The sequence below is a fragment of the Myotis nattereri genome (genome assembly GCF_964212035.1).
Source record: "Myotis nattereri genome assembly, chromosome: 3".
NCBI classification, from domain to species: domain Eukaryota; kingdom Metazoa; phylum Chordata; class Mammalia; order Chiroptera; family Vespertilionidae; genus Myotis; species Myotis nattereri.
Genome location: NC_138077.1, coordinates 185,330,558 through 185,447,747, shown reverse-complemented (window position 1 = coordinate 185,447,747; position 117,190 = coordinate 185,330,558). Strand labels below are relative to the sequence as shown.

Below are 117,190 nucleotides of genomic sequence, written 5' to 3'. Positions count from 1 at the left end.
GAGCCTGCGAGCGGGGCGGAGGGAGGGGAGCGCGGCGAAGGCAGCGGGCCGGGGCGCAGCGGCCGCGCGGGCCGCCCAGTCGATGCCTTGACCCGACCGCGTGGCGGCGGGCCCGGGGGCAGCGCATGGGGCCGCGAGGTCGGCCGTGGGCCAGGGGCGTGCACGGCGGCGAGGGGCCGTGTGGACCCGTAGGCTGGGCTGGAACGCCGCCTGTGTGAGCGTGGGAAGTGGGGCGGGAGTGTGGAGTTGTGGCCGCGGCCGCGGATGGCACACGTGTCGTGTGGAGTTTGGGTGTGAGTGGATACAGAGGTGTCTGCTGTTTGTGCAGAATGGGCGGCTGTGGGTCTGCCAGGTGGTGGAACTGAGTCAGCTGGAGGCGTGGGTTGTGGGTCCGGTGTGGATGGGTGTGAAGATGGGTGCGCAGAGTCCGGCCGTCTGGGTGTTGGCAGTGTAAGCAGTTAGCCGTGTCCCCTCGGCTTGTGCCCTTTACGCTCTGTGCGGAGTGTGGAGAGTGTGCCGGTGAGCGTGTGGCTCGGTGAGCAGCTCCGACCTGCAAGGCCCGATGCCCTAGCGCTGCCGAGTTGTGTCAGTGTGTGCGGCACCGTGGGGCTCCGTTTTCCCTTTCACCCACCCACCTCCACCTCCACCGCCGAGCTCGGTCTTCATGATGGGGAAGGCCCCCAGGTAGGCCACGCAGCCCCCCAGAAGAGTCTCCTCTGATGCACGTTCAGTCTGAACTGCTCCGTGGACTTGACCACAGGTCAGGGCACATGGGTGCCAGCAGGTGAACTCTGAGCCAGCCTGCAGCTGGACAGCCTCCCAGAGGCCCCAGAACCCACCCAGAACCGGGAGACTCCCCCCAGGCACTGCCTCTCCAGCGGGAAGTTCTTGCTGCCGGGCCTCCTCTCTCTCCAGCTGGCCACAGGGGCAGGGCGGCCCTCTCGTTCTCCTAGCCCAGCGCGGGGCGGTGATTTGGGTTTCCTCACGCTCCTTCCCGCTGTCCCCTGCGGAAAGTTGGGCCACACCAGCCGCTCCCTCCGCGGGCCCTGCCCCAGGGTGAAGCTCTTCCGCAGCAAACTCTTCCCGTTCCTCGGGAGGATCTCGGGGGACAGAACAGCCGAGCGGGAGGGGCAGGAGAGGGGGCGGGAAGGCAAGCTCGATTCTCAGCTGTCAGCAAAGGCGGCATTGATCTGCTGAGCGCCGGCGGGGGAGGGAGGCCAGCAGAGCTGTCAGTGTTCAGAGAGGGGGCCTCAGGGACCTAGGGGGTGGGGTCCCCAAGCTGGGCTTGGCAACCTGTGCACACCCCTTCACCCTGTCCCTCTGCATAGCAGGGGGTGCCTTCTGGGGTCTGACCTTAATCTATCCCGCTGCTTCTGGCTCCAGGTGCGCCCAGGGCCAGAGTCCGAGGCCTTTGGGCAGGTTATGCCCCGTCTTTATTGGTAACTGGGGCGGTTTCTGCATCCCAGGGCCCAGCTGTGGATGCAGTGCCTCGCTGGGTTACCCATCCTCTCCCTATGAGCTGAAGCTAGCATCCCCTGAATGTATGGCACTGCTCTCCCAGAGCCTGGGCCTCATCAGGCAGGGTTCATGGCAGTGGGACTAGGGTCTGGGGACCTGAATGGTGGAAAGGAAAGCAGTTGCAAGGGAATCTGGGGGTGTCTCAAAGTCTTTTTGAGGGACCAGGGGCCAGGTGGCAGAAATGGCAGTTGAACCCAGGTTGCCCTGAACTTGGGCCTGTTGTGGGAAATCTGATCCTCGCGCTCAGCATCACCTCTGAACCCCACACCTCCCTTCCCATTTGGGGGACTGCAAAGTCCCTTCCTCTCCTTGTGAGGAAGCCTCACTGTGGGGAGTGGGTCTCTCATCATCTTTGCCAACTCCATCTCCGGATTAACCCGCCACAGGCAGGCGGAGGAGACTGTGGTTGCAGCTAGAGGGATAGGAGTTAGATCTCAGGAGGGACTTTCACAGGGCACAGAGGCCCGCTTCTCCCGCAGGTATGTGTGTAATGGAGGTCAGGCCCACTTTTTAAAGTGGAGACACATGGAGGGCTTCCTAAGGGGTGAGGGGATGGGCAAGTTGGCTCTAGGAGGCTGTAAGCAAAGCTTAGTCGGTGTTTCTATGCGTGGAGAAGCAGTGGAAAAAGTCTGGTTCCGAGAGGACAAGCAGCCACTCACCCGGCTGCCTTCCTGCTCCATCCAGATTCCCAAGACATGACTGGGAGAGAGGACTTTCCCCACCACAGCCCTGATGACAAAGACGCTTTTCTGAGCAAACAGCTGTCGAGGCTTTCCCGGTCAGCCTCTCGGCTGGAGGGAGCAGGGGAGGATGGGGTGCTGCAGGTTCCCACCCTCCTCCGCCCTTTTCCCCCACCTGTTCCCTTCACCCCACCCTCAGCAGCTTTCTTCCCAGCCCCAGCCCCAACTTCTCTCTGGTAACACTGCTAGCACGTCCCTGTCGGCCCGGACTCACTCACTGTCCCACCCGGGCAAGCCCCTTCCTGGCTCTGGGTTTCAGTTTCCCCATCTGTACAACCAGGAGGGGCAGGGCTCCAGGACCTCCCATCATTCATCACTGTCTCCATCATCCATCAATGGAGCACGTATTGATTGAGAAGAAGGGAGGGATGGAGAGGGCTCCCATTTGCAGGGCACCAACCGTGTACCAGGCTCTGCCCCTTCTGGGACCTAGAGCAACCCCTTTGCACTCAAAAAAGCTGAGGCCGAGAGGTACGGGGACTCGCCTAAGGATACACGGCCAGTGGGTGACCCTAGATCTGTCTATGACTTGTTCTCTCCCCTGGCTGGCACCTACCTACTGTGCACGGGGTCCTGGGATCAGTGCTATGGGCTGAGGGGAACCATAGATGGATGGCCCAATCCTGTTCTCTAGAACTCACTCCTACCAGTCGCAGAGACTCCCAGGTCTGAGAGGGTTGAGATCTGCAAGTGGTTGGGACCAGGGGCCAGGTCCAAGCCTCTCACTGACTCTCAGTGTGACTCAGGTCAACCAAGGGTTTTCTTGGGATGGGAAGGGGTGGTTGAAGTCAGCGATTTTCAGACTCTATTAGCAAAGGAATTTTTTTTTACAAACAGAATCATAAGGCAGCACCCCAGTGTGTAAAAAGCATTCAATCAGAGGTGCTCTGGTTAAATTGGGGTGAGAACCATCTTCCCCATCCTCACACCCTTAGGGTTCCACCCACCAGACTTCCTCCTCCGCCCTCCCCACACCCTGGGTTTTCTTACAGCTCTTAGGGCTGCTAGAGGTCAGGCGAGGGAGACTACCGACAGCTGGCAGAGGGAGCCTGGGCACAGAGGGGGGAGAGCTTGGAAAGGCTCAGAGAAGCACAGCCAATACTGCCTGCAGCTCACACTGATGAGGCCCCTGCTAAGTGCTAAGCCTCATGCAGGGGCTTCATGTGCGCTGTCTAGCCCACCATCCCAACAACCCCGTGAGGTGATTCTGTTCACACCCCATTTTCCAGGCAGGAAGACTGAGACTCAGTGAGGAGGCTTGTCTAGCACAGCTCTTTAGCCTTGTGCTATAGTGTGTGTGGATGGGCAGGGGGGTGTGAGGATGGGGAGGATGTTATAGAGCACGGGGGAGAAAGAGCGAGCTTGGCAAAGGGGACACAGCAGGTCTTGAATGCTAGGCTGAAGGGTCCAATTTGGTCTGATAGGAACCAAGAAGCTTGGCCAGGGCCTGAGCCTAGGGCACGCCACAGAGGCTGGGGCTCTATAGGAGAGAGCTCAGAGCGGTGGAGGTACCAGCCCCCAGGGCGGCTGGCAGTGCCAGGGGCAGAAAGAGCACTGAACTACAAGTCACAGTTGGACTTCCTGGCTCTGCCTTTGGACTAGCTGGTGAATTTGGGAAAGTCATTCCACCTCTGCCCCACCTTCCCTGGCTGACAGGAGGACTGAAAGCAATAATGCATGGAAGCTCGGCCGATGTGGCTCAGTGGTTGAGCATTGACCTATGAATCAGGAGGTCATGGTTCGATTCTGGTCAGGACATATGCCTGGGCTGCAGGCTCGATCCCCAGTAGGGGGAGTGCAGGAGGCAGCCAATTGATTCTTCTCTCTCATCATTGATGTTTCTCTCTCTCCCTCTCCCGTCCTCTCTCTGAAATCAATAAAAACATACTTAAAGAAAACAATGCACGGAAAAGTCACGATCACGATGGGAGCTGTACAGATGGGAAGCATTGATCTCACTGCTCTTTAGGTGTCTGCTCGATGGAAAGGGGAGATGCTGTGAGAACTCCCTAGTCCTCCAGCTCTTCTCAGCCGCGGAAGGGGTTAGAGTGGAGGGTGTTAAGGAGTGATGGCATCACAGGCATTATTTACCTCCAGGGCTCCACCTGCACTGAGAGCAGGAGGAGGAAGTACAGTATGAGAGAAAGACCAGGCCTGCTTCCTCTTCCCAATGAGGCCTGAGAGGACAAGAGGATTAGGCCACCCAGCAGGTGAAAGGTGCAGGAGGGTGGCCGGGGAGTTTCTCTCCCCCTAGATCTGGACGTGCCACTGAGCTCTCTCCAGCACAGACCATGCAGGCCGGCCGGGCCAGTCTGAGCCACAGGAAGTGAGGACAAAGTAGTGTCGCTGAGCTCAGCGAAAGTGAACCCCCATTGATCCTCATGGCTGGAGAGGGGCCCACAAGGAGGAGACACTGAGGGAGAAGGGGGTGGGGAAATGAAGGTCAAAGCCATCCTTCTCGCACTGCTCCTCCTCTGCCTTCAGGGCTCTGCATCCTTGACCCCAACTCCTGGAAGACTGTGCAGAAGACAACACTTCTGCAGCCCCCTGAAAGGCTCCATGTTCTCAGCGACAGCCCGTGGCACAGTGGAAATGAGGAGGAAGGACTTCTCTGAGTTGCTGAGAGTGCAGTGGGCAAAAGCTTCCCTGCTCCCCACTCCCCTGGTGGACGAGGGCTCAGAATGGGAGGTGATGTGAGTAGGAGGGGCCGCAGATTGAGTGACAGGGCCAGGAGGCCCAGACAGTGGGACAGACTTCCAGGTCAAACTTGATCAAACACTTACTGAAGTCCCTTCTCCTTAAAATAGTAAGTATACAAGATAAATGCTGGGTAATTAAAAACAGCAACAACATATCCAAGCCCAAAAACAAGAAGGAGAACTCTCTAAGAGCCAGAAATAAGAGGGAATTCCAGTGGTGAGTAGTATTTGAAGCTCTATCTGAGGAGGGATTCAGGGAAGGTGGGTCAGAGGTGGAAGGATATTTGCAGACCCCACCAGTGGTATAGTAGGCTCCCTGCTTAGAGTGGGACCTGGGAAAGTGCTGCCTGCCATAAACAGACTAAAATAACTCTGCCTGCTTGCTACCTGCCTTGGCTTTGGATAGAAAGCGTGCCCATGTGAGTATGATACCTCAAGCCTGTCCACATGGGGGCTCAGGAGTTGATATGCACACCATGAAAAATCCCAAGCCGAGACAGTAAGATAAGAGCACGTTTGGGGCTGGTGCACTTCTCCATGGCTTGGGCAGATACAACTGAGATATCATCCCTATGGCACAGTCAGAAAAAAAATGTGCTGAAAATATCTCAAGAATAAAACTTCACAACATGTAAGAAGTACAATATCTTGAGAGACATGGGAGAACTCATACTTAAAAACCCAGAGATCAAGGAGCAATCTGAAAGTAAGTTTAATACAGTTAAAATCTCCAAGAAGATAAAGGAATAGCATTTATAATACCAGAATAGAAAGATCTCAAACAGGGACATGACAAAAACTAGACATTTTAGAAATGAAAACAAAAGTCACTGACTTTAAACAAAAAAAGCAGATGGGTTAATAGAGTAAATGCAGCTGAAGAGAGAATTAGTGAAAGAGAAGCTAAAGCAGAGGAAATCCTCCAGAACAAGTCACAGAACAACAAAGAGATTACTGAAAGAAAAGAGACGTAAAAGACTGAATGAAAAAATCCAGCATATATATTATTAGTTCCAGGAAAAGACACTGGAAAGAATGACTAAACTCTTTCCAGACATAGGACATGAATTTCAAGATTTCAAAGGTCTATAGACTGCCTCGTATGAGATCTTTCAAAACAAAAATACATCTAGACACCTTGTAGCCAAAGTGTAGACTGTCAAGGATAAAAAGGAAATTCTAAAAGCCAACAGGAGAAAAGATAGCTTATCTACAAAGGTCCAATAATTGAATTGACAGTTAGCTTCTCATCAGCAACAACAGATGCCAAGACAATGGAATGGTATCTTCAGAATGCTAAGAGCAAATAATTGTGGACCTAGAATTCCATACATTGCCAAACCTTCATTTAAATACAAAGCAAAATAAAGACGTTTGACACGTACAAGATCTTAGAAAGCTTCTGTTCCACAGACCTTCACTGTTAGAGAGAGAGAGGCACAGTAGCTTGGGAGAGGGACAGGGAGCTGGAGGGTGATGGGGCTTAGTGGAGGGCCAGGGCTGCAGGGGTTGGGGGAAGCTAGGTTCTGTTTCGGGCCTCCCCTCAGCACCAGCCAGCCACAGGAGCCCAGCCCAGCCTGGCCCACCTGGAGCTCAGCTCAGGTTCTCCCCTCAAGTGCCAGCCTTGCTGTCCCCTATCCTCTCTTCCTGGGCTGAGGTAGTGTCCCAGCATACAAGCTAGGGGGTTACGCTGCCCGCCCGACTCAGAGGGCCTTGAGGAGGACACACTCAAGTTGCTCATGTGACCAAGCACTTGACCTCTACTGTAGAGCCCTCTCCACCTGGGAGGTCAGATGCCACCCCACAGAAGCCTATGGATAGCTGGAGAGGTAGGACAAAGGCTAGGTTCCTACCCAGGAGATGGGGGTGAGGGCTCTCATTTTCTGTAAGAAAGAGAATCATAAGCAGCGGGGACAAGACCAATGGGGCTGAACTGGTGGGGACAGAAGGTTTCTTAGAGCATACGGCCCTACTTAATCAGCTGGTGCCCTTGGGTAATCACTTAACTTCTTTGAGCCTCAGTTTCTCATTTACAAAATGGAGAGGTTACCTACCTAATGAGGATGCAAAGATGAAATGGGATAATCTGCCCTAACCGGTTTGGCTCAGTGGATAGAGCCTCGGCCTTCGGACTGAAGGGTCCCAGGTTTGATTCCAGTCAAGGGCATGTACCTTGGTTGCAGGCACATCCCCAGTAGGGGGCGTGCAGGAGGCGGCTGATCAATGTTTCTCATCGATGTTCCTAACTCTCTATCCCTCTCTCTTCCTCTCTGTAAAAAATCAATAAAATATATTTTTTTAAAAAGTGACACTTAAGGTACCAAGTTTTAGATATATTTCCCTTCACAGAAATTTATTTTTAAAAAATTATCCATTTAATACCCCTGTAGCATTTTATCAGTGCTCAATAAAAAATTAAGAAGAAAAAAGCAACAGTGAGAGCAGAGGTGGGATGTGTGCAGTGTTGAAGGCCATCTGTGAGGAAGGGTTCATGTTCATTTACTTACTCATCAGTTGCTGTTATTCTTTTGGTGTCAAGCCCTATCCTACATGGGCTCGGAAGGCAGAGATGACCTTGAAGTGGAGGAGAACCATAGGTAAGGAAGAGCCCAAACTAGAAAATTCCAATAGAGTGACAGGGGGTCTCTTCAGGGCTTAACTTGTATTTTTTGTCTATCTCTTCCATTTCCTCTACCACCTCTGCCTCCAACCCAACATAAGCTCCAAGACAGCATAATCCTCGCCTGGCTTGTTTTCATCTGTCTTCACAATGTCCAAAACAGTGTCTGACACACAGAAAGTGCCAAAGAAATACTTGCTGAATGACTGTATTTGAGCACTAATAATAGAGACTGTAGAAGTTGCTATGGGAGCATCGAAGAGGTCTTTGCTAACTCCACTCCAGGAATTAGAGGTTTCTCAGCAAGGCCCATTAAATCAGGCCTTGATGGATGTATAGGAGATCAATAAGTGGAAAAGGACCGTCCAGGCATTGGGGCCAGTACATTCTGAAAACATGGGAGTAAGTTCAGGGGCCAACGAGTAATTGAATGTGGCAGGGGCACACGGTGCAGGAAAGGGGAGTGGAAAGACACCAAACTGGGGACTTCTGGCCTTGAATGAACGTAAGCTGTAGGAAAGTCCTTATTAAAATCTAACCACCTACCCTGATGTAATATTCTGGAAGGGGTAGTTTTCCAGCCCTCACTGTTGCCCTAGTTGTACCTCCCTTCAAAAGTTAAGGGTCTTCCCAGGAAGGGGCCAAGGATCGAGTACCCATTGAGAAAAGGGGCAGTCATACTCCATAGTTCCTAGTCTTGTCTCAAGTTGAATGAGGGTGAGACAAGGTATCTCCCAGAAACTTGGGTGAGTGCTACATGCTGCCCCCTTGTGGCATCAGCAGAATTGAGCAGCAAGGAAGCCAGCCAGGTGGTCTGTTGGTAATCCCAGGGGCCTCCAGTCTCCTGCATCCGCCTCCAGGAAAATTATCCCAACCACCAGCTGTCCACAGACCAGATCCAATTGCTTCCTTTATTCCCCCACATACACTCAAGGCTGGGCCAATGGGTTTGAGGAAGCTGAGCAAAAGGCGTCAGTTCACATTTAGTAAAGCCTTGTTCACACACACACACACACACACACACACACACACGCACACGCACACGCGCACGCGTATCTTTGGCCAGAAAGCAGCTGTGTATACACAGATCAGGAGACCAATGTTTTGGTTTCAGCTCCACACCTATTCATGGAGTGACCTTGGGAAAGTCACTGCACTTCGACGTGTCTCCCATGTCTCCATCTGCAACCCAGGGATCACGATCCCTCTTCCTGTCTCCCCTGCAGGGTCATTGTGAAGATCATCAGGAGGACGAAAGCTGCAAGTGCTAGGAAAAATGTTCGAAGAGTGCTCCGGATGTAAGGGGATCGTGCTGGGTATTAGATAGGGGCTGTCTTGGGCTGCACTGAAGTGTTTGTTTACACCCAGACGGGCCCTGCTGGCGGGGGAAAATTTAAAGGGAACGTGCTCAGCAAGGAAGCTGCTTGCCAATCACAACTGATCGAAACCTCCAAGAATGGAAATCTATGGAGAAATGGGGACCCATTGACTGGCCTATGTTTCCAATTATGCTTGGATTTTCAGAATGAGTCCAAGAGCAGCAAGGTGGGTCGGTTCAGTGGCCTCAATGTGGTGGATTAGCCAGGGAATGAAAACAGCTGAGCTTTTCTCCGAGGCCAGGGCCCCTCGTGTGCACTTGACTTCATCCTCCCTCTGGCACAGGGGTCCTCAAACTACGGCCCCGCAGGCCACATGCAGCCCGCCGAAAACATTGATCCAGCCAGCGGGTGTTTTTGCCGCCGCTGAGTGCATAGGAATTTGTTCATAGTTTTTTAAAAAACTATAGTCCGGCCCTCCAACCGTCTGAGGGACAGTGAACTGACCCCGTTTAAAAAGTTTGAGGACCCCTGCGAGTCTGGCACTTTCTCCACGTGGGGCTGGGCACCCAGCTATCAAGGAATATTTGCATGTTTGGATACAGCACAGTGGGAAGGCCATGAACTCTTGAGAGAAAAGTTGAGCTAGAATAAAGATAACTAGATAAAGAGGAGGGGCACTGAACTTGAGAGCCTGTGGAGCTGCCGGAGGCTTCTTATGGAGGAAGACTTACTGCCTTCTCATGGTGGTAGAATCTGCTTCCCCTACTCTGATGACACTGGAGGTACCATGTATTCCAGCCCTTAAAACTAGTAAAATACTTGCTTTTATAAAATAATGTCATTTTTCTTCCTTTTATGGTGTGACTTTTTTTTTTTTTTTTCAGAGAGGGATAGAAACATCAATGATGAGAATCATTGATTGGCTGCCTCCTACTGGGGATTAAGCCTACAACCCGGACATGTGCGCTTGACCAGAATCAAACCCAGAACCCTTCAGTCTGCAGGCCAATGCTCTATCCACTGAGCAAACAGGCTAGTGCTGGTGTGACTCTTACCTGGTTCTGGCTCTTTTTGCTTTGGTGGCCCAGTAGCCCAGGATGAAGTGTGAAACCTAATTCTAACAACTATGTAGATCTTTACAGCCAGACTATTTGTTTTCTATGATCCATTTCCTACTCAATTGTATTCTTCCTAATTCTGATCTGTAATATTTTATTTCATTGTGTATGTTTTCATTGCAAGCCATCCAAATTTGTATGTGTGGAATAAGGTGAAGTACTCTTCGGTCAATGATTGAAAATAAAAGATGACACAGATGTCCAGGTTCACAGCAGATATTTGGTGAGGAATTGTAAGGACATCAGGGTCAGACTTAAAATCATCTAATATTAAAGACTCTTCCCCATCCCAATCTCACACCTTGAGACAGTCCCAAAGGGAAGGGAGTTGCCCAAGTTTTTAAGGCATATTACTGTCAGAGAAGAAATTGATACCTACTTTTCCTGGCAATCAGTTCTCTGATCTTCCCAGACAACGGGCCTCATTGGATGGCATGGTGAAGGTAAGGAAGACAGCTCCCCATTGGCAAGTATGGTCAATGAAGTAGAATGCTCTTTTTATTCCTGTTTCAATTAACAGAATACAGGCCCTGGCTGTAGACCTCTTGTGACATGCTGGTTGACAAGGGGCTTAGGCTGCCCTCCACAGCAGATGCTACTGGGTATGCCCAGAGCAGGCAACTCAAAGTGCCAGCCCATGCCAAGACAGGAGAGGAGAGATTTATCTGGGTCCTACTTTGAAGAATGGAGCTTTCTCATTGAAAGATGTTCTCTTTTGACCCTCAACCAAACAGGACACAACTGAATCTGGCCCATGGTGATAGCCCAGGACGTAAGGTGGGCAGGGGCCTCTCAGGAGCAAATAGATCCTGCTGAAGTTTACTTTTAAAATTAGCTCAAGACCTCAGTTTGAATTAGATGTGTAGTGTAAGTTTCCCTTAGCTTTTTTCAAAAGGGTCCTCCCTCATTCAGATACCCAACCTGAAGGCAAATAAACCTTTCCAAGCCTTTCCCAAGCCAAGTGGCCCTATGAATGCTGCCAAATACAGAACTCAAGACTTTTAATTGTCTAAAATGAGGTTTATTTCATGTCATGCATTGATGTCCATGCAGCAAAGGAGACTAGCACAATTCTTAATGCATTTAAAAAATAAAAATGTGTGTATGGAGGTAAATGCACAAAGTTCTAGTCTCCTTGGATCCCTGGGAGATTAGGGTCTGGGAATGAAACCATCCACTCTCCTCTCCATGGCGAATGAGTTCATCTCTTAAATGCAAGGATGTTCCCATGGCCTCTGGATGCAGGTGCACAGAGCTCCAGGGCAGAAGCAGGGACAAGGAGAGAAGACCACTAAGAAGCTACACGCAGTCACCTAATTTAATCAGAGGACAGAAAAGATGGAAAATCCTGGGGGCAGCGGCTGTTCCAAGAGTCAGGAGATAACATACACCTGTTAGGAGATTTGCTCCTAAAAAGAAGTGGAAGTAAAACCCCAAAAAAGAAAAACAAAAGAAATATATCTTCAACCACACTCTTCAAGAAAATGCCATAAATACGTTATTTAATATTTTCATTTCATAGCATTGGACACACAGCTCAACATATTGAAATATTGATTCCTCAGTGGAAAAAAAAAGAAAAAAAGGAAATAAAAAATATTGCATTTTTCTGTTGGAGAATCTCGGCCCCCAGGTGTGGGGTGAAGTGCACCAATGTCCTAGCCTGCAGGAGGCGCTGAGGTCGGCGGGGTCCTCTGGGGAGGGACGCTGTGCCCACTGCCTGGGGCTGTATGGCAAAAATTGTGTTGGGTGTCCTTGGCCTTGCCAGCTCAGGCCCTCAGTCTCCGGTCACCTGGGGGGCCTGCCCGTCGGAGGGCTGGTTAGCTGACTGGATGAACATGGGCTGGGCGAGGTCCTGGCCGGCAGGCATGGTGACTTGCTGGATCTGGTAGAGCTGCTGCGAGGGGTGGAGAGGAGAGAGTGAGGTCACCCCTGGGAGAGGGGCATGCAGCTCCCTATGGGCCTCGAGTTGGTTCGGGGCCCCAGATACTTCAACCACCACCCACTGCAAGGCGTCAGAGGGAGGAGGGGATGTGGAGCTCTGCTGGGGTTGGGAGCAGCAGACACAGGAGGCACCAGCACGGTGTGAGGGAGTGTGTGTAGTGGGCGGGGAAGAGGTGCAGGGAGTTGCATTTCCTGTGGCTTTCACTTCTCTGGGCTCTGCCTCTCCCGTTAGCTCAGAGCCTGGAGCTTGCTGCACGCTGTTCCTCTGTGACAAACACAAGCAATTCGAACCACTGTACCAGCAGCTTGGAAGTCAGCATTTCCCCAATTCTCAGTAATCCTCACTGGCAGAGGCAATAGGATTACCCCCTCTTCCTCCTTTCCTCAGAATATCTGACTACACAGAACCTGCACTTCCTACATGGGCCCTGCTGAGGAGGTCACCTGGAATTAAACACTTCCTACAGCCAAGACCCGTGAGGGGTGAAGCAGATGCTCACATAGCCACTTTGGGAAGTTAGTGCCAACTGATCATTTGGTTTCTCAGGTGTCCCCCCAAAACACCAGCCAAAACCCCTGCCACAGGAGCCCTGGCATGTGAACCTAGCACCTGGGGCTGGCAGGAACCAGAGGTGGATGACGCGGCTCCTCTCCTCTGGGCAGCAGAGTACAGGCTTGGGCACATCATCCCATCGTGTCCTCAGGGATGACTGGGAGCACAGTCACAGTATGAGGGGATAGGCCGAGGGAAAAGTAAGATTCTTTCTTTGCATGGGTTTAGAATTACTGAATTCCAGGCATTGAGAGGTTGAGAGGTCCCATGTTCTCTGCCATTTCAACTAACCCATACCATTAAAGAGCAGCAGAGAAAAACTAGCCCTAGAGAGGGAAACAAGACACCTGTGTTCTAGTCCTTACTCTGAAATGAACAGCTGAGTGATCATGGACAAAGCATTTCCCATTTCTAGGACTCAAGTTTACTCATCCGTAAAATGGGGATTTGGGCTATATAATGTCTATAATGCTAAAGGACAGGCACCCTGATTTAAAAACTGTACTTGTTTTAACAATTTCTGTCCCCTCATTGTTAACAGAAAATGGGACAGCTGCTCTAATCACCCAAACCCATAGATGTCATCCACTAGCCCTCACCCCCATTCCTCACCCGCTGCCCCTGCTCGGACTGGGGGTCCTACCTGTCCATCTGTGAACTGGCTGAACTGCTGCTGTCCTTGCTGGACCTCTGTCTGTGTGATCTGCAGGAATCAAAATAGCAGAGTAGGCTGGTCAGCTGCAGGGTCCAGCCACCAGCCCACCACCCAGGAGAGGGTCGTGAAGATCAAATGAGACAATACATATCAAGTGCCCAGAATAATGCCTGGCATAGAACAGGTGTTTGACGTGTAGCAGAAAAGCAAGGTCCCTCCCATCCCGTAGCCCTGAAGGCTACTTAGAGTTGGCACCATATAGAGCAGCGGTCGCCAACCGGTGGTCTGCATGGTTGGCAACTGCTGATAAAGAGGACCTTGGAACACGCGGCATTACCAGTCACCTACTACCCCCTCATCAAGGTCTTTTTGGGGCTCAAATCAAACAAACACCTAGCTCATAAGTGCTGACATGAGAGAGCATAACATTTTCGGTTTAGTCAGAAACCCTAAGAGTCTTGCAGTCAGTGAAGACAATTTGCAAAACACTGGGCAAAGTAGTGAGTGGTCCCTTTCATTCTTGGAAGGTGGGCTCCAAACCAAACCCGTATCACCCAGATTATCTGACTGGAATATGAAACACCCTGGCGAGCAGGTGGCCTTGGCCCTAGAAGCCCTTGTGGCAAACTTATAAAGTACTTTTTCCGATAGTGGCCACGTGCAGCCGTTTGGGCCAAGGATTGGGGAGGGGGGGGGGGCGGGCGGGGGGGGGGGGGATAAGGACACATTCATCACGAGCACTTAAAATCTTAGGTGTGGATTTTAAAAGAAATGTACTGCCATGTAGGAATGCATCGTACAGTGCCAGCTGTTGGAGAGAAGACTGAAGCGTGCTTGTGTGCAGTTGTGTCTGTGGAACATTTGACTAGTAATGTCTTCTGTGCACCATCTCTTGGAATCATTACAGCCAACCTGCACGGTAAGGACGGTCCTCTCAGGTGTCCTCACAACGGCCAAAAACAACCCATCAGGTCTAGGGGACACGTGTGAAAGAGCTTCATACTACTGTTCCTTGTTTTGGGTCTTTCTCCTCCTATCAGTCTATAAGCTGCTTGAGAGCAGGAGCGAAGTTTTGTCTTTGAATCTCCCAGTGCAAATAAATTATTCAAGAAATGTCTGCAGAATAAATGAATGACCCTGAGACAAATGGAAAATATTCCTCATAGATGAGATTAACTGTGCCATGGCCAGCAGTACTGCCCTTTATATCAAAGAAAGCTTCATTTATCTTTAAATTCCTTTTATACACTATTTATTCAGTATTCATTAAACGTACATTTACTGAGCACCTCCCACGTGCCAATTGTCACAAGTACAATCTGTTGTTATACAGACTGTGACTGCCCTCAGGTGCTCTCTTCTTGTTTCTTCCCCTCCTCTCTGTAACCACCCCGGCCCCAAGTCAAGCTTTCTGGCTCCCAAACTGCTATCTGGGAAACCAAGAATTCTTCCTTCTCATTTCCTCCCACCCCTAGGCCATAAAAAGTTTTTGGGATCCCAGGTTAGAATCTTACAAAAGTTTATGGGCGCTTTTTGTTTTTTTTAAAGTGGAAGGTGAGGTACCCAAGGGTGTGACCAGTTTTGAGCTAATTCCATGTCAGTGAACTCCAAGGAAATTAAGGAAAAGCCCATGTTCCATGTGAGCCTTTAATGATCCCAGAGACTATATGGAATTCAGAAGCCTTACTTTTGGCTCATTCCTCACATTTTCCCAAATTAAATCTTTGGAGACCTGCTCTACAAACTCAGCTCCGTTACCACTGTCAATAGATACATCACCAGAAATGCAACTGGGCCAGACAGATCCAGCTCTTAAACGATCGCTGCTTTTTTTGGGTATGAGGCAAAAAAAATCCATTAACAATGCCTCTCCTTGAGCAGCACCCCCACCCCCTGCGATGATGCCCACATTCCCCAACCCCCAAGCCCAGGGAGGCCCCCTCAGCACCTGTGGCTCACAGCCTCCAACATCCTAGGGCGTGAGAGAAGAAAGGGGAGCAATCTCTGGTTAAGGGTGCCTGAGGAGGTGAGGATAAAATCTAAGGAAGCTTTCCAAAGGGCACAGGAGGGCCAGAACACAACAGCTATTCAGTTTGAAAGCTGCTAACAGCCTGACAAAGAGGCAATCTGTCAAAATACTTCTGGTGAGACCTGCATACAGGTACATCAGGCTTTCTTCTAGTATACTTGAGACTTCCCTGCCTTGCACTTCAGAACAAGATGGTAAGAGACACACTTTTTAATGCAATTCTCCATGAAACCCCACCTTGGAGGTAGAATAGATATGCAGGTGTGGAGGTGGCTCTTGCTGAGGAATAAGGTGGAAGGGAGAATAATAAGGAAGCCAGCTCCTGCTGGTCCCCAAGTCAAGCCCTGCATCCCTGGGACACATACCTGCTGAGCATTGGTGGCAAGCGTCTGGATCTGTCCCTGCACAACTTGGGTGCCTGATACAGGCTGGGCTAAGCGAATGTACTGTAGCTGGCCGGTGTTCAGCTGCACCTAGGGCAGGGCAGAGACAAACAGACCACAGGGGATTGAGTGCAACTTCGAACAGGCAAATTTTCCATGTGCCCTCCACTGAGCCCTCCAAAAAAGCATGCCCAGAAAAGTTCCTTTGTAATAGAGGTCAAAACAGCAAAACCATAACTTCCCTATCCTGCAAGTCACACACACAATGGACCTTGAAAAAACTCCCTAGGATCTTGTCACATACATGAAAAAGCATGGCTGCACCCTCAACATTCATTGGCTCTTAGCTGTTTGCTCAGTTTATCTTAGGATTTTATCCCAAAGGCTGTCTAACATCATCAGAATGTTTATACCGTAAGTGTGGGCCTCTCTTCCCTCCAGCTCCACACTATTCCACCCAGTTCCCAGAATGGCTGATCTAATACTGTACTGAGAACAGCTCCAGTGTCTGCCAGGAGCACAAAGCAGATGGCTGTCACTCCACACCACAGCCCTAGAACTACCCAATTCCACGCTGCACATTTTGGAAGAAAAAGTTGACCAGCTTTACTATCTCTGTCCCCAAGAGCCAGGACCAACGGGAGTCTGAGGGACTTTTAGGATCCTTGGTGTTCAGCACTAGCTTCTGGCTAAACACCTCCCAAGGGGAAGCTGAATCAATAAACCTTTCACAGAAAACTCCATCATGGGAAACCAAACCTACAAAAATGCCCTCGGAGTCCCTCATGCTTAAGATTAAGTCTCAGATAATACAATAATACCACATACTGCATTTAATTGTGTGCTAAAAGCCTTAACTCAGGCTCTTAACGCTCCAGTGTACCATGAAAGTTTTAGTGCTTTGAATGCAGATGAAGAAAGGGCCAAGGTGTTTACAACACAGGAGGAGCTCAGGCTCAGCAGAGAAGTCAGCAGAGAAGGGCTGCAGACATTTACACTTGCGAGTTGGGGCGCCCAGACATCACCTCCTTGGCTGCAGGCTGCCTTTGTTGTAAGGGTGAGCTTCTTGAGGCTAACAGGCTTCTGTCCTGGAATAAACACTCCCCTGCCTTCAAGAGCTAATATCACTGAAGGGAATTGTACTTCCTTCCACGAGGAAAATGCTGGTGGGCTGAAGTGGCACTCCTGTGTGCATTGTTAAATCAAACTGCTTCTCTGCAACTGCCAGCCTGGAAGAGGATTGGAACCACCCAGACAGACTAATTCTAAAGTTCTGGTAGATCATTCCAGAATTGTCTGCTTAAGGCAAGGAGGGTCACAAAATCTAAACCTGTAAGAATCTAATTCAAAAGGAGATAGGGCATGATATTGTGACCTGCAGTCATTTATTTCCTGAGAATGTGCTAAGAGGAGCTGCTGGGAGGCTGTGATGCCAAGCCTCCCTTCCCACCTCAATCCCTTGATGCAGCTTCCAGGCAACGATGTTAAGATGCTTATGGGGATAAAGGCAGCTGGGCGGAGGCTTAGGAGACCTCACTGCTGAGACTGACGGTGTCTGGTCCCAGGAGTCACAGAACTCCAGCCAAGGCGCAAGGGATGAAAGACTGAAGCCTGTCCCAGCAGTGGGGAAGGTATACTGACGGCCATAGGGATTTTCCATTTCCTGGCTGGGAAGAGATCTTCGCAGAAACTCAAATGTGATTGGAAAGCTGTGCACCAACTAGTGCCAAGCGGCTCTTCGAAGCTAGAAGCTCTTCTTTTAAGTTTAGACATCTGATGATATACTTCAGTCCTATATCACAGGGTAAGTCTGGGGATCCTCACAGCTTTTATGTGTTAACTAAAGAGCAAGTAAGTCTACCCCTTGGGCTTTCAAAAGAGAAGCAGTTTCCTTCCTGAAGGTCATCACTACTGCAAGCATGCTGATGAGTTTAGAAATGCAAGCTCCTATCCGAGAACCATGAAGACAAGGTCCTGAATTCTACTCATCTGTGCTAAAGCTCTGTGCGCCAGAGGGCTAAAAACACTCAAGCCGGTTACTCTTCTCTGGCTTAAATGAATTTATCTTGGTGCCTCCACATGAATGAAAACCATTCAAGAGAGGTCTTGGGGTTGGTGGCTGAAAAAGTGAGGCAAGGAACCTGCAGCTGATGGACAGTGTGTGTGTGTGAGAGAGAGAGAAAGAGAGAGAGAGAGAGAGAGAGCTACAGACACACACTCACTCCACTTTCCTAAACTTTCTCCTGGCCTAGTACTCTGTTAACCCAATAAGAAGTTTCAAAACCAGAGTTGAGGATACTTTTTGAGCTTTTTCAGAGAGAAAGTGGTTAATCAAGCCCAAGTGAATTTCCAGATTTGCCTACATTTCATTTATAATAGGAAGAACAAGGGGTAGGAAATAGAAGGACTGTTCCATGTCACTCACTTTCTACATTTTTTGGTGGCAAAATGACCAATGTATGAATGGCAAGTGCTGAGACAAGAACATTTTTAACAAAAGAACAAGTACAAGTAAAAAAGTCAACAAATCTAAGAAATGAAATCCCTCAAGGCACACAGGAAGCAGTAGTCCACATTGAAAGAATGGATAAGTTAAATGAAAGCCAAAAATATACTTTGCTGCAGGCTCCAGTGGGAACTGACTCATGAATATGCAACAAGTGTATTTATGGCCTTCCCTATACACCTCCCTCTTATTCTTTGCTAGTCAAAAGACAGGACGGTCTCACAGGGCCTTTGGGCCTTGGCATAGAATGGTGGTTACAATGACTTCTCTATGTAGGTGGAGTGAGGGGAAATTAAGAGGAGCTGCCGCACAGTGGTGAACTTTAACATGGGTTAAAGGAAAGCAGTGAGCACACAGTGAAGCAAGTTGTGGTCTAGGGCAGTGATGGCGAGCCTATGACATGCGTGTCAGAGGTGACACGCAAACTCATTTTTTTGGTTGATTTTTCTTTGTTAAATGGCATTTAAATATATAAAATAAATATCAAAAATATAAGTCTTTGTTTTACTATGGTTGCAAATATCAAAACATTTCTATATGTGACACGGCACCAGAGTTAAGTTAGGGTTTTTCAAAATGCTGACATGCCGAGCTCAAAAGGTTCGCCATCACTGGTCTAGGGTAACAGGAATATAGGTTTAAAAATGTTTATACACACACACATATATGTGATATACATAATCATGCAAAATATATACACATGCACACACACACACACTTTTTTTTGTCTGTGTGTATATACAGATATAAAATCTTTAAGTATCTCTGTTATTATGTTGAAGAGTGCCATGCAGACCTGAGGCAAGACAGGGCTTACCGGGATCTGCTGGATCTCTCCTGTGTTTGTGATGATCTGCTGCATCACCTGCATGGTCTGTCCAGTGCTGCTCTGGGCCTGCTGGGCTTGACCCTGTGGCTGGGCCTGGACAATCTGCACCTGCTGACCTTCTCCAACCTGCATGGTCACTGGTGTGGTCTGGAAAGAGTCATGAGAAAGCTGACTGAGTCTGGCTCAGAGTCAGTAGGCTTACAAAGGGGTTAATAACCAAGAGGCTAACTAGGAGCAAATCCTCTCCATGAATGCCTGAAGTCATGTTAACACCAAATAATACTCAGCCTAGAGTCCTTTGGGTTTAGAGCACTGTGAAAGTTACTCACCAAAATAAAAGATGAAAAAAACCAAAGAGATTTATTTTTAGGCTCATAGTACAAAATATTTGCCTGAGCCCCAAACATCTCTATGCTTCAAATGCTGCAACTTTTCACAGCCACTTCGATGACAGTAAGGCACATATGGTACAAAAGAATCAAAATCAACCACGACAGTACACTTGAGAAATAGTCAAGTCGCGTCTAGAACAGGTGAATTTGGAGGGCAAACTAAATGGAAAGTGGGGTCAGTATGAATTATGAATTTACTAAATTTGGGATCCTGGGCTGCTTCTTAGGCCTGCAAGACATTGGGAGGGAAATAAAGTGCACACCGGTTTTCACCTCATTTAAGCAGCAGAGCGACCCCAGCCTGCAGCGGCCAACTGGCTGCTCTGGATCATAGCACAGCTGCCTATGGGAGAGTGAACAGGTAAATGCACTGGACACCAAACATTGAATACCTGGATCTTAACTGAGGCCACCCCTAAGTAACAGGAGGGTGGGGAAGACAGACAGAAAGACCTGTGTAAAAATGCATGCATTTGGCTAGGATAGCCGTGGGCAAACTACCGTTTGAAATGAATAAAACTAAAAAAAAAAAAAAAAAAAAAGACCGTACCCTTTTATGTAATGATGTTTACTTTGACTTTATATTAGTTCACACAAACACTCCATCCATGCTTTTGTTCCAGCCCTCTGGTCCAGTTTAAGAACCCATTGTGGCCCTCGAGTCAAAAAGTTTGTCCACTCCTGGGCTAGGACAACAGGAAACATCTCCTGTTCTCACACTGCAATTTTCAACTCAGCCTATTCCCCAAGCCTCCAGGAATAAAAGTTTCCAATTTTATGACAGAAAATAGAGGATTCACTTTACCAAAATATGCCTTCCTTTGACTTTAGTATGTATTCTGTTCTGCAAAGGTTATCTGCACTCAACCTGAAATAGCCATTACTACAGAGGTCCTGGGGTGTGTCACACAACACAAGGCCACCCTGAACCAGTAACTCAGTGAAACAATAGCTGGAAGATGCTGGGAGGAACCAACTTCACCATCCTCACAAGCCTTATCAGCTCCAGGCTGAGCAAGTCCAGGGTGGCAGAAAAGAGGATACATGAAATTCTCGCTGACTAAAAAAAAATGCATACTGCCAACTCATCACTGTACTCTATCAACTCAATTTTCCTGAGAGGATTTCCAAAGTATTTCTAAATCATTTCAGAAAAATGAAGGCTTGTGTTAGCATAGCAGCTGTCAAATCACGTATGGTGTGCCCTGCTGTCGGGGCACAACAACTATGAGCTTCTTAGGATGATTAGCCAATAAGAGCCGCCATTAGCAGAGTCCCTTGAAGTTCTCTCTATAAAGGGATAAAGCCTTTGGCAGGCAAACCTCTCACCACTGCAGACGCACAAGCAAGAGCTAAAGAAGGTCCCTTAGGCATCACAGTGCAGTGAACTCCTTAAGGCAGGGATTGAGCTCCAATCATCTTTGAACCCCTCCTGCTAGAATGGTGTCTGGTAAAGACAAGCATTCAATAAATTTGTTATATGCATTAAAAAAACAAGCAGGGAATACGTCCTAAAATCACAATGATATTTAAATCTACTGCCACTTCCATTTTTTTTCTTCTAGGCAAACCCAGCTCCTCACTAGAACACACAAGGCCGTCTAGAATGTGTCCTCCACCTGTCTTTTCAGACTTGCTAGATGTTCCCTGTGCTGCAGCCTTTCCCCACTGCCTTGTGCTATTTCTCAACTCCAAGCCTTTGCTTGTGCTGAGCCCTGTACTGGGAAGTCCCTCCTTGTCTATTTTGATTCATTTCCATTATTCTCTCTAAAACTCATATTATTCCCTTAAAAGAACCTTCTCTGACATCCTCTTCTACCACCCCCTCACATCTTTGCTAGGTACCCCTTTTGATGCATTCCCATAATACCCTCTACACATCCTAAGGATATTTTACACTTTCCACATGGTGGTATAATCTTTAATTATTTGTAGCCCCAACTAGACTGTGAATTCTTAAATATAGGGACTGTTTGACTCATGCTTGTGTCCCCAACCAATGGCATAGGACTTTACCTACAGAGGATGACCAATGTTTGATGAATAAATAAACTGATGACTGACAGGGAGTATGGATTCAGAGCTCAGAGAACAGAGTTCTCTGTAGCCTCTAATGATTCCCAACAAATGTGCATAATACTGCTCTCACGATTGTATTGGGGAGAGAGAATATTCTGATTACTATTGTAAAAAGAGAAGGACACTTTACTTAAATACAGTAGGTCAGAGAAATGACGGGGAGAAGGGGAGGAGAGGTATGCATGCCTAATCTCTCCCTTAAGGATAACAATCCAATTCTGATGTGGACACACAGACAGCAGGCATGGAGTCCACACCTTCTACAGAGATGCCACTACTCTTCATGGGGGTGTCATACAGTTTTTCCTTCCAAAACTTTTTAGCTCATAAGGATCCTGAAGAACATCTTGTCCACTACACTTTCCACATTGACCCATAAGAGATTAGGGTGACATGTCACCTCAATGGCTGAGTCTGGGGAGAGCCCAGGTTTCCAGACTTCAATTCCAGTGCTCTATGATGCTCTGAGTACCTGTCTTGCCCTGGTCAAGCTTTCACCATCCCAAACCTAAGAAGTACTATCTTGCTGGGCAGGCACCCCCTGCAGCTCACAGACCTGACCCTGCTGAGGCTGCGCAATGATGATCTGCCCGGGCTGGATGGTGGTTGTGGAGCTGGTGGTCTGCTGGCCTTGCTGCTGCCCCTGGACTTGGACGGCGGTGGGCTGCTGAGCCAGCGTGAAGTAGTACTGGACAGGCTCGGCAGGAGTCACAGACTGGCGCACCTCCTCCTGTGGGTAGAAGGAGAGGCAGGTAAGAGGAAAAGAACCGACTCAGCAGCCGCCAGAGTGAATTTCCATTCTTCCCCCAAACGGGCTCTGTGCCGTTGCCTGCTGAATGCTGAGCTCTCCACATTTGAAGCCAAGGGAAACTGGAATTCGAAGAGACCAGTTGTGCTACATCAAACTAAAAATAACAGATTCCATAGGTTTCACCAAACTTACAGCCAGTTTTCTGAAGTAGAGTTAGCACCCATTGCATGGTAAGTTGCAAATGGGCAAATAATTACTGCCACTAAAAGCCACGCACTAGCAGTGCTTGTGAGTAAATGCTGTCGAGGCCTGTGATCTGAGGACAGTGCTAATTGTGAGCACTGGAAGATGCTACCCAAACGTCAGGCTCTCAAGCCAGTTCCCAATCTCCCAAACAGGCAGCACTCTCCTTATTTTGTTCCCACCATCTCAGGAGGGACAGAGCAGGGGAAAAGGACATAGGGCTTTTCCTGAGTTGAAATTTCAGAATCAAATGTTAGGATCGAGAGCATCAGTAGGCAAGTGCTTAGCTTTGCACAGTACGTTGAACGCTCAGTGGTCACTGAGGGCCACATCTATCCAGTGTCACATCTGCTTCTGGTTGTACTTAGCCACAGAAGAGCAACCCAGGGGGCCTGAGGGACAGCTCTCCGCTGGGTGCTGCCTTGGCTGACTAGGGAGGTCGCATTCTGTCCGATCTGCTGGGTGAAGAGACTGTTCCTTCTTCAGCTGACGTTTTCCATGGCAGAAGGAGTAAACAACCCTCTCCCAGCCACCTTGAGCTCACAGCTGAGAGTGTAGGATGTTTACACACACTACGGCATGGTTATAGCCTGAGGGTCCAGGGTTGGTCGGCCCCTGACCATGGACAGAGATCGGCATCTGCTCCAGAGGACCCTGTGGCACACGGTGCCCCTGCCTGGGACAACAAAAACAACAGAAACATACAACTTGGGCTGGCTGAGCAAAAAATTAACTAGATTTACTCACTCCCTTGTTCTAGGCTAAGTTTGCCATGTTCAAGATAAGAGGAAAAGACAATTCTTCAAGGTATAGAGACCCTGTGGACTGCCTCAAAGCTCCCCAAAGTGACATTTACATAGTTGGCATTGACCCCATCATCCCCTCATTAGGTCAGGCGCTCTAGTCTGGGCTTCCAGTACTTTGCTCACTGAACTTTTTTGTCCTTGCTTGTCAAATTAACTACTTTCCCATGAGGGCAAAGCCTAGCTCTCTCTTGCTCTCCACTGTCCCCACTATTCATTCCCTTGTAGGCACCTAATAAGCACTTGCTGAATGAGAATGGCTTTACAGAGCCAGGCAGACAGAGATAAGAAAATACAGGCACACCATGTATTATTGCACTTGGCTTTATTGCACTTCCCACGTGTTGATTTTTTTTTTTTTTTTACACAAACTGAAGGCAAGACCCTCCATCAGCAAAAAAGGTTACAACTCACTTTATTGATAAACCTGCTTATTACAGTGGTCTGTAACAAACCACCAGTAGCTCCGAGATGCCTGTACTTGCTTTATTGTGGTGGTCTTGAACTGAACCCACAATATCTCTGAGGTATTGCGGTACCTTTTTTTTAAACCCAAGTTGGTAGTAGAATAAATTTTCTTGAATATAACAGCTGTTACCAATAGAAGAGACCCTAAACTCTCTTTGCTACCTCTAGGATTTTGTAGTCTAGTGTGGGGAGAAATCCATGTTCCCTGTAGAACAGGGCTGGGCATTATTTTGCTTGCCTGGTGACTGGGGGGCCCAGGATAGTAAAACTAGGCCTGCTGATATAAAGCCTATGAGACACGCGGGTCTCTGCATTACCAGATTCCCTGATGGCCATCCACTCAGCCTAGGTAGACATTTGTGACATGCTGGGTTTCTGAGCTAGTCCTCGAACATGAACCAACTTTTTAGGTTAATGTATTCTGTGCTTCAGACCCAAACCGTTTGAACACTGAATGTGATCATTCTGAGGCAGAAGAAAGAGGGGGCCCCCTTTTATTTTCAGCTAGGTCTGTTTCCAGAACAACTTAACTGTGACAATGTCACCTCCATTTCAACTCCAACTTCTATTATAAATTAAGGTCAGTCTTGTCAACTAGACCTTGGCTGTGGCAGGGATAAACTGATATCCTCCTTAGCCATGAAACTGATCTTTTTCAAAGCTCTTGAAATGAGTTCAATGTATTCATTTTCCATTGAGATTTCCCTTCCTACTTTATAAAAAACATTAATCACTAAAGTTCAGACCTAACTTGAAAAAGCTCTTGGGTGATAAGAAGGTATACAGGACCAAAAGCCCCCCAGAACAAACTTGCAGGAAGTGAGAAGGCAGGCAGACACTGGCTGGCATTTCCTAGCCCTGACCTGTGATGGTTCTGTATCCAGTTATCCCTGACTGTAGCTGATCTACAAATGAATATGGTCTTTTCACCAGACAAAAAGCAAACCCTTTAAATATCCCTTTCAGAAGCCAAAACACCCCTTGCCAAAAGCTGGGAGAGCAGGTGAAGAGCTTCTCCTGTGCTGCCTGCTGTAGCCTCCTAACTTGTTTATGAACCAGGCAGGGTCTCTAGGACATTCCATCAAGTCAGTTTGCGCTGTGAGGAGGGCATGACTGTTCTCAAGTCACTGGAATGGAAGGAGGCATATATAAGGTTTTCAGCATTTATGAAGACTCATTCAGCCAATGGAGGTCAAGCTAGCAGGGGAATGATTATGCTTGGTTTAAAGAGATGGGTGAAGAGAAATGATATTTCAATGGGCAGGAACTTTCAACTCATAGCTTTAGTGGGGTACAAGTCAAACCTCAACAACCTTCTACTTTCAAATAGTTTTTATTTGCTTTCCTGAAGAACAAGATAAATTCCCAAGCATCTCTGAGAGGTCAAGGACCTTGGATCCCAGCTCAGTATTTGTGGCTAGTTCCTTTCCCCAGTAGTGGAACATCATCCCAGATGCTAGAACAATCTCGGAATGAATGACTGGGTCAATCCAGAATGGGGTACTTGCCCAGCTCTAGCTGTGGCCTCCCCTAACAGAGGGTTTACTCTTGGGATGTGTTCAGAAGTGGAGACTAACAGCCAGAGAATGAGCATCATCACCTCCTAGGGCTACCAGCCACAGACTGGAAAAAAGTCCATTAGCTTCAGTAGCAAGAGCAAACTGCTGCCTCTTCAGAAAGGGTGAATTCTGGAGAGTAGGTGCTTTTACAGGACTTAAAAAGGTGTTAGCCAATTTGGAGATTGGGAAAACTTCATGTCTACAAAGGATTAATAGTGCTACCTGAGAATTTCAGGCCAGCTTCCAGTAATCTCAACCTTTCAAAGGCCAGGCAGCAGCTGTCCCAAACAGGATGCCAATCAATGGCTTGAACACCTACAAAGAACTGAGTCTAGACAGCAAGGAGCTGTTTCAGTTAGACACACTTTAAAAAAGAGATGGATCACAGCATTTAGACTCAAGATGAAACAAGGAGCTGTCTGACACCCTAAGAGAGACAAGCACTGAGGACTCTGGAGGAAGGGACAGGACATGATCCTTCTCTCCAGCGGGTTGATTCAGCAGGCAGCCCATGGAAAACAAGCAGAAGTTAGCACAAGGAGCATGACCAAGGCCTGATTTTCTGACAGATCGCACCACTTCATTTTTAAAGGGGGCTGCTCAAACACATTCCAACACGGAGAGCATGTGTGTCTTATCATTTTTTTTGAAGGAAGAGAAGTGGTCTGGGTTTCTGCAGTAGTGACTTCTCAGAGAGGAAGGAAGCCCACGGGCACTAACCTGCAATGTCTCAAAGGCGATGCGCAGCCAGGGACGACCGTGGCAGCCTGCCGCTGTAAACATCCGACTGAAAGCTCCTCTGAACACCTTACAGCTTCCAGTCAAGGATGTTTACAGTAGCAAAGACTGCCCAGAAAGAACGGAGACACAGTGAGGCTCCCTGTACTAGTAAGGGGGTAACAGAGGGCTTGCTAATCCAAAGGCTCCAGGCAGGGTCAGGATTACAAATGTCCTTTAAGATGCCCACTTCTCTGACACCTTCTGACTGGTTATTAATAGAGACAGCATGAGAGTCACTGAATGACCCATTTCCAAAAATAATATACTATGAAATAATTCATTAAAACCACTTAAAATTTTGTTAAGAAAACAGAGCAAGCAGAACAAGGCACACCTTTGCTCCCACCAGACTCTGGTACTATTCCCCCAGTGTCTCAATTACACCTGGTGAGTCACGAAATGTGTGTGCTTGAACCAATGAGTTATAAAGCATAGGGGCCTATTAAAACCGCAATTAAGAGACTTATGCACCCAAGGTGCTGGAAAAAAAAATTGGTGTGACCTTTGGAGAGGGGCAGGTAGAAGAGAGGGAAAGGCAGGCAGGCAGACATTCACATTCTTTCTAGTGATTGCTTAGAAAACAGTTTTAGCGATGGTTCTCAAATCTGGTTGCACATTAAAAGCATCTGGGGAGCTTTAAAAAGTACTGATGCCTGGGCCTCCCCTCAGAGTCTGATTCAACTTGGTGTGGGGTGGAGCCTGGGCATTGGTATTTTTTAAAACCCTAGCAGGTGATTTAATATGTAACCAGAGTATTATATAGAGAACCACAATAAAGAGTAAGAGAAAACCAAAGTCCACTCACTCCAAACACTGTGCACATAGAGACGCTGTTTCTTGAAAATCTATAATCTGTAACTCACTGGACATGTTCTCCCATCCCAGATTAAGAACTCTGATAGAGTCCCTAGGATACCTTGAAATGAGCTTCACTTTTACTATTTATAACCAAAATCTTTAATTTTATCTATTTTCACTGAAATACCACCTCAGCGGCACTGAGTTAAAAGTATCCATAAATGAGTAGCAGAAGGAGATGTTAAGGATGGATCTGGTCTAGAGAAGTAGCAAAAGAAATAGCAGATGGCTTGTGCTGAGAGAGGAAAAGGAGCATTATTAGACACCCATATGCAAGGTGCTTGGCAGCAGCAGCAGCAATGCCTTCCCAGCTCACCTGACGCTTTGGAGGTTTCAATTCATCTCTTGGAACAATATCGATGAGAAAGTCAAACTGATCAAATTTTGTAATTGCCATGGCGATATCATTCCTCTGTAACAAAGAAAAGCGAGGTGAAAAATTAGCCTGGGGAGAAACTAGTTTACCCAGCTTTATAACCTCCAGGTTACAAGTAAGAGATGATGATGACTTCTAAGCCAAACTAAGTACCCATGGCCAAGTCTATAGCTGAAATAAGCACAGCCAAATTCTTATAAACTTCAAATGATCAGACCTGCTGGAAAGATATCTCCAAAGTCAACAAAAAAACCTACCTGTAGCTCGTGCTCCACAAGCTGAATATTCGAGCCTCTAACTACTACTGCCTCTGCTAGATTCTGCCCCTAGGTCCTCTCCATGACTTAAAAAACGGTCCTCCAGCTAAAACTGTACAAAGCTAGCAATCTCAGGTGGCAGGTTTCTGGTCATTATGTGGTTAGCAAGGTTAGGCAATCATTCAATTTTATAACCTTTTTAAGATTCTAAATAGTATTTTGCCTCTTAGTTCAGAAGCAGTTAAAATCTATTTTGAATTTCCTGGCTGAAATTCTAATCCAATAACTTTTGCAGTATTTTCTAATTACTGATCTGTATCTTAGTTTCCAAAATTTTTATTTTGGAATTCAAAATCGCAATGTTAATTAAATCCATGGATTAAATCTTGTTTAATGTGATATAAATACTGGAAGTCTGAAATTACTAGAACAGAGTTTCAGGTGGGCTGAGGACACAGGAGTCGGTTGACTAATGATTCTGAATCCAAAGCCTGCTCTGAAGGGGTTCTTTCTAAGAGTAACACTTCTTTCTTTAAATAATAAAATTAAAGGATTTTTATTTTTTTACTAAAAATCAACATACTAACAGTGTAAGACAATTTTAAAGAAAAAAAAAACGGGAAAAGAGTGAGCAATGATATACATGTATTAAGGGAAAAGTAAACTTTGAAATTCATTTAAAAATAGACGATGATTTGATGGATAGAAGGATAGATATGGGGATAAAATAAGTAAACTTTTAATGGCAGGATCCAGGTGGTGAGTATACAGGTGTTCACTATAAACTTTGCTTATGTGTGAATTTTTTCATAATAAAATGTTGGGGTGAAGGAGAAGTCAACCTTTTAACCAAAATCCTTAGCAACCTCTACATAGCACATCTTAAGAAAAGGTGACTCATCAGACAAAATAGGAGGGGATGGAAATTTTCTGTTTTTTCCTTCCCTTGTCTCTGTGATGGCCCAAAGCCACTGAAATGCAAAACTTCAGTCCTCCATTCTTGCCAACCATCAGCTTGATAATAAACCCATCCTACCGAAGCAGGGCACATTTTAAAGCTGCCAGGACTCATTTAAGATTAGCACGATATAGTATCACATTCTTGATGATGTCACCTACTCAAAGCTATCTAAACGGCTCATCTAAGCATGAAATGAGAGGAGGGGTGAAAGAGAAAGAAATAATAATCACCTTCAAACAAACACTAATGTGTTCTACAGTATTTTGAAAACATAGATATACTTAAATCGGTCTTTTTAACATTGTAATTTTGTCTTTTTAAGTGCTAATATTTTACTGAATTATTATTCATATTCAGTAAGATACAGAAATCTTAAGTACACAGCTGGATTAATTTTTATAAATATATACACCCAGGTAGCTATCATCTAGATAAGAATATAAAGTTCCCTTCCATCACTTTCCGGCCAATTACCATGCCCTCTCCCCACAACCCCCCAATCTGAGGTAACCACAACTCTTATTTCTATCACTATGGACAGTACCTGGCACCATGTGCTATGTAATTCTTTTACTTAACATAATATTTTTGTGATTCATCCATGTTGCTGTATGGATCAAGTTTGTTTCTTTTATTGTTGAACAGCAATTCATTTCAAGAATATATCAAATTTTTAATATATTCCTATCTTGATTTTAGTCACTTAGTGGATATAAACTAGCATCTCACTGTGGTTTTACTTTGTATTTCCCAGATGACAAATGATGTTATGCACCTTTTCATATGTTTACTAGTCATTTGGAATCTTCTTTTTGGAAGGGCCTGTTCAAATGTTTTGCCCATTTAATTTTATCGTATGTTTTCTTAACTGATCTTGAAGGTAATTTCAATTGGCTCTTTAGATCTACAGACTTCCTTCAAGGCAGTCATAAAGTAAGTTCTCAATGTCTAGCTGCACTAGAATGTAGACTTCCCTGGGGTGGGGATTGTTATCTGTTTTGTGTATCCAGAGCCTAGAACAGTGCTCGGCACATTGTGGATGATTAATAAATACCTGTAGAATAAATAAATAAATAAATGCATACATACATACATACATACATATATACATACATTTTCAACTTTTGAGGTAAGAGGAAAACAAGGAGAAGACATAATTTACACTCTTAGCTTTTTTGTTAAAATACTGTCACTCTCTTATATCTGTCACATCCTTACTCTATGTCTGAGAAATGTTTCTTCCAACAGCTAGGCCCTGGTGGTTGAGGGGCAAGCCTCTAGAGCAGTGGTTCTCAACCTTCTGGCCCTTTAAATACAGTTGCTCATGTTGTGACCCAACCATAAAATTATTTTTGTTGCTACTTCATAACTGTAATGTTGCTACTGTTATGAATCGTAATGTAAATATCTGATATGCAGGATGGTCTTAGGCGACTCCTGTGAAAGGGTCGTTCGACCGCCAAAGGGGTCGCGACCCACAGGTTGAGAACCGCTGCTCTAGAGCCAATGACCAAGAGGTCTTCATACAATATGAATGTTTGTTTGCTGGATTAAAATAAAAAGAGAACAAAAAAAGAAGAGGAAAAGGATTCTCAGGAAAGCAGATGAGGAAAAAGAGGCTAACGAGGTCAGTAAAACTGATTCTTCCTGGGACTGTCCTTTCAAGGCTTCTAACCAGAAGTTGTTTACATGTGGAAATAGATAAATATAAGTTTAGCCTCCCTCTGTTTATAGTGAGGACTCACCAAGTAAATAGTTCAGTCACTGAGTTGTGAAAACCATGAGAGAGCTGGAAATTAAAATTCTTGGTGAGGAAATACTATCATGGCTATAAGGTATGCCTGCCTCCCAACAGTAGAGGAAGATACCAATTACACTCAGCTTGTCAGAGGCCTAAGGAAAAACAATCTTTGGTCTAAGCCAGGGGTCCTCAAACTACGGCCCGCGGGTCACATGCAAATACAAATATTGTATTTGTTCCCGTTTTGTTTTTTTACTTCAAAATAAGATATGTGCAGTGTGCATAGGAATGTGTTCATAGTTTTTTTTTAAACTATAGTCCGGCCCTCCAACGGTCTGAGGGACAGTGAACTGGCCCCCTGTTTAAAAAGTTTGAGGACCCCTGGTCTAAGCCATGCAAGAGAAGCAGGCAGCTAGCTACTTGCCCAGCTTTCCCAATGTAGGTCCACAATATTACCTGTAGAGTCCGACGCTTGTTATCCTCTGTGTGGATCCAGGCTCGAAGAGTCAACTCTGTGATAAAAATCTGGGCTGCCTTGGCAAAAAGCACAGGGGCTTCTGCACTGATCATCTGTAACAGATGTACATCTGTCAATCACCAGCCATTCAAACCAGTTAATTTGCCCCTTATCGGATGTCCTGCCACTGGACTATGGGGCAAGTGTTGGAAAAGGAGAAGGTAGTAGTCTCAAGAGATCCCAAGATAAAATAAAACCACAAGTAGGAACAAAGCAGGTAGAAGAGGAAAAAAGAACACTTATCTAGCACCTACCATGCACTTTCTTACTCTCATAACAGCCTTGTAGAGAAGCTAGGTTTAGGAGAGGTGAAGTAACTTGCCCAGGGCCATAAAGTCAGTAAGTGATATAATCCAAGGAGAGACAATGTGGGGAAATAATGAGTCTGAGAGCCAATGGATTTAGGCAAAATCTCAGGCTTCCCATCCTTTCGGGCTTTATTTTTCACATACTGAAAAAGAGGATAACTTTCCAGTACTGTGGGAATCAAATGAGAAGATTTATGTACAAGCACCCAGCACAGGGCCTGGAACACAGTAGGTACTCAAGTAATATAAGCTCTTGGTCAAACAAGACTCTGGATCCTTGGTGAGGTGGTCTGTATAGGATACAGGCACTGGACGAGCTATGGAGTTAAGGAAGCAGATGAGTATTGGGATCTTGGTTCTCCTACTCTAGGCAAGTCAGTTTTCTTTTTTCTTTTTTTTTCTTTGTTTTGTCTATCTCCGTATCTAGAAAATTAAACTACTAATTCTTATCCTACCAAATCTCACAGGATTACTATGAGGAGGAATTGAGCTAACAAAAGGGAAAATTGCTGTGAACTGCTAGCTTTCTATACAAATACAAGAGACTATGCATTTTGAGTGGTAAGGAAGGAGCTGCTCTTTTTCTGAGAGAGTTGTAGTGGGTGGCAGACTCCTAAGAATACAGTAATGGTCTCCTCCAAGTAAACCCTCTCAGAAGTATTATTCGTGTAAAACAATTCACAGATGCAATACTCATAGATACAATAGCATTATCAAACATTTTTTAGAGCTCAGATCAACAAATAGAGACTGTAATAAGATGCTAAGAAGATGGCACTGTCCTGATGATTTGATGGTACATGTTTACACTACATGCTGAAAAGAACTGGGTGTTTCAAAAAGCACTCAGTATCTTTTCAACATCTAGAAAACAGGACACCCCTAATTTTCAGAGAAGCATCATATAATAATTAAAATTGTTCAATTTCAGCTCACTTAACAATTTTACGAGAAACTAAATAAAAAAGCAACAGGCAATATTTTCATTTTTATTTAATTAAATTTGAGCTCTAGAGAAATGAGCAATAACCCACCCATCATTTTAGCTTCAATATAAATAAAAATGAACGTAAATTCACCTTCACATCTTCATCCAGTTTCATAATCTTCTTAATACGAGCCAATGGCAGTTCCTGTACTCGGAAATCTTTCTGAAATGAGTAACAAAAGGTGCATAAATGGTGGGGACAATCAGTAGGGCAAAACAGGCATCAGGAAGCACACTGATTGGCTTAGTCCCTCCTTTTAGAAAATATGGCAGGACAGAAGGTATAGATAAAATGAAGAAAATACAAGCTCCTAGCAAAATTCTTAACCCATGTAGAGCTTTAAACAATTAAAGGGTTTCAGAATAAACTTATGATGGCTTTTAGCAGATTCAAATGTGATTTTTGCCTCAGGAGCAAAAATTCATTCCTCTAAGTTGCCAGTTTTTTCTTCTACTTGGGGATTGCAAGTGCCAGCATAACCTGACCACAGTGACCCACAGTTCTCTTCTTCTGACCTTCGCTCTAACCTGACACCAGAAATTAGGGAGGAACTCCCTAAGGGCTTGTTTCCAAAATTAGCTTGGGGGGGGGGGGTGGATTAGAAGATTATGGAAGAGGGGTGAGGGTAAATTTATCAGCTGGCTCTTTGGAATAGCCCTGGCACTTTTTTTTCTTAAAAAACAAGACTGGGCTGGGGAAAACCACATCAACTTTACTGTGGATAGGATTTAGGAAAGAGCTTTTTGATCAGCACTACTCAAGTATTTGTGATTAAGCCCTTTTTTGTTTTATTTTGATACTACTGGTATTTCAAAGCATGCTCAATGATGAATGCAATTCTAGAATTATCAATTCTGGGTTTCAGAGCTGCAATGAAGAAAAAGGTGCAAAGGCAGAGATTAGCTAAAATCAGCAAAATCCCTTCTGAGACTAGGTGTCAAATGATTGATTCTGTAAGTGTTCTGAAATGTGACTCACACCAAATCCAATATATTCACATGGGACTTTGCATCATCACATTATAGAAAGAGCAGCTACTATTTGAGATTTGGTATAATAAACAACAACAAAAAAGTAAACTTTCTTTTCCAAGACCAACAGCAAACCGCAACTAAATGTTAAAGAAGGGGGTACTAGTGAAAAACAAACAGCCTTCCCAGACCCATTTTATAATTACAGAAGGGAAGAACAACAATTAGGATAAAATGCACACCAAGACATCTAATTTCCCCACAAACTCAACAAGCTGCTTGGCTACTGGCTACCACTCACCTCTACAAACTTCCAACACCAATTTTTCATCATTTCATTTTCCAAAGTAGGTGTCAATATTTTCCATGAAGCCTCTACTAAAACTAACCCTGGAGTGGCAGATGTTTAGAACTCCAGTTTATTAAATTTTTACCAAAAGGAGAGAGCAGGACATATTCTTTCTATTCTTATTTGTTTTCTCCTCTTTCATTTACTTATTCATGTAACTCAACTAATATGATATGTGCTACTGTGTGAAAGATGCAAATCTATACTTACCTTTGAACAGCTTATAGTTTAATTGTTAGAGACGGTCACATAAAAACATTAAAACACCATGTATCATATTAGAATGGGGGTATAAAATCCCACAGAAACAAAGAAGAAAATACCAGCTGGCAATGGGGGGTTGGAGTGAGCAAGAGGAGTTGGCAAATGTTCCAAAGAGAGGCTGACATCTGAATTGTGTATAAGGGATGCTACAAATTTGCTTGTTGGAAAAATAGAGAATTCATATTCAGTCAGAGGGAGCAGCATGCACAGAAGCACAGAGACACGCAAAACAGGGCCTATTCAAGTTTTAGATATATGACCTTAGTACAGAGGGGAGCAACACGAAAGAGAATGCTAGATTGAGGCCAGACCCTAAAGGGACTTAAAAAACAAAACATTTACCACATAAATCAATCACTGGTCTTCCTTCATGTGTGGCATATCACAAAATATGATGATGCTAAACAGAAATCCCAAAGACAATGCTGGGGATGATAATTCCTTTGAAAGGCCTCCGAGGATGACATATACAACACAAGATTAAGACCATAAGATTCAGCTCTCTTGCAAGTGCACTCTTATTTGACTTGGTTAGTGAATATAATTTCCACAAGTTTGTTCCAAGATTACTTAATCAAAACCCAAAACTGATAAAAAAGACCTTCTTCCCCAACTTGAAAGAGTAAAATACCACTTTCAGAATTTCTATAAGACTGGTCTTTAATCAAAAGCAACAAGAAAGGGTCAAAGATAAAGAGATTATATAATTCCCACCTTGGAGAAGTATAAAGTGAGGCAGAAATTTACAAAAAGCTCTGCTCTAAGCCCACTCCAACCTTTTCTTTTGCAAGACACTTTCTCATCCCCAAACCTTGAGCTCTAAAGGGACAGTATGTGAAAAGTGGATCTTCAGATATATGTGTGTATGTGCCCTAGCCGGTTTGGCTCAAGGGAGAGAGCATCGCATGCGGACTGAAGGGTCTTGGGTTCGATTCCAGTCAAGGGAACATGCCGGGGTTGCCAGCTTAATCCCCAGTAGGGGGGCGTGCAGGAAGCAGCTGATCAATGATTCTCATCATTGATGTTTCTATCTCTCTCTCCCTCTCCCTTCTTCTCTGAAATCAATAAAAAAAAAAATTGGAAAAAAGAAAGATATATGTGTGTATGTGGCTCATTATTACTGACAATAGCCCAGTTTTCTATAATCTCATCCTAGCTTTCCAGTCACATCTAAGAGTTTACGATAACCTTATTGGAGAGGGGAGCCCTTAATTATCAGTAGACTGATGTCCACTAAATTGGCTTTCAATTCAATGTTCCCTCATCACTGGCAACCATGCAACTCATGTGCTAACTTCTCCTGATCGGACCCAAGTGAGAGACAACTGAGGCAGACTGGCTCTACTCTTGGTAGTGTTATCAGCAAATGGAAAGGCAGGTTCTCTCTCAGAACATTTCTGTGCTCTTGATCACAACAAAAGAACTCCATTAAAAATACTGCCATCTGAAGCTGCTGAGTTTCAAGAAGTCTGAATTCATTCAGTGAGAGTTCAGAGCCAAAGAAAAGCCAATGGGTCTCAGGCTGCACTAAAGAAAATCCAGAGTTTCAAATAATGATGAGAAATCTTTTCCAGGCCTATCCAGCCAGATACTCCAGCAAGACAGGATTGAATCCTCTCAAAAGCAATGATTCTCAATCTTGGCTGCATGTTAGAATCACCTGGAGAGCTTTTGAAAAACAAGATGCCTGGGTTCTGTCCCAGACTAACTGAATCCGGAATTTCTGGCATCACGATTTTTGATTTTTGAAAACGCCCCTGGTGACTGCGGATCCACAGTCAGTGTTAACGGCCACTGCTGCTTTTAAAGTCTTACTACTCAAAGTCAGCAATGGCTTCGCCTGGGAACTCAGAAGAAATGCAGAATCTCCGGCTCTGCTCCAAACCTACTATATCAAAATCTCTATTTTAACAAGATCCTCATGTGGTTCATTAGACAATCAAGTTTGAGAAACACTGCTCTACAAGAAGGACTCAAACAACACAGGACCTGTTTTGTAATAATCCATAAACCTCACACCTCCAAGTTTTTCTTGAAATGGTTATCTGATTTGACTATAATGTTAAAAATACCACTGTCTAATCTGGAGGCACTGAAGAATGAAAAGATGTAACTGGTAAATAAAAGAAAGTGACCTCAGCATTACATTACGGCTAATTGGAGGCTGAATCGTACGGAGTAAGTTAGGGGAGAATTAGATTTTCTTTTTCAAGATTCAGCGTTGTTGCCCCCCCCCATCTACTCCCCAAAAGACAAACTTAGCTTTCTCTTGTCCACTTTCAAAGAGGTCTAGAGGAATAAAATCCAATGCCAAAAAGTCTGTGAATTATTATTTCCAGAGCTCTGTAGAGCAGAAAGATGGTATTGCACACAATCATTCTGGTGTGCAATCATTTAGGTATAATTTTTGACCAACTTCAGTTCCAGCTGAACACTACCTGGATTTAGGCACAATTACGGAGTAAAGAGAGCATGATGGCCACCCTGAGAGGAAAGATAAATTGCTTTTGCAGAACTCAGACCAAATTGACTGGGGCCAGTATTTCTAATATATCATGTAATATATATCACCTAGCAAATTTCAATTCTTTGTTTTAGAATAATCTTTGTCCCAGTCTTAGAGACCACCGACAGCTTGTTATTACTCTCATACGTTTTATTTATGTTTGGATAGTCTGAACATATGGCTATTTAAAAAGTCTGTTAGACATGTTGAGATGTCAACCTAAGAGGCTCTGACATATCTGAGGAAGTCTGGTTATAAGTGCTAGTGAGTTCTGGATTGGCACAGACTAAATGCTAAAGTATCTGACAATGTTACACAGGCAGAGATGCAGTCGGAGAAGCAGATACGTTCATGTGCCATAGAGAAAGGCAGATAAATGGATAAATAAAATGTAGCGAATACACATATATATGGAATATTACTTAGACTTAAGAAGGAAAGAAATCTAATTACATGCTAGAACATGGATGAATCATGAGAACATTATGCTAACTGAAATAAGCCAATCACAACAAGACAAATATTGTATGATCCCATGTATATGAGGCATTTAAGACTGGTGAAATTCATAGAAACAGAAAGTAGAATGGTGGTTACCAGGGGCTAGGGAGAGGAGGAAAGGGTAGTTGTTGTTTAATGGGTATAGACTTTCAGTTCTGCAAGATGAAAAAGTCCTGGAGAGATGATCCACAGCAATGTAAATATGTATTTAACACTACTGAACTGTACATTTTTAAAAGGTTAAGATGGTAAATTTTGTCTGGTTTTTTTCCCCCCCACAATTAAAAAAAAAAATCAAAGCCCAAAAAAATACAGAAAAGTTAAGTGCTGAGTTTGAACCTCCAGAGTTTCTCTGGCCACCTGCCTGATTTTGGATTTCTGGTTCTGTGCTCAGCTGGAAAGTAGACTTGCTATACTGGCCTACTCTGACCACACTCTAGAAGGGCACTAGTTTTATACCAGGCGGACCCCAGGACTAAAACCTGATAAACTTAACCATGAGATTATCCCCTTAAAATATGAATAGACCCCAGTAATAATTTTATAATTTTATTTTTCCTTCCCTCTCTTTTATATCTAGACAGTTTAGATAAAACCATCACCTTTAGACTGCAGAAGAGAAAGAGTGACTTTTCTGTGGAAAACCACGTGAACACAGAGATCAGGAATAAATTATGCCTTTGTAAATGTGCTTGAGATTACACGTTTTAGTCTATGTTTTGGTTATTCATCTCATAACTCTTTAGACTCTTTAAAAGTTTCTCCTTTCTTACCACTGTTAAATTCCGTATTTCTTCCATGACACGAGGCCAGAAGGACTGTAGATTTTGCTGGGCATCACTGCTGCTGGTACCACCAAATCCTCCTTCTGTGGACATTTTGACAACTGAAAACAAATACATACATGAGACACATTAAAAATAATAATAAAGTCAGACTTTCTGCCCGTTATTTATATCTTTCCTTGTGGATGTTTACACTACTTCATTTAACTTTTCTTTTTCTAAATATATTTTTATTGATTTCAGGGAGGGAGGGAGAGGAAAAGAGAGATAGAAACATCAATGATGAGAATCACCGACTGGCTGTCTCCTACATGCCCCGCATTGGGGATGGTGTCCGAAACCTGGGCATGTGCCCTGACCGGGAATCGAACCTTGACCTCCTGTTTCCTAGGTCAATGCTCAATCACTGAGCCATGCAGGCTGGACTCATTTAACTTTGCAACAATGGGGAATTAAATTTAGAATAGAAAGAAGAGGGTCAGAACCTACATTCAGTCAACTGCTTTTTGATGGGTTCAAAAGAAGCCACTTCAGCTATAACTGTAGATAATATTGTAATGCCTTAAAAGATTCCAGGGGGAAAGTAAAAAACTCCAGATGTCTTAAATGTTTACCCAGCAAATACTCAAATGCAAAAAACAGTTTAATCAAACACAAAGAACTAGAAACTCAGTGATGTCCTAAGAATTTCTATTCTGGGAAATTATTTGAAAAGGTTTAATAATGCCAGTGACAGGATGCTGACAGAGAACTATACACTGAGTGGCCAGATTATTAGGACCGGCCAGATTATTATGACCACCCCATCAGTGCTTCATTGACGCTTCCAAAAATACTGAATATTGAAAACTTCCTAAACAAATACTCTCAAGGTTTTTTAAAAAATTATTATTATTATTTGTATAACTAATTCACTTAATTGTACTGATGGGGTGGTCATAATAATCTGGCCACTCAGTGTATAAGTCACTAAGAACTAATTCTGAAGGGCTGAAAGAAGAGCACCAAACATGTTACTTTCCAGGGTCCATGTGGATACATGCTGGGCAGATCATTCCATCAGCAGAGTGGAATGAAGGCTGCCAAATCTAGGTTTAGTCTGTGAGGACGTTTGATTCATTCAAATGTTTGAAATGTTCTAGAGGTCTCTGATTTTTTCTTTTTCCTTCTAAAGAAAATGATAAAAGGAAAGAAATGGAAGGAAAACAAGAGTACAATCTTCAAAGCAGGTTTCACTCGGATGTAATGACATTAGTGGGTGATGATGTAATGGGAAATGGCTTGGAGCACATTTCTAGTGCTGGAGGCCTACATAAGAAGCTCTATACATCAACAGGAACTCTAAGTACTAGGAAACAATATGATCTTAGAGTTCCTGGAGGGAATTAAGTGGAGAGTGTTGAATCACAGTTGGAAATGACTAGATAAGATCCTGAGTCCTAAATAACCAACTAAGGCCCTCCTCTCAGCGTCCATTACATTTTCACTTATCACCATATGCGAATAACGTATTACATTATTCTCTTAGGTGTACTGAGAACAAAGATATCAAGATAATCTAGAGAAGTTTAATTATTTATTGTTATTAATAGAGTCTTACGAGATACTCATGACAATGAAAAAAGTGAGACTCGCTAACCTTTTAAAATGGGGCAAATAAAAAAAATCTTTCTGGAAATGAAAATAATTCCTTAAAATTTTAAAATAAGAATCTAACCTTTTATTGTATGGATCTATGGGCAGGCCTGATCTTAGCAAAATCTGCCATGCAATCTACTACAGTCACAATTGCCAGTGTGATATCTTGTATTCTTGCTAATGATGAGTGGGTTTAGTTTGAGTGTAAAGGTCTGTGAGATTTAGAAAATTGGTGACAACTTTGTGATGTCCTCTGATCTCTCCCAACAATTGTTACAAAGGTGAGTAATTCAAGAAACACTTTTAAAACCACCTGTGCACAGTCTGATATTAAATTCTGCATTACCCCTACTAAGGATGTCTTGGCGCAATCAATTCACAAACATATGGGTAGTCAATAGATCGCGAATGTCCTCGTTAGCTGGTTCAGAGCCTCACACTGTTGAAGTGGGGATTATGTACAAAATAGAAGTTAAATATTTCTGAAACTCAAAAATGAGTTAAAAGTTACGTTTTTAACTTGAGAAGCCCATCTGAATTAGATAAACACAAAATACATCAATAAAAATGTCCTTTATGTTTTAGTGTATCATAGAAGGTTAGGACTGAAAAAGACATTAAGAGCCACCCAGGCCCACCCCTCTAAAAATGCTCACAGCTCTACTTCAACCTCTGCCCAGCCCACTCAATCCCACCCTAAGTATCATTTAGTGTAAATATGAGCTTATCCCTCTCCAGTTCTGGGAAACTAGCTTACTGGTAAGGCATTCTGTCTAGCTCTGGACAGTTCTATTCTATACATGAAGTTGAATTTGCCAAGTTCCAATTGAGCTTTGGATTTAGAATTACAGCTTTTATGATTTTTCTATCCAAGAACCTCTTTTTATAAATTCCTGACTTTAAAGATACTCTCCTCATTAGAAACAGAAGATCCTATCCTGAAGAAAAAGACAAAAAAGTTTGGGGCATATTTTCTAGCATCTTTGCACAGAAATGATTAGTAGTTACTTCTTTTAATACCTATTGGAAGAACACAAATTGTTACTGTAAATTCCTAGAAAACATGAGTACTTTGATTCCAAAGGCTTTCCTTAAAGCAGGTCCAGTTTTTACATGGGCCTTTAAAAAACAGACCAAATCTCAAGCAAAAGATTTTATGAAAACAAATTGAGGTTTTTAATATTTTCTGACCAAGGTAAAACTTAACATTAAAATAACAAAACTTAATCAAATATTTAACTTCTAAATCATAAAACAGCTTCTGTTCACCAAGCATCCCAAAAAGTTAAAAAATATAAAGCAGGCTTAATCTTATCACTTATCTTTATAATTAATATATTAATTGCAACAAAACAGATTTTGTTGCAACGAGTGTATTTATAACATCTACAGCCCATGCAAAATATGCTAGGTTCATCTTCTAGGATGATGAGAAAAAGTATGTATTTTAAAGTAAGAAAGAGATTTATATTCCACGACCCTTTTGATTCCATTTTTAAATTGCTATCTCTATGATGGGATAAAACTACTTATATATAGTTGACAAGGACAAAACTGCCCTAAGACCAAGCCACATTAACTTAGATCATTCTGATGAAAAATGCAGTATAGAATTTTCCAGATTTAATTCATTATTGATTGTAAATTTATCACTGTAGACCTATAATTCATGTTCATTAATTACTTCATAGGTACTTGAATAGACTCCCTAACTATTTAGTAAAGACTTCAGGATCAGAGGAAATACTGAATGGTTGTTGCTAGATGCAATCTCAATTCCCAATACCTATTAATTTATGTTTTTAAAAACTTTAAATTTATTTAAAGTCCTTTATAATATGCCTAAACCCACAAAAACAGTTTGCTTTTCAAAGCTAGAAAGGAAAGAATCAAAGTCCATCATGCAAAGGCTATTGCTCCAATGTTCAACTCAATTGCCACCTCTCCACAAGTCTCTCTAAATACCCGCTCTGGAAGTGATTACTCCTTCTTATGAACCTAGAGCCCTTGATCAGTAATCTCTTTCTGCCCTCACCACATTAGCTTGTATGATCATTATTTATGTGTATGTCTTATCATTTCCTTTTCTGGTTTACAAGCTCCTTATGGCTAGGACCTGATTCATTTCTGGATTCCTCAAAGCATCTAGCATGCAGTCTGATAATTATCCCAAATAAAAGGGCAAGAGAGTTGCTGGGTATGGCCTTTCTGAGAAAAAGAGGCCTCCTGGAAAGCTTGGCCCTGAAATAGATTTATTGGGAGTGTTTGAACAACCAAAGGAAGTGGTTATACAAAATAAACAAGGTTCCTGATGGGCCTTTAAAGTAAGGATTATAATCAGAAATCCACATGATTGGAAGGATACAGGTCCAGACACCCGGGTACCGACACACCACACACACACACATACACACATACACACACACACACGCACACACGCACACACGCACACACACACGGTTGGTCCTGAACTTTGTAAGGCAGACTGGAAGGCAGAAAGCATGGCTGCCTACAATTCCCAAATATAAATCTTTTGAAAGTCAGCACCTTCTCAGAAAGGAGACCAGGATAACCAGGATATAGGGTGGTGAAGGCCTGGGGTGGGGGACGGGGCGGGCTGGAGGGGGTCAATGAGAGTAAAAAGGGAACATATGTAATACTTTCAACAATAAAGAATTATTTAAAGAAAGAAAGAAAGGAGACCAGGACAGATTTATGATAACAGGTAAGTAGGAGGAGGGCAAATACCTGTTTGGCCACCCATTACCAGGACAATAAGGAGAAAACCATGGAGGAAATGAGATGATTCAATCAGATCACTCAGTGGTGGCCAATCTAGCTGTCATTTGAATATCCAGTTAATATATGTATTATATATTTTTATTGATTTCAGAGAGGAAGGGAGAGGGAAAGAGAGCTAGAAAGAAAGAAACATCAAGCCCTGGCCGGCTTGGCTCAGTGGATAGAGCATCAGCCTGCGGACTGAAGGGTCCCGGGGTTCCATTCCGGCCAGGGACGCATGCCTGGGTTGCGGGCTCGGTCCCCAGTGGGGGGCATGCAGGAGGCAGCTGATCAATGATTCTCTCTCATCATTGATGTTTCTCTCTCTCTTTCTCCCTTCCTCTCTGAAACCAATAAAGAAATATATTTTAAAAAAAAGAAAAAGAAACATCATATAATGAGAGAGAATCATTGACAGCCGCCTCCCGCTCGCCCCCAACGGGGGACCGGGTCCACAGCCCAGGCATGTGCCCTTGACCGTAATGAAACACAGGACCCTTCAGTCCACAGGCCGATGCTCCATCCACTTGAGACAAACCAGCCAGGGCTAGTGCTCCTCTTTTAAGATTCTCTTAGAAATCTGTCAAACTTTTTGCTTTTGACCAGGTACCATGCTTGCCAAATCCTCCCTTAGTGATATGCCTGGACATGGAAAGGATGTATCAAAATGATTATCCTCACAAAATACAAACAAATATAAGGTTTTAGTGCAAATTCCCTAATTTCTAAAACTCTATACCTTTAGATTTTAGCTCTCCTATATCTTAGCATTTAACCCATTCTCTCTACAAAAGTCCTTTATAATATGCCTAAACCCACAATACAGCTCTTTGAACTAAAACCAAATTAGATGTTTTGGGGCGATAATACTTTAAAACTCTAATATCACAACTACTCAAGAAAAAAAACACCACAGAAAGCTCTCCTAAAATAAATCCCTTGACCAATGCTGCTTCTATTGAAGTATAAGAGCTGACTCATCCCAGTCAAGTTTTACCTAAGAAACAATGCTCTCAATGTCAAGCATAAGCAATATCTCTTAGCCCTGTTCTGAATGAAAAACAAATCTAAACATTGTTACCATCTTTCTCCTTAATGTCCACAGCCCCCCCCCCCCCCCCCATCAAACTTGCAGCTTTTAGGCTGCTATGAGTGTCCTCAATTATTCCTGTGTCTTCAACTTAACATATTCCAACAAGTATCTCCCTATGTTCAAAGCCCATATCTTCTTCACTCCCTTTTTGACTTGCATTTTAATAATGTTTTCCTATGTCATGAGATGACATGATTTTTATTTTAAAGCCCAGTCGGTATTATCACATGCATTTTATGTTCCAGTGCTGCTTCAGGTAATTATCAAAGTTAGTTACAGGTTTATTTGAATTAGCTAAACTATTGGAATGTTATATTTCAAATGATGAGAGAGAGTTTAAGAGAAAGAAGAAATATTAATATGAGTAGTTAGATGGATAAGAAGAAAAGGGGTAGGATTAAAGCTAATTTGTGCTTGCTACTTTAGATATTCTTCCAAACTACAAAGAAAAATTAAAACTAAATTTGAGAACTAAGATTTTCAAAACAATAATTCTACTAACAGACAATTTGGTTCTCATGTTTACACAGAAGGATATATGCCATTATCCATCATGGCTGAAAAAACATTTCAAGCCTTAAGGAGGCATATCCTCTCCACAAAAAAACCGACCTCAAATTGACAATTTCAGAAAAAGAAACATAACACTGCTCTGGAAATCAAAAGGCCTATGTTTGTGAACTGGCCTGCTGCCCACTACTGGTCATCTTGAACCAGTCACTCCACTGAGCCACTCCAGGACTGATGTATACTGAACACAAAAATATGCTGACAGGTGGTCTGATATGGAAGGCCTATAAGTCACTAAGTGAATAATACAAAGGAAGGCAGGATGACTAGCCAGAAAAGAGGGTTCAACAGTCTATTTAAGCTCATCTAAGGTTTCTACTTAAACAAGAAAGCATTAAGCTTAATGCCAGAAACTTTACTAAGTTCCAAACCCTTACATAACTGGATATAGATGACACCCATTACTCTAAGAAAGAATAATGTAGCCTTACTAGAGACCTCTTTCCTGATTAGTGCCAAGTTTAGTGTTTGAGTGTGTGTCTGTCTCTAGCTCTAAGAGGCTAAGTATGAAGCTTTTCAAACCACCTACTGGAAAAAGCATGCTTCCCAAAAGACTAACAGTTGGAACTGGCTGCACACTGCTCTTCCTAAAGATCTGCTCACACCACCATATTTTTAAACCAGCAGCAGAAACAACTTTTCCTTCAAAAACAAAAACATGTTTCTGTTTGATATCTACTTCAATGTAATCTTTTAAACAGTGGCTAGAACTAGATCATAACATCATTATAAATGATGGCAGAGGAACTGGTATAAGCAATGAAACTGACAGGAAGCCAGGAACAGTACATTTTAAAACCCGTTTCTGTGGAATAGAAATGGTATGTAAACATCTTACTTTATAGACTTTCTTCCTCATTCCTTCATCAATGTTCAACTTAAACCATCCCTGCATATATGACAACAATAAAACACTATCGGTATTTTGTATGATGGGGGAAAAGACCATATATTTTAGTGAAGTATTCTTTTTTTTTTTTTTTAAATATATTTTATTGATTTTTTACAGAGAAGAAGGGAGAGAGATAGAGAGAGTCAGAAACATCGATGAGAGAGAAACATCGATCAGCTGCCTCCTGCACATCTCCTATTGGGGATATGCCCGCAACCCAGGTACATGCCCTTGACCGGAATCGAACCTGGGACCCTTCAGTTCGCAGGCCGACGCTCTATCCACTGAGCCAAACCGGTTTCGGCATAGTGAAGTATTCTAATGCAAAGGTCTGCAGCCTCCTTTTGTAAATTAAGTTTTAATGAAGACTGCTACCCTTATTCATTTACATTGTCTCTGACTGCTTTCACACTATAACATTAGAGTTGAAGTGTTACAACAGAAATCTTATGACCTGCAAGCTGAAAATATTATCTGGTCCTTTACAAAAAAGGGCCAAGTAACATTTAGAACCCAGTTCTAAAGGATATTTAAGAGTTTTATTTCATCGAATCCTTCCATGATAAAGGCAGCGTTATTCCCCATTTACTGATAGAGAATTGAGTGCCAGAGGCTAAGAAGCTTGCCCTAAATTACACAGCTGTATATGGCTCCCTCACCTGTTCAATCTCCATCAGGAATAAGCTGGGCTAGACCCTCTGCCCCAAAGAAATATTTGTTAATCTCTTTGACCCTCCAATCTAATAGGAATGAATAAATTCTTGCAGAAAGAATGATGAGTAACTGGTTTTTCAGGCCCTGAGCCTGAAAGAGAATTCTGACATGAGCTAGAAACAGAAATAGTGCCTGTAGCCCGAATCAAATTCTATCCTAAAACAAAGAGCCATTTTACTTACTGGATCCTGTGTAAGACTCAGAAACCCTGAGAACAACCTCTGTCCAGCTTCTGCAAGGATTCTGTGTTTGTGTATGCTCAGGAGAAGTGAGAAGTGTGATTCTGAAGAATGTTTCAAAGATGCCAACCTAAGAGCCTTAGAGCAGCGGTTCTCAACCTGTGGGTCGCGACCCCTTTGGCGGTTGAATGACCCTTTCACAGGGGTCGCCTAAGACCATCCTGCATATCAGATATTTACATTACGATTCATAACAGTAGCAACATTACAGTTATGAAGTAGCAACGAAAATAATTTTATGGTTGGGTCACAACATGAGGAACTGTATTTAAAAGGGCCCAAAGTTGAGAACCACTGCTTTAGAGTTACAAACTACTTATCACATGCATTCATTACCCTCAATTGATCGTTATTCAGCTTAGTGATAAAGATGTTAATATTATTCCAATTTTACAGATAGGAAAGCTGAGGATGGATATTTTAAGTTGCTTACTCAAGGCACAATATAGTAAATGGTGGAGTCAAAAATGCAAAGTTCTTAAATTCTGTTCTTTAGTATAGCTGTTCATTTGCAGTTTTAAGGTATATGTCCTTTCAAACTGTTCAGAGATGAGCAGTCTCAGCTTTTAACTGACTTAAAATCCTTAACCCAAAGATTATTTTTACCCACTTGTTCCCTGCTCCCAACATCTCTGTGGCAAGCATAAAAGAGAAGATGCTAATGGCACTGGGGTCTCCTATTATGTAAGCATCTTTCTTTTCTCTGTTGTCTCTTCCCACACTCTAAAACACTTTTCTATTTTTTCCTTCCCCTTTTAATGTCTCTAGGTCAGTCAGTAGCACCAATGGATACTCAGCTGCCAACAGTGAGGGGGTAGTAAAGTACAAGGGTAAATAAAGAAAATGTACTGGACCTGGAAAGTCTTATTCTCTGGCCACTAACTTGCTGTCTATCTCTCTATATAAAGGCTAATATGCTAAGTGTCCCTCCCACCATCTGACCGGTCAGTACTGACCTCACGGGGCTGCGTGATTCCACCTTCAGCCGTAGGTTATGTTGTTGCTGGGGCACTTGTCCGCCCTGAATCTGGTTTACGGCACACTTGCGTTTGCGTTCCACACTCTGTACTACAGGAACTTTGCAGAGTGCCCTCTAGCACTCCGGGACCCCTCGGGGGATGCCGGAGAGCCGGTTTCAGCCCAATCCCCACCGAGGGACCCCACCGGGACCCCACCGGACCGTGGGAGGTTGGCTCCAGGGCGTGTCCGGCCTTTCTTGCCCAGTCCTGCCCCACCAACCACCTTCTAATTAATTTCCTTTCATACTAGTGCACCAGTTCACTAGTATGTTTAGGATCCTGGGTAAGTCACTTAACTTCTTGAGTCTCTGCTCACCTATAGCAGCACCTCACAGGGCAGCTGCAGCACACAAATGGGAAAATACATTAGAAGGTTGCAATACGTACCAAGCCTCATACACAAGCCAGATGGCATATCATCACCCTCAGAGATTTCTCAATTAAAATCCTGTGTGGTGTTAAAAGAATGTCAAGATGAGCTTGGCTGTATTGATTTGGCTGTATGGATTCTTGATTCACAGACACACTGAATTTTGCTCTCTGCTTAGTGTCTTTTATCATTGATTTAAGTGTTGAAAGGGGGACAGGGAGGAGGAGGGTGGGTATGAGAAAATAAAAATCCAAGCCAGCCAAATCCTAAATCTCCCATCCCCATGCATACAGCTGTCTGGAACTGAGAATGTAAAGACCACTTCAAAGAGTGCAAAGCAACTGAGATGGTTATGCTAATCTCTTACATTTGTACATGCTTTACACTTCATAGTTTTCTTTACATTATCTCATTTGTTTTTCACTGCAAACACAGCACAGGTACTGATATTCCCATCTGACAGATAAAGATACTTTATCCAGACAGACTGAGGGGCTTGCCTTGGGTCCCAGGGCAAGTATATGCCAAAGCTGGAACTAAAACCCATATGCTGATTCTCAGTTCTGTGCTCTTTCACTGCATGCTCTCCCTCTTTAGAATTGATAGCTTAGTAGAGGGCCAAAAACTCAAGAACCTGTGGGTCTTCTCAGCCTGAAACATAAGTCCACTAAACCTTTTATCTTTAGATTTCCCGATCCTTCTCCTGAAAAACGTACTCCAAAATACCAAGATGCCAGATTCTTAAGACATTTCAAAGTAGAAAACTTAAGGTTTTCAAGCTTGTTAAAGCTGCAGTTGTCCACAAGGACTGGGACTTGGAGATATCTGGTCACCAATCCAGAGCGGAGACAAAAAGTTCTGGCAGATCAAGCTCAAAGTCTACTCTCTCTGGAGGCCTAATGATGGGAAGTCAGTCACACTATTTTTTCACTATACAATAGTTCAGAGGAATAGCCTTAGCCTAGCCCAGGGGTGGGCAAACTTTTTGACTCGAGGGCCACAATGGGTTCTTAAACTGGACCGGAGGGCCGGAACAAAAGCATGGATGGAGTGTTTGTGTGAACTAATATAAATTCAAAGTAAACATCATTACATAAAAGGGTACGGTTTTTTTTTTTTTAGTTTTATTCATTTCAAACGGGCCGCATCCGGCCCGCGGGCCGTAGTTTGCCCGCGGCTGGCCTAGCCTCTTTATTGGAGATGGTTCCGTATCATCTTGCTAAATTTATGTAGTCCTCCAAATTATAACTATTGCTACATTGTGAACATGGTGGAACTCCTTTGTTCTAAAGCAAGGAATATAAATCACAACTAAGAACTATAAAGTAACTGATTATTTAAGAATACCATGACATCTAAAAATACCAATCTCTGATTCAAGATAAGAATCCAAATCTAGAGGTGCTCAATACATACTACAAAGTATGCATGTACAAGCTATGGAACACCATAGAACACACAACACAACTCTAACCTATGTATCTGGAAAAAGTCCTTCAACCACCCTATCTGACCTTAATGAATTTAGGACTGATGAAAGACAATTTTCCAACACACTGGTAGTAGTTATGCTTTGTTCTAAAAGGTGGCTGGATCACCTATCTTGTTTGACAAAATCTTTAAAAATAATTCAATTTGATTCAATATTTGATCCTTTTATGATCAATTTGTTTAGTCCTATAGCATTAGATTATATTTGAACTGAGAAAATTCCCCACCTCCTTTTTAAAAATGTGTGCCTTTTGGGGGAAGAGAAGCACAGGAAAAGGAGAGGTGGGAGGAGGAATTAGCCCCATAAGATAGAACAGCTTTACCTTGTTTTTCAAATACAATAACAAGGTGCAGTGCAAAGAGCACAGGGCTTATGTGACTAGGTTCTGCCTATTGTTTCCTCATCCCAAAATAGGGTAGTAATCCTCTGTCCTACTACCTTAGGTAAATACCAAATGAGAGAATAAATATAAAATCACTCCATCAACTATAAAATACTATGTACTAGTAAAAGCATTACATACTATTAACTACCTTAAAGGATAACTTCTTGGGCTTTTGGTCATTTAATTACCAGGAAAGAAATAATCATGGAGTTCAGGATATAAATAACCAAGTAAGATGGCTGGAAATTTACCACTATTTTTCTAGACAGGGTTATTATTGCCTTTATTTTAGATTGAGGATAATTACAACACACCTAGCCTAGAAACTAAATATAGGCGCCTTATAGTAAAAATTCTCCTAAATCCTACAGATGTGGCTATCCTATTCCTGGCATCTTGTGTGTGCTACTCATCACTGTTATCATGATCATGTAGCTATAAATTACTTGCTAAGCAAATGTTGCCAAATTCCTACATGTGTATTTATGGTTGGCTTCACACAGAATTCTTCTATTTGAGACTTCAAAAGCTAGCACTAGTAAGATTAAACCCAATGCAACTCAGAAATAAAATCACTCTAGTCTTCGCACTGGATGGAGATGTGTGTGTGTGTGTGTGTGTGTGTGTGTATCCTTAAAGTTTAAACAAGAAAGCTTCAGGTTATACACATACACACAAATATACATATACATATATATAACTAATCTCAAGAAACTGCTGCATAACATTTCAAGGAAATATTTGTACATCTCAGAACAAGTGAAGGCCGCCAGATTGTAGGGCAGTAAGTATTTCTAATCTTTTCAAGGCACACACTGAAAATGTTAATATTAGCTTTTTGAATGTTTAACCTATGGGCTGGTACCAATGCCCTCAGTTTAACTTGTCACAAGATCACGCATGGTGTTCTAAGTAGTCTGAGGAAAATGTGGGCTTTACTAAAAGTGACACCTTTACTTACTCATGTATGCCTGGATAGAGAAATTACAGACATTCCCTAGTTTCAACTAAACTAATATTCAAAAAAATGACCAAGTGAATTTTTATAGTAAAGAATACTAATACATATACAAGAGCTACATGCTCAGGTAATAAGAGTATGCAATTAAAAATCTTAGAACACTGACCTAGAGGACTCTGCCATGCTCATTTCTAGATGTCTCAACTTCCAGGTCCCCCATTTTTGTTTCCATCTCTAACATGAAGCTTTATTCTTCTGGTTCTTCTGTCCATTCTCTCCCTCAATTTTCTCCCATCCATTCCCCAAGTTCAGCTACAATATCTATGAGCTTAAATTTCAAATATACATTACCAATTCTGATATTTCTCCTAAGTTCCAGTCCTACAGGAAAGCCACTCATACTTCATATATCCAAAATTACATCTTTCTCTTTCCCCAAACCTGCTCCTTCTAATTCTTCCAGGTACCCAGGCTTGAAATCTTAGAGTCATCCTGAGTCTCTGATCTTCATTTTATGGACAAAAGGGGCCACATGCTAACCTGACAAGCTCAGGAAACGCCTGCATGGCAGTCTTGCAAACTCAGAGACCTAAAGTAACCACAAAGGATGGTCTGAAATTAAACTTTAACTAAAAGCAGTTATGGTGGGCAGTTACGTCCTAGGCCGGTATCTTCACTGACAAGGTCAACCTTTACCTTAACTGAGCCTATCTATCTTTTTGCATCTATAACATATCCTTGAAATGTCTGGGTAACTTGTAACTTCTTTTTCTGGACCCCTTGGGGTACAACCTAATGTGCCTGGGCACCAGGACAGATACCACAAATTCCTTCATTGTTATTGTTATCATGTTCATTGTTGACTGTTACCTATCATGCACCCACTTAAGTATGTGCCTATCATTTTACTTTTTATCCAATCCCAGGAGTCCGTGTATCTCTCCCCACGCCCCCGCCCCCCCCCCCCGCCCCCGCCATTCTCTGGAGCATTATCTCAATTCATTGAGGTTCTGCTTCCTAGCAACTGTCGACAGTTTGGCTCAAATAAACTCACAAAAAATTCTTTACAGGTTTGAATGTTTTTACATTAACAATTTCTAATCAACTTCTAAATTCTGTAATAAGTGTCTATCTCCTGATTTTCTTCACATTGCCACTAACTTTATTCAGGCCTTCATCACCTCCATGTAGTAAAAATAATGATGATAATAGCTAATACTCATTTAGTACTCACTGTATACCAGGACTGATTTTAAGCTTTTGACATTACTTTAACCTTCATAACAACCCAATAAGGGCTGTAAATCTAGTATGTAAACCCACTGCACTGTTCACTGTTTCTAGTGTCTGCTACTCAAATTCTACTCACTTCTATATAATGATTACAAATCTTATAAAAGCAAAGCTCTGATAATGCCACATCAACCTATTACCCCAAATCTTCAACAGCTCACCAATGCCAAGTAGAAGCAGTTTGAATTTTTTTTTTTAATATATTTTATTGATTTTTTACAGAGAGGAAGGGAGAGAGATAGAGAGTTAGAAACATCGATGAGAGAGAAACATCGATCAGCTGCCCCCTGCACATCCCCCACTGGGGATATGCCCGCAACCCAGGTACATGCCCTTGACCGGAATCGAACCTGGGACCTTTCAGTCCGCAGGCCGATGCTCTATCCACTGAGCCAAACCGGTTTCGGCCAGTTTGAATTTCTTAGCTAGGTAGTCAAAGCCCTCCAACATCTGACCCAATTTACTTCTCCACACTTCTTTTTCCACTTCCTTCTGCCCGTAACTCATCTCCTTATGCTGTAAACAGACTAGACCACTTACTGCTCTCTTCAGCCTCACTGTACTTTTTGAACCATGACCTTGCTCCTCCTGTTCCCCATGCCTAGAATGCCCTTGTCCCTACCTCCCTGAGTCCAATGCCCAGTTAATCTACCCTCCTCCATTAAAGGTTTCTTCTCCTCTAAATTGTGTTTGTACTTTCCATTTCGGTTTCATATACTTGATATACAATAGCTATCTCCCCTACCAGATTGTTAAATCCTGGAGTAAAGTTTTATTTGTATACATTTTTTTTTAAAATATATTTTATTGATATTTTACAGAGAGGAAGGGAGAGGGATAGAGAGTTAGAAACATCGATGAGAGAGAAACATCGATCAGCTGCCTCCTGCACACCTCCTACTAGAGATGTGCCCTGCAACCAAGGTACATGCCCTTGGCCGGAATCGAACCTGGGACCTTTCAGTTCGCAGGTCGACGCTCTTCCTGAGCCAAACCGGTTAGGGCTGTATACATTTTTGAAGTCTCCATCCATGTATGGTGAATTAGTGAAAGGAAGTGTAAAGCATCCAACTTTAGAATTTTCTCAAGGTAAGAACTATATACCTTAGATAAATAAAGGAAAGATTCATTTTATCTGGATATTTCCAGTAGAGCAGGTTTTCCCTTTAGTTTTCTATTTAATTGAAACTATGGAGACAGATCAAAATGATAGCACTTCCAAGAAGAAAAAAAAAAGATAACCAGGTGAATCAGCACTGCTGTTTGCTGTGGTTATTTTAGTTTCTATTCTCCCTTTGAACTAAAGAACACAAGGTCACAGCTATGTTTTGCCTCTTAAAGTTAAACATTTACTAGGTGTGTTTTTTCTTTAGTTCTGTCTTTACACTGGAATTTATCTTCATTTCTTATCCTTCAACTGCCCTTTTTCATTGCAGGGTGCAAAAAATTTAATTTATAGTAAACACTCTAAATAGAGAAAAACTCTTTGTCAATTACTGAACAGTGGGTTCTGACTTTGGGATGTGCCAAAAGGAGAGACAGAAAGATAAGGGTGATAATAAAAATAGGCTCTAACCAAGTTTTAAAGAGCTGGGCCCAATACTGAGGCAGCAGAAAGGACAGATTAAAAAGAAAACTAAGCTTCTGGGAAATACAGATAAGAAGTAGATACTATTTATCTGTGTCTCCTATAATTTTCAGTCACAATATACCTCAGGACTTAAATATTACTAAGTTACACCATCTAAGCTCTCATTCTTTCAATAAACTATAATTTCTGGTCAAATAAATGAAGGTGGTGAAAAGAAATCCAATTATAGCCTGGCCGGTTTGGCTCAGTGAATAGAGCTTCGGCCTGCAGACTTGAAGGGTCCCGGGTTTGATTCCAGTCGGGGCTACATGCCTGGGTTTGGGGCTCGATCCCCAGTAGGAGCCGTGCAGGAGGCAGGCGGATCAGTGATTCTCCATCATTGATGTTTCTCTCTCACCCTCTCTGAAATGTGTGTGTGTGTGTATACATATATGTATATATAAAGAAATCCAACTACAAAAAAAAAATTAAAAAATTTCAAGTATATTATGGTTGATCAGAGAATATGCAAAATAAGAACAAAAACCAAATCCACACTACACAAACACACATGTGCTGGTATACAATGCCACCTTGCTGGTGGTAAAGATTAAAGTTGGCATAATTAAAATATTATTTGGGGAGTATACTTATAATGATTTCTTTTCAGACTTGTCAAATCCTTGAAATTATCCTGGGATCTTTGTTTATTAAATACAGACTAGCTTTACAACTCACTTGAAGAACCAGGCCCAAACTTGTTTGGGAATTAGCTTGTTCTTGAGGAGTATTAACAAAAACAAAACAAAACACAACTAACTGGCATGCAGGTGTTATATTTGTATACCTTCTTCCTGGTAATACATAAAGTACCACTTTCTCTGGGACACCTCAGCCAGGTGGGCAACATTAGCTTCCTAGCTGATTCTCAGCTTTCTGAATAAGCAACTGGCTGAGGCAAGAGATCTTCAGATCTCAACGGGATGGGAAGTCTGCTGCCACAGCAGACTTTCTAACCAACAGATTGACTTCTGAACCTCTTTCATGGCCCATTTTTCTCTTTGTTCCTTTTGTGTTCAAACAGCAAACCTGTACAGATATATCAAAAGGAAGAGAAATAAGAAAAATAAAAAGGAAAAACAACCTAGAGGAATATAAGAAACATGGAATAAACTAAGTGGGAGCTAAATCTCTGAACTTACACAAACCAGGCATTAAAAAGCTGAAAAGATTGAAGCACCTAAGCTACCTGGGCCTCAACTTCCCCATTTTACAAGAAGGGAACTCGACTAGATCCCTCAGTGACTTCCATGAACCTAATTTAAGAATATACAGCCCGCCCTAACTGGTTTGGCTCTGTAGATGGAGCATAGGCCTGCGGAATGAAGGGTCCCAGGTTCAATTCTGGTCAAGGGCATGTACCCTGTTTGCAGGCACATACCCAGTAGGGAGTGTGCAGGAGGCAGCTGATCGATGTTTCTCTCTCATCGATGTTTCTAACTCTCTATCCCTCTCCTTACTCTCTGTAAAAAATCAATAAAAATATATTAAAAAAAGAAAAGAAAAGAATATACAGCCCTAGCCAGTTTGGCTCAGTGGATAGAGCATCGGCCCATGAACTGAAGAGTCCCCAGGTTTGATTCCCGTCAAGGACATGTATCTCGGTTGCAGGCTCGATTCTGGGCCCTGGTTGGGGTGCATGTGTGAGGCAACCAATCAATGTGTCTCTCTCTCATCGATGTTTATGTCTTTCTCTCTCTCTCTTACTCTTCCCTCCCCCTCCCTTCCACTCTCTCTAAAAATCAATGGAAAAAAATATCCTCAGATGAGGATTAACAAAATAAATAATTACACACACAAACACACACACTCACACAAACTGTATGCATGTATTATTAAGGCTAGGAATAGGCAAAAATAACTTCATTCATGAAGACCATCTATAAATGATTAGCTTTAAGAACGTTTCTGGGTAACTGAAGTCTCCACAAAAGTATGTATATAGCTTCTTTAAAGGAGACCTCATCTTATTTTAGGAACAAAAAGCCCACAGTGACCATGACAGCTATTTTCAAACATATGCATCCCTGGAACTGGAATTTTATTTGGAGAGGCCAATGCCAATTTTGTCAGGCCTTATTCTGTCTGAATATGATTCTTTTAATGCACAGAAAGGAGGCAGACATCAATGTTGACTGACCATGACTGAAAGGAAGTGACTTAATAGGACAGGAAATAAAATAGATCACAAAATATCCACCCCACCCCAAGGAGAGAAAAAAAAAAAAGAGTCCTAAAAATAAGGGACAGTGGGTATGTAAAATGGGTGAGAACCAGATCCCCATGGGTTTCCACCATTTATCTTGAAAATGTATATCACAGTGGGCATCAACTGTGTGACATTTATGCTAATGTTTATATTTTGGTGAAAGACCTATTTTTTTTAAACTCTTCAGTCCAACATTTATTTGCTTGCTACTACTGTGCAAGCTATTAACTGTCTTCCAAGCTTGAAAACAGACGGAAAGGTGATCATATGACCACAAAGCAAACAAAATAATGGCTCCCAGTTTACTTTATAAATATTTGGTACGTAAACTAAAAATGTAACTTCTGATGGTAAACATCTGCAACTATTACAACATACCTGAATTATAATGCAAATCTCAGTATCATATTGAAACCGGTTTCCATATTTTATCTGAGAGATTCCAAAATTTACTAAGGGTTTCCAAAAAATCACCATTCCCATATCATCTTATTCTGAGACCTGTAATTTCTGACAAAGGGGTTTAAATTATTTCATAGGAATCTTGGTAAGGGAAGGTTTGATGGTGTCAGTGCATTACATAGAGTCATGTCAACATAAATAGGAATATGCAAGTGAAGGCATGTAGAATCAGTTTAAAAGAAATGTGTCAGATTTAAATAAACTCCTCTGTAAACATGTTAAAATACTGGCATTTTTTTCCTTTGATGCCACATTTATCTTCATAAGCACTTACCCCCTAATAGTTTGAATTAGTAACAACTAAGATTATGTAGCACTTCACAATTTGCAAAGCACTATGACATACAAGATCTCATTTGAGACTCACCACTAAATAGGAAGGTGCTATTTTTAGGACCCGTTTTTACATGTGAGGAAGCTGACACTAAATGGCTGACTTGCTCAAGCTCATAAAGCTGGTGACAGCTGTGAAGGGACCTGGATACAAGTCTCCTGACTTTAAATAGCCTGTTTTTGCTACTGCACTATGCTACCTCAAATACTGTAATCAGAGTAAATAAATGCCCAAATCTCAGACCCTATCTAAGCCTCCCCCACCCACACACAACCACCCCTAGTCTAAGTTACAGTTAGTTATAGAAAGTCTTTGCTCCTTATGGAAGTTGAGTTTTAATTTTTCTGGGAAATATTGATCTAGTATCAGCAGTTCTCAACCTGCGGGTTGCGACCCCTGAAAATACATCCTGCATATCAGATACTTATATTACAATTCATAACAGTAGCAAAATTACAGTTACGAAGTAGCAACGAAATAATTTTATGGTTGGGGGTCACCACAACATGAGGAACTGTATTAAAGGGTCACAGCATTAGGAAGGTTGAAAACCACTGATAGTTAAAGTGTAAATGCAGAGATCATATAAATACCATTAATATCCACTGGAAAATATCCTAGTGACCAGGGATTTTGCATAGGCATGCCTATATGCACCTTCCAGGTAGTAGGTCAGATTCTCAGAGTCCATGACCCTAAGAAGGTTAGGAATCCAGGCCAGAGATAGTGATAGATATCTCTCCAAGAATTGAAATCCACAAAGTTCTTAATATAAAGAGCTTTATTTAGGCCTCATATTGTGCCCCACTTACCTTCTGTCTCCCCTACTCCAGGGCCAATAGAGTCAGTTAGTATCTAGAATTGTTTTTTAAATTATATATAAAACCTAAAGCAACTGATAACATAAAATCAATGAATTGTAAAAAAAAAAAAAATTTAAATTAAAATAATGTTAAAATGTAATCCTTAATCATACTTTCTCTTATGACATAACTTCCCAGAATGACTGTTTCCTTACCATAAGCATTCCAATTCCCAAAAGAAGTTTGACAAACATTACTTTGAACTCCTGAAATACCATTCTTCACTAAGAACCCTCTAAATTACACAGAAGACAAGGTAGCATGCAAGGAATTCTGAATCTGTTAGGCAGTTCACTCAACAATCATACCAAAAGGATTTAGAATTTTTTTGCTGGGGGGAGGGAATGGGTAAGAGTGGGAGAGAATGAATACAGCCCTATTGTCTTACTGCTTGAAAACTCCTAATTTGAATCTATAACATATTCCTACTAACCACTCAACTTGAACATCACAAGTACAGTCTCTTCTCATCTTAAATAGAGCTTTTCAGTCCAAATCTGTATAAACAAACTTTGTCCTTCAATCTTTCAACTCCTCGGCAGTTTTTCAAGGTCACTTTTGCGAGCAACAACAGAAGCCTGCATCTAGCAACTTTGACTGCTATACCACTCCAATTGTAAGAGTCCAAAATCTAATCCCCTATCGATTCTCTCGGGTAAATCCTTTACTTAAGGGGAAGTGAGGGGAAGGCAAATCAACACCCTCCAAACTTCTCCTCTAAGAGGGCCTGCTCCCTACCCAGAGACAGTGCTGCTGGCTGCCACACTGCTCCACGTTGAGTCTGCTGCAGAAATGTTCCAATGACCTTCATTCCATTCTTGCAAATAAAAAGAAAACAAAGGATTGCTTTTTAAAATCAAGTGCATCATAGATCTTTAGTACATGGGATGGAAGATTTCACTATTCACAGGAACTGGCTCGTTATTGATTAGCAACCTGCATTAGCTTCATAGGCTAAAAAGGAAAAAAAAAATTTCAAGGGCAAAAGACAGAGTGCCTATACTCTTAACTTTCCTATTCATAAAGTGCAGGTAAATTAGGACTTAAATATTTCATACAGAAAATGTAAAGCATTTTGCTCACATCATTTTAAAGACCTAAATCAACACCTGACAAAATGTGTGAAATTGGTGGAAAAAGATTTGCTCTTGTCACTGCCAATATAGTGGAGAAGTATACTTCTAACCAGCATTCTATGTTAAAATGCGCATTTTAAAACAAAGATTATTACTTAACTAATTGGTACTTATAAGACTCTAGAAGCACAGACAGGTAAATCAAGAAAGTTATGCGAGAATTTCACATTGGCATGTGGGCCTTCACCATTAGAACCTGCATCAGTGCAAATCATATTTTAACACAAATTGAGAATAGCAATAGTGTTGCTTCCATCTCTGAAAATACAGATGTCAATAAAGTGCATGGAAATAGAAAAAGTCTTACAACAACTCAGCTTATTCTGTAGAAAAGCTTCAGTGCACTTGAACAAAGGAAAATTATTTGGAAAACAGTTAAGTTTACCCAATGCAAAGAGAAAGTGCTTTGCTTCTGTATGCCCCTGAGAAATTATTAGCCTTTTTTCATGTACCTGATCTTGTTGCTCAACTAGGAAAAGAAATCCTGGTTGAAGGGCATGCAAAATCTAAACAGAGCAAGGTATTCTAGGTGCACCAAAAGGTATGCATGGAATGTAAAGTGGCCATTTTCTGAAACAGTGCAACTTGTCTACACTCTCTGAAGCTAAACAGTTTCTACCATTTTAACACAGAACAAAGAATTAAACTTACCGGGAACTGCATTAATTTTACATGTAGTTATTTATATCTCCTCGGACAGGGAGAATTTAAGTCACTCCTATCCCTCCCCCCAAAAAGGACGGAGGAAACAAAAGGCAGCAGGAGATGCAGAAACCTGAGTCTGGAATGTCCACTCCAGTGAAAACCCGAACAGCTGTCCCCCCACCCCCCAGCAAACTATTCGCCATTTTTCTTTGTCTTTCAGCTGACCCCTGCCTCAGTGAAAAACTCCGAGGCTCCAATGAAGCCCTGCAGCCTCCTTCCACTTTAACAGTCAAAGGCATTCAATCTAGCATGCTATTTGACACCAAACCTTGCCTCCAGAGTGGTCCCATTGGCTGAACTGTTTTATTGGCTAAGAACACAAAGCCATGATTGGCTGTTCACGTCATCAGTTACCTCCTTTGCACACTTCCTGTTTTAAAGTTACCTTGAGAAGCAGAACAGGGGTCAGATCCAGACTTCAAACTACAGGGAACTTAAAGCTTGGAAATCCCTAGCAAATGCACACAGCAGATGCAGTAGGGCCTCAAGTGCTTCCAAAACAGAGAATACTGCAAATTTAGAATTGTTTTTAAAATCACACGAAAGGGTTGTTACAGTTTCCACCCAAAGGATTTCTTATTGGCTGTCAGAGTTCCATTTAAAAATTTAAGGTAATTTAACTGCTTCTGATTGGCCATCAAAGATGTCTGTAAGATATTGCTACAGTATCGTATGGCAGTAAACCAGAGAAGCAATGTGCACAAGATCGGAAAGTTGTGACTTAACTATCCTCAGTTTTCTGTTGAACATTAACAGAAGAAACAAAAATTGGGTGGGGTGCTCCAATAGCTCCAAAGAAAATACAGCTTCTTTAACAGTAACAAAGAGTGGTATCAATGGCCATACAATGGTTTTCAGGATTTTTAAAAAATATTTTTAATGATCTCAGAGGAAGAGAGAGGGAGACATAGAAACACCAGTGATGAGGGAGAATCATTGATGGGCTGCCTCCTGCACACTCCCCCCTCCCCGGGGGAGATCGAGCCCACAACCTAGGCATGTGCTCTGATTAGGAATCAAACCATGACCTCCTGGTTCATAGGTCCATGCAGGATTTCTAAAAAGGCATCTGTCATCGAGTCCACAGTTATTTTAAAAGCACATATTAATACCAGGGCAAATCACTTTATTTTGAAACAAACTAATCTAAATAGGAAAATTCTGGGGCAATGTATGAAGTTGGTGACAAAAACAGTGGCATTTCCAAAAAGTCTACCAAGAGCCCAAGAGGGAAATATAATGATAAAGATGGGGAGGGGGGGAAGGCAAAGAAGATAGAACATCAGTGAATATAATGTTATAGCTTGATGGATTAACGAATTTATTTATCGTGGATTAACTAAATTATTTAGAGTGGTCATAAAATGTTGATTAGTTTTTAGTATTACACAGAGTTTGGTCCTGACCAGGTAGCTCAGTTGGTTAGAGTGCCGTCCCGATATGCCAAAGCTGCAGGTTTGATCTCCAGTCAGGGCACATACAAGAATCAACCAATGAATGCATAACTTAAGTGGAACAACAAATTGATGTTTCTCTCTCTCAAAACCAATCAATAAAAAAAATACATTACAGTTTTGATATAGAGCAGTGATTTTCAACCCTTTTCATCTCATGGCATACAAACTAATTACTGAAATGCTGCGGCACACCAAAAAATATATTACATTTTTGCCAATCTGACAAAAAATAGGTATAACTTTGATTCATTCACACTGGATGGCTATTGTTGGATTGTCATTTTTTTATTTGACAATCTATGGTAAAAGAGGTTGGTGTCCCTGACTAAATAGTCAAGTATTGCATGTTTTAAAAATTCTTGCGGCACATCAATGTGTCTCTTGCCCACTGGTAGAAAATTGCTGATACAGAGGGTAAATTTTTCTACCACATTTTCAAGAATAAACAGCAGGGATGATCTCAGCCTGAGCTATTGTAAATACAGGTATCCCCTGCTTTTCGAAAGTTCGCTTTACGCCACTTCATTTTACAAAAGACCTACATTAGTACCTGTTTTTGCTAACTAAAAGAAATTGAAGAGGATTTCTCTTTTACGAAGAAAAGCAAAAATAGCAGTCACTGTTTTGCTGCCAACACCTTAGCAGAGGGAGTGGCAGCATCAAGCTCCTTCCACAGGAACTACACTAAGCATCTAAGTAAGCATCAACCAGCTTTAAACTGTATCTGTGAGCATTTGTGCTTTATCTCGAGTTATTTGGGGCATCTATTAGCAAGATGTGTCCTAAGGTGATTGCTTCTTCACTTCACACTATTATGGCTTACATAGAAATTATCTACGTTCGGGTAGCGGGGGAAACCTGCAGTATTGTGGTTACTGAAGGCATTCTGGGGTCCTAAAGTTTACCAGTGTTGGTCGAAGATTTACGTAAGGGTTTTGGGTCCAACTGTTTAGGTTTTAAGAGGAGCATCCTAATATGGTGAAAATCCGTTTAACATATCTTTTTTTTCCTTTTTTACAGAATATTCAAATAGAAACATCTCACTATTACCTAAGGCCTTTAACAATCTCCTCAGAACTGCTTCCTCCCACTAAAGCTAAGTAGCCCAGGACTAACCATCACATCTGTTTTACCAAGTAGACTAGATCTTTTCTAGAAATACCTCGGTTGATCTCATATGAGAGTTCATTATGGGCATATGCAGAGATTCGGTGAGTCCTGAAATAGAAGCAAGGCTGCCTATCCTATCACTTTGCCACTTTAATGTCTCTACACACATTCTACTCATATGCCACACTGATATGAAATAATTTCTGAACACCAACTAGTGCCAGGTTCTATGCGCAATACTTTATCCCTCCAATTCTCCTATCCCCTTTTATAGGTAAAAGAGCCATATATCTAGGATATATGGTCCCTAGCCATATATCTAGGATGCAAACTTAGGTCTCACCTAGGCAGAACCCTTTCCCCTGCATCACACTGCTTACCAAAACATGGAGCACTTCAGGACACATCCAAGGAAATACTTAGGTATCAAATGTATATACAGATAGCATAAACCATTATACCCAATTTCATTAATTCATTAATTTAAAAACCAGAAATCTGACATTGAATTTTATCTGTTGGTTAGAGATCCAGCTAAGTATCTGAAAACACAAACCACATAAATTGACACTTTTTAAAATCCTCATCTGAGGACATTGTCATTGATTTCAGAGAGGGAGGAAAGGAGAGGGAGAAACACTGATCAATTGCCTCCCATATGCCCCAAATGGGGTACAAACTCGCAACCTAGGTATGACCAGAAATCAAACCTTCAACCTTTCAGTGTACCAGACGATGCTCCAACCAACTGAGCCACAATGTCCAGGGCAAGTTGATACAAATTTTATTACTTAACTATTAGGAGTCTTTAGCCAGTAGCAAATCACATCTGTAACTTATAAGGACTTGAAATAACTAACAACTAAATCATTAGAAGTAGTGTACATTAGTTGATTAGAATGTCATCCTGATACACCAAGGTTGTGGATTCAATCCCCAGTCAGGATACATACAAGAATCAACCAATGAATGCACAAATAACTGGAACAAATTGATGTTGCTCCCCCTCCCTTCTTCTGTTTAAAAAAAAAAAAAAATCAGCCGAAACCGGTTTGGCTTAGTGGATAGAGCGTCGGCTTGTGGACTGAAAGGTCCCAGGTTCGATTCCGGTCAAGGGCATGTACCTGGGTTGCGGGCACATCCCCAGTAGGAGATGTGCAGGAGGCAGCTGATCGATGTTTCTCTCCCATCGATGTTTCTAACTCTCTATCTCTCTCTCCCTTCCTCTCTGTAAAAAAATCAATAAAATATATTAAAAAAAATCAATCAGTAAAAAAATATTAAGGGATTGCATGGCAATTTCACTATCGCATCTAAACAAGAGTTTAGTTATGCTAACGGTGTGTTGTGGGGCGAGTTCTGAAGCTACACAGAGTTGCAGACATTGCAGTTCTTTTCTCAAAAGTTTAGATCACAGATTCTGCATAACTACCAGCCTGGGAAGAGAAAGCGGAAGGTCAACAGGCCAGTGTGTGCCTTATACACACCACACCTTCTTTTAACCCCAAAACGTGGGGGTCAAGTCAGCTTCAAGGAAGCAAAGAAGCTCATTTGAGGAGCGGGAGGCAGAATAATAGGAAAGACATTTTTACATCACTGATTATTAATCAGTGTCACTATGGCAAAATAACACTCGGGAGTCAGGCAGAGCTGGATTCAAATTCTGATTCCTCTACCTATTAATTAACTAGGGGCCCAGTGCACAAATTCATGCACCATGAAAGGAATTGTGGGCTTCGAGGTGAGCACAGGGGCAGGTCTCGGCCCATCCTCCACACCCCCGCCTGGCCCCTCCCACCACAGCCCCCAGTCCCCTGTCTGCTGACAGCCCCGCTCCCCCACCACCATCACTCCCACACACCGACAGCAGAGCAATTGAGGCCGGCACCAGCAGCAGATGCAAGCAGGGCTGATGCCCGTCATGATTTGACCGCGCCTCCTGGTGGTCAGCACACGTCATAGAGACTGGTTGTTCGGTTGTTCCACCATTCAGTCTATTTGCATATTAGGGTTTTATATATATACTAGAGGCCCGGTGCACAAAAATTTGTGCACTCGGGGGTAGGGGGTCCCTCAACCCGGCCTGTGCTCTCTAACAGTCTGGGACCCCTCGGGGGGTGACCACCTGCTGGCTTAGGCCTGCTCCCTGGGGGATGGGCCTAAGATGGCAATCAGACATCCCTCTGGCAGCCCGGCAGCCCTCGGGGGATGTCCACTTGCCAGCGGGGAGCAGACCTAAGCTGCAGTCAGACATCATCAGCGTTTCTGAGGAGGCAGGGAAGGCTCCCACCACCACTGCTGTACTGGCAGCCACCAGCCTGGCTTGTGGCTGAGCAGAGCTCCCCCCTGTGAGAGCGCACTGACCACCAGAGGGCAGCTCCTGCATTGAGCGTCTGCCCCCGGGTGGTCAGTGTGTGTCATAGTGACCAGTCATTCCCAGTCTTTCTGCTGTTAGGGTCAGTTTGCATATTACCCTTTTACTATATAGGATAGAGGCCTGGTGCATGGGTGGGGGCTGGCTGGTTTGCCCTGAAGGGTGTCCTGGATCAGGGTGGGGGTCCCGCTTGGGTATCTGGCCAGCCTGGATGATGGGCTGATGGCTGTTTGCAGCTGGTCACACCCCCTTCAGGGTGGGGATCCCCACTGGGGTGCCTGGCCAGTCTGAGTGAGGGGCTGAGGGCCATTTTCAGGCTGGCCAGCGACTGAAGCTCCCAGCCTCTTTTTTTTATTATTATTATTTTTTTTATCTAGGATTTATTTACCTTCTTTTGCTGTCACTGGAGCTGAGAGCCAGCTCCAGCTCTGAGGCCTGGATCCAGCTCTGAGGCTGCGGCTGGCTGAAAGCAGGAATCTGGGTTTGTTTAGCTTCTATAATTGAAACTCTGTTGCCATCACTGGTGCTCTAAGCTCAAAGGCCCCGGCTGGCTGAAAGCAGATATCTGGGGTTTGTTTAGCTTCTATAATTGAAACATTGTTGCTTCCAGAGCTCAGAGCTGGGCTGCGGCAGGCAGGGAACCTTGACTTCCTCCATCACTGGAGCAAGCAAGCCTCGTGTTCGCTTCAGCTGCATGGCTGCTGGCCGCCATCTTTGTTGGCAGTTAATTTGCATATCCTGCTGATTAGCCAATGGGAAGCATAGCGGAGGTATGGTTAATTACCATGTTTGTCTATTATTAAATAGGATAGATTGTATGATGTTGGACCAACCTTGAGCCTCGGTTTCCTAATCTGTAACATTTGGATACCCCCATCTATATCACAGAGCCAGGGTAGGAATTAAATGAACTAATAACATATGTACAGTATACAGTACTGAATAAGCACTGAAAGAAACAGAAAGTGCTAAAGTCATCCAATCCAAATTCCTTGTTTTACACAGGACTTAAGGTCCTAAAGCTACTATGAGGGAATGTCTCTCTTTCATCTCCAGCATACTCTGCAACCCTGCAGAAAGCAACTTCTGAGCCATAAAGGGCAGTGTAGGAGGACTACCAGCTGCTACTAAAAGTATTCCCCGTTTTTATGTCAGAAATTCATGCCTTTCACTACCAATTCTGGCCTAGGTATGCCTAGTCTTCCAAAAGCCAACCCCTTCGACTCTGCTTTTGATGTATCAGATTAAACCAAGCATTTATGTTGATATTTTGTGAAGATCTTTGACATAGTTTTTATTAGTTCTTGGCAGTTCTCAAAAAATAAACATCACACACTCTACCCCTATTTCTCATCAATAGTCACCTTAGTAGAATTCAAGTTGCTAGTGGGAAGAGAACTCAAATTATCCTAGAATTCCCATTTGGCAGTCTGATCTATTTGCTTACTATAGCTTTCCCTTCCCTAGCCGGGACAAAAAGCCTCCTGGGATCTCTGGGATTCCAACTTACAGTCTTCCCTGGTCCTGGATCTCGGCAGCCCTTCATACCAGTTAAGTACACTGTCTTTCCCTAAAAAAAAAACAGATCACTCTGAGACAAAACCAATGTCTCTGGTTACATGATTCAAGCTTTAATGCTCTTAAAGAAGGCAGGGTGGGAACTGATGCTCTTGGTCAGAAATTTGATTTTGAATCATAGCTACCTATACTTACTAGCTGTATGATCTTGGCCAAGGTAATTAACCATCTCTGAGCTCACTTCTTCATGTGTAGAGAGGGAAAAATAACCAACTAACAAAAGTGTTGAGACTTAGGTAAGTAAAAGCACTCAGCATTAATACCTGGTATGTTATAGGTGCTCAATTAATATCTAATTATATATTTGACTATAGCACTTATCACATATTATAATTACTTTTTACCATCTCTCTTGTACCAGAGAAGGGCTTTCTGAAGGCAACGACTATCTTATTTATATACATGTACATCCCCAGTGCTCAGAACAGATATATAAATCAAACCTAGCCTTAACCACAGTGTCAATGAAATAACAGGGAGTGGGGAGTGATGAGGAACTCAGAAAACTGCAGAGTGCCTGTCCCATCTAAAAGGGCAACTACTACTCAGCTCCAACTGACAAGGGCCATGGAACAATGCTGGTCCACTGCAGTAAGAGTTTCAGACAGAATAAAAGAAGCAAAAGCCAGATCCTGGACACAAAAAGTAGATGCTAAAACAACTCTTGAGCTGACATCCTGAGGAATGACTGAAGGACCAAAGTTATGGCAGAAGTTGGTCTCAACCACCATGCTAATTCCTGCCAAAACCAGGGTCTTGCTCAGTACTCCTGATCTTGGAGGTTATACTGTTAACAAAGCAGAAGCAAAAATAGCAGCAAAGAAACTAGGCTCTTCAGTGGCCTGAACATTTTATTGATGGTATCCTTGACTAACCCCTTGAGACTTAATAAGTAAACCTGGGGGTCCCAGGAAATATCAGAGAAGAGAACCTCTAGAGAAAATGAAGTTTTCAACCCTGGCTGGTTTGGCTCAGTGGATAGAGCATCGGCCTGCGGACCAAAGGGTCCTGGGTTCGATTCCAGTCAAGGGCACATGCCCAGGGTTGCGGGCTCAATCCCCAGGGGGGGTTGTGCTGGAGGCTGCCGATCAGGCTGCTCTCTCATCATTGATGTTTCTATCTCTCTCTCCCTCTCCCTTCCTCTCTGAAATCAATAAAAATATATTTTTAAAAACTGAACTTTTCATATATTGGGATGGGGACACAAAGCCATATCATTTGAATATTAAATATGTGTATGCATTATTATGTGCTAACTAGTGGCCTGGTGCACGAAATTCATGCACGAGGTGGGGGGGTGAGGGGGGAACCCCTCAGCCTGGCCTGCACCCTCCCCAATCTGGGACATCCCTTTTGCAATCTGGGACCGCTGGCTCCTAACCGCTCACCTGACCACCTGCCTGCTTGCCCCCAACTGCCCTCCCCTCCTGGCCCGATAGCCCCTAACTGCCTCTGCCTCGGCCCCGCCACCATGGCTTTGTCGGGAAAGGTCTCCCGGAAGGTTTCCCAGTCTAATTAGCATAATACCCTTTTATTAGTATAGATTAGATAGATGTATATAGCTGTTTGTTTTGCAATGATGTTGTTAGGAGGTTGAGTTATTTTTTTACAAACACCTTTAATCCATCCACCCAGAATCAAGCATTGTTAGTATTTTAGGTTATGTACTTTTAGAGATTTTTTTCTCGTACGCAAATAAGATATGAGGCAGTCTCCTGCAATATTGGAAAATACTATACAAATCATTTTGTAACTTTTTTTCACTTAAAAAATTAATGGGAATAACTTGCCATATCAAATATATATCTTCATCATTTATTATAATTAAAATGTATTCCACTGAAGGATGTGTCATAATTTTTAACCAGTTCCATATTAATAATTGCAATATTTTCCATTTTAAAATATTGTCAATAGCATCACAGAGAACATCCATTAAACCCATTACTTGTACCACTACCCTCATTCTCTCTTTCAGAACCATTACTACTTAGGTTCAAATTTTTTAAAAATTATAGGCAAGCCAAAGAAAATTGAGGACTGTCAGATTGGAACTTCTAACCCATATTTTTCACCTTGCTTGGTCCTAAACAACTATTAGCTATTTCCCCAATCAAATCTACCTTCAAGGTTTAAAAAAAGTGTCAACACATTTTCATAAGAATCAGACAAAAGTCTGAAGACAATCCTCAAACATTTTGAAAAATGACATCATTAGAATAAGAAACCAACCTAATGATGGTGCTCAGTAAATGGTTGCTCTATAAATGAATGAATAAACTAATAAGTGAGACCTTAAGTGGATTATAAATTATGAATTATTTGCTTTTAGAAAAATAAATTATAGTCTCCAAAGCATAAATTAAGACCAATGGATGGAAAATTATTCTATAGGGACCTATTTCAGCCCTCAAAAACTATCCAAATATGGCACAAGCTGCCTCAAAAGCTATGGATAAGGTTGTTAGCATAGGTTGTTGGAACACTTGACAGAAATATGTAAAGACAAGATGAAAAAGAGCAGCCATGTGGAGAAGCAAGTAAAAAATAAGCCCCATCTTTGCAACTAGACAGATCTGGATTCTATCCTTCCTCACCTCCTTTTAGCTGAGTAACCTTGGGCTAGTTACTTAACCTCACAAAAGCCAATTTCCTAAACCGTAAAACATCTTGCAAGGTTGTGAGGATTAGGATACTTTCATTCATTCAATAAATACTTATATGTGTAGGCATTGTGCTAAGATCTATGGATCCTAAACAAGACGTAACACCTGTTCTCAAAGAGATTAAAGTCTATTATAACTGGAAAATTAAAAAAGACAATTCTAGTGCCACTTGTTAAGAGTTACAATAGGGTCAAATGCATAGTCCATATAGGACCTAATCCAGGACCTAACTCAATTTCAGGATAGTCAGAGAAGGCTTCTTGGGAGATTTAAAATCTAAGAATAAGAGCCTACTGAGATAAAAAATCATTAAGACTCATGGTTAATAAAAGCATCCTATATAATAAAGAGGTAATATGCAAATTAACCCTCACAAGATGGCTGCCTAAGACCAGGCCAGCAGGGGAGTTAGTGAGGGATGACTAAACGACTGAACAGCAGGCTGCATGGGGCAACCAGGCTGGTGGGTGGACTGTGAAGGGCGACTAGGTCAGCGGGGGTTGGGGGGGGGGGGACGATGACAGTTAAGGGCAACCAGGCCGGCACACAGAGGCAGTGAGGGGCAATCAGGCCAGCAGGGGGGGTAGAGTTAGGAGCGACCAGGCAGGCAGGCAGGCGAGTGATTAGAAGCCAGCGGTCCAGAATTGTGAGAGGGATATCCCAGATTGGAGAGGGTACAGGCTGGGTTGAGGGGACCTCCCCCGCTCCCCCCATGCACAAATTTCGTATATCGGGCCTCTAGTATAGAATAACAACACTGTCTGATAAATAGCCAGTGCTCCTAAAAATGGCAGCTGCTACTATTATTATTGGTACAGAGGCCTAGTGCATGAAATTCATGCACTGGGGTGGGGGGGGAGAAGAGGGAAAGGAGGAAGGGGGATGTCATCCTTCAGCCCAGCCTGTGCACTCTCTCTCTCCGGGAGCCCTTGGGGGATGTCCGACTGGCGCAGAAGTAGGAGAGGCTCCCGCCACCGCTACTGCACTCGTCAGCCTTGAGCCCAGCTTCTGGCTGAGCAGCGCTCCCCCTGTGGGAGCGCACTGACCACCATAGGGCAGATCCTGCATTGAGCGTGTGCCCCCTGGTGGTCAGTGCGTGTCAGAGCGACCAGTCATTCCACCATTAGGTCGATTTGCATATTAGCCTTTTATTATATAGGATAGGATAAGATTGGCAATTGGATTAGATAATCTTTGAAATTATATTCATCCCTAAGTCTGTGTTACTTTAAACATTTTTTTTTCCAGAGAGGAAGGGAGAGGGGAGAGACAGACAGAAACATCAATGATGAGAGAGAATCATCGACTGGCTGCCTCCTACATGCCCCCTACTGGGGATTGAGCCTGCAACCCGGACATGTGCCCTTGACCAACCAGGGACCCTTCAGTCCTCAGACTGACATTATCCACTGAGTCAAACCAGCTAGGGCAGTCTGTGTTACCTTAGAGATATATCTGCTATGTTCACAGAAAAGTTCTTTCCCACAATTGGTCAAGCTTTCCTACAAAAAAGAATTCTTTTTTTTTAATTCACAAACTCACTACACCAGAACTGCTCAACTGGGCTCCACTACATACACCAGTCATAACATGAAATGCTTATTAGGTGTTCTCACAAACAGGATTCTATGGCCAAATAAGTTTGAGAAATACTGAATAATGTATCCTTTCTTCTTTTGAAGGTCATAAGGCTCATGAGTACAAATACTCTGAATACTAATTCTGCAGTAAAGAAATGCATATCACTTTGGCCATTATTTTGTCAAGAATCCTTTTTTCACCCCCAGAGGACACTTATTCATTGTATAAGAACTAATAATGTTCAATTAAACAGCCTGGAAAATGCTGCTCTAAGCCAACTTACAAATTGTAGTGGAATGAAAAGAAGACTAAAGGTGACTCTATTCTTACCACCTTCCAGGAGGGTTAGTTTAACACACATAATGGCATTCACCTTTTTTATTTAATCCTACTGAAAATGTCATTAAATATCACCATAAATAGCAATCTCCTGCCTCCTAAATTATTGCCAACCAAGTATGCTTTGCTTCTTTAAATGCCCCTTTGTCATCCGATAATAAGCAAACTCTAAACTATTTACCTTCCCATTACAGTATTAATTTTAAAGACAGTTAAAAAGGACAAAGATGTTCAGCTGTGCAAATTGTTTGTACGTTTCTCTTAAATGAACAGATAGTACTCCTGGTGAGGGGATCTGTTTTCTTACTTCTGGGTAAAAAATTCTCACTTCAGCCCTAACCGATTTGGCTCAGTGGATAGAGCATCCGCCTGCGGACTGAAGGGTCCCAGGTTCGATTCCAGTCAAGGGCATGTACCTTGGTTGCGGGCACATCCCCAGTAGGGGGTGCACAGAAGGCAGCTGACCGATGCTTCTCTCTCATCAATGTTTCTAACTCTATCTCTTTTCCCTTCCTCTCTGTAAAAAATCAATAATATATATATATATATATATATTTTTTTTTTTTTAAATCTCACTTCATATTGATCACTGGATAATTTGCAGCTCCTCGGGACAGGGTTAACAGTAATTAGGAATTGTGAAAACCTTCAGAAACTCTAATAGATTTTAAGCAATGAAATTATACAAAATATTCTATATTCCAATGTAGGTCCCATGAGTCCAAGAAGCATTTACTGAAGCACTGCTCAAGATCACTATTTATAGATCATACCCATGAATGTATTTAGAATAATTCTTGAGCCTTATTTATAATGACATACTGTTGATTTTAAAAAGTATTTATTTATATGATACCTTATATACCTTGGACATGCAGATTTGAACCTTTAATTTAAAGCTATTCTACTGGAAATATTCAAATGCAAAGGTTAGACTAGTCCCTCTCTCTTAAGTGAAGTTTATCCGTTAGGAAGCTTTCCTGTATAAAAGAAAAAACACTGGATTTAGAAGTAACCTGTCTGCAAACCAAGAAAGAACTTCAACCAAAATGGAAAATACAACTCTAATACTGACAATGAGTACAGGTGGTGCCTCACTGCTATCAGGTACATCACTACTAAAACATGGGAGATATGTGGGAAGGGTACAAATATTGCAACCTAGCAAAAATTTCTGCAGGCAGAGAGATTTTTTTCCTGAGCCATTCCACAATGTTGTCTTCCTGCTTACATCAACGAAAATGTTACCCAGGTAACTATAAAACAAACTTACAGCCCTAACTTCAACCACAATTTCTACATTTTAAAAAAACTTTTAATGCAAATTTCTTTCTTGACAGAAGGATAAAATTGGTTGTTCTTATTTTAATAATGATTGCTATTTGCAAATATAGAAGTTTTCATCTCATCAGAATCATTACTACTCCGAAACTGGGGATTAACAAAGGTGATCAGGAGACAATTTAACCCTAAAACTCCTAAACCACAACAGCACAAAAAATTAGGTTATTTCTTTCATTTGAAGTGGTTGTTCCCCCAGGTAGAAATCTTACTGCACAAAACAGAATAGATAATTACAAAGGACTCGTCCATCAAGGAAGCTATTTAAGAGATTTTATGCTATTCTAAAAAGAAAGGTACACTCAGTGACAGTCACCTATTATATGCTATTGTATTCATTTCTCAGAATGACTCTGTAAGATAGCTATTATTACCACCTTCCACAGTAAGAAACTAAAGCTCAGGGAGGTTAAGAATCTGACCACCAGCTAACACAGAAGGTAAAAGAATTCTTTCCCAGGTCTGACTCTAACACCAGCAACTACATTGCCCCCTTCAAAAGGCACTTTCTGGCCAAAAAATTTTAAATGCATTTCCTTCCATAATTAATCTACTTACATTATGTTACTTTGAGCCTCTGTGGGAAAACACTAAAATGACCTTGTAAGCCTTCCTAACTAGTCACAGTGCACGCATGAAAAACTGAATAAACAAAATGAAGAGAGAGACTGTAAGGCATCAGATAACTCAGTTTGCTTTGAGCACAAGAAATAGAATGGAAAAGAACAACTTGCTAGCTAAGGAATGTTCTTCCTAGGTTGTATGCCTGAGGCTGGAATAAACCTCAAGAAGGTCACTTGTTAACCTAATACTGTCTTCTGCCATTCTTCCTCCTGTGAATGAGGCAAACTTGTCAAAACACAAAAGGTGCCTTAGAGTTATCTCTGCCATCAAGTCAGTGCTTCCACAGGAAAAGCCATGCTCTCCAGCAGAATGAGCACTGGTTTGGGAATCGTGTACTGACCTAGACTTGGCTCTGCCCTTGTCAAGGTCATCACAGTATTGAGGGCCTCACTACAAAGGACAATCCTGAAAGAATTAAAGGTCACTTCCTGACGTAAGATGCAAGGATTTTTCTTTACTCACAATATCCTATATTGTGAGAAAACAACACAGAACACAGTGTTTAAGAGTAAGGGCTCTACAAGTTGTATAAGAAATAGGAGTACAGACCTATGTTTGAATCTGGGCTCTGCCACTTACAGGCTATGTGACCTTGAGCAAATTACTTAACTCCTCAGTTTCCGCACATGTAAAAATGAGGGTGATAATTGTCTACTTTATACTGTATTCGGATGATATATATGTTTATATCCCTGTAAGCACTCAATAAAAGGTAGTAACTATATTATTCCCTATCTTTAGTGGCTCAGTACTTCTGAACTAAAAGATAAGAGATGTGAATTTCAAAATTGTCTCAAAAAGACACTAGAATGCCCCTAATGCTTCCATTTCTCTGTAACTTTTCTAGTAAAATGAAAATGAACCAGTTTTGACCAAATGAAAAATGTGTAAGTCTACTTGAGAATGTTCCTGCCTTTGCATTCCTCCGCTCCACAGTTACTATGATTTACCTAAGTTTCAGAACTCACCCAGGAAGCCAAGTTTACTGCCTGTCAAGTCAGAACAGGGCTTCCGAAGCAGAATGTTGGAGGCAGTTAAAATTGCTTAGAAAATGGAGAGAAACCTAAAGGATGGGTGGGACTTAATTGGTAAAAAGGGATAGAGAGGATGTAAATGTTATAGCATAGATGTGCAACCAAGGCAGATGATCTCTGATGAGAAGAGGAGTGACTTGTGTTTGGCTGACAGAGTTCATTTATAAAAGACTAGAGGCCTGCCCTGACCGATTTGACTCAGTGGATAGACCGTCGGCCTGCGGACTGAAGGGTCCTGGGTCCGATTCCAGTCAAGGGCATGTACCTTGGTTGCAGGCACATCCCCAGTAGGGGGTATGCAGGGGGCAGCTGATTGATGTTTCTCTCTCATCGATGTTTCTAACTCTCTATCCCTCTCCCTTCCTCTCTGTAAAAAATCAATAATATATTGAAGAAAAAAAAAGACTAGAGGCCCAGTGCACGAGTTCGTGCATGGGTGGGGTCCGACCAGCTGGGGGGAGGGGACATGGGAGGTTGGCCGGCCAGCCCCACCCCCCTGGTCGAACCCCTGGTGGAACTCCCGGGTGAGGGGACAATTTGCATATTAGCCTTTTATTACATAGGAGGAGGATAATGGGGAACACTTCTGGAAAATGGTTTGTCTTCTGGCCTCAGAGTATTCCTTATCAGAGTCTAGGGTCCCTGGACCCCTGCACTCAGTACTTGGTGGACCATCATCACACCCTTCTATACAATGGGTATGACGTGCCTGGCTGATTCACTTGGAAGACTCCTTGTATGCCATGGTATTGTGCAAGTCTAAAGGCATCACGAATGGTCGGGCTCAACTACTCTGGTTCTTGCACACTTTCCTCTTTGGGACAGCCTTCCTTTCCATATTGTTTACAGACCAAAATGCCAAAAACAAACTTAAAGAAGATATCCAAACTTTTCTCTACACTTTGACATCCAACTTCATTTTATCAGGGGATGGTGTGTTTACTCGACCTTTCTGTTTTCTGGAAAGTTACGGCCCTCTAGTTACTTGTTAATTCATATTCTCTGGTTGGGCTTGAGTAGATAATAGGACAGTGATGGCGAACCTATGACACGCATGTCAGAGGTGACACGCAAACTCATTTTTTTGGTTGATTTTTCTTTGTTAAATGGCATTTAAATATATAAAATAAATATCAAAAATGTAAGCCAAAACCGGTTTGGCTCAGTGGATAGAGCATCGCCCTGCGGACTGAAAGGTCCCAGGTTCGATTCCGGTCAGGGGCGTGTACCTGGGTTGCGGGCACATCCCCAGGAGGAGATGTGCGGGAGGCAGCGGATCGATGTTTCTCTCTCATCGATGTTTCTAGCTCTCTATCTCTCTCCTTTCCTCTCTGTAAAAAATCAATAAAATCTATTTAAAAAATATATATATATCAAAAATGTAAGTCTTTGTTTTACTATGGTTGCAAATATCAAAAAATTTCTATAGTGACATGGCACCAGAGTTAAGTTAGGGTTTTTCAAAATGCTGGCACGCCGAGCTCAAAAGGTTCGCCATCACTTTAATAGGAAAAGGTTTTAGCTTTCCAAGTCTGCAGACTAACTTATTTGACAAAGCACTTCCAGCTACCTTCTCAAAGGCTTTGGCTGTGTTGGTGCTCTCTCCCTATCATCTGATTTAAGCCATGTATTAAATTTGCTTGTTGGTATACTTGTGCTCCCACCTTCTATCTAAAACACCTTTCCCATACCACCTCCATCTTAGCCTATTAGGGGTTACTCTTTTGGTAAGGTAAAATATTTTAGAGTTAATCAATGGAAATCCAACTCAGATTTTTTAAACGCGTGGTCCTCTCCAAGGGAAATTATGAAAATAGTATCAATGGTGCCAGGAACAAAATAGTGCATTATGGAATGAAATGGATTAATGACTAAAATGCTGTGAATTGTCTCTCCCCCCCAAAAAAAGAAAGAAAATGTTTAAGTATAAATGAGGTATTAGAATTATTTGTTATAAAAATTAAATAACATGAACACAGTCTGTAAAGTATAAAGCATTAATATGATTTTTTTTCTTAGAAGACAAAGCTGATGTTCCCAAGTTTTTAATATAAACTCTGACCTCAGACTTCCTGGGAGTTAAAGATTTCTAAGGTGGTCAATTCCAAATGATAAAAAGGCCCAGCAAGTAGCTATGGATGTTAAGGAGCTAATGTGGGATGAAAGTGGTCACTAGTGGTAAAGAACAGGTAGCCAAGAAATACTTGCTAAATAAAATATATATGTGTATATGTATGTTATTATAGCCTGTCCAGACTTACTAAAAAGAAACTAAGTTATAGATGCCATAACATTCTTATTTGGTTAACTTAATGACTGAGCCAAATGAAGCTAAGATGAGCAATGTACAAAATGCATGGCAAGCCCTAATGTCCCTCTTACTTTGACTCTATCTTCTACACTGCAGTGTAATGGCAAATAAAAGGAAGGAGACTCACCTAATCAAGAAACAAAGCAATTAAAACCTCCCCCTTGAAACCTGAATTATTTAAAAAATTTCATGCAATATTGGAATTGCAAATATCGTATCAGTTTTAATTTTATACATCATTCAGGATAAGTATATACTAGAATGAGTTTGGAGAAGGCACTAGGCTTTTGGATAGGTCCCAAGTGTTTGGAGACAAACTTCCTAAAGAACTAGTGATGTTTGAAAAAGCTCCCTACTGAGCTTTTTACACTAAACACTTCGTAGTTTCTCACTGCTTGGCATTAATCACTTCCATAAATAGACTATGTCAGCAATATCTGAAGCCTGATTCTAAAGTATGCAGATTCTTAAACTTTCTATGCATATTTTTTAATCATGATCTCCCTGGGTTCAGCAATTTACTTTGTAAATCTTTCCCTTTACATTAGAAACCAAGGGATACGATTTAAATGCCTAGAGAAGAACCTATATTCAAATGGTTACCATTCTGTGGTCTGAAATCTTTGAAACAGTACTACAAATTCTTATTAAATTCTCCCATTCAATACACTTCTAACACCCAGAAATCAAAGAAAGACAATGAAACTATCTGGGAGTTTGACTAGTCAGGTTTATGTTGACAGCATGATATAGCAGATAAAACCATAGGCTTTGGCATCAGGCAACTTGGATTTGAATCCCAGTTCAATCACTGAGTAACACTGGACAAGCTACTTAACCTCTCTCTGATCCTCAACTTTCTCATCTGCATTATGGAAATAATAATGCCCTACCTAACAGGAATGTTGTATTAAATATGCCCCAAAATGTCAATTCCCTCCTTTACCACTGGAAAATACTATTTAACTAAAAAATTTAGTTGCATTCACATAAAACTGACCAAAGCTGAAAACCACAAGAATTTCTTGAAATTGAGATGAAAACAGAAGTGTAACACCTATCTAAGGCTAGAAAGAACCACCTAACATGACAAAGGAAAACACAAAGGTTTAAATAAATGTGTTTCCATGACCCCCAAACCTTGGAAGACACAAATGTAAAACAAGCCAAGTCATTACCACTCAATGGAAAAGGAATGTACCCCCAACAAGATGACTCTTAACTCTCAATTACAACAAAAGCTTTTTGAAACATAAACCAGAAAATGCTGACAAGTCCTGTTACTTAAGACAAGACGCCCAGCCAGGGCGGCTCAGTGGTTGAGCATTGATCTATGAACCAGTAGGTCACGGGTTCGATTCCCAGCCAGGGCACGCACATACCTAGGTTGCAGCACAATCCCCAGTAGTGGGTGTGCAGGAGGCAGCCGATCAATGATTCTCATCATTAATGTTTCTACCTCTCTCTCCCTCTCCCTCTCCCTTCCTCTCTGAAATTAATAAACCTATATTTTTAAGACAGATGCAAGAAGCTATGCAGTTTATTTTCTTTCTTGGCTGCTTATTTTTCAAATAATTTTTTAAAAATGCATTTGAAGGCCTGGCCAGTGTGGCTCAATGGTTGAGTGTGCACCTATGAACCAGGAGGTCATGGTTTGATTCCGCTCACGGCACATGCCTGGGTTGCTGGCATGATCCCCAACAGAAGACTTGCAGGAGGCAGCTGATCAATGATTCTCTCTCACTGATTTTCCCTCTCTTCCTCTTCATTCCTCTCTGAAATCATAAAAATATATTTTTTAAAAATGCATATGAAGCCCTGACCGGTTTGGCTCAATGGATAGAGCGTCGGCCTGCGGACTCAAGGGTCCCTGGGTCGATTCCGGTAAAGGGCATGTACCTTGGTTGCAGGCACATCCCCAGTGGGGGGTGTGCAGGAGGCAGCTGATCGATGTTTCTAACTCTCTATCCCTAACCCTTCCTCTCTGTAAAAAAACAATAAAATATATATTTTTAAAAAATGCATATGAGGATGGGTGTACTTTAGGTACATATTAAAGGAAATTAATGAGCCAACGTCCAGAATCTCTGTCAAGAGAATCTCTGTCAAGCTCTCTTCCACTAAAGAGGAACCTAACACTATCCGTTCAACAAATTGCCAAATATCTCATATTTACTATTATAAAGTGTAGCTTTGGAAACTCAGCCCTGACCTGTATCCTTCCTAGAACAGGAAGACTTCACAGAGAAAATCTCAAAATTAACTGCATGGTCATGAGCCCCAATAACCAATAATCGCTCTTTTACTAATCCCAAGTGTGAAAATGTTCCCCAAATGCTTCATGCAGGATAACTATATTCTAGAATGCGTTTCGAGAAGGCACTAGGCTTCTCCCTCCTATAGATCTATCACTACTTAACGCCTTGCCTTGTGGGCTTGGCATTCGGTTATGCAGACTGGCACGCCTATTCATCAGGATCCCTCCCTCAGGCTGAGTCTGTTTACTCACATCACATCCCAGGTCTGGTAAGTGTGGGCTCCAGGGCTCCGTCTAAACCTCAGGGTTTCAAAGCTGGCACTGTCTAGCGAAACCCCTGATCTGCTCCTATCTTCCTGATGGGTCCCCGGGGCCCTGCTCTTTCCTCCTGCTCTCAGAACTGGCATCCATGTACAATATGGTCACTTCCACACTGTGCTGAACTGCAGCTGTAGCACCCCTGGGTCTCGAGGATCCTCTTAGCCTGTAACTTGGGTTTCAGTGTTTCCAAGCCCGGCACCCTTGGGCCCAGGCCGCCCACTCCCGGCCACGCACAGGCCACTCCAAAATACCTGCCAGACCATCGTCCTCTTTCCCCCCTGAAGGCCTCTAGGCTCGCCCCAACCTCCACCCCACGCCTGCGCCGTGGGGGGGTCATCACCCTGCAGCCCGAGCCCCAGACGCGAGCATCCCTGCAGCCTCCGATTCCTTCATCACCCCCAGGCCGGAGCCAGCACGACCAATAAGGTGCCAGGTCCGCGGCCTCCCCGCCACCGACCAATCACGAGCGAGCCCCCCCGCCGTCGCCTTCCGCCAATGGGAGAAAGCCCGCGGGCCGGACCGACGAGGCACACGGACCCCACGAGCGCGGCGGCGGCGACAGCAGCGAGCCCGGAGAGAACACAACATGGCGGCGGCAGGCCGGACCGAACTACAGCAGCGGCCGCGCGAGGGAAGTGAGGTCTCCGCCTCAGGCGGGAAGCGCTGCCCCTCCCCCCCGCCGCCGCCGCCTCCGCTCACCTCTCACCCTCCCTTCCACACAGCTCCCACACACTTACACACCTCTGCTCAGGAGAGCAGGGAAGAGCCGGAGCCGCCCCCGCGCTCCAGCGGAATAGGGCAACGCTGAGGCCTGGGCACCGCGGAGGGGAGGGGAAGCGTGCGTCACGAAGAGCGGAGCGCGCGCGAAGCGGGGGTACAAACAAGATGGCGGCCACGCCGTCCGCACCGTCCCCCGGCCTTCCCCTCCCTCTTCCTTGGCGCCTCGACTCTCAGTAGCTTCCAGTGCGCAGAAGCTGAGTTGCTTGAAGTCTCGCGAGAATTGGGAAGGGGCGACGACTTGATGAAGCGGAAAAAAAATCCGAGAGCCTTTTGACTCCGCCCTTTTTAGTGGGTGGGGGCGTTGCCTGGTGACCTCTGTAGTGCGTTCTAAACTTGAGGCTCTGCTGTGATACGCACACTTTTGAGTTTTAAGGACTAAGTTGTGTGTGCATGTTTTTTGGGGGGTGAAGGACGATTTAGGGATGCCAGATTAAGTGCGCTGTTGAAGAAGACAGGTACCAGTCCCGCGAATGGGAATTTAACACCAAAACTGTAAAATGATAGAATCTAGAATAAAGAACAGCATTTCCCATGAATAATCAGCTTGTAGCCTTACAAAGGACATAGGCATTGTTTTTTTTATTATTGTTGATTTTTTACAGAGAGGGATAGAGAGTTAGAAACATCGATCAGCTGCTTCCTGCACACCTCCCACTGGGGATGTGCCAGCAACCAAGGTACATGCCCTCAATCGGAATCGAACCTGGGACCTTTCAGTCCGCAGGCTCTATCCACTGAACCAAACCGGTTAGGGCCATAGGCATTGTTTTTTATCTTCTCCCAAGGAGTGAAGATATTCTCCCATTGATTTTTAGAGTGGAAGGAAGGGGGGAGGACATTGGTGTGAGAGATGAGAGTCCCGCAGGCGCCCCTGACCTGGGTGGGGATGGAACCTGCAACCCAGGTATGTGCCCTTGACAGGGAATCGAACCGGTGTGCAGGCTGAGGCTCTAACCACTGAACCATGTGGCCAGGTCCATACTTTATCTCAAATCTCCACAACTACTTAGTCCTAGGATATTAGTATTATTTTTACTTTACAGATGATAACTGAAGCTCAAAAGGCTAAGTAACTTGATCAGGTAACACAGCTAATAGGGGGTCAAAACTCAATTTTTTTAAAAAAATATATTTTATTGATTTTTTACAGAGAGGAAGGGAGAGAGATAGAGAGCTAGAAACATCGATGAGAGAGAAACATCGATCAGCTGCCTCCCGCACATCTCCCACCAGGGATATGCCCGCAACCCAGGTACATGCCCCTGACCGGAATCAAACCCGGGACCCTTCAGTCCGCAGGCCTATGCTCTATCCACTGAGCCAAACCGGTTTTGGCCAAAACTCAATTTGAAGAGCTTCAAAACCTGTAGATAAATTCATCAAATAGGTATTGAATGGAATTATCTATAGTGAGATCATTAGTACATTAGGTAGCAAGCACAGCGAGAAATGAGTTTGCTTCTGCTAGTGGTTACCTTGAATTTTACAAATGACCTTGGAGCCTTTCTGAGACTTGCATTGTAGGGGTCCTCAACAATAACATCCGCAGACTGTCATTATTTCCTTCCTTTGAATTCATGACCCTGGTGATAACATAATTGTGAATAGTGGAATAAACCCTTGACTTGAATTCAGGAAAATTGTTTTCGAAATCCAATCTTAATAAATCTAACTTTAGGCACTCAATAAATATTTGATGAATGAATGAATGAAACCTAACTAGCTTTAAAGACCTGACTTCACTGAGTCTCAATTTCATCAGCTGTAAAATTATCTAATTCTGCCCAGCCAGTGTGGCCCAGAGGTTGAGCATTGACCTATGAGCCAGGAGGTTATGGTTTGATTCCGGAGTCGGGCACAGGTCCAGGTTTCAGGCTCCATCTCCAGTGGAGGGCATGCAGAAGGCAAGTGATCAAAGATTCTTTCTCATCATTGATGTTTCTATCTCCCTCTCCCTTGCTCTCTGAAATCAATAAAAAAAAAAAAGATATTTTTTTAAATGATCTAATTCATACCTCCTGGGAGTATTGGGGAGACGGAATGAAACAGTAAGGAGGAGTGCTTTGTAAATTGCAAATGTGTTATAAAGAAGTTAATAGTAAAAAAAAAATAAAAATTAGGTGTGATGATATTTTCAGACATGAGAAATGGCATAAATTTAAAATGGATATTCAAAATAAGTAGTATATTTACATAGTAGAGAGGTAAACTTAGCTAATGGGGAAAAGTTATGTAAGTCCACAAATATTTACTGAGCATTTATTGCATATACTATGTTTGCAAAAGATGTCAAAATGTGCAGAAAGCAACACAAATTAGTGTTATTGCTATAATTAAATATCAAGAGTACATAGGGACCACAGTCAACTTCCCTCCAAGAGCCTGGAAATCAGGTTGCACTCAGAATTAAACTAATAAAAATTTACATAATAGAGGAAAGTAGCCAAGGGTGGTACTAAACATATTTAACAACAGGTAGTGCTCCAGCAGAATATAGCAGATCTGAAGTCCTGGGACTACTCTTCTGTGCTAGGTGTAAACCCCTCAGTTGCTAGTTTGTGAATAGCAAGTCCCAAGGGATCCCAGGTGACAGGAGTTGTCAGGAGGCTTAGGATAGCAGCTATTTACCATCTAGTGTGAAGTTATTTCAATATTTTAATACTTTGTGATAATATTGACTGGTGTACACAGGGAATATTAGTCCTTGCTGTACGTTACTATCAATATTCTTTGCCCCTTCTTTCTTAAACCCTCCTTATCAAGGCTGTCCCTAGGAGATTAGACTTCTCACCCTATGTCATCAAGCTTAGCCTTGTTTTAATTAATGAACTGTGAGTATAAATGGCAAGAGCCACCTCTGAGCAGAAATGATTGGGCCATCTCATGATTCTGCCTTTTTTCTTTTCTTTTCTGCCATGAGAGCAGCATGTCCCAAATAGAGGTACTTCAGCATTAGCCCCAGAATGAAGTGCATAGTCACAGCAGACACACATGACATGTAATGTAAGAAATAAACCTTTGTTGTAAGCCGTTGAGATTGTTTTAGTTGTTTGTTACTGCAGCATAACTTAGCTAACCTAAACTGACTAATACAGCCCTGAAATTAGCTATCTTTGGGGGTAAGCCAACAGCATATCTACAAACGTGATCAAAAAACAAACCAGCCCAGCTGGTGTGGCTCAGTGGTTGAGCGTCAACCCATGCACCAAGAGGTTACCTTTCTCTTGCTAGTCAAGGGCACATGCCTGGTTTCAGCCTTAATTCCCTGTGGGGGTGTGCAGGAGGCAGCCAATCAATGTTTCTCCTCTCATCAATGTTTCTATCTCTCCCTCTCCATTCCTCTCTCTGTAAAAGTCAATTAAAAAAATCTTTAAAAAGAAAAACCTCTATACAGGTCATATAGGAGGAATCAAGAAGGCACCTGTGATTGTAATTTAATAAAAGAAACTTTAATCAATCTTGTCAACCAGTCATTCTGTATCCTATTCTGAGAGTCTGTGAACCAAAGGGCTTAATTAACCATGACAGCCCAAAACAAGGCAATCACAGAGCAAGCACTAGCATTTCCCCCTCTAAGCCCTATCTCCAGCAAGCCAACATTCAGATTTCCTTGTCCATGTCATCCCTATAGTGCAGCAGTCCCCAACCAGTGGTCCATGAGGTCCGAAAGGTTGGCAACCGCTTCAGTGGGTGAAAATATTTCAGGCTGCCTCAGCTAAGATATGCTTCAACATGCTTTCCCGGTGTGATTCTAAGCTCACGCAGCACATGTCTTGCCTATAGGGACAGAATTTAGTAATCTGCCACCTAAATGATTCCAGTTCTTTTGATAACTACATTCTTTTCATATAAATTAGCCTACTGGATTCTGTCTTATATAACTATCAGAGTAGCCAAAAGATGAAAACATCCATATCTGTGAATTTAGTGAACTTAAAGATGGTTCCACTCTGAGTCACCACTTGTGAGTTTGCAAGGCTGAAGACCAGTTCTGGGATGAGGTAAATTCCTTAAGGTTATAGAGGGACCTATCAAGAGGGCCAGCTGAGTGACCTTAAGCTGTACCCCTCTTTCTCATTATGTGTTTTCTTTGATCTAAAATAAAAGCAGTAAGTGCTAAAGAGACATGATTCACATGCTGTAGGAGTTCAAAAAGGGGAGAGATACTTCCACTTAATATGAAATAGGGGAGGAGTTCAGGAAAGATTTGCAAGGATGACATTTGAATTGGTTCTTAAAAAATGAGTAGAATTAGGGGGAAAGCATGCCATGTGTAGAGCAAATATGAAGTCAGGGATCAAGTGAGGAAAGATAGAGTAAGAGAAAAAGAAGAATCATCTGGAAAGATATATTACAGTCAGGTTAAGGCTTTTGGGTTTTATTTTTCTGCCATAGAGAGGTAGTGATGGAACTTTTTGTTTTATCGTTTTAACATTTTAAGTATACAATTTAGTGGCATTAAGTACACTCACATTGTTGTGCAACCATCTCTACCATCCATCTCCAGAATGTTTTATTGTCTCCAACTAAAACTCTGTACCCATAAAACCATAACTCTCTGTCCTCCCCTCCCTCGGTTCTTGGTAACCACTGTTCTATTTTCTGTCTCTATGAATTTGATTATTCTAGGTATTTCACAGAATCATACAATATTTGTCTTTTTGTATCTGGCTTATTTCATTTAGCATAATGTGTTCAAGATTCATCCATGTCATAGCATATACCAAAATTTCATTTCTTTTTATGGCTGAATATAGTATTCCATTGGGTATCTATAGCATATTTGGTTTATCTATTCATCTATCAATGGACATGGATGTTTTCATCTTTTGGCTACTCTGAATAATACTGCTCTGAATATTGGTGTACAAATACCTGTTTGAGAATCTGCTTTCAATTCTTTTGTGTGGTGAAATTGTGCCCAGAAGTGAAATTGCTGGATCACATGGTAATTCTTTGGTGAATTTTACTGTTTTTATACAACAGTATAGTAAGAAATCACTATACCATTTCCACAGCAGCTACACCATTTTACATTCCCAATGACAGTTTTTACAAAGAAGGGTGACATGGTCAAAACTGGGTTTAAAGACAATCTTGCAGAGAAAGTAGGATGGAATAGGGTTGCAGAATAAGCAGTTGGAGACTTCCACAGTAGTTCAGGCAAATTGGAATGAAGGCCTGAACACATCAATAGCAATGAGAATGGAAGGAAGAGGATGCAAATGCAGAAGGGGTGACTATTGATTGGCTATTGCAGGGATGGGGATCAAGAGGTGTTTAATATGACTGGCAGGTTTCACACCTGGGCGGATGGTAGTTCCAGCTGAATACTTCTGGACTTCTCCAGATCATAGAGAAGACATGAGTTCAGATTTGGACATACCGAGTTTGAATTTTAAGAGGGACACTGTAAGCTAAGGGATAAACATTTGTTGTCTTGCCTGCTCAACACCCTTGCTCTTTCAACTGATAATGGCATTGTATTTTTCTTTTCTTTTTTTATATTGTAGAATCATCCTTCTTCTCTTTATGTAGTACTAGCCCACAAGGGCATGCGGCTATTAATGTACTTCCCATGTCTCTAACGGGGAAGTGTAATCCACCAACAGCCCAGCTGCTACATTCTGAAATCCATGCTAAGCTTTGAATCCATCACCCTTCACTCCTAAGCCTCACTTCCCAGAGGCTGCTCCTGGCCAATGACTGAGCACAGCATGAGTTTTAGGACAAGCTTTTTCCTGGGATAAATTATACCCTTTTGATGGGTGACTTTGTCTCAAGGACTCCTCAAAGGCCTTGTCAAACTTTCCTTAGAGCTGCACTGCAGTCTAAAATTCTTCCACCTACAACTCCCTCCTTCTCTCTCTCCTTCACTTAGGGTCAGATTGGCATTACTATCGGATGGTTCTCTCTGAGTCTCCCCCAGCTTCTGCCCACTTTTCTCTCATAAGTGATTTCCATAATAAATTTATTACATTCAACCCTGTCTTGGTGTCTGACTTTCTGAGGATCTGAACTGACATAAGGGGAAAGAGGATGGGATACCTCCTATCATAATAGCTCTTCCATACCACCCCAGCCACAGGGTAAGCATATGACCCAGTCTGACCAATAACAACAATCACCACATCTTGGCCCTATGCCTCCTCAGAGTCTCCCACTGTCATTTGGCTCCCAGACTATAAGCTACTTGGTCCACCTCAACCACAGACATGGCCGACCAATTCTGTGTGAAGCCTCACTGCCCTGCTGCCCAATGCCAACTAGTTGCAAACATGCCTGAGCATGAAGGCATCACAGGGGAAGGCAGAGCTCACAAAAAGCAAGGGATACAGTCTTGACATCCTTTGAGCTCCTGGAGCCAATTCTCTCCAATATGTGTAACTTTGTCATTTTTTAATCTGAAGATCAGTTTTCCCGATCAAAACAAAAACGGTCCCACGGATCCCAGGTCACCTCCATTCGATAGATCAGCCAGGTAACTACATTTTTAGGCTCAATTTTGAATTTCTAGGAAAAAGCTGCTGCTTGGGCTAGATTTGGCCAAGTGTCTGCTCCTGAACCAATCAACACCTGTGGAGTGGGACACGAGGTCATGTATAAACATGGTGGTATCCACTGTAACCTTGTGAATAAAGGTGTGTAATAGCAAGGTGCAGGATAGAGTAACACTTCCCAGAAAAGTGGAATTAGAGAGTTGGGCAAACCAAACAATGGCTGCCCACTCCCTTAGAATAAATAAGGGGAAAGAGAATAAAGAGAAGAGCTCAGAAGACAGACACTTTCCAACCAAATGCTATTCCACACTTTAAACCAATGCTATTTGATAGAAATTTCTGCAATGATGGAAATGTTTTATATCTGTGCTGTTCAATATAGTAGCCACCAGCTACATACGACTATTTAGCACTTGAAGACAGTACAACTGAGAAACTGAATTTTTCCCTTTTTTGAAACTGAATTTTTCATTTCATTTAATTTTAATAGCTATGTGTAGTTAATGACTACATAATGGACAGCACAGATCTAGACTGTTGGTCTAAACCTTGGGAAGGCAGCATGGAGTAATGGCTATAGCATTCTTTGGAGTCAGCCTTATTTATCTGGGTTCAAGTCCCAACTCTGTTGCCTAATAGTATAGATTAAACAGGTTACTTAATCCCTCTGAGCTATAGAGGTGAAATATGCAAAGAACAGTAAGTGACATGCGACACCAAAAAGAGAGAAAGAAACAAAATATCTGCGAAGGGACAGAGTCCTTTGGATTTGGCAATTAGGAGACTCTGAAGTAAGACAGAGAAGTGTTAAAAGTGTGACTAGCAATTACCTGTCTTTTAGACATATGCTAAGTTTTATTTTCCTCTGGAGGAGCATCCCAGGCAGCGAGAGATAAGAAATACAAAAATTTTCTCTTAGTCCTGGTGGCCACATGGGGAATTGAGAACTCAAAGGCATGTCCTGAAGGTAGGGCTCCAAGTTCAAGGCAGAAAAACAAACACTGTCAGTTGTGGGGTCTGAAGCCAAAGACCAAGGAAGCCACAAGGAAAGAGCATCCCACATACATATCCTTGTTACATAGCACCTACTTTGTGACTAGATTGTAAATGCTTCAAGGTTCATCTTGGTATTCCCAGCATCTAGGAAATTCCTGGCACCATAATAAGTGTTTAATTAACATCTATAGAATGAATGGATGCAAGCAAGCCAGTTCACTCTCTGACTCATGGTATTCACTTATAAATGTAATTAGGTAATCAGAGGGAGAAAATTCTGCAGTGAGAAGGTGCCAGGGAATCCTTCTTGGCTTGGGAACTGTAAGGTCCTTAACATACTTCCTGGCACAGAGGAATCTTATATAATAAAAAGGGATTATGCATATTGACCATCACTCCACCACAAAGATGGCTGCACCCACAGCAGAGGCCGAGTTCCCGTAACGAGCCTTAACGAGCAATCAGCAGCGGCCTGAGGTTGTGCCACCCCCTCGCCCCTGTGGGGCTTGACAGGGGACCTCAGGCCACACCCTCCGCCTTGGCGCCAGGCCTGGGGACCTCAGGCTGTGCCCCTGGCCCTAGCACCAGGCCAGGGGAACTGAGGCCGCACCCCACCCCCGTGCCTGACGGAGCTTGATGGGGGACCTCAAGGTGTGCCCCCTGTCCTGGTGCTGGGCCGAGGGGCCTCAGGCCGTGCCCCCCCACCCAACAGGGCTTGATGGGGGATCTGAGGCTGCACCCCCCTCCTGGTGGGGCTTGACAGGGGATCTCAGGCCGCGTCCCCCACCTGGCAGGGCTTGATAGGAGACCTCAAGGCACACTCCCTGCCCCGGTGCTGGGCCAGGATACCTGAGGCTGCGGCCCCCTCCGCCCCCCCACCCAGCAGGGCTTGACAAGGGAGGGACCAGCCAAGTCTGGATCTAGCCCAATGTGGGGGCGCCTGGCTGGGTCTGGGTCTCACACGATTTTGTGGCACACGTGGGTGGGCAGGGACTTGACTTTGGGTCCCATGGTGTGCCCCAGAATCTGACAGGAGGAAGATTTTCATATACATTTTACTAATTTTCTTTCATCTCTGACACTTCTGTTATAGAGAAAAGGCAAATAGCAATATTAAAATATTTCCTCTAATCCCCTTTTAATGTGCATGAATTTTGTGCACCAGGCCACTAGTTGCTCAATAAATGGTTACCATGCTAATTATTGTTAGTGGGGAAATAAGATTTTGTACAAGGATGGGGAAGGCCTTGATAATAAGCACTAACTGTGTTGACCTTATTTAATCCTTAAACCAACTAGATGAAATAGACTTTATTACACTAATTTTACAGATGAGAAAACTTAAAGAAATGTGTTTTATCTAAAGTTAACCAGCCCCCCCCAAAAAGTAAAAATAATAATAATAATAATAATAATAATAATAAAGTTAACCAGCTCAGAAATGGCAAGCCAGTGTTGAACTTACCTGACACTAAAGTCCAGTTTCCAGCAACAAAGATTTAGGATCCAGGATTCTCAAAAGGGGAGTTTAAGAAGGAAAATAGTTCTAGGATCAAAATTCACTTCTGATTTCTATCCATTCACACAAATCTCAATGCCACCTTCTCCCTTCCTTGCCCACTACTTGCCTTCTTGCCAAGATCCTCATCTGTTCTACTGAGCTCAACTCTGGGTCACCCTTCTGCTTCCTCTCTCATTCAACCATAACTACTCTGGTTTGGCACAAGGAACTGAGAGTTGAAATGGGGTCAAAGAAAGCTTTGTGTTTTTTGGTTTGTTTATGTTTTTAAGAAGAGAGACTCTAGAGCAGTGGTTCTCAACCTTGGCTGCACATTAGAATCACCTGGGAATCTTTTTAAAATGCACACTGCTCTAGAGCAATTTTGTAAACTAAGTATTTCAGTGACAAGCAGAATTTGACAATGCAGAAAAGAGAGAATATCTGCAGATGTAAGTTCTTGGGTCCTCAGCACAGGTTAGGCAGAGTTTGGCCTTGGGTAGGAGCTGGGACACTGTGACTTTCCTTTAGAACAAAGGAAGATAGAGAATATGCTTTGTACAGAGCAGGAAAATTAGTAAAGGTTAGGATGCTTAAAATCAAGAGTTAAGTTTTATGGCAACTGATGATGGCATGGTGTATATGTAGGACAGTGTTTTTCAAATTACAAGTCATAACCCATTAGTAGATTATTAAATTATTTAGAACTTTGAAACCAGCTTCATTTCAAACAGAGTAGAATAGAGTTGAAAATTTGAATTAGTTGCATATAGCAAGGGTAAATACTATGAAAACTATTGTGAAACTTTTGTTTCAGTTAAATATACAGCTATGTGTGTACTGGTCACACTGTACAATTTATTTAGGGTACAGTAAAAAAAAAAATATTTAAAAGCCACTGGCCTAGGATGTGACCATGGGAAAAGTGGCTGATTCCTAGAACTTGCTCTTCCAGAGTTTTTATTATTATTATTATTATTATTATTGTTATATTTTTATTTATTTCAGAGAGGAAGGGAGAGGGAGAGATAGAAACATAAATGATGAGCGAGAATCATTGATCGGTTGCTTCCTGCACACACACCCCTACTAGGGATCAAGCCCGCAACCCAGGCATGTGCCCTGACCAGAATCCAACCATGACCTCCTGATTCATAGGTCAATGCTCAACCACTGAGCCATGCCAGCTGGGCTCTCCCAGAGTTTTCCATGATGCTTGTAAATTGGTCTTGCTTTGTGACAGATAATAAGCACCCTAAAGGTTGTGGGCTCAATCCCAAGTAGGGGACATGCAGGAGGCAGCTCATAGCCTGATCAACTACAGTGAGGCCTTGACTTATGAGTGTCCCGACTAACGAGTTTTTTGAGATACCAGCTGTCTCTCAGCAGATTTTTTGCATTGAGTTGACAGAGTAATTTGAGTTAACGAGCTCGGTCTCTGAACGAATTAAACTCATAAATCAAGGCCCCACTGTATACCAGAGCTTCCTAAGCAGTGGCCATAGCATGCGGGTTCCATATGTGCCCCAAATTAATCTCCTAGTCTTCAGGGCTACTCTTTCTTTCCGGTTTCTGCTCCCCTACTGCCCTAAGATGACTGCCATCAAATGCCAGGGGCTGCATACTTCCTCATTCATGGTTAGTGAGAAAGAGAGTCTATGTGCCAATCTTCTCAGCAAAAATCCTGAAATTTACTCTGGACTGGCTGAGCCCATATGACCCTGAACCAATAGTTCTGGCCAGTGGGATTGACGGACTCAGCCCTGCTCTACCCTGATGGAGTTGCTTCCTAGAAACACATGGATCCTGAAAGGAACTCAGGGGCTGTTGAAAAGGGCGAAGTGGAAAAATGAGATTATCAACTAGTGTTCAATTCATATGGCTTTTAAAGTGCCAAAACTAGCCCTAGCCGGTTTGGCTCAGTGGATAGAGCATATGCCTGTGGACTGAAGAGTCCCGGGTTTGATTCCTCCAGTTAAGAGCATATGCTCGGGTTGTGGGCTCAATCCCAAGTAGGGGACATGCAGGAGGCAGCTGGTCAATGATTTTTCTCTCCTCATTGATGTTTCTATCTCTCTCTCCCTCTCCCTTCCTCTCTGAAATCAATAAAAATAGATATTTTTTAAAAAGTGCCAAAACTAGTTGAAAGTTCTAATAGCATTTATGCTGGTCATTTGTCTGTTTGTTCTAGCCTTTCCATACTCTGCATTGTACTGAAGAGTTCTGGGTCCTGAAAACTACATTTCCCAGACTCTTGTTGCCAACTGACTTCCTGTCAATAGATTCAGCCAACGGGAAGTACAGGTGGGAAACTGGCTGGAGATGGGATGGTAGAAGGAGAGGCGAAGCCATTGTTCTCCCTGCATCCACTTGAGACTCTGGCAGCAGCTGGTAGTTATGGGCTCAGAGACCTTCAGTGTTTCTGGCAGTGGTGGGCTACGCCACAGGCTGCAGCAGTGTCATGGGTACTGGAGGGGCAGCAATCGGTAGCTGTCGGCTCCAGTGAGCTCTGTCAATTCTGCCAGCAGCAGCATGTCAAAAACATGGCTCCAGTAGTGTCAGCAGCAAGTGGACTTCAGGGTCTAGTTACTAGACCCTGTTGACTATCCAGGCCTCGGGGTGATAGAAGCTTCCTACAGCTACAAATCTCTAGTTTGCCTACCTTACCATTTTGCACCTTCAACACCTTCAAGCTGACATGTTTCTAATCAGTTCTCTGAAATAAATTCCCTCTGTTTGAAATTCCAAGCACTTTTTCTGTTTTCTTGTCTTCACCCCGGCAGACACAGTGTTGCCCTGACCGTTGACTAGGCTGGCTGCCATGACTAATTTCCCAGTTATGCTGTTTGCAGTTGTTGAGCTGGGTGATGCCACAAGAGAAGCATGCTAAGCTCTCCACTGGGGCATTGGGAAAGAAGCAGGGAGGGGCCTGGAGAAAGCACAGATGAAGCATCCTAATCCTTTTCTTTCCTCGCCTATCCCTAACTATTAGAACTGTGTGATCGAGAACTTACTGCTTACTTCCCAAGATAACCTGAGGGACAGGCTCCGGAACAACTGGGTGGGAGTGAAGCAATGAGTACAATTGGCGGGGGGACCCAAAACAGAGGGGCTACAAAAGGTGGTCCTTGCTGTAGAGTAGAGTTTAGGAAAGGAGGAGGGGCAAGTACTATTACTTCTGCTTCCTCTTTTTCAGAGGTGCTATTGGAGGGAATGACTAGTGGTTCTCAACCTTTCCAGTCTTACCTCCCACCAAGCACTCTTTAATCAAAACAAAAAAAAACCTGACTCTTCCAATGGCATTTTCTAGTATCCTAGCTAATACCTGAAGAGCTGTTAGGAAATCCTTACATCTTAACCTGGCTTACTTCTGTGGGTTCCTGGTGCTACCCAAACCTTTATGGGGTAGCCACATCTTTGTAGGGACTGATGGGGTAAGACTGTGAATGACTCCTGGAAGTCTCAATGGTACAGCAGTGCCAAGAATACCACTTCTATCAGAGACCCCTTGCCATGACAAGTTGTGTTTTGCAAGGTGGTCCTAGTCAAGTCTTGCTTAAATGTGATCCATGATTAGAAACCTTTTAGATCCAACTCAGCCATTAACTTGCTCTGTGATCTTGGGCAAGTCACTTCATCAAGCTCAGTCTCAATATTTCCATCAAATTAAAAAAGAGCCAAGGGATCATTTCTCTAAATTCTTTTAAAATAAATTGTTTTAAGGGGGTGAATGGGATAGAAGAAATTATAGGTATTATCCTCTATCCCTCCTTCTTGCCTATTTCCTCTGGTTTCTGTAGCAAATAAGATACTATGCATTAAAATGCTCTGAAAAGTACAAAGCTCTATACAAAAGCAAGGAAGTATTATTATCAACATAGTTGTTAGCTTAGAAGGATGAAGGCAGAGCACAGGCCCAGAGCCAAACAGCTGGAAGGCAGGACAGCTTAACACCAAAGAAGGAAACTTTCTTTGTTCAAATTCTACCTGGAGGGGCACTTTCTTTGGAGCAGACCTGGCACTGAAATCCTCTGAAATGTGGAAGTGGGTCCAGGAAAGTGTTAAGAAGGTAGGTAGGGCATTTAGCAGCTAAAAGACACTGGACGAACACCAGCTCTGGCTCTTTAGTTCCTTTGTGATTCAACAAAAGATGCAATGGAAGGGGAAGGCGGATTGTACCAGCAGGACTCAGGTTCAAAGTCAGACGTTTTTTGGCTTCTCCCATAGGCTCTTTAACCAGCCACCAAGCTATTTTGGGAGCCCGGATGTCATGACACTCTGTAACTAATACTGAATTTAGTTGCCAACAACCTAAAAACCATTATCTCTACGTGGTGTTCAAAGAGAAGACCTTAGAGATGGTCCAAAGAGAAGACCTTAGAGATGGTCTAGTCAAACTGAGGCCCAGAAAGAGGCAGAGACTTGCCAAAGTAACTAGTAGAGTCAGCCTCATCGAGCTGCAAGGAACAGAAGCCAACTCAATCCAGCTCAAATATAAAGGAGTTTCTTGCAAGGACTGAAACTGAAATGCCAACTGGAAACAGGCTTGATCCCCAGTAGGGGGTGTGCAGGAGGTAGCCAATCAATGATGTTCCTCTCTCATCAATTTTTCTTTTTTCTTCTTTTTCTCTTTCATCGATTTTTCTAATGATGATGTTCCTCTCTTATTGATGTTTCTATCTCTATCCCTCTTCCTTCCTCTCTCTCTAAAAATCAATACAAATATATTTTAAAAATTTTAAGAGGCCCAGATTCCTCACACAGCTCTCTTCTGCCAGACTTTCAGGTCTTGTGCCTGATGTCACTTCCTCTGCTTGGATGTCTTCAGAGTACATTGCTGTAAATTCTTTGTACAAGGACATGGGTCCACAGGAGCTATCTTAACAAGTATTAAGTACCACTGCCACTTTCTGTGGTAAAAGCTTTCTGTGGTAGTGTAGGCCAGCCTGCCCTTCCCTGTACTTTGGAAATATTTTCAGGTTGTAATGATATAAAGCAGCAATTTTCAACCTTTTTCATCCCATGGCACACATAAACTAGTTACTAAAATTCTGTGGCGCACGAAAAAACAGTTTTGTTTTGTTTTTTTCTGATCTGACAAAAAAAAAAGGTATAATTTTGATCGGTTTACAAAAATAATAATAATAGTAATTACCTATCCTTTTTGCTCTAAAGTTGCTTTAAAAAAATCAGGTGCCTATACTTATAAATAAATAGAATTTCTGGTACCAAGAATTAACCAATTAGCCCTGGCCAGTGTGGCTCAGTAGATTGGAGCATGATCCCATGCATCAAAGGATTGCCAGTTCACTTCCCAATTGGGGCACATGCCTGGTTGCAGGTTCAATTCCCAGACTGGAGGTCGCCAATCTATGTTTCTCTCTCTCTCCCAACCCCTCTCTCTTTGTCTTCTCTCTAAGATCAGTAAAACATATCCTCGGATGAGGATAAGGAGAATTAAGCCATCAGAAGCAACCTTATTATGTGACGTGACCAATAAGATGCAACTCTGTTATATGATCTACTATATATTTATGGTTCAAGACAGGGCATTCACATGGGATGGCTATTGTTGTGTTGGCTGATGTAATTTTTTAATTTGACAATCTAAGGGGAAAAGTGCCCCTGACTAAATAGTAAGTGTTGCGTGTTTTAAAAATTCTTCCAGCATACCGATGAAAAATCACTGATACAAAGCATAGATAAGTTTTATTTCTCCCATCATCTCAAAGCCAGAGAGAGCCCTTTGTGCCAGATAGGGTCAAGGAACTCAAAACCAATTTCCAAAGTCAAAATATAGAGTCCTCAGTTCTACACCCTCTTCATGTAAAACACGATCTAACTCAAATACAAATGAGTGGGAGTTTTCCCCATGAATACCACAAAGTTTCTTTTTTGAAAAAAAAATTTTTAATTGATTTTTAGAGAGCGAGGAAGGGAAAGGGAAAGAGAAACATCGATGTGAGAAGCATTGATTGGCTGCCTCCTGCACGACCCCTACTGGGAATTGAGCCAGCAACATTTCAATGCACAAGAAGATACCCAATCAATTGAACCACACTTGCCAGGGTTACCACAAAGTTTCTTAATCTGGAAATTGCTCCAGTATGCAATAGCCACAGTCACATTGCTATGACAACTCCCCATGTTCCTTCCTTGCTGTATCTTGATTTCTTATTCCTACTGATCCTCGGGCCACTGATCACTCCCTCCTGACAGTCACTGTTATGATCTATGCCTTACCCAGCCAGTTCCTCCTCCTGATATTTACAATCAATCCAGCCCACATCCCTGTTCTGGGAGCAGCACTGACAGCTTTAATGTTCCATTTCTGACCCTGTCGGAAGGAAGCAGGGGGACGCTTTTGGGACAGTGTTTGTAAAGTCTGCAGCAGTGTACAGTAATATACGAGGCTTTCACATTCGCTCACCACTGACTCACCCAAAGCAACTTCCAGTCCTGCAAGCTCCATGCACGGTAAGTGCCCTATACGGGCGTGCCATTTTTTATATTTTATTCTGTATTTTTACTGTAACTTTTCTATGTTTAAGTGTACTTAGATACACAAATACTTATCACTGTGTTACAATTTTCTACGTTATTCTGTACAGGTTTGTAGCCTAGGACAATAGTCTATACCTATAGTCTAGGTGTGTAGGAGGCTATACCATCTAGGTTTATGTAAGTGCGCTCTATGATGTTCCTATAATGACAAAATCACCTAATGATGCATTTTCGGAGCAGATCCCATCACTAAGTGACACATGACTGTGCTTTATAATTGCTCTTCGCCTTGTCTGTCTCCCCACCCAACTGTCAGGGCTGGGTCTTATGGATCCTTCCATCCCCAGTAGAGCAAGGGGCTCATAGCACCTGCTCAGTGAAAGGCAATCCGGTGAAGGAGTGACAAATAGCCTCTGAGGAGCCTCTACCAAGTTTTTCAGATCACATGGGTTTTTTTGTCTCTCTGTCTCTGGGGTCCTACCAACCTCAACACTTAGGCTCCTTCACATGCTGGAGGCAGGAGAACCCTTAAAAATTATCTTGCTATCTCCTTTCTCCTACCATTTCACAGATGGGATGATCGAGGTCCATTTTGTATCTATTTGCCAACAATCTCAATTTAATGTCTCTAGCCATACTTTCTCCTCTGAACTTCAATCCTAATCAGCTGCTTCTGCAGGCCCTCGTCCAGGATGCCCCACAGTTCCTGTTTCTGAACATGTCCCAAACAGGACTCAGCACCTCCCTCAGGCCTGGTCCTCCTCCAGGCCTCCCTGATGTGGTGAAGAACATCAGTGCCTACCCTGCTGCTGGGGCCAAAATGTTGGAAGTCCCCTTGCACCTCCTACAGCCTCTCAACACCCATCAAACACCAAGGCCAGTAGTTTCTACCACCTCAGTCACAAAATCCCTTCAAGTCCTCTCTGCCTCCTTAGTGTAAATGCCCCACAGCTCTCGATGGACCCCTGCAAGAGTCTCCCCATTAGTTCCCCTGAATATGGTCTTTCCTTATTCCAATCCATGCTTCTCACTGCAGCCAAAGCGACTTTTTAAAAATGCTACTTTCTCATTTAACTTCTTTGCTGATAGACTTCAATTATTTTTTAGGCTCTCTAAAAAATAATAATACTTATTATTATCATTATTATTGGGGTTGTGTTGCTATAGCTAACACTTACAGAAAATTTTATTGTGTCCCAGGACCCGTTCTAAGGACTATATACCTATTAACTCATTTCATCCTCACAATTCTAAATATCCCCATTATACAGAAGAGGAAACTGAGACTCAGAAAAGCACCTTCAGGGCTTTTGCAAAAACTCTCACCCCATCCTTAACTCTTTGATCTGATTGACTGTTATTCACACTTCAGGTGGGATACACTGGGGAGCATTCTGGGACCTCCCTTACTAGGTCAGGCCCTCCTATGGCAAGTCTCCCAGTCTGTAATTACATATTATTTTGGGAGGGGGGGGTCATTTGATTGATATCTGCCACTCCAACAGGCTTTAAAGCAGTGGTTCTCAACCTTCTGGCCCTTTAAATGCAGTTCCTCATGTTGTGACCCAACCATAAAATTATTTTCGTTGCTACTGTTATGAATCATAATGTAAATATCTGATATGCAGGATGGCCTTAGGCGACCCTTGTGAAAGGGTTGTTCAACCGCCAAAGGGGTCACGACCCACAGGTTGAGAACCGCTGCTTTAAAGTCTATGCTTTGCTCATCAAGTACTCAACATGAAACAAGAGTTTGTTCAATATTTGTTGAATGAAAAGGGCTTTTAAACAGGAGAGGAATTGCGGGCAAATTTGCTGGAGGAGGATTTCTTTTGTATGAAAGTCTGGAGGTGGTGAAACCAAGTCACTGTCAGCAACTGGATTCAGGAGTGAAAGGAAGTTAGTCTGGGCGGGCGAGCGGCCATGGGGACGGAGAGCAGTAAATGAACCTGGGGAATATTTAGGAGGTAGACTGGGCAGGCCCTGATAATTAACAGGATAGCGGTGAGGAGAGGGAGGAGTCAAAGGTGACTCCTAGGTTTCTGGCTTAGAGGAACATCTGGAAAGAAGAGGCAGGTTGGGTTGGCAGTACAGTTGGTCCCTAGACTCAGTGAACTGAAACATGGAAAAGCTCTCAGAATCTTTATGCTCAAACTTTCCGTGTCCAAACTCTAACTTGATCCTGGTGTACTTGGCCAGCTCATCTCCAACTTACTCCAGCCATAGGGCACGTAGGTACGTAGACCACTGCTCCACCCCAATGTCCCTCTTCCTCCTCCCAGGCTAGTGAGTGCTGCCACTCCTTCATCCCTCCCTCAAACCCCACAAGACTCAGCTTCAAGGACACCACTGGATTCGCCCCACTGCCCCTGCCCCTTCCTGGGGTTAACATGCCCTCTGCTGCCTCCATGATTCACTCTATCAGAAATGTTTCTCTCTATCCCTATTCCCTAACGGCTGTTTCTCTGGCTTCTGGGACAAGGCCTGGATCAAAATTAACCTCAAACACTTTTCTTGAATTCCCCCCAAGGACTTGGCTTTCTTACATTAAGAGTGGGGCCAGGTGACATTGAATCCTGAGGCCACTGCTATTTTCCAATTTGGTTTTCTCATCTGTCAAATGGACATGATAATACAGTAGACCCGCCTAGAAGAGTTGTTTTGAGAATCAAATGAAATACACTCTGCTATGTGTTCAGCACAAAGCCTGAAACATTGTTCGCCCCCCTCAAATTTTTAAATGTTATTTATTTTAAGAAAAAAATTCCCGCCGGGAAGCTCCTTGAGCTGGAATGGAAGACTGCAGTTCCCAGGATGGCCACACGAGAGAAGTGGCGAGCAGCCTGGGGCGAACTGTGGCTCTGCTGTGCACAGGCACCTGCTGTGGACCCAGATGGCCTGGCGGGGATTTCTGGGACTTCCCGGCCCCTGAACAGGTGGGCACTGGCCAGGGTGCCCGGGGAGGAGCCTCAGAGATGTGCCCGGTCTCAATCCTCACAATCGTCTCTCCAGCTTGACCCTTTCTTGGCTTGGGGGGAGGGACTGGTAGGTTTGAGGGGGCAAGAGCAGAGGTCAATTGGGATTGATCCTCCGGGTTTGTCATTTGTCTTTCAATCTTGAGTATGATCACTTCTTCTCGCTAGAAGTTTTTATAGTAAAATTTATTGATGTTTTCCCTTTGGCTTCTAGGCTTCATCATGCTTAGAAAGTACTTTATTTCCAAGATTATTAAAACATTGAGTATGTTTTCTTCTGGCACATTATGGTGATATTTAAATATGTGCTCCACCTGACATTTATTTCTGTAGGAAAATGACACCGCTTTCTTTTATTTTCACAAATGACTTGCCAGTTATTTCACCCTCCCCCCCCACCCCCCCATTTACCTGAAGCGCTGTCTTTATCACACATGAAACTCCCTTGTATGGTTGGCCATTTCTGTACTCCATTCTGTCCCACTGATTCCTCTAGGTCTGCCTCAATATCATACTGCTTTAAATATGCTGACTTTATCATATATTTTAATATCAGGTAAGGTAAACCCTTGTCAATTACTTTTTTTCTAGCTTTTTTAAATTCCTGCATGTTTATTCTTCTGTATGCACTTAAGAATCAACCTCTACCATTATCCCCCCCAACCCTTCTGGAAGCCAATATAGAGTTTTGGAGCCCCTGAAATTATATGGAAAGTGTACATATGCACATTTCTCCAGAGGGAAAGTCCAAGTTTTCCTCAGATGCAAAGGATCAGTATCCCAAAGGGAGCCCCTGGTTACATGCCTCTGTGAGGGGGTGCCTGGGAGGAGCACAGAGGATTCCTGGTTCCTCCCCTTTCTCCTACAGCTCCACAGGCTCTGCTCTCCACATCCTTCACCTCCACCATTGTCCCAGCCACTTCCCTGGTCCCCATTTTGTCCCCGATGATCTAATCCCCCTTTTTGCTCCAGAGCAATCATTCTACAACACAGGCCTTAGTTCTAGGCCTGATGTAGATTAGATGATAGCAAAAGTTTGTTAATAAGTGAATAGAATTGCCCAAGCCAGTTCTGCTCAGTGGATAGAGTGTCAGCCTGTGAATTTAAGGGTCCAAGGTTCTAATCCGGCCAAGGACACATGCCCGGGTTGTGGCTCAATCCCCAGTAGGAGGCATGCAGGAGGCAGCCAATCAATGATTCTCTCTCATCATTAATGTTTCTATCTCTCTCTTCTTTTCCCTTCTTCTCTGAAATAAAAACATATATATTTTTAAAAAATAAGTGAATAGAATTGTGAGTCCCAGCACCACTGCTGGCCAGCTGTAGGACCCAGCTTTGGCCTCTCCACATTGTTGGGTCTCAGTTTACCCTTCTCACAGCCCAAGTGAGAAGGGATGAAAGGGTGAGAGGTATGTCGAAGGTACAGCTAGCTATCTCAGGACAGTCATTTAATCCCAATCATTTTCCTTTCTCTGCACCTTTCCACTCTCCATTCTCATTTTAATCCATGCCCTCAGAAAAAAACACTTGTTTTGCATGCTTCCAGCAAACCATTAGGAAGACATATACTAATAATATTGTCCCCTCTGTAAATGAGTGGCATTAAGAACACTGGAGCTTAGAAATGGACACGGCAAGATGGAGGCAGGCATGACCCTAGGAGACACTTTCTACAGCATCCTCTGGCTACCGAGGAACCCAGGGTTCCGGAGCCCACTGGGAAGTTCATTTAGACAACACCAGGTCCGAGAGCAGGCTTCTCAACCTTGGCACTATTGACGTTTGGCTTGATAATTCTTTGGCATGGGGCTGTCATGTGCATTGGAGGATGCTTAGCAGCATGCCTCCTCTCTTCTCACTAGCCAGCAGCAGCCCCAGTTTTGAAAACCAAAGATGTCTCTCCAGACACACTGCCAACTGTTCCTGGAAATGGAGGTGGGGGCAAGTCACCTCAAGGGGAAAAACACTGCTCTAGGAGAATAGAGGGCAGGGGAGGGAGGTTAACTTGGGTCTCAGAGGAGGAAACTCTGCAACGTACCCTCTGTCGGAAAGGGACGCCATGAAGTCTCTTCCCTCATAGCAGGCACGTGGGCAAGTCTTCTCCTCTCCGGGCTTCCGTTTTTCCATCTGTAAATTGGGTTTGATGCTTGTAAGCCACTTCCTCCTTCTCTCATCGTCTGACGTTACTGGGTCTGGTTCAGGGTGGGACAGGGGTACCGCGGTGCCATTGAGGTACCCCAAAGAAAAGGAAGGTTGAGAAAGAACTAAACGAGGTTGTGGTGGAGAGGAGGGTAAGGTATGAGGTGGGAGTGTCCGAGGGATGTAGAGAGGCTTGAGGCATCTTCTATACCCGCCCCCTTAGAGGCCTTACCAGCTTAGGTGGCCTTCAACCTGGCAAACCCAGACTCCCTGGATTCCACTAGGCCCCGCCCACCATTAAATCCAGACCGGTTGACCCCGCCCTCCCCGTGGCCCCACCCGCCTTATGCCCCGCCCCCAATAGGCCCCGCCTCCCTCTTCGCCTCCCGCCAGCCCGGGCTTGGGCTTTGCACCCGGCGGTGACTGAGAATCTTGGTGGCTGCGGAGCCGGCAGCGCAGGCAGACGGAGCAGAGCTGCCCGGCCCGGTGGCAGGCGATGCCCCCGTGAGCTTCTCTCGCCGCCCCGCCCCGCCCCGCGCCCCTACCCCCGCTGAGTCCTCCGCCCGCCCGGGACCGGGCCGCGCCTACCGCCGGGTCCGCGGGGCGGGGTCCCAGGGCAGCACCTGCCCCGCCTTTCAGAGCCTCCTTGGCCACCGGAGACCCCTCCCTGTATGGACCCCAGCCCCACCCCTGGTAAGTCGGTAGGCCTTGTGCGCCTGGAAGTGGACGTGGGGAGAGGGCTGCAGAGGTCTGAGGGACCACCCGGGCGGGGGGAGGGGGCCTCCAGCCGGGAGGCGCCACGTAGGGATGTGAGCTTGCACGGTCTGGGGGGCGAAAGCCGGGGAGGAGGTGGGATGAGCACAGTGTGTGTGATGGCTCTGGGATGGGGGCTCAGGTATAAGAGGGGAGCATAGGGCATTTGGGGAAGCCTGGAAATGCAGTAGGGGGCTCCAGAGTCTTGAGTTTTTTGCTGAAGCTGGGAGCATCTGGGGCCCTGGTCTTCAACAGCATTGCCTCGCATGGCATTTTTGGAAAGTGTTTAAAATTCCTCCTGGAAAGGGAGCTGGATGGCAGCCTGCCTTCCTCCCTCCTGCCTGTGCCCTGGTTGAGAAGCAGCCACTTTTTCCTCCCAGTGAGACACCATTGTGGTGCCTAGAGGACCCCCCAGTCTATGAAAGAAAAAGGGTAGTGCTCTCCCCAGTCCTAGGGTGGAAGAGAGGGCTTCTGGGAAGCTGGGAAAGGCAGTTGGTCCACAGTGGGAAGTCCAGGGTTTGGGGAAGCTTGGCAAAACCCTTGGTGAGCAACCTGGGCACTCTCACTCAGGGGAAGGTATCTTCACTGGCTGGCCTCCAGGCTACCTGGGCCCACACCCACATCACTTTCTCTGGACAACCCAACCCTGAGGAGTGGGTTACTTCCCAGTATCCTGGGCCTGGAAACCTAGGAAGGACCCATAGCTCCCGTGGTCCTGGATGGGGTGGGCAAGGCCATACCCAAGGCCAGAGAACAAGGGGTGGTGGCTGGCACGGCCACCTGGGAGCTGTTTGGAGGTGGTCCTATGGGCTGGGGTGCTGTCTGGGTGTGGAGAGGAAGCCTGCTGTCCCTTTGGTCCTGTCTTCTGCCCATGATGACATAAGTCTAGGGTCCTTGGGTTTAGGGACTGGGCTAGGCCTGGTCACCAAGAGGTTAACTAGCAAGTCCCACAGTTGCTAGCAGCCACCAATTAGTCTGTAATCAGGCAGCTGCCAACTGTCCCTGGGGGAATGTGGGCAACCTAATGGGGCATTCTCTTGGGGGAAATAGGGGGGTTGAGGAAGGGGTCTGTGAAATCTGTGTTTAAACCAGGCACCGTGGCCTTCAGAGCCTATTTAGGACCCACAGACCCCTTCCCTGCCCTCTGTGCCAGGCTACCTGGTTCAGGATCGCCAGCCCTGGGGTTTAAAACTAACCACTCTCTGCAGGCTATGAAGCCCAGAGTTGGGCAAACTTGGCTTCAAACCCAGGCTGTGCCACTTTCTGGCTATGTGCTACTCAGGAAATCACTTCCTTTCTCTAAGCCTCCTTCAGTAAAACAGACCCACCTTCTAAGTCTGCTGGGAGGAGTAAATAAAATGGTGGCTTTAAGCTGCTTAGCACGGTGCCTGGAACTCAGGGAAGCTCAGTATGATAACTGCTGAACTCAGGAGTAACTCCTGTGCCAAGGACTTGACAGGACAGGCAGGCAGGAGTCAGGTGCTGAGGACCCAGCAGGGACCAAGGTCCCTGCCTCAGGGCATGTGCTCTCCTGGGAGCACTGTCTCTGTCTTATTATCTTTCCCTCCCATCTTGCTCACAGACACTTCTGGCCTCTGGACATTAATTGGATTTTACTCTGCAGAACCCAGGGTTGAGCTGCTCCTTTCTGGGCTCCCCCTATCCCTAACCGGGTGCTAAGCTCTGTGGGGTCTGTCAAGGGTCAGGGTGATGTCTGCTGCTGCACCAGCAGCTGGCCCTTTAAAGAGGGAAGAAAACAATTATTGGGCCTGGGCATTGCATCAGCTGGAGCCTGGAGGGTCCCTGGGGAGTAGGGGAGAGGTGGGAGGGGAGGGGGCAGGCTGGTGGTTGATTTCATTAGTGCCATGTGAGAACTCTCACCGCCCCCCCCTCTGCTCCACTCCCCAGCCGCAGCCTTCCCCACCTCCCCCCACCCCCAGGCAACATTAGCAGCCCCAGCTATCCTGCCTTCCCCCACCCCAGGAGCAGCTCCTCGGAGGACTCTATCTGTGTACCCCAAGCCTATGTTGTGGGCCCAGGCAGAGGGGGGTAAAGGGAGGTGTCTCTCACACTGGCCTTTTGCTGACTGGGGGTGTAGGATGTGCTTCCTGTACCTGCACTTTGCTGACAATGGGGGTGTCTTCCCCCATTAGTGTTTGGCTGACCTGGGGTGGGTATTTCTCCCACAATGGCATTTTGTTGAGCCAGGGGAGGAGTGATTTCTACACTGGCCTCTACACTGGTGTTTTGCTGACCCAACAGAGGAGCTGTGCTGCCTGGGGCGGGGGGGGGGGGTGGTGGTGAACTGAGGGGCATGGGTGAGGAACAATTGCTTTGAGGTTGGAGGTGAGCTGGCTGGGAACAGTAAGTCACAGGGGCAGAAAGGACACCAGATACTTAGACAGTCCTGGGTTCAAATGTGGCGTCCTCCACTCCCAGGGTCTGTTACCATTCCAGGCAAGTGGTCTCAAGCACTTGGTGAGCAACCTGGGAAATAGGAATAATTTACACCCAGACTGCCCCACCCCCATATGGAAGGTTCTTGAGGGATTAAATGTACTAACTGGAGGCACAGCAACCAGCCCCGAGCTGGCAGGTGGAGGCTACGTACTGTATGATGATTCTCTTCCCTTTGCAAGTTTGGGCTCCTCACACTTCGGGCTCAAGATGCCTGGACAAGAAAAGGACAGTTGGGGAGGAGTGGAGAGCAGGGGAAAGAGTGCAGAGCCCCCCCCCCCCCCCCCCCGCCTTTGTTGCAGAGGGTTACATTCAGATACCTGATGTACCAAGTCCTATGAGCCAGGCAGGCCCTGCCTCCGGGTGCCTGCATTCTAGCCAGGAAACAGCCCAGAGCAGGTGATGTGTGTTGAAAGGGGGGGAGTTCAGGAATCCTAGGGTGACAAGGAGTTGAGACAAAGAAGTGATGAGGAAAGGGAATGTTGTGTGCTACAGCCTTGGTGTGGTGGGGAGGGGGATGACAACGGTGGAGAGAGTAGAGAGGGGGCAGGTGTCAACACAGCCAGGCCAGAACTCCCTGGTCTAGCAGGATATAGACTTGGGAACAGCCCTGAGGCCAAGGGCGGTCTCTGAACAGTTTTCAGCAGAGGCGACGGGTCTGATTTCCAGAGAGTGTGGGCGGGGTCTACGGCCCTCAGGCACAACCTCCTCAGGAGTGACCTTTTGCCTTCTCCTACCCCTTTCCCTTTGCAGCAGCCCTGGTGCCCAGGGAGCTGGTTGTTTATGTGGCTCATCCCAGGAGGGAGGGGACCAGTCCCAGTCCCTCCCGTTCCCTCCCTCGGGTCTTGTTGACGAAGTTCATCCCTCGGGGTCAGGTTCTCCTGACCTCCCTGTGGAGCCAGAGGGCACTGGGCAGGGCTTTGGAGCCAACTACCCTATGTTCACATTCCAGCTGGAAGGCACACCCCGTCTCTGAACTCCAATGTCCTCGACTCTAAAAGGGGATTGATGTTATCTCTCTATGGGAAGGATACAATGAAATTCCAGATGGAAAGCACGAAACCATTTCAGTTGTCAGCTGGCATTTTTACTCTATTGCATCAAGGTTGACACCTACTTGGGCCAGGCCCAGGCCAGGGGCTGGCTGGGTGCAAGGACCGGGCTGGTTTCATGAGTCTCTGGTTGCACAGGAAGGATCCCACACTTGCCTTAATATTCTGCTGTCTTAATAATTCTTAATAATTTTAAAATTCTTAATAATTTTGAACAAGGAGTCCCGCATTTTGGTTTAGCACTGGGCCCTGAATTATACAGCCCCACAAGTTGGGTAGGAAGAGGCAGGGAGGGACACCGGCCTGCAAATAGTTCCGAAGTGGAGGAGGCATAAGGTGGAGGACATGACTAACTGTCCCAAAGTGGGTGTGATGTTAATAATAGTAACATTTATTTAGTGCTTACTGTGTGCTAGGTTCTCTGCTAAGCCCGGTACATGCTCATCTTCACACAGCCCGATGGGGTAGGTACTACTGTTATTTCTGTTGTGTAGATGAGGACAGTGAGGTTACGTTTCCTGGCCAAAGTCACACAGCCATCCAGAGGCAGAGCTGGGATTCAAACCCAGGTTGTTGGACCACAGAGCGCATGCCTAGCTCAGGGAAGTCGTCAACTAGGAAGAGGGGCCCCCTGAGCTAGGTCTGAAGGATAACTTGGACTTCGCCAAGGAGGAAGATGCGGTGGGGAAGGGAGGGCTGTTTCAGCTGGGAAGTGCCTGTGCCGAGGCGTCATGCTTGGCCAGGAAAGGTGGGACCAAAGCCAGATGCCTCCCAGGCCTGAGCAAAGTACCCTTTGGATTTCATGGTTCTGATTTTCTAAGCCCAGAACTCCCGGCCACTCTGCCCCCGGGCCCTGCTGCTACCATGATTTCTCAGAGCTACCCAGGCCCCTTCTTACTCTATTGCACGCTCTACCCCACCACCAGGTAATCTCATTTACTCTACTGGCTTTATCTCTTCTGGGCTCAAGACTTGCCGTTATAACTGCTTCCTGGGCCACATTTAGATGTGACACAATCAACCTCAGGTCCCAACCTAGGTCCACAGCTCCATCTGCAGGCACCTGCTCTGCCTCCAGTGTCCCCAGCTCTTCTCTGCCACCACCTCCCACCCACTTGCTCAAGCTGGAAAGCTGGAAGTTCTCCTGGACACCTCACCCCCACATCCCACAGCCAATCCTCAGCAAGTCCTATTGGTTCTGAATATCTTATGGATCTGTCATCCCTCTGCCTGCCCCACCCCCTCCTTCCAGACCACCATTAACCCTCACCTGGACCACTGTGACAGCCTCCTAAGCTGCTCACCTGATGTTTCTGTTCTTGCCTCGCTTCATTTCACTTTTCACACTGTGATCTTCTAAACGTAAATGTTTATATCATTTCCCTGCTGAAGACCCTTCCAAGACTGCTTGGAATAAAAGCCGATCTCTGACGTCATTTACAAGGCCTTGCGTGATCTGGTCCTTGCCGATCTTTTTGTATCATCTTGCACGACTATCCCTCTCCCTCAGCTGCAGGACTTCACACATGTCCTCTCACCCTGAAATCCACTCCTCCTCTGGTGCCCTGCCTATTCCTCTTTATCCTGTAGATACCAGCTCAAACACCATTTCCGCTGCAAAGCCTGAAAACCGGAAACTGAACACCGTCCTGCTCTGCGGGACCTCGCTCTTCTCCATGACACTCGTTACACTTGAATTGCTTTTTCCTTGTCTCTCTTTCTTGCTAGACTGTGAACTCCATGGGGTCAGGAGTCCTGATTTGCCTAGCCCCGGCACATAGTAGGTACGCAGTGAGTTGTTCAGTGAATGAAGGAATAGGTGAATCATTGCTTAGCAAACTCACTGACCTCTCAGCATCCCTCCTGGCCTGCCTTCTGCAGCCCTTGCTCATTACAGCCACAGAGCCATCTTTCTAAAACACAGAGCTGACCCTGTCACCCCCTGCTACTTAAAATACTTCCGGTAGCTCCCCATTCCGGTAGCTTCTTAGCATGGTGTTCAAAGCCCTTTGTGATCTGCGAGACTCCAGCCTCATCTCCCCTGCTCCCCCGCCACACTTTGAACTCCTGGCAGTTCCTCTATCCCAGCAGGCTGTTCTATGCCTCTGTGCCTCAGCACTTGCTGTTCCTCTGCCTGTAGTGCCTCCCCACCCCTGTGTTGTCTCCCTGGAGAAAGTCCTTTATTCTTCAAAACCAGCTCAGCTGCCACCTTTGCAGTGAAGCCTCTGAGGAACCCTCCCGGCCCTCCCCAGGCAGATTTAGCCCTCCTCCCTCGGCCGCATCTGTACTGTGTCTGCATCTCTCCCTCCTGTCCCCTGTTAAACCGAGCTCCCCCCATGCAGGCACCATGATTATTTTACTTCAGGATTGATCATCTTTGGTTCTCTAGCTCCCAGCTTCTTCCCTGCCTTAATTAGGTCTTTGCTTGTACATAGAAACTCACTCAAGCCAGCTTCAGTCATACAGAGGGTTTATTATGAGGACACAAGGGATTCCTGGGAACTGAGGGCCAGAAAAAGCATTAGCCTTTGGGAAGTGGGACCGGTAGGCCAGGAAAAATGAAAGCAACCTTATTGTCTGCCTTTACCTTTCTGTCTCCACAGGCTAGGTTTTCGCTGCTTTTCCAGTCACAGGGCTACCTCTAGTTCCTGTATTGTGCCCCTCCAGCCACTTTCAGGACTTGACAGATACAAGCCCAAACTTGCAGAAGATCAGATTGGCTCTGAGTGGGTCAGGTGCCCACCCTGGTCCAATCAATGGCAGCCTGCTGGGAAGGATCACAAAGTCAGACATGCAACCATGTCTCTTAACTTCCTCAGAGATAGTGGGGGTCTTTGCTATCAGGGAACAGATTTCTGCTAGAATCCTTAGCGTGCCAGGGTGGGCCTGGCCCCCCGCCTTCCATCTGAACAGCAGCTGGAGGAAACAGACTGGGCATTGTGACTTATAGGGGAGTCTTTACCTGGGGCAGCAGTGCCCAGGCAGACTCTGAAGAACATGTCAAAGGCCTGAGCAGAGACAGAGGGAGTTGAGATCTTGAATTTTGGAGTGGCGACAGAGGGAGGAAGAGGGCATGAGCAATCGAACTGTTCTCCTACCAAAACAGTCACATTTATCCTCTAAGACTAAGATCAGTTTCTTTCCTCAGTGAAGAACCATGCCAGGCCTGCTCCCCCTTCCCCACTCAGTTATTCTTTGCCTGTATTAATTCTATTCTTTGTACTTCTCTAGTAATAAATACTTTGGGGCACTTTGTGCCGGACATTATGCACATGCATTATTTCATTTAATCTTCATGCCCTATAATGGGTATTTGCAGACAATGGAACTCAGGTTCAGAGAGGTGACATTTGCAGGCTAGGGACATGCCAGAGTAAAAACTCTTAACGTCTCTTAACTTCAGCTGCTTATACACTTGCCTGTTTGCCTTTCGGGATTGCGAGAGCCTCAGATACCAGGCAGATACCAGGATCCATCCTCCCTCTGTGCCCAGCATCAGTCAGTTCAGAGCAAGGGCTCCTGAATGTGGGACAGACGGGTGCAGGTAGAGCAGAAAGTGCATCGGGGTGGAAGTTGAGAGTCACCTACTCGTAGGCCTACCCCGTGTAGCTGTGTGACTCTGGATAAGTCTCAACCTTTTGAAGCCTCAACTTTCTCATTAAAAAATGGGCATGATAATTCCTGATGCAAGTCTGGTATTGGGAGTTGGGTGTAAGGACAGTTTGTAAATAGGAAAGAACTGAAGTTTGTAAATAGGAAAGAGCTGAGCCCTTTCTAAGGATTGTCATTACCAGAATGGGTTGTGGCAATGGAGTGCCAGCTGGTCACTGTGCCCAAACTCCTGCAGGAGGCAGACAAGGCTGGCACTTCCCAGTGTGGGGAGTGGGACCTGAGAGGACTTTCCGTGGCTCGTGGACCTGCCATTCCATGGCATTGGCTCACATAGTGAGAAAGTGGGTTCCCTTTCAACTTTATCAAGTCCAAGGTTGTCGCCAGGAGAAAGTGTCATGTAGTGCTCGGGTGTCTTTACCAACTTTCCAATGCTGGCTGCCCTCCGCTTTGTAACAAAGAGATTTTGACTGGCAGCTCCATTAGCTAAAATTAAATAATACCGCTTTGTTAATACTGTATTTATTTTACTGCCATTTTCTAGTTATTAAAAGTGATATTGGCTCTCTAGTTACAGTGGTAACACTAAGTTTCTAATTAAAGTAAATGCTTTTAAGTTAAAAGTGTAAATTTGAAGAAAATAATGAACACCTCAGGAGTATGTAGAGACCATGGAGTGGGGGGCACACAATATTCTGCAGATAACGCAAAATCGGGATGTGGTACAGGGGATGGCAGAGTTGAGGACCGTTGTCTAGATCAGTGGTTGGCAAACTGCGGCTCGCGAACCACATGCGGCTCTTTGGCCCCTTGAGTGTGGCTCTTCCACAAAATACCGACTTCTGGGCCACGAAGTTTCCATCGCACTGTACATGTGCGCCCGCGCATGGTATTTTGTGGAAGAGCCACACTCAAGGGGCCAAAGAGCCGCATGTGGCTCGCGAGCAGCAGTTTGCCGACCTCTGGCCTAGATAATCCGGAAGGTGCCTGCCACCTCTCCCTCACCCCCTGCTGCGCCAGCCTGCAGCCCTCCCCTTGCCCTGTGCTCTGGCTTGGCTTTCTTTCAGAGAATCCTGCCGTGATTGTGCCTGCAGACAGGAGAATTTGTGCCACTGCTCCCTCAGCCTGCTTGGGGGGCTCTTGGAGTTGAGGTGTCTGGATGGGGGTAGGATGCCCCCTTGTCTGCATCAGGCCTTGGGCACTCCTGGGGGAACAGGTGTTGCAGGCTTAACAGTCTCCTGGTCTCCATGCACAACACAGGTCTCAGGACCTCCCAAAGGCTGGAGTCTCAGGGAGCAGTAAGGCTGTCCCCAGAGCTTCATGCCCCAGAGCTTGGTGCCTAGAGACAGAGGAGTCAAGAGGATTTGGGGTCTCAAAGGTCCCTGTTCACCTGCCCCACCTCTGTGCTGCTGACTGCCTGCTCCTGAGGATTGAGCATTGACCCCAGGGTTTATCCACAGGGCCCAACAGCTGCCTGTCCCCGCCCCAGTCCCATGTTCGCAGTGGGAGCGCAGGCCTGGGCTCCGGGAGGGGGCAGGGGCCTTGTAGTGCAGGGCATGTGCTTACTAGTATATATTCAAGGTGAATGTCTGAGGGTCTCCGTGAAGGCATATTGTATGTGCATGTGTATGTGTGTGAGAGAGTTTAAGTTTGTATGTATATGTGCGTGTGATGTGTGTGTCTGTGGTGAATGTAGCTCTGGATGACATGTCTGGGGGTCTCCGTGAGAGATATTGTATATGTGTGTGTGTGCATGGCCGCGCGTGTGGGCTGTGTGATGTGTGTGTCTGTGGTAGAGGCATCTTTGGGTCCTGTGTCTGAGGTTCTCCATGCATGAGTTTTTGTGCAGTGTGTGTGGCAGGGTGTCTCATGTGTCTGTGTGTGATGTACACATGGGTCTGTGGCGAATGCATCTCCATGTAGTGTGTATGTACGGCATATTTGTGCGTGTGTGTGTGTGTGTGTGTGTGTGTGTGTGTGTAGGTTCGTTGCTTGCTGGGTGCGGTGTGCCTGTTGTTTTGTGTATGCCGTCGTGTTTGTACAGTGTGTGTCTGGCTATGTAGTGTATCTGAGTGGCTGCTTGAAGGTGTGTGCTGTGCACGTGGGTCTTTGTGCCCTGGAAAGGGACGTCGTGGAAGGGAGCAGAGAGGTGTTGGGAAAATGGGAGTACATTGTCTGCTTGGGCTGGGTCTGCGGGTGTACTGAGTTCCCAAGGAGAGTCCCCAGAGCTGGTGGCAGGCGCAGGCGGCGCCTTCCAGCTTGGCGTGAAGCTAGTAACCCGAGCCCCTACCCCCATGAAATATTGATCAGGCCTAGCGGCGCCCCAGCAATTAAAAAAAAAAAAAAAAAAAAAAAGACGGGTAGCGCGGGAGCGAGCCACGGCTGGCTGCTGTCCTTGGTGCTGCTGTGTCTCCCCATGGGGGCTTCAGAGCTCAGACTGGGGCGGGGCTGGGAGGCAGAGAAACTTTCCCATCCACGGGCGCCCTCAGCCAGGGCTGGGGGCGTGGGGAGTTGGAGGAGGCCTGCCTCCGAGGATGAGCTAGCCTGTCTGTTAACTCCACCACCTCATCTAGGAGGAGCAGGGACCAAATGGGTATTGTGTTGAGATCCAGGATTCCCAGGGCTAGGATGACCACCTCAGTGGTCGGCAAACTCATTAGTCAACAGAGCCAAATATCAACAGTACAACGATTGAAATTTCTTTGGAGAGCCAAATTTTTTAAACTTAAACTATATAGGTAGGTACATTGTTATTAACTTAATTAGGGTACTCCTAGGGCTTAGGAAGAGCCACACTCAAGGGGCCAAAGAGCCGCATGTGGCTCGCGAGCCACAGTTTGCCAACCACGGACCCAGCTGGATTTGCTTGGGATAGTCCTAGTTTACACCTGTGGTCCTTGAGTGATTGTTAGTAGTGTCTCTGCTCACTCTCCTAGTGGACTGATAAAGTACATACTCCCCGGAAATAAGGCTTTGTTCCGAAGGCCTCTTCCCCCACCTTCCCTGCCCTCCCCCGGGGGAGGGGTTCTGTAGCTGCCTGGGTGTGACTCTGCCCTGTGTGTGGGTTTGACTGGAGGGATTGTCCTTCTGAGTTTGGGCTGAGCCAGAATAAGTGCTTGGGGGCCCCAGGACCCTTGGGATCCTCCTGCAGCCTGGACCTCCCCAGGGGATCTAGCCCCTTTCTATACCCATCCAAAGTCTTCTTTCCATTCAAGCTGTGCTCATTTTCAGGCCTGGACTTCCCCTGCTCCTAGGAGAGAGTAAGGGTGCTCCCCGGCCTCCCTCCTGCATCCTGGGCTGGGCTGGGCTGGGCAGGCCTTGGTCCCAGTGTCAGGGCGCAGTGGGGTCTCCAGGTTGGCCATCTGTGTACTCATGCATCTTCTCTGAGTTCCCCCACTTTTAACCACTGATTCTCCACCCTTCAATGGATTTCATTTTCCTCCTAACTCTGGGCATTATCTCTGGCCCTTTTTTCACTCTGTATACCCTTCTCTGGGCGTTCTCCTTCCTTCCGTATCCCAGTTTTCCCTCTGGAGAACATACCCAAAACCTGCCCACGCACATTGCCCTTCTGAGTTCCAGTGCATCTGCTTACCAGCCCAACGCCTCCGTGTGGGAGTTGCAGTATTACCTCAGGCTTATCATATCTAAAATGGGGACTCATCTTCCCCTTAAGCCAACTTTTTCCTCCGGGGCCTCAGGCTCTGCTGACGGCACCTCTCAGTTCCCACCCTTCCTGTAAATCATTTTGGATTCTGGTTTTGCCCCTCTCCCCAATCTTGTCCCATCACTAACTCCAGGTAGCCCCCAAGCCCTCCCGTGGCTCCTGGGCATCTTTTCCTCGACACCTGCACTATGAAGCAGTGCAGCCCTTCTTACCGGCCTCCTGACTGCTCTTCCTGCTGTCAGGCTTTCTTCTGATTCTGCACTCAGCGCCAGATTGATTTCTGTAAGACACTGCATCTAAGTCATGTCAGATTTCACTTTCTCCAGGATTAAAGCCAAGCCTCTCGGCCCTCATTCGGAGCCTTTCATTGGCTGTTCCCAGCCTACCTTTCCAGCCCTCTCTTCACAGTTGTACTTACTTTCCATGCCAACTGCACCAGTCTCTGAACCTAAAATTTTCTCTCTGGATCTTCCCAGGTAGTTCCCACCTCTTTCCTGCCACCTCTACCTCTCCAGACCCCCCTGTCTTTTGAGGTGCTCTGCAGTGCTTTGCCCCGTGATGCCTTCTCTGGTCTCCTCATCTGGAAGAGTTCGCAGAACAACCAGAGAATGTTATCTTTGTCTCTCAGTGCCTCGAGAGCTTGTAAGAAATGCAGGATCCCACGTTCCACCTGTGGCACATGGAATCATAATCTGCATGTCAACAACACGCCCAGGTGATTCACGTGCACATTTAAATTTGAGAGGCACTGGGCTGTGCATTCACGGAGGGGAGGAGCTTACTTTTGTTTGGGAGTGTCTTTGGCTAGGGCTGGTGGCCTTATCAAGTGACAAGTCTAGCAGCCCTGTCAGGTGCCAGGTGCCACATCTGGCCCGATCCCACCAGCTCTGAGAGGCAGTGGGTAACAGAGGCGGTGAGAAGCATGCATAGTCTGCCTAGATCCTTTCTGCCTGGAACCTGTGTTTCACAAGTCCCCAGAGCTCGAACTCTGTAAATCTGATGCCGGAAAGCACTCTGGTGACATAAAGAAGAATCAATTAATCAATAAAAAAGCAGTTATCAAGCATAAAGCAGAACTTTTCCCTCTTAACAAAATGCACAGTGGTATAAATGTCTGTTATTTTAATGTACATTTTGCAAATAAAAATATGTAATTAGTTTTTTCTTGACGATAACATTAATACCATTTCTAAAGAGGTAACTTTAAAAAACATAGTATGTCACATGAAGGAAATAAAAATGAATTACGATTCTACTACCCAGTTATAAATACAGTTAATTTCATATTTATTTTAGGTCACCATTCAGTCATTCATCAAATATTTACAGAGCCCTACTATATGCCAGATCTGTGCCAGGCACTGGGGATTTAGGATGGAGAAGAAGAAGTGGCTCCTATTTCTAAGCAGCTCACAGCCAGAGGTTGGGGGTGGGGGTGTGGGAGGCAGGCCCTGAACAAGTTAGGAATGACAGTGTGTTAGTTTCCTAGGGCAGCTGTAACAAAGTGCAGTAGACTAGATGGCTTAAACATCATACATTTATTTTCTCACAATCCTGGAGACTAAAGTCCAAAATCCAGGTGTTGGCTAGGTTGGTTCCTTCTGAGAGCTCTCAGGGACGCTCTGTTCCATGGTTCTCTCCAGGATTTGGGTGACAGCCTTGGCTTGTTGCTGCATCATCTAATCTCTGCCTCCATTGTCAATGCTTTCTCCCTAGATATCTCTGTCTTCACATGGCCAGCTTCTTTTTTACATATATATAATATGTTTTTATTGATTTCAGAGAGAGGAAGGGAGAGGGAGAGAGAGATAGAAACATTGATGTGAGATAGAAACATCAATTGGCTGCCTCCTGCATGCCCCCCTACTGGGAACCAAGCCTGCAACCCGGGCATGAGCCCTGACCGGGAATCAAACTGGCAACCTGGTACTTGGGACAATGCTCAACCAACTGAGCCACACTGGCCGGGCCATGGCAAGCTTCTTATAAGGACATTGTTCATATTGGATTACAAATCCACTGTACTCCAGAATGATCTCAACCTAATTAATCAGATCTGCAATGATCCTATTCTGAGGTCATACTCTGAGATACCAGGGTTAGGGCCTCAACATATCTTTTGTGTGGCGACACAATGCAACCCACAACAGGCAGGGACAGTACAGAGTCTAGGGGAGCATGACATGGGACTCACCTCATCTGGGGAGACTCTCCTAGGAAATGACATTCAAACTGGAACTGAGCAATGCGGAGGGATCAGCCAGGCCCAGGCAGTGCAGCAGACATCGGGGCCTCAGAGCAGGAGGGTGGAGGCTGGCTGGAGAAGAGCACTCCAGGCAGACTGCTGACAAAGGCATGAAAAGAAGGCCAGTGTGACTGGAATACAGAGGAGGGGCAGGAGCACGGGGTGAGTTGGGTCACTTGGCCCGTAGGCCTTGGTGAGGGGTTTTTACTTTCTCCTGAAGGCAGTGGGGAGCTACGGGAGGCTGTCACACAGGAGTGATTCATTCTGCTTTGTGAGCTGTTGCTTCACAAGACTGAGCTGTCTGAGGGCTTGTTCCTCCCTGTCCCCGTCTCTGAGGGTAGATGCATGGCCAAGCCCGAGCAACCCCTGGCCTGAGGGGGGCAGGCAAGCCCTGCCCTCAGGAACCTCGTTCCCAACAGGACACAGGGCTCACCCAGCTCTGAGTCTGCCTCACTATGTATGTCCTGAGTCCTTGGAGTCTGGGGAACACAGGTTTGGGCCTGGCCACTCCACACCCTGCCCTGCTATGAGAACTGTGTCTGAGAATGTGTCCAGGGCAAGTGCATGACCCATGTGGGTCCCTGAAGCCAGAGACCCTGATGCTGGGGGAGACCAGGGGTTAGGTCTCGCAGGGGCCATCTCTTTAGCACCCTGCTCTCCTCAAGGGATGGCTGGATATTGCCTTCCCATGCAGGGCGCAGCCTATCTTATGCTCAATCCATCCCTTACCACACCCTCAGAGGGCTGCCCCTTTACTGTGTGTGATGGGGTGGGCCAGGCTGGGTGGAGAAGAAGTGGGTCAGTTCGGTAGCCATGGTGACAGCAGCTGCTCCCTGCCAGCCTTCTCATCTCCTCACCACAAACCTCACCGATGAGCTCCTTTGTCCGGCCTGCTGGGATGGGGGCCAGGTGGGTGAGATTGGGGGCTGGAGCATGTGTGTGTGTGTGTGTGTGTGTGTGTGTGTATGTGTTCAAGCTCACACAAGCACCAGCTTAGAGCTGGTGTGTGTGCCTTGACCAAGGGAACCCACAGATCCAGGTAAGACACTTCCTGGGAACCTGCCCTCTAAAGGGATAGAGCTCTTCCTGTGTCTTTGGGCTGGAGAGGGCCAAGGGGAGGGTGTGTGTGTGTGTGTGTGTGTGTGTGTGTGTGTGTAGATGTGGTTGTGTGAAGGCCTGTGGCTATCAGTGTGGCTCCTTCTGTGTGCCTTTGTTTGTGTGTGTGTGTGTGCGCGCACACATTTTAAATATACTTTTATTGATTTCAGAGAGGAAGGGAGAGGGAGAGACAGATAGAAGCATCAGTGTTGAGAGAGAATCATTGATCGACTGCCTTCTGTATGCTCCCTACTGGGGATCGAGCTCACAACCTGGGCATGTGCCCCAACCAGGGATTGAACCATGACCTCCTGATTCATAGGTCAATGCTCAACCACTGAGCCATGCTGGCCAGGCTGTGTGCCTTTGTGTGGCTGAGTATTTTAAAGGTATGTGCATGTGATTGTGTCTTTAAGTGTGTATCACCTGTGTGGGTCTGTATGGCTGTGATCACAAATTTGAAACTCTGTGCCCTGTCTCTCCCAGTGTGTGTGTGTGTGTGTGTGTGTGTGTGTGTGTGTGTGTGTGAGAGAGAGAGAGAGAGAGAGAGAGAGAGAGAGAGAGAGAGAGAGAGGCCTGCTTGGGGGAGATAATGGTTAGACAATCAGGAGAAGAGCGGGCACAGTGTTCCCCACTCAGGCTGGGTGTGCTCCTTCAGCCCAGCCTTCCTCTCCACTACGAACCAGCCCTCTCACCCACCAGTATGTCCCTGAGGGGGAAAGGAAATTCTAGAAACAAGGGAACTCCTCTCCCCTTCTGTGGATGCAGGCACTGGCCTCTGACATGGGCAGAGAGGCATGGGTGATGTAGTGCGCAGCCCTGGCACTGGATTGGGGTTGGGGCAGGGGTCTCAAATGCCAGGTCCAGCATCCAGCGAGGACCCAGGCATGAAGATGCTGGCAAAGAGAGCACAGCCTCACATGGCAGCTCCCACTCCACTGAGAGGCAGGCACAGGGACCCAGCGCTCCCACACCGGGAAGCACCCAGAGCTGGAGTGGGCGGTGACCCTGTTGGTCCCTGAGCCTCCTCGTGAAGTGGCTGCGTCTGGTGTGCAATCCAGGCCCATAAGCACTGACACCTGTGCAGGTCTTTGCCGCTTACCAAGGCGCCCTTATGAGCAGCAATAATGTAACTGCCCAAGTGAGCACTGAACACGGGCCAATCCTTACGTTATAATATTTCAGCTAAGAATCCTAAGGCTGTCATTATTATTCCCACTTCAGAGATGAGGAAGGGTAGGCTCAGGAGGTCTGTTAAGGAAATGTCCCTGTGTCATACAGCTTATAAATGGCAGTTCTAGGTTTTGAACTAAGTCTGTCTGCCTCCAAAACCTGGGTTTTTTGTGTTTTGTTGTTGTTGTTGATTGTTTTTTAATGTATTTTTATTGATTTTTGAGAGAAAGGGACAGGGAGAGAGAGATAGAAACATCAATGATGAGAGAGAATCATCGATTGGCCGTCTCCTGCACACCCCCTTCTGGGGATTGAGCTCGAAATCTGGGCATGTGCCCTCAACCGGAATCAAACCCAGGACCCTTCCGTCCGCAGGTCGACACTCTATCCACTGAGCCAAACCAGCCTGGGTTTGTAATCACTATGCTTTCCTGCTCCTCATGATCTCACCTGCTCCCCAGTCCAGCCTGGGAGTCCAGCTGGGTCCAGGTGGCCAGTAGGTGCATTTTATAGACGAGGAGATGGAGGTTCAGAGAAGCTGAGTGACTTGCTTAGGGTCACATGGCTGGGGGTGGAGTCAGGAGTCCCCACCCTCTGCTCCCCACCTGACCTACCCTCAACATTCCTGACTGCTGGGCAAGTTACAGAGTGGAACACAGACCCCATTAGTCAGGGGGAGGACGGAGGAAGGGAGAATAGGGTCTAGAGCTGATTAACATGAGTCCTCCATGTATTAGAAGTCTTAAAGTTGTGGGTGGAGCTTCAGCTCCAGCAGCTTGATATTAAAGGTTCCTAAAGGCCTGGAGGGAGGGTGGCGTGGTGGGAGAGGGGAGGACCCAGGAGTTTGGACAGTTTTATGAAGGAGGAAACAGAATGAGAGTTGAAACGGTTTGCTTGAGGTCATACAGCTATGTCCAAAGTCTGTCTTTTTACCCCACGAGCTTCTGGAAGCCCTTGAAGACAGATGTCTTCTCTAGTCCCTCCTCTAAGCTCTCCTCTTTCCTTCCAGAGTCTTATCACATCACCTCCTCCTGGGAGCTACCCTGATTGCCTTCACCTCCTTTCTTGAAAACTGGTGTCCCAGAAGAAGTTAACAGAAGCCTCCTGTCAATGCCCTAGGGGAGTGCTGCTGGGAGGGGCACAGCCCCCTGTGATGTGGAACACCACGTGCAGAGTCATCAGTTTGGTGAGTTTGGGTTTTCTTTAAGGTGAGTGGTGAGGAGGGCATCTGACAAGTGATGTGGAATCTGGGAGTTAGGAGCCTTGGGTTGGAGCTCTGATTTGTCACCAACTTTCTGGGACTGGGTGTGTCTCCCGTTCTGGACCTTGATTTCCAACTTCGCAAAATGAAAGGCTCAGGATGGAAAAGGGACGCAAATCAGTTTCAACTCCTGAGCTCATTCTCATTGGCTGGGTACTCAGACCTCGGCCAAACATCAAGGGCCGGGAAGAAAACAAGGCTTGTTCGGTGGGGAACTGGGACGGTACTTGCTAGTGTGGGGCTTTGGAGGGGGTTGGAGCAGCAGCCAGGGCAGCAGCTTCCTCCAGAGCAGCGGTCGCCAACCGAAAGGCGAGTCTGAGCTGTAGTTGTAGATGCTGCTGTAGCCACAGAGCAGGGTCAGCAGGGAGAACTTGACAGCAAGGCCCCCTGATCCAATGAGATCCAGGGACAACTCCCTTGGGGTGCCCTAAACTGGACTGGGAAAGGAGAGTCCTGCTCAGAGGTGGGAATTGTTGAAGTGATTTCTGTGGAAAGGATGTCATTCAATCAGCAATCTTTTAAACCACCAGAACGTGAGGTTCTGTGTTCTGTATCCTTCTGGCCCCCTCTGCCTGCTGCCCTTTTCCTATCCCTGTAGCCTGATGGCTCAGGGGTTGCTATGCAGTAGGACTTCCTTCTTCATAGGGGCCAGGTGGCCAGCTCTGTCTGTCTCTCTGTCTTGTCCTTCTTGAGCTGGACTGGCTGCCATAGAAGCAACTAGAGCCCCGTCCTGAGCTGGCCCCTGCATGTGTGCTCACAGACTCCACCCTCCAGGCACTCATCAGCTCTCAGGCCACTGGGTGGTTAAAGCTGAGAATGTGGCTCTGGAGGGTGCAGAGTCCTGGATGTCAAGCCATCCGCTTGTTGGTGCCATGGATTATTCATGAGGAAATATGAGTCCCTGGGTTGGCAGGGTCAGGAATTTTGTCCCTTACCCTCTTACCTGCTTGTCCCCTGGGAGTGGTGTACTTGAGTGTCCTGTAGTCTGGCTGCTCTGGGGCAATTTTCTCAAAGAGCCCAGAGACTCAGGGCAAAGCCCACATGTTGGGGTGGGTTCTGGGTTGAAGGGGCAGGGGCTGCAGAGTGTGTCTGACTCTTTGTGGAAACCGGAGACCTGGGTTCGAGTGCAGGCCTTGCCACTTCTTAGCTGAGTGGGATGAGCTAGGCCTCCACATCTCTGAGAGCCAGTTTTCTCATCTGCAACATGGAGATAACCACACGCCTAACAAATACTGTCAAGAGCAAGTTGGGCTTACGCTGTAGCAGATTCGAAGTGTCAGATAAGCGCTCTCCTACCATCCACCAAAAGGCCATGCAGATGCCCCAAAACACA

General features: G+C 44.6%; 2 protein-coding genes across 19 annotated transcripts in view; one reads left to right on the top strand and one right to left on the bottom strand.

The window, feature by feature from the left end:
- Positions 1-11,022: 11,022 nt before the first annotated feature.
- NFYC (nuclear transcription factor Y subunit gamma) lies at positions 11,023-78,139 on the bottom strand. 18 transcript variants are annotated; one of them, XM_081085684.1, is made up of 11 exons: positions 77,892-78,139; positions 64,609-64,668; positions 37,360-37,472; positions 32,086-32,157; positions 30,638-30,751; positions 27,163-27,258; positions 21,941-22,114; positions 18,902-19,060; positions 15,561-15,668; positions 13,155-13,214; positions 11,023-12,223 (listed from the first exon to the last, which is right to left on the bottom strand). In XM_081085684.1, the coding sequence occupies exons 3-11, from the start codon at positions 37,462-37,464 to the stop codon at positions 11,792-11,794; spliced, it is 1,320 nt and encodes a 439-aa protein (XP_080941810.1). In that variant the 5' UTR covers positions 37,465-37,472; positions 64,609-64,668; positions 77,892-78,139; the 3' UTR covers positions 11,023-11,791. The 18 variants fall into 18 exon arrangements, with proteins under 18 accessions (XP_080941810.1, XP_080941797.1, XP_080941805.1 ...); XM_081085671.1 differs by having other exon boundaries at positions 11,023-11,911; positions 77,892-78,099; XM_081085679.1 differs by lacking the exon at positions 77,892-78,139 and adding an exon at positions 77,402-77,550.
- A 37,630-nt stretch (positions 78,140-115,769) lies between these two features.
- RIMS3 (regulating synaptic membrane exocytosis 3) overlaps positions 115,770-117,190 on the top strand; it is an 18,493-nt gene continuing 17,072 nt past the window's right edge. The window contains exon 1 of the mRNA XM_081087307.1: positions 115,770-115,782. The gene's annotated coding sequence lies outside the window, so the exon portion shown is untranslated. The remainder of the gene's footprint in view (positions 115,783-117,190) is intronic.

Excerpts from the sequence above, each read along its gene's own strand:
- NFYC (XM_081085684.1), bottom strand. The coding sequence starts at position 37,464 with ATGTCCACAGAAGGAGGATTTGGTGGTACCAGCAGCAGTGATGCCCAG. Across the intron at positions 15,669-18,901 it reads GAGAGATCCAGCAGATCCCG|GTGCAGCTGAACACCGGCCA; the intron begins GTAAGCCCTGTC and ends GCCCTGCCCTAG. Across the intron at positions 12,224-13,154 it reads GCCAGTTCACAGATGGACAG|AGGAACAGCGTGCAGCAAGC; the intron begins GTAGGACCCCCA and ends TGTTTGTCACAG.